Source organism: Platichthys flesus, chromosome 8, assembly GCF_949316205.1.
Source record: "Platichthys flesus chromosome 8, fPlaFle2.1, whole genome shotgun sequence".
In the NCBI taxonomy this organism is placed as follows: Eukaryota; Metazoa; Chordata; class Actinopteri; order Pleuronectiformes; family Pleuronectidae; genus Platichthys; species Platichthys flesus.
This window is the reverse complement of record NC_084952.1, coordinates 15,204,428-15,348,606: the sequence shown is the minus strand read 5'-3', so window position 1 is coordinate 15,348,606 and position 144,179 is coordinate 15,204,428. Positions and strand designations below refer to the sequence as shown.

The 144,179-nt window shown below is 43.7% G+C and overlaps 1 protein-coding gene across 2 annotated transcripts; it reads left to right on the top strand.

Annotated features, from left to right (window-relative positions):
- The first annotated feature begins 44,744 nt into the window (after positions 1-44,744).
- Positions 44,745-140,040, top strand: LOC133958307 (neuroligin-3-like). 2 transcript variants are annotated; one of them, XM_062393031.1, is made up of 6 exons: positions 44,745-45,453; positions 51,392-51,405; positions 64,812-65,003; positions 99,219-99,404; positions 128,003-128,792; positions 139,156-140,040. In XM_062393031.1, exons 1-6 carry the CDS (start codon positions 44,978-44,980, stop codon positions 140,012-140,014), a joined length of 2,517 nt encoding a protein of 838 aa, XP_062249015.1. In that variant the 5' UTR covers positions 44,745-44,977; the 3' UTR covers positions 140,015-140,040. The 2 variants fall into 2 exon arrangements, with proteins under 2 accessions (XP_062249015.1, XP_062249014.1); XM_062393030.1 differs by lacking the exon at positions 51,392-51,405 and having other exon boundaries at positions 44,745-45,449; positions 64,854-65,003.
- Positions 140,041-144,179: the final 4,139 nt, after the last annotated feature.

The window sequence follows — 144,179 nt, the reverse complement described above, 5'->3', positions numbered from 1 at the left end:
TATTTTTTCAACAGCACTAATTAATTGCTTAGTCTATGAAATGTCAAACAGGAGCATAACAAAAGCATATTGTGCTCTCATGCATGTCCAATATGACATCTTCTAATGTCTTCTTTTATTTGTCTCTGCAGTTTAAAGCCCAAAAATGTCCAGTCTAATACAAGGAATATACAGAGAGACCTTCATGGTTATAGGGAAATCTCGGGTCTGGCTTTGGCAAGTACATCAATTTATGTGGCGATCCAATACCACGTCCTTTAATTATATTAATTTCACCCACATAAAACTGTTTTATTTTATTTTCCTGACCATCACTTCCTCTTCACTGCTCCACAACAGCAGTTGATCTGAAGTGCCACTGCCAAGGACTGTTTTTAGAGCAGTGAAGAAGAAGAGATTTCCAGTAGTGTAGGATTAGCCAAAGCTAGCTATCATGCCACATTTTCACAATACTATTACACTTGAAGGTCTAGAAGAATAAAATATTTCACACAAAATTCATTATCTTCATTTTTTTTGTATTTTAACACGCTTCATCAGGACCAATACACAGCTGAGGCTGATGTTAATGGATTATGTCAGCGAGTATTATGTCATAGAACACGAGAAGAAAAGTCCGGGCATCATTAACTATGTCAGATGACGGGTTTGTCAAGCGATAACAATTCACCCTGAGAAGCCAGGGAATATCCGTGGCAATGTTTGCGTCAATTTATCTGCTGCTGTCGTCTGTGGCCAGTGAACATCTGTACAAAATATCACAGCCAATAATCCATCTCCAGTAGTTTTAAAGATGTATTTTACCCAAAACCACTAATGTGATTCCCCAGGTGAGATTAAAGGAACACATCAGGTGATCAGCAAAGTGAGGCAGGATTCATCATCTAGTGACCATGTTATAGAAATTTTAATAGAGGACACAGCAAACAATTATCAATCTGGTGCTTTAATTCAACCATCTGCGGATCGTGGCTCAAAGCTTGTACCACAGCGACAGATAGAAGACATTTGGCCCTGAGCCTTGGAAAGTCACTTCATTTATACAAGTCAATCTCCTCCTCACATAGGACAAGAAAGTTGATCCAATCAGCTCTCTGTATGTCCTAACAGAATGCTTAAGGCCGAATTATAGTCCTGCGAATGCAACCACGGAAGGCCACGCAGTTTCATCGACGGACTCATTTTGGGTTATGCTTCACTAACGTGTTGCGCTTTTTGCAACACAATTCACCGCCAGAACACTAGGCGGAGTAACGCTGTTTGTCGACAAATCGGCCAGTCAGTGACGGTGGTACAAGTGGTCACACTTTCGGATCTCTTCTGCCTAGTGCTCATATATTTGCTCCTTATTCGTTCTTCTAAATCTTCTGTGATTTCCGCGTATTGTGGGGCATGAAACCGGAAACTAGACTCCGGACGGGATGTAGTAAGCACATTCGGTCTCCATCAATGTACAAGAGATCTTCTTTAAAGTCTTAGGACACAATGACATATGGATTCTGGTAAGACTCTATGAGACTCTAGGTGTGAACACATGTTTCCCAGAGACCCCCGTCCTCTGGTCAGTCAGTGATCAGCCTTTTTGTTTAGCAACAGGCAGAAGTCTCGAAGCAATACACACAGAGGAAGTAGAGGAAGTTACGAAACATGATTTCCTATGAGCAACTCTCTTTAAGCTTCAAGTCTTAAACACAGAAAACATATCGTACATTCCTAAATACTTGTCTTTTCTTTCATTAAACATATCTAGTCACACTATGAAGGTGTGTGCCAATAACAATCCATCCAATACAGATATTAAATGACAATGGTTGAACTGTTAATGAAACAAGTAAAGAGAGTTAGACCCAGTTGCTCCAGTTTGTGTTATGGACTAGCCTCTCCACCTGTGTAAGAAGTGCACACCTGCTCACACAAGACGTGAACATGCAAATGCGTTCAATCCAGCCCTGAATCACACATTTAAATATCGCTGTGCTAATGTGATGGAGGGCATACGCTGCTTTTAGGTAATGTCAGAGTAGTTAGCTATTTAATCAAGCAGGCTCTGTGTCACATTAATAAAGCCCCAGAGAAGTAAACAAATTCGTTTTCCTCTCTCATTAGGAATATTTCCGCGCCGGTGGAGCGGGAGGAAGCTGCTTGGTAATGATGTGCAGATCACATGGCAATAAATTAGACAAAACCTAGAATTACCAAACCTTGATATTTCATGAAAAGAATATTATGACTTAAGGGTGAATGCATGTCCCGGTCTCATTAGGGCACTTGAGCACATTGGAATGAGCGAGAAAGCTGGATAATAATAGATGAGTAATCACTAGTACAAAAAAAACAAGAGCGCTCTCTCAGGTTGGAGAAAGGAAACTGTAAAATATAATAAATACAAGGTGTTTTGTGGTTGTCGTCCACGTCGGATAACAGCAGGAGAAAATGCAATAAAATCACTGAGGAGGACGGAGAGGGAAATATGCTCACGTCTCATACATTTATCAAGTTGATGCGCAGGAGCTGGCGATTTTCAGTTTTTATTGGAGGCTTATAACTACAGGAAGGGGATTATGAAGTGAATCCTTTGTAATTAGGTCCACTGGGTGAGAGTCTTAGAAATAATAAACTTCGGAAGGAGTAAAAGTCAAGTCGATTGGACATGGAGGTAGGGCAGAGGAAGAAAACATGTTTACGTGATGGAGATGTTTCACAATCACTGCTGCTGTCCTTGTTATAGTAATACCCCAGGGAGTTGCAAGCTTATCTTTATAGTGTCGTGTAATGGAGAGGGAAATCAGTCCGGCTTCTCTACCTCCGCCGACCGGTTGTCTTGAGTGCCTGTCTGCCATGAATGAGACGTCTTCCCCCCTGTGCACCGTCTCTAACTACCTGCACCTCTGTGCCTCCTCTAAAGTCTTCCTCCTGGTCCCTGGCTTTGGCTTGAATATCTTCATTCTGGCCTCCACCGTGTCCTGTCTGCTGAGCCGGAAACGCAAGATAAGGACCAACGTGGCCATGTTCATCCTCGGAAGCACCGCCTGCAACCTCGTCAACCTGAGCCTGTGGCCCATGACCATTCACTGGCGGCAGCACGGCCGCTGGGTGCTGGGCGCTCAGCTGTGCGATGTCATGGTGAGCGCCAAACACCTGACGAGCTCCGCTTCCTTCCTCTACGTCTCCTTCATTACCTTCTCCGTTTACCTTACGGTGGTGTGTGGCCTCGGGCACCTGGTCAACAGCAGGGTGTTCCTGGCGCTGCAGCTGCTCTTCCCGTTCCTTCCTGTGGGGTTGAAGGACCTGACCCTGGGGCTCTTAGGCATCCATGTGGATCACCTGGATCCTGTCAAGCTCACTTGCTTCTCCTTCATCAATGATGAGATCATGAGGGTCCTCTTGCTGGTAAAGACTGCCGTGTTCCTGCCGCTGAGCCTCTACTTCAACGCTCACATTCTACACACTATCGTCCAGAGCGCTAAACTCATGAACAGGAGCCAGAGAGTCAATGTTCACCTGGCGAAGGTGTTCTGCCTCATATCAACCATTACCTTCACAGCACATGCACCTGGTGAGTACATTACAAGCTTTTAGGGATGCTCTGACAAACTACTCTTACTTAAAGGGCAGATCTGTCAAACAATAACACAATACATCATAACAAGGCTCAAGTAGTTGTAGATTTTTGTCTTATTTTTACCCATTTATGTTACACTCAATAGTTCTACTGCAGCTCAGCAAGGTTGCCGTGCAAGTGAAATCATAAAGAGGGAACTTTACTCTGCAGACCTTGTTCTCTCTGCCGTTAAAAACATCACATTCGCTACAGTAAATACTTGTATGTAATTTTTTAAAGATGAAATAAAAGCATCACACTTCGTCCACTCTTCGATCACGCACCTCAGTTTCTAGTCGTGACAGCTGCCATATTGGATGTCAGCCCTCGACAGGCCCACACAGCCAGAAGGCAACACCACGAAGGACAAGTTAACCTGCCATTTCATTACCTTTTTTTGTTATCAGATTTGGTTGTGTAAAATTCACATATTTACTTATTTATAAACGTATTCATTTATCTATTTCTTATTTATTTATTCATTCGTTTTTTTATTACACTGAGAAATTAGCTTGTGATGATCAATTGTGAACTGCATGAGTTTGAGCTCCTATATCTATAAATGCACATCTATAGAAATTAAGACAAAAATAAATAAATGATAATTGTAGTTATACAGTGTATAATAACCTTTGGTCAATTTCATTCTTAATGCAATCAGTACTAGTAAAAAGTCCAATAAAATGTCTATCCTTTAAGAAAGACTGATATGCATCCCTCATTCAAATTCTAGTCATTATTATTATTAGTCATTATTTATAGTTTTGGAATAAATCAACTTTCTGTGTGTTGCTGCTGACTGGATCATAGTGACTGAAACCTTGAGCTGAATTAACATCAGCAAATAACTGATAATAATGAATAGATAATAGCCAATGTTTTTTCAACATGTTTGTTATGCTTCCGATGTGTATTTTAATGCTTCTTCTACTATCTAATTATCGAGGTAGTTAAATGGTTGAATTCTACTCTACGTGTTACAGGCCTTTACAAACTATATATGTGGATCATCAGTGTAATAATTACGACCCCTTCTTGTGTTCTCTAGGTGCTGTATTTGCCCTGATGGAGCACCTGTCTGTGTGTCAGGAGATGGTCAGAGATCTGCTGCTGGACCTGCCTTTGCTCTCCAGCCCTGTAATCCTGCTCTGTATGAATAAAGAGCTGAGGAGCCACTGTCTGTTACTGGTGAAGCGCAGCACAGCCAACCACTACATGGGGAAACAATCCCTCAGCCAGTCAGACGAGCAGCACAAGAGCCTGACTAGTGGAACAACGGAGACACTTCACCTCTAATTCTTTAGATTGCAACCTCGAAGATCTTCCACTGCAATTTATTTCACAAACAAACATGAACTAGAACCGGATGTTGTTGACTTTCAGTTTGTCACTGAGGTGAATTAATGTTCGAGTCAAAAGCAAAAAAAACACATCAAAGTAAAGTAAACAGTTTTGTTCTGTGATGTCATTCAGTGTGTGTGTCCATGCACGTGCACAAAGGGGTGTGGCTGCTCTGGGTTGATTGTGTGTCAGATTGTAAATCCTCCTTCAAAGACACAGCGAGACAAACACCAGAGCCCACGTGTCCGGGATCAATAGGTCTGAGTTGTACTGATCCATGTGCAGCAGTACAACATTATCCTTCAGTCATAAAATACATCCACTGCGCTTTGCAGTCCCTCAATACAACTTTGAAACTCTGCTTGTGCTCGACTAATGGTTGTGCAGTGACATCTAGTGGTGATGATGATGTATTTCTGATGTGGTGGGTGTAGCATCATTAACCATACGACTTAAAAATTTGAATTAACATGAGGTATAGACTGTAGAATGTAGCCCATGTTCTTTTTACCAATGACAATCCCCCCAACTTACACTGTGTAATGTTTTCTTCATTAAAGTTGATTTTAAACGCCTATTAAAGCCATTGAAACAGGATGTGTGATTCCTTTAATAAGCAGGTAGACCCCTGCTGCTGAGTTCTACCTAGTGTCAGTAGGGGGTGCTGTCTGCCAACTTTTGAGAACCTCTACTTCAGTAAATCATGAATGACTGAATAATATTCATTAATCTTCGTGATAGATTCAGTGAGAGGGATGCAGCACCCGGATAATGAATATGCATATTTATGAGCCTCCTCACTCATGACTTAGATAATCTGAACACATACAAGCCACATATCTCCCCCCCATAGCTAGTTTGCCTTAATTTCCTGGAAGCTTCTCTGTGTCACCTACAGCATGAAGCTCCCTCTGCATGACCTTTTAACCCCGGTAATTTCCCATGGGCCCCCGCCGCACGGAGAAGCATATAGAAAATGGTAATTACCGATGTCTCAGACTACCCACATATTATGTTAACTGGATGAACCACAATTAACATATTACTAAAATAGTCAAGGGTTTCTGCCTACGGATCCCATGGTGCGCTGCAGCATCGCAACGTTTGTTAACACAAGCAAAGCTGATCAGAAGGGACAGCTTGGGTATCAAATCCTTTAATATGTATAGAAATGGAAATGTACAGCAATATAAGGGATAGTTAAAGAAACTCATTTAAATAACAATATATGGGTTGTGTCAGCGGAAAGCTGTGACAACACACACCATCTAATTACTAGGGGTTTTCATTTGCTTGTATATATCACATCCTATTATATATTGGTTCATTAACACAAGTGTTTTCTTTGTAGGCCCATCTCGTTCTTAGCAGGATAACGACTCTACTGTGTATTCTCTTTATTTCCTGGGAAGTGAACTAACACTGTTAGTCATTGTGCCAACTAATACAATATCACAATAATTATAATCACTACAACAAGTTGTATGCAATTATAAAAATAAAAATGTATCCCCTGTAAGGCATTATATAAGATCTTTCCTGGAATCAAAGAATCATTTCAGTCTGCAGCAAGTGTCTTCAGTTGCCTAGCAACTCCAGCCCTGGTGCGCACTAATGCTGTCTGGTTGGTGGAGGTAAATCGGGGGGGCAATCTGATTTCAAATTAGGTTGCACGTAGGCGGGGGTCAAACTTTGCTGTTGCACCAGGACAGTTTTCCCAATCACTGCTGGATTGTTGTGGTTGTGCTGTTTGTCTTTGAGAAAAAAGAAGAGGACGCGGCTCACAAAGGGAAGCGTGCCACTATTACAATTAAGAGCCTCTAAGTCCAAGGACAACAAATTGGATAGCATCCGTCGATGGGAAAGTAACATTGAGCTGTTGACCATGTAGACTTAAGCTTACAACTTCTCCCAAACAGTGAAATTAACCACGGCTGCCACCTGAGCTGCCAAGTCCCCAGGCAAGCTGTGGCTCCGTTCAAAGCATGGAAATTTGCTTTGTGGATTGCAGCCATGTCCTTACTCGGTGGTATGTGTAATTGCAGCGGTGGCTCTTACGTTCACATATGAAATGCAAATGCCTATAGCAATTGTTCCTCTTCTCCCAGGTTCCCTGCTTCATGTCCGTTACGCTTCGCTAAGACAATTCCACATTGCCCTCAGCGAATCAGCCCCTCTTCTATTCCTGTGTTCATTAAAGTTTCATGGACGATTTTACTTTGATAACATATGCATATTGTATGTCATGCTGCTGGATGCAGGTAGCAGCACAGGGGCCGAGGACGGCTGAGAGAAGACCACCTCCTTTATACCGAGGCTTTGTTAGCTGTCACATCTGTGCAGATGTGTCACCGCAAGTTATGAAGCAGTTTGACAGCGAAGAAGAGATATTCGATTGTGATGTTAGAACTCATCCATCCATGTCATCACATTGTTATACCCTGCATGCATTATCGTGCAGCTATTTGAGATTCCATAGGTTGTCATGCGCCCTGTCCTCTTCAGGGATGACAGGGCGCATTACCACAGCACGTGCAATCTGTGATATGCCATTTCAGAGTTCTGATAAAGAGAATGAAGTATGAGGCATTCCACAGACGGGCCGATGGGAAATGCGATTCCCACACTCGACAACCATATGTTCATCATTTTCCACATTTATGTCCAATTAAAGAATTTTAATATCATTAGCAAAGAAGCATTCTGTGAAACTGGTTGCACCTCTCAGAGGCTTTTGACGATGGTGCATACAGTTCAGGGTGTGGTCCCTAACACACACACATACACACACACATACACACACACACACACAGACAGACACACCACACACAAAGTCTCCATGACCTCAGGGGACATTATATTGATGTCCTGAAGACTCACTCTTACCTTAGCCGTAGTTACGACTTGCCTAACCTTTACCTTAACCTTAAACTTAATCTGTCCACATTCAATATTGATAAATAAATATGAGTGAGAAAAAAAAAAAAAGTCAAATAATTAGACTAAATATTCTGATGTGTACCAAGACATCTGACGAGAGGCCTGAGGGTCATTTGATGCACTCGAATTCAATGGGGAAAAAGTCCCAACATTTATCTCTCTCCCTTTTTTTTCTCCTCCCTCTCTCTCACTTTCTATCCCTGAAGCTCTCTGATGCATTTGCGCTACTCTCTTCTTGCCCCGAAAAATCACTTTGTCACATAGCGACGCATCATTTCACATGCTAAATTTTTAAAAACTGGAACTGGAAATCCTTTCTCAGCATGCAATATCCATTAGGGGGAAAATTATTCATATGATTCCCCTGCATTATTTATCACTTAATGAAGAGCAATGTGTGCCCCTCACGCTCTCACCTCTGTCACCCGCCAATACTTTGCCTCTCAGGATTTCAGGTGGGTCTTCACAGGATCCCACTGTACCTTCACTGGATAATCTGGACTGAGAAACGACTTCTGATCACATAGTAATGGGATTTAAAGTGCCCTCATTCCTCCATCACCTCTGGAAGATTCACCCCATAGATCCCATTAATCTCCTCCCCAGAGGTTGTTGGGGTCTGCGTTGCTTCCTTTTACTACAAATTTGCTTCATTGTGAGATTGTGAGGACGCTTTTCTGGTCTTTAGGGCAGACACACATGAATAACTTAAACTATACCCAAAACTTACACTCAGCCCTCTTCCCTCACCAGCTCTGTGTCGCTGCACCATCCCTCACTGATGCAGCTCGAGGAGCTGAGATACAATATCAAAACACGGGCAGAAATGTAATTTGGAAAGACAGAAAAAATATCTTAGAGGACAATTGAACGCATTTATTCTGGAGACAATCGTAGCCGCTGAAAATAACTGTGAAGCATCAAGCAGATGAGCCTGTGTCAAATACAAACTGTCGTAGGATATTACGGTCAAGGTTGGCTCGGCTGCGTATTGGGTTATGGAGCTTTTTTGTTGTTTTTGCCGTGCACGGGGAGCAGATGGAGTCTTTGCAGGTGGGAGAGTCGGGCTTCTGTTCTGGGTGGAGGTGGGGAGAGGAGGATGTCTGCTGCTTATGTCCCAGTCTCTCTGGGGCTCCTAATATCACAGTATTGAGGGTGATAAATGGAGCTGCAAAAGCGACACTAACCAAGTTCATGGTTCAATGACTCGGTCATTTATTCTTCTTTTCTTCTTGTGCACATTCATATGAAATAGAAAATATTTCTTAAAGGGCACCTCACACGCTGGAGCTTACAGATTCCATGCATGTGCATGTGTACAGGAAATAGACGTATGTGAATATTGCATAAGTGAAATTTTACAGATGCAAACAGTGCCTGTGTGTGTTTGTAATGCATTCAAGTAAATGCAATCAGGTTTGACTGCTCGCTGCAAAGACGCTCACATGTTTGCAAATTGAGGTAAATACCAGAGACATTGTAAACGTGCAGACGCTGACCTTTCACCACAAATAAAGCATGCCACCAATACTGCCGGCTCTCTACCCTGCAGCTCATGGGTCACAAAGAACATTTACATCTGTAGACACACACACGGTGAAGCACTAATGCTTTTGGCTTCAGCTAGTGGTTAAATAAACAAAGGGGAATAATGGATATTTTCAACAAGGTTGAAAAATGAACTTGAACATTTAGATTTTTGTCAGAACATTGAATGGATTAAATATTTTTCTGATGTCGTCTGAAGCCCGTTAAGTTTGTTTACCCATCTGCCCTTGTGCTTCTTCCTCACTTTGCTGAATAATTGACTTGCACTCCTCCTTTGATATGTACTTTAATGCCTTTTTCACCAACCTTGTAATAATCTGCTCTCCGTGCTCCTCTCCTGCTGAGTGTAGAGTGCACCTGGGCACAGTCACTGATTTCACGGTGACAGCGTCTTTGATTAATATTAACTTAGATTTCAATCCATTTTTTGTATTATTGCTATTCTCAGTCAGAAAAGAGGATAATGCAAAAGTACCAGTTGTGTGTCTAGTGTGATGATGCTAATTCACAAAAACCACAGCGGATGAGTGCCTGCATGCTTCTTAATTTCTTCTTGTACCTGGTGCATTGCGTTGTTGTCAGTACAAAGGCTTTTTTCATGCGCTGGTTTTGCGGGATGTTGTTAAACTACATACTGCACAACTACAGCTCATAACATTTAGTGTATTGTTGACAAAAGTTATTGCCTGCTTACCCAGAGCCTCATTTAAGCTCCAGGCAAGAAACATTCTCGCCAAGTGAGAAATTGTCTTTGAAAAACATTTTTTTTTTTTTTAATAGAATTGCTTGACATACGCGCTGGGGAGATTCAAAACAATTTCAAATAAAGTGTAGCCTTTGAAATATTTACATTTTTCTCATTTATAATCAGCTTTGAATTTCCAGTGTGGCAAAGACTCTCAGTCTAAGATTTAATTATTATCTCGCAGCAGGATCATTCACTGTTACACTCCATCTACACACGCAAACAGAAGTATATTTGTTCGATGTTTTTTTGTGCTACTAATTGCGTATAACTGCTCAGAGGATAATAACTGGCTTTTTTTAGAGAGCTGCCCTTCAAATGATTGAAATAAACAGAGTAGTTAATGTGACAGACCAATAAAGAAAAAGTAGCATTTCTTTTGCTTTCTCCTCCACCTGTGAGACCTTTCTTACGCATCTGGTGGCCGCACTGACAGGAGGAACGCTGCATGCTAATTATTTCCCCCCGTGGACGGGAGGGGCACCGGCAGTTGCCATTACTAGCAGTGATAAAGGGGGGAAGATGGAGGGCCGCAAAGGGGATATGAAGCTCTAATTTGTCCTTTCTCATAAGAGGAAAAGTGCAGGATCCATTCTGAAGGGTTCATCTCTGTGAAACGTATGATTAAGCTTTACAATATGTCCCCGCGCAGCACAATGAGGCCATTTCAGTCTGTACAGCAGTGAATGCTGCCTATTCACTCTCGTTATCGCGTGTTGAAACAAGGAATGTGATGCATTTCGAGAAAACATGCACAGACATCATACACTGACTAAGATCCCCACAAGAAACAAGAACAACAACTCTCAGCAAAATTTCTTGGAAGTAGGATAGAGAAAGAACAAAAAAAAAATGTTCTCCACTGGCATCTTTTTCTGCTTATTACAACTCAATGAAGACAATTTTACACAAAAGTGATTATGCATCCAAGCTGGGGAAATGTGAAATTGGAGCACCAATGGGACACAGATTCATAAACAGGCAGTGAAAAGTGATATTCTGTTGAAATGCAAATTCTTTGAGGGTTTTGTTCCAGAGGCATGCAGGGTGAAATTGGCCTTTAAACACATTGGCATACTAATGCCTTGAGGTGCCTCCACCTTCAGCCTGTTCAAAATAAGCATGGCGGTATAATTGACTCGAAGTTCACATTGGTAATGCATACATTTGCATCAGATAGAATTAGACGTTTCTCAGCTCCAAGATGTGTGTAAGAGTGTGTGTGTTGTGTGTGTTCTGCAGGTGCAGAGACAAAAGAGAGACTTTATGTGTTTTTTTCGTGTAGCATTTAGGGTGAAAAATAAGACTGCTTTGAAAATGTGAGAATGGTGGTGTCGCTGGCCCCAGAAAGGTTCAGGAGGTTGGTTTGCCGTGCGATAATGAACTATGCCACGTATCATGATCAGGCTCATATATCAGGCTTGACCAATCGCAAGCCAGCTGTCAATCCGTTCATCAAATAAAACATTTTAACCGAAACTTACTGGAAAAAGCAGTACTTGATCCAACCAGTTATTTACTTACACAGTTTTATTGTAAAAAAAGTGATTCGCTGCCTTGTCCAAGGCACTTTTTCCCTTCGCTTCTAATATTGTTCTAACAAACATATTATTATCATTATTGGTAGCATTGTTGAAAGGTTGAAAGAACACAGCAGCCAATGAGCTCTGTCACAGTTCCACAGCTTTCTGCTGACACCAGGAGCTGCATTTAACTTGAAAAAGGTAGATTTAATCAATCAAGCGTTATACAGTATGGGGTCCATGTTGTAGTGCGCAGGCACGAGATGCATATTTGTCTCAATGAGTCAGCTCTACGATTGGCATTCAGTTGAACTCCCTGCAGGATCTCAAGCAATAAATATGGAAATCTGTGCATGAGAGCCAAGCCCTTGTCTAGCTGTTTTTTTGCCTATTGCACAGTTTAGTCGAGTATCACTTTAGCATAAACAGACTGATAGCAAACAGTATGATTGGAGCTTTCTCAACTGGCAAGAAAATAACTTCAGCGTGATCACTGAGAGAGTATTTGACAAATAAAAATTAAACATTTCCAATTTGCACAGTCCTGGTTATCTCCATTACTTTGTTTTTCAGTAATTATTCATAAGAGATAGCATAATGGTAGGAGGAGACAGTGAAATCATCTGTGCACAATAGATTTTTCTAGTTGGATTTAGACTTGTTAAAGGAAAGACCAGCAGAGCCCCGAAGCACTTGGCATGAAAATATCTCCAAATATTCCCTCCATTCCCCTGTGCACAAACACTGTGACTAACCCTTTAATGTAATAATGCCACTAAGATTATTGTACAGAAAAGTGTGTTCTAATATATATAGCAGTAAGCAAACATGAGTGACAAGATTTTAGAGCGTACAACAACAGCTTGATTTCCTCGACTTATTGGCGTCCTGCAGAGATCTGATTTTGGAGGTGACCCAGGAAAGTGTCTGATGTGGGCTGCTGCATCCTCTGCTTGAGACCTAATCACTGCGAGAAATTCCGTAGATGTGCTCCGCAACTACAAAAAGCACTTCAATCAAGCTGAAGGTGGACGTTTACGAGGAGAAATGACGAAAGGGAATTTACAATTTAAAGGGGGATTAATGTGAGTCGATTGTGGAGTCAACTGTGAGTCAAACCGTGAAAGTGTTACAACACCACCAAGCCTCCCGATGTCTGAAGACAAGTTTATATCTTGCAAAAACGATAATTTCTGCCTCAGACTTGATGCATGAACCGATTTTAACTCACTATCACTATCTAACTATTAGCTATCTCTAAGCTAATTTGCGGTTATTTTTAATTTCGCACTCATCCCGGTGGATCCTGAACATTTTGAAAAAAGTGTGTGTGTAGGTGTGTGTTTACGTTGGACTGCTTGAAGTCCACTAAGACGAATACACAGAAAATAAATCATCTTTCAATCTCATTTTATAGACTTAGCTCTGAACATGGAACTCGTGCATTTTAATAGTTGTATATATATATGCAAATATATATATATATATATATATATAAATGCATATAACTATTAAAAGATATTAATACAATATTTCCCTCATAACAAATATATATATATATATATAATTGATTGATGACACTTTTCTGTGTATTTGCCTCAGTGACCGTCAAACAGTCCAGTGTAAACACACACTGTATATACATATACGACGTTCACACACACACATTGATAAAATATACGACGTGGCTTCATTTCTGTGGATTCACATGCCACGGTAACATTTGCTCCCACTCCACTGAATATTTCTGATAATCCGTCTGCAGAGGTTGAAGGGCATGAAAGGTGCTGAGTAAATTGGTCGAGCTCTGGCAGATATTACTGCGCAGCCTCTGGGCCAAAGCCACAATAAGACAAATAAACAGGCTTTAAATTACTCAGAAATGAAGCAGGAAGTATTTTAGGGTGATCATATGAGCGCTGTGTAGCGCTCTGCACCGGACATCTGCTACAGATAGAGCTGACAGAAGCACTCAGTTCATCCAAGCGCGAACAACAGAGGGGAACAGGAGATCCTGATTAATCTGTAATAGGTTCAGCTTAAAAACATGACGTCTATCCAAACTGTCAACAAGACTCACATTTCTCTGGGGATGGATCTCCATGTGATAATGTTGTCCATTTTTTAATCCAGTAAAAAAGAGAGATTTTGTATGATCATATTTACAACTGTCGCTGTTGTTCATTTTTTTTTATTCGCTGACTGAGCATTTATAACATATAATCCTTGTAAATCCTGTGTCAATATATATGCTAAATAGTTACTGTATGCTGTCAAGCGTCTATATATGGACACTTATGTACATAATGGCTGCAGCCATTTGTTTGTGAATAGAAAACTGGCATAAAAATGTGTTGTCAAACAGCAGGACTCAAGAATCACATCATGAATAGCACTCGCTGGGGTCAGAATTAATTTTGACGAGCCACCTGACGACATCCAGAGTATTTGATTATGTTTCATTTCACTTATTAATATTATACAAGAATGCTATGTATATAATCAATATACCAGGGCACATTATATTCCACTGAGCTTTGCCCAGGCAGGACTGTATAAATATTACACCAAGATGTGGAAGAATAATGAAAATGGGATCCGGGTCCATTTCTAAACAGAAAGTCATGGTTTAAAGATTTCTGTGCCATAGGCTCCAAGAGGCATGTCTGGTCTCTTGCTTTTGTGTGTGACTGTTATCTGATAATTTTGTCTGTGATCAAACAAATCACATGTGTTGTTGGAAGGGCAGTGTGACTGTGTGACTGTGACTGCACAATGCCGGGGAACATGTGTTCGCCGGGGAACTCCATTGTGCTCTTAAAAAAAACCATAGGCTACAAGTGACATTAACTCAAGATAACATTCAGTGAAGACGTCCCAGGACGAGGTTATGATGATGTGTTTTAGCTTTTAAAAGTGTCTATAAAGTGTTGATGTATTAGTTTCCAACCTTTGGAGACCTCAAATACATGACGCCATTTTCGACATCACATTTTTCCGCCTTCTTTGAGAGCACCTGGCCTCATCACAGCCAGAGCCAGGCCTGTATCTGCAGCATTTTGAAGCAGTATTATCCAGCTCATTATGAAGCCATTTATCAAAAATATGAATCATTTCACACAAGATATTGATTTTAATGATTTTATTACAAGCTGAAGTAAATTGCGAGTTTCTGGGGAAAAGGGAACTCTGCAGAAGCGAAACCACAGAAAAACATTTAATATATTGTAATTGTTTTCACCAGAGTGGCTGTAAAAGCCATTTTTAAATGACTGTGCATGGAAATGGATACATTTATAAGTCTCATCAAGGCAAGCATGTCAGTATTAACTTCTCAGATAAATGTCACAAATGTGGAATGAGGACCCGACTGCGCTGAGCTACACACACAAACACACACACACACACACACACACTCATACAAGTGGCAGATGGATGTTTCAAAGTAAATGGTTTACTGAGAGCCACAGGCCTCACAAGACACAGGCACAAGACCCAGCTACAAATAATAAAAATCTCTATTGCTTCTATTCACAAGTTCAATTAACCCCGGCACAAGCCTATAATTACAGCAAAATAACGCAAGTGCACCCATTTATCAAAAATAATATAGGAAAAGCCGGTTTTGTAACTAATATGTTCACAGGAATAATAAAAAAAAAAGACGTGGCAAGAAGCTGCGCAGTGGGAATGCACTGTAAGAGAAAGAACTGTAATCAATTTGCTTTCCCTGATAATTCATCAGGATGTAATAAATGTCAGAGGAACAGACCCGGTCTTACTATAAAACATGCTTCTAACAAACCACAGCCCGTTAAAACGGCAGGAAGTTTTCTCAGCAGTGTTTATTTCAGGGTAGCTGCTCCACCACTGTGTCATAAGAGGTGACTTTCTGAAGAGACAACTTTTTCTAGACAGCTGATGACTGTGTTGCCCTAATGATTGTCTGTAATAGCAAAGGTGTGTGTGTGTGTGTGTTGGGGGGGGGGCGACATAATCAGGCCACAGTGTTTTGATCAAGTAGATGCTTTTTTGTTCTTCGGGGATTGTCACATTCCCACAATGGCTTTTTGCACTACGAACCCTTTGTAGTCTTGTTTTTCCTCCTGGGGCCTCACTTCAACATTGGCTGCCTCTGCGCTACCTGGCTTCATTAGGGCCAGAACCCTGAGATAAACACTGGCACATCTTTTTATCTCATACAAGACATTCACCTCAAGAGCACTGCCGAAAGAAATGTCTCTCTTGTTGAAGTCCTGTTGCAGCAGCTAAAGAGATTCTGATTAACTTGGGTTACAGATAACCTCATGTGACTATGAACGAGATAATAGTCAGAGGTAGAAACAATGTTTTTAGAGAGGCAGTGAATGACTGAATAACGCATTGGCAGATGGTAGAAATGAGAGTGAATGTGTGGCCTTGTATTTTGTGCAATACTTGATAATTCACAGCACATTTTCCAGTTTTCTTCTAATTTGAGCATCGGAGGTGTTGTGAACGTCTGTGGGGGTTAAACACATTCACTGACTAAAACTAGAGAAGACTGGCGAAGAGAAAATAACCTATACAACTAATAGTGGATGATGATTATGTTACCCAGGTACCAGGGGTGAATACAGGAGCGGGACCAGGGGGCCACTGGCCCCAGCTGATTCTGATTGGCTTTTGAAGAGTCCTTGTTCCTTATCAGGATTCCTTAAAAAAAGTGTAACTTCCTAACAATGCTAAAAATACATAGGCTGTAATAGCTAACTATAGGTAAATATAAGGATAAAAAGAAAAAAAAGGTAAAAAGGATAATATATATATATATATATATATATATATATATATTATTACATATACATTTAAAGAAGTTGAAGGAGAAAAGCTACAGTCACACAAATTAGAACAAATAAAATAGATGGAAAATGCTTAAATTATAAAATAAGAATAGAATAGAATACAATGACAGTAAAACTGTTTAGTTAAAAGTTAATTACTAGATCTCACAGTAAACAGTGTATGACTTAAATGTACCGCATACTGAATAAAGAATTGTGGGACCTTTTTGTCCCATGATTTAAAAAAACCCTACATCCACTACAGCCAGGTCCTGTTTATTTTGTGTTTGTTTTTCCCCATAGGACAGTGTAGTGGCAGTAGAAGACATTATCACAGGGCCATACGAAGGGAATCGATGGGCTTATTAGTTCTAGTAGACAAATTCTCACAGCTCTAAATTCGTAGCATTCCTGTGCTGTGCAGCGGAGATGAGTCTGTATTGATAAACAGTCGTGGTCATCAGAATGTCGGTTGTCCTCTTCACTGTTCTGCTGACTCTCTCGCCCTGCTGGCCTGTCTTCTTCGCTGTATTTATCTTTATCTTGCGTCTCCTGCTTGTCGTTATTCCGTAAACTTGACTGGACAGTATTTGACAGATGTTTCCAGTGCTCTAATTCTCTGCTGTTCTGTGCATCCTGTTCAAGAAGCGGTGAACCCCAGAGCTTCACCGATTGTGTTCATCTTCTTAATGTAGATTATAACATCTGGTCAGAGGCAGCTAAAAAGATGTGGCATCTTAAACGTAAGGTAACTCTAGCTCATTTACATTTTTATTGTTCATTAATGGCCCCTGTCCCCAGTAAACGAGCGTAAAAGTCCTAATGAATTAAATCCAAATACGGACTTCCTCTTGAGCAAATACAATTATTTTTCTGGCAGAGTATTCTTGTCTTGCATGTTATTTGTAAATTATAATAGGATAAAAAGCACTTAAAAGTAAAAGCAATTTCTCCGTCAGTCATCCAAGAAACAAAATCATTTTCAAATAGACCCACAGCTGCACCCTGGAAAGCATTTTGCATGTGTAGTCAGTTGCACCTGTTTGAAATGTTCCAGCCTTCAGGCGCCTGTGTTGATTGATTGAACATTATCAAACAGGCTATTTTTTACGAGTCCATTTTTTGTGTGATTTACGACTGGGAGCTGGTTTTTAGTTCTTTCCCTCGTTCTCACTTTACTCCAGGGCAAATTAATTTAAACGATTTAAACTGGGTAAAAACTGCATCTGAGACACTGATGTTCTAAAATACTATTTTCCGATTTTGCCAGAGAAAAGTTGGTGAGACGGGGAACGGAGAGTTGACAGGCCTGCACCGTGGCACCATGATGCACACACTGACTCCAAAGGCATAAATATTGTTCTCCGTCATGATTTCGAAATTACTAATGCGGCCGCCTCAGGCACGCCATCTATCTGTTTGTGACTCTGCTGACTTTTTGTCCTTGTGAGTATGAACGACTCGCCTGTACTCACCTGTTAAAACGCATAGGCTTTAACACACTGCATGTGGTGGTTGCTGCTGTGCCCCTCAACATTGGGCATTAACGTGTAAGACCACTTTCAGGGATACCCTCACACTGTTGCTTTTGTGTTTGACCTTCACCAAGGAGGTCGTGTTGTCATCTGCATGTGTTTGTTTTAGGATAATGTCTAGACTACTGGATGAATTACAACAACGCTTTTCTTTGAGAGATATAGTGATTTTCAATAGATTTGATGATTTCTCAGAGAACAATACATGGATTTTGATGAAAAAGGAAAGTTGACGGGACTGATTTTTATGAGTTGTGCAATTTGGTGCAGATCCCAAAAAATGTGGATCTAGTGAATTGAAATGTGCTTTCATTACTGGACCAACTTTTTAATTAAAGTCTTTAACTCCCAACGCATATTATGTCCAGTTCATAAAAATAATAGTGTCCCATTATTACAAACTTCATATTAACAGCTATATTGTATTCAGTATTCCTGCTGCTTTTTCCACATTGTTAAATGTCAAATCCCTCACCCTTCAGCTGCAGCACCTGTTAACACTGAGGAAGTGTCTTTGTGTAGGAGCTGCCAGTAAGAGTCGTACAGTTACATGTATGTGCTGTGGCTTCTGTTCCGAACACTACAAGTGATTTCAATAATTGACACCTTCAATTTCAAAAGAGTGTAAATTGTATGTGGAGGATGTGTGTAATTATTGCATTTCCTTTATTAAGACCTTCACTTCTCACTTGGTTATGAATTTCAATATGAGCGTATAGCTATTTGATGGGTTTTTAGTTTAGAGTTTAAATTGTGTTTTCAAACCTTTATGTTGATGTTTTATACAAATCTTGATGAAGCATTTCCATCAGTGCTGCAGGTGATAGAAACCTGCTCAGCAAATTCTGAGCAAAAGCAAGGCCATATAAATCTAGAGGACATTTAAAAAAAGAGTGGCACTGACTACTTCAGTAAACGGATATAAAAAAAGAAACAGGGACAAAGGGACACAAGGGCAGAGAGGAATGACAGAGAAAGACAAAGTACTGATGATACAATATTGTTCTCAATTGGATTTAAAGGCCAAGGAGAAGAGATGGGTTTTCAACCAAGATTTAAAAATGTCAGTAGAGCGAGCAGAGTTATATGGAGGGATAAACAGTCCCAGTGTACCTACTCCAGGGCCTATTATGAATTATAGACATATTTGTTTTGCATTTTTGTCCGCGCACATTTAAAATCTCTTGGATGTAAATGAACAAAAGAATAGTTACAATGTCAATTTATCTAAGCTCAATGTCATCTGGTCCCTCCAAGAAGTCGTACAGTTATTTTATATCTAAACCGAGAGCAAAACGAACAGAAGTGTCCTTATTGTACCGACAGTACAGAGCTAGGATTTTTTTATGTAGACAAAGTTGACATGATTCGAACATTTGAGCTTGAATTATGTCCAGAAGAGGTTTGCCTGACCCTGTTACACAAAATGAAGCCGACACCATCATGAGAAGAAGTGATTTTATTTTGTCTAAAGTGCACTGATAAAGGCTTAAAAGTAGATACATAATGAATAAAACTAAATATTTAAGACCCCTATTTAGTCCTTACCTCACTTTCATTTTAAAAGTGTAAGAAAATACTCTGTTATTGAAGGACTAGACCCGGGCCACGTGTACAACATTTCATCAAGATAAACATTTCAATATCACTTACTTGACATCGATAATTATTACAATTATTCTCACATTATTTATTGTTTTTCCATTTAAGACTGATTTAAGGTCCTGAGAGAGGGTTGTGGCTTTGTAAGTCTTCTGTATGACACAAAATATAAACAGCAAAACATTCCACAAATCCGAGGAAGAACCTTTACTTAACGTGTTTTCCTTCCTCGCAATGTAATGCATAAACAAAATATGGATATATTGAACTTATGTTTTATTGTAACAATTATATTGCCATAATAATTGTTTTATTTCCCAACTCTACTTAAAAAAGACCCAATATATCCAACTTTACTGCTTTAATTTTGACCAGAATCAGTTTTTGTATTTGTCCCTAAACTTTATGAAAGCAACACAAATCACTGGTGTAAGTTGTATAAAAGTACTTTCTTTTTTGCTTACTTGTATATTTGAGCCTTACGCTGGTGACCTGACTGTGACTGTCACGTATCCCATCAGGCAAAATTTGTGAACCAATAAAAACATGTAAATCAAAGTGTGTGAAAACTGGAGAAAAAAAAAATAGGATGTGGAGTAGTTTTATTAATTAATTGGGTAATAAAAACGTCAAACTTTATAACTGCAAAAACTGCTTTAAGCTTTTAATTAGACTGTATTCAACGATAGAAAGGGATGGCTCACCCTGTGATGTCCTCCTCTAGACGTGTGCATGCATGGATATCAGAGGACATTTGGGCTAAAACATGGTGTAAGTGATGTGTTTCTGTCATGTTTTTTAAGAATCGGTCCCCATTTACCTCAAACGATTGGAATCGTTTGAGGTAAAAACACACAAAACACACAACCCCCATCAACATCATGGTGAGTAGATAATGAGTGAACTTTCATTTTTAGGTGAACTATCCCTTTGAGGAACTTTTCCATCCATTAATTAATTCTCTCCAGTTTAATAAATGTTATCATCTGTATCCTGTACGTACACAATATGTTATTTCTGTGTTATGGAAATATATGTCACGACTAGAGGATTTCAGAGTTGTCCTCCAGGACACCCTCACCCAGAGAAGATTGACGCCTTTGAGCGGACGGTGCAGGGGTCTTATTTTTTGATATACACGCTGGAGTGCGGTCCATCATTGAAATATTGAAACATTTCTGATGATCTGCCGGAGGGGAAGGGGCAGCGCGTGGAGCCATAAATCCTGCGCTCCCTCTCATGTGTGATGCGTGTGCCCTTGGTTACCTAGTAACTCTCCTCTCCGGCTCCAATCGGCGCTCCCGAAACATCCAGCCGGGGTCGCGCCGCGCGCGCCCGCCCAAGCTCGCGTTGAGCCCAAGGAGAGAAGGCGAGGAGCAGCGGAGCGCGCGGGACCAGAGGAGGAGAGAGGGAGAAAACACCGGAATAAAGAGGAGACGGAGAGATGTGTTGAGATGACAGCGGGGCGAGGATAAGCACCTTCCCCTCACAGGACACACAAGCAGTGCGCGCACCACATACGGATATTTGGAGCAGGATTTATACTCGGGCTGCAAGTGGAAGAGCCGACCCCTCGAAAACTGAAACAGTGGCCCGGCTTTTTTTTATTTCTGGAAACAACGGCATGGAGGGAATTACAACTCAGAAAGGCAGGTGAGTCATGTCCTGATAGTTGGTAAGGAGCAGGGAGGAGGGAGAGACAGGCTGAGGCTGTGTGCGCACAGAGTGAGTTCCAGGAGGAGGCTGCGGGAGGAACCACGAGCCGCGCTCCGCTACAAGCTCTCCTCACACCGAGGACTTACTTGTACAGGTTGTCAGGGACGTGTTATCTTGTGTGTGGTGCCGCATGGACGCAGAGCTGCTCACGAACCACGCATGTACACAGATACACACTTCCAAATAAACGCATTCGGATCTAGTGACTTGAACGGAGTGAGATTGTAGAGACAGGGGGTTGTGCGTGTGTGGGTGTGTGTGCGTGCGTGTGTGTATGGGCACACGGGCGCATGAGATCCATCGAGGCGTTGGGAATAATAAAAGCTCGTGATAATTGTTCAGGGGCTGACTTGTTACTTCGGCTAAAACGACATCATGTGTGTGCGTGATGGAGCGGTGAAGTGCAAGCTCTCTCTCTCTCTCTCTCTCTCTCTCTGTCTCTCTCTCTCTCTCTCTCTCTCCAGAACACATGAATTAGCCCGATGACTTTCTTTCTTTCATCTTTTTTTTTTTCCGCACAAATGAAATTGCAAGCTCTAAACCTGATTGGATCAGATCGTCCAGGATGCCAACGTGATTTTATCTCCAGTGCGAGCGGTATCTGCCACCAGCGCGCAGCAGCACCTCCATCTGTTGTGCACGGGGAGCAGGATAATCTGCCACAGGCATACGTGGGGATTCCCATTGAACAATCTTTCTATTTTTACTTTTATTTCTTTGAAAAGCCCGCGGCTGAACAAATGCCTGCTCCATGCAAACGCATCTGGAACATTTTGAGAAAACAAGTAATAAGAATATTTATTTGTAATATGTTTCACTACAATTCTTTCTGACGTTATTAGCGTGTGTATCTCTTCTCAAACCCCAAACGGCATTGGTCTTTCACATTCATTCAATGACTGTGCTTAAGATTTTTTTTTTTTTCTTTTCTCAGTAAACAGCCTCTTTCCCATCTTCTTAATCCCCCATGAAAGCTGTGGAAACAATATCGTGCGGAAGCCGAGAGTTCAGTGCTAAATTTAAAGCAGTGTAATCATCCTGCAGGCCACTCGTGTCTACTTTCTCACAATATCAAACTCCTGGACACATGGCGTAGGCCCACAGATGAATAGGCTCATTGTGGTCCGTGGTAGAAAAGCATAATTAACGAAGAGGGTTAAATTCAAACAGGAAAGAAGCAGGGGAAATGGAGTTGTCATGGTGATTGGATGAATAAGCAACGTGTCGCTGATACCGAAGCGTTTAGGAAATGATCCAGCGTTTTATTTGGCTTGTGTTTGTTGAAATCTAATGGGCTATAATAACACACACATACACACACACACACACACACACACACACACACACACACACACACACACACACACACACACAACCACATTGAGTTTATAGTTTTTGTTGCGCACATTTAAAACCCTATGAAATTTGATTAGGACTCTTTGGATTTTGATTTGATTTGCAGGCAAATTGTGCTCATTTATATTGTATGTGTGTCTTCAATATCATGTGAAGGATTATGCATGCTGCTGCTGCTGCTGCTTCTGCTTGTGAATTCCCTCTAAGGCCCTTCAGTGTTTGTATTCCAGTCCAGCAACGTACTATTTTTCAAGTTCCCCTGCTGTTTTAAAATCCATTCTTCCCCCCCCTCTTTTTATCTGCATTTTTCCTGGGCCTGTGTTTGAGTTGTGTAACGATTATGGCAGCTTAGGTCCAGACGGGTGACAAATTAAAGGAAAATTGTGAAAAATAAGGAAACAGGGCGACAGGGCCCCCGGTCATAGAGGTGCGGGTATGAAAACGACATGAATCCACCTTCACAGTCACCAGATTTTTGACAGGCCTCTGCACCACCTTCAACAAATGAGGGGACGTCTTTCAATAGAGCTGTGGTTCATGCCTCTAGTAGAGTCCGCAGATTTGCCCAGACACCCTGAGGCTGCTCTGTTAGTATGTGGTGGCCCAACACTGTCCCAGGACCCTTTATGTTGTTTTCCTCTGTAATCTGTCACCCGTCCGTTTGATGAAAACACTGTTGAAGAATAATTACGGAGAACGCTGACCTCTGACACTTTTCCATTTTTAAGGCAGAGTAGAATGCGAGGCCTGGTTCAACACGTGATAATTGACAGGCACTGAGCACACACCCCAATTACACACATTTCAAAGTGCAGCACAGAGTCTATTGTTTACTCTGTGAATCTCTGGACTGCTCAAGGAAAGCTCCATGAGACTCCCTGTCCGCTGCAAAGGTCAGCGAGGCTCCGTCCTGACCGAAAGTGAATACACCTGAGCACGGCCTGGCCTGACTTAACTTGGCTGAGCCACTCATTGGTCTCTGGCCCCGGAGGCCTCTTGTTCTTTAGCCTTCGGTTTCTTTCTCAGCTGCGCGCTCATTACTGCTGCCGTAACCAGACGCCTGGGCCGAGGTGTGTCAGAGAGTGTGCTCCTCTGTGTAAAGGCGGAGGTGTGCTGCTTCACATTCGAAACGAGGCTGCGGAAGGTTATTTGTGTTTTCTAATATCCTTCATTGTGTTTGACGTGCTGTCTTGAAGCAGCAGGAGTAGTAACCGAATAATTTCCCAAATGGATATCTCTGACCTTCTGCAAGTGTGTCCCATCACCGCCAATCCTGCATCCGAGGAAAAGACTGCTGTTTCTCCAGCGCTGTTTTCACAAATTTGCAATGTCACACGCATAAAAGGGGGAAAAAAGGGATTTGGGATTTAATGCAGGTTGGTTTTCACCACATTAGCAAGTAAACAAGACGACCGCACAGACCCTGATGGCTGATGTTCCTTAAAAAGCAGAACAGTCCAGAGACTAGAAAGAAAGAGTTTTCCCAGTCTTAATCTTAATAACACTAACAATGTCAATGAGTCAGTGCACCACAGGATTTTAATTGCCCCTGACAACTGATGAGGCAACAAACAGCGGAATGTTAAAGCCAAGTCAAAGTGTGTCTTGTGATGTGTCGACTGGGCTCTTTCATAATCCTGTCATCCACAGCGAAGGATGTACAGTGACTAATGACGGAGGATAAAGTTGCCTCTCGCTGTTTGCTCGGGAGGACGCGCTTTCACCCCTATTAAATCGCAGCTTTTTATTTGTGATGGAATTGCAGAAAAAAAATCCCCCGGCTGTTTTTGTTGTTGTTTTTTTTGTATCACTCGAGCCGAGCGACAATTCACCAGATACACTTGTGTCATATTCGTTTTTTTAATAATGAATAAGACGTATTTGTTGAATCTGTGGAAAGATGAAAGTGTCTTTGTTTGACTAACAAAGTGGTTTTGGCCTGAGGCACAAAGATACGCCTCAAGTCTACTGCACATAGCATTTTCAACAGAGATTTTACATTGTTCATGGCCCAAAAAACATCTCCCCTGACTAACAGGTTTCCCTGCCAAAGACCAATGTCTGCTTAGTAAACAAGATTCTTTTGGACATCGCCATCCTAACTACAAAGCAGATGTCACACAGTATGCCTCCACTCAATGTCTGCCAGAAGCTGTCAATTTATTATTTATTTATTAATTCGACAATTTACACGCAAAAGCACACAGGCCGAGGACGAGGCCAGCTGAGTTGAAGTCGCGGACGTCACTGAATGTGCGGCGGAAGCGAGGAGCTATTTGTGTGATTGTTTCCTTTGTTTTAAAAATACATCACATGGGGAGAAGGAGCAAGTGATGGTGGGATAATGTCTTGAATCGGGAGAGGATGTCTCTGAGCTGCGAAGTTGCGCTTCAGACTTATATAAGCTCAAACTAGGATAATACTCCCCAGTCATGTGAAACATGCAAAATGAATGAGCTTTTTAAACTATGGCATAAAGAAAACGATCGACTCAAGCAGCAAGTGCATGTTTGTTTACGTCTGATTGATTTTTATCATGTGCAACTGTTGCAGACAGTTGCAGACCACGGCTGTGATTTGCATACTGTGATGTTACTTGCTTTCCACTTGCTCATGCTTTACGATAAGCCATTTCTCTGGATCTGACCAGCTCCTGTACTTGCTGTCCCAGCTTGCCAGGTCATTTAAATTTGAAAAATGTCTGTCAGATAATAAAGACAGTCTAAAAAGTACAAAGGAAAACTACTGCTCTCCTGACTTCTGTGGCGGACATGGGTGAAGCCCTGCTTGTTTGTCTTTTGAAAAGTTCCCCTTAATCCGCACGATTCAAATTGCATTTTTTATTCCGCTTAATCCACCCGGGAAATGTACAGACAAGTGACAGGGAGTCAACACTCTCTAAATCCTGGGGATGAACGTTACTGTCCAGGTAAAAGTTGATGTGGCGGTTTGAGCCTTTACGCCCATCAATTCTCCAGCTTCTTATCCAACCAAGCAATCGCAAAGCCCTTTCTTCTCCACATCTTCTTAACACGGAGCGACTATTGTGTAGGTCTAGCAGGACACAGAAGCGAGGACCCATCTAATTCATGGGGTAAATTAGTGGAGATAAGGCCTGAGTCAGTACCTCCAACCTACCATAGATCCCCTGGGGCAGGCTCTTAAGGAGCTTAGTAAAAGCCTGTCGTATGAAGACATGACATGGAGCTGACTAAATGGGCTACGTTGGAGTGTCTTCCATCAATCTAATAGTCATATACGGGTCACTGTCGTTCAGGCTTTAATCCCATTCAATTTATTCATTCCGGGTTATTAATTCAGAGTTTCAGGAAAATATGCCTCCATGTGCAAGAAAGGTGAAAGAGGGCGTGTTAATGCAGCGGTGCACTAAACTGACAGAGGACTCAGGCCCACTCGTGGGACACTCATGTTGTGTAAGACTATGAGTGTACGCCACCAAATCAATAATGAATGCTGCTTTACCCGTAGTAAAAGAACAACGAAGAGTCACTGGGTCACGTACACTGGGGAAACAATTAGACGCTTCCTTGTGCATCGTAGTGCCACAGCTTCTTTTTTTTCCAGCTGCGTGCACTTCCCATAATTTTCCTCCAGGGTCCAGCAGCATGTGTCTGCCTGCGTTGAGAAATTACAGCCACCGGCCGCAAAGTCTTTTCCAGCCGGGACGACAATAGACCACATCAGGTCCTCGTGATGTATGTCGGGGGGGGGGGGGGCGTGAAGCAGAGAGCATGCTGACGGATAGGACGCCAGTCTTTGCTGGTGTGTGTTAACCTCATAATGCTGACAGATTACAGATTACATTAAATATTTTAAATCTCACAGAGCACATGCTAGTGGTGATGAAGGGAGTGGAAATGACTGCAGTAATGCAAGAGATTAGTAGAGATCCTTCCTCTCTCTTTTCCACACACACACACGCACACACATACACACAAACTCGCCCTTTTCACCAGTTGGCCGTCGTGCACTCAGACACCTGCGCCACAAGCAGACCGATGCCGTTAAATACACATGCTCTCTTTTTGTATCGGCCCTTTTTGTCTTTACCTTTTTTTTCTCCTTGTCTGCGTGTGTTTTTGTTTGCATGCAAACACAAATCCACTACCCTGGTAAACAAGTAGTTGTGATTATTTTATTTTAGGTTTAGCCAAATAAGATTTTAGTCCAGCGTCAGGGCCATGCAGCTTGATCTGTATTTTGAGGCAAGCTGTAAATAATATAGATACATTTATTTATATCCTCTTTTACAATCGTTTTAAAAAAAAAGGCTGCAGTGGCACCACGTTTTTTACTAGTATCTGTGAGAATGTGTTCACCGATAAGGTATTAAAGGCAAAGTTGTACCTAGCTCTGGCTGACTGAGATATGGCCAATTAAGCACTTCATTTTTATTTTACTATTCTGTCCACTGACAATCCTGGAGATCAAATAGAAAATTTCAGTGTTTCATAAATGTAAACCACACAGATTGTGATGGATTTTTTTTTCATCACATATTTTGCCCAGCACCGTTATCCTCAATGCCAGACATATTAAACATTTTGATGACAAATATTAAATCCCTTCATTTAAGCTTTAAAACTCAGCCTTAACAAACTCACGTGTGAAATTTATGTGAAATGTGTTGAGTGAAAAATCCTCCTCCGAACAATAAAAAAAAAAAAAAAATTACAAATAAACAACAGTGCATGCAGTCCTCGGTGTAGTAACGACAGAGCTGCAGCTCACATTTCCTCCTATATTCCACATACATGCAAATCAGGTTGACTGGGGACTTGCCTGTAGGTTTAAATGTGAGTGGATTCTGTAAGTCTCCCCTATTATAGTTTGTTATCTGAACTAACCTCAAAAGGAATGCATGCACACACATCTAAAATAATATACGGACTGGTAAATAATAAGCATACAATTTCTCTGAGTAGCGTTACTGTGCTGTTCAGTGTGGTCGCTTTTTAACTGTACTTTAATGACATTGAACATCCTCTAACCTAATAGGATAGCACCTGCCTTTGGATTGGTTTATTTTTGTGCTTACAGGTACCTGCCCACCGTCTATTTATATCTGTTGCCAGTTTGCCAAAGTTTCCTGATGGCCTACGGGGACAGATAAATTCCTCCATCATATTCTCCCCAAAAGGAGCTGTCCTCCACAATTACAGCTTTATTCCAATGATACTATTATCGTGCCATCGCTCCGTGTTGGAACAGGCTCCAGGAAATTGACTTGATATTAATCTGACAAAATTACCAAGAAAAGGAAATTAGACTGGGGAATTTTCCCTGCCGTTGACTGCGTTTTAAGACAGGATGCACACGTTGCACGGCTGTTGGAGCCTAAATAATAGAACATTTCGCTCATTGATTATTTGAAATGTTCTGTCACAGTACATGTCAGGCTGTAAAACCTGTGCTAAATAGTTTATTCGACCCGTTATTCTCTCTTTGACTTAATGCGGCTTATTACATTGATAGGGATCCAGAACCACCTGGAAATCTGGGTTATTACAGAAATAGCCTTGTGGCTCACTCTCCTAAGATGGAAGCTCTGATGAATTGTGCAGCTGTGGGTCACTATGACAATGGATTGAGTGATGGGAGAAAAAAAGGGAGCACAAAGGGAGAAGCTCAAGGTTTTCAATCTGGAAAGAAGTTATTTTATCTGTGGAGTTTGGTGATGTGGGCGAACACATACGACTACAGACATTCTTCAGGCGTTTTACTGATCTTTTAAGAAGCACAGATTTGAGGGTTTTGCTAATACTGCCCGAAAATGTGCCCAAAATCCATAATCGCATATTATTTGTGGAAGTCCGTAACTACGTGGGAAGCTTTTTGATCTGTGGTTATTAGCATGCTGTATTTCCATTGGCTGAAAGGGACACTTCTCTCCCAGCTGAAGCTGAAAATGTGACACGTTTCCTCTCTCGAGTCTCAACAACAGGAAGGTAGATTTGAGACGAGAGACCCCCGAATCATAGTCTCTCTCTCAGGTCCTCTTGGCTCGCGCCCACTGTGAATTTTAACCGGGTTTAGGAGCAAGCGTTGAGTGACATAATAATGGTGGGCAGTTCAGTCCTGAAGCTGAAGAGCGAAATGATACCGTTAGATAGAAACGGTTCTCGGAGAGTAGAAGGAATTGAGGAGGGATCAGAGAGGATAAGAGCAAGGACAGAGGGAAGAAGTGAGATTGAAAAGAAACAAGAGGAAAATGGTTAGGTTGGAGAAAGGTAAGCCGGGATAAGTCTTCTGACAAGTGAGCTCTGGGCTGGAGAGAGCCAGTCAAACAAAAAATCTGCCAAGTTTGTTTTATTCATGCTGCGGACAACTACAACTTTACCATCCAGCGTTACAAAAACAACAAGCAGCATACAGATGCCATTGAAACATTTCCCGGAGTTTTCTGCACTCCCTCTTTCCATGTACGTGAAGACTTTTTTTGATGGAGGCAGATCCTCTGCAATGTCGAAATTTACTAAATGATTCAATGTTTTCTGACACCCAAGAACTTACTGCTATTCTCATCTCTCATTCTCTTTAATCACATCCTGCTTCAAACACTTTTCGTGCGTTTGCAATTCTACAGGCGCCCCAACTCCAAAGCAAACTGAGACAATAAGCATTTATTGGTGAGGCTTTTTTTTGGTGGCCTGACACCCAGTAATATGTCAACTAATGGGACGTCAAATGCACTTATTTGCTATTGCTGCTGAATAACTATATACCCAATTTACATTCTGTGAGTCTTGTATGACCAAGCTATCTCCAAAGTCTACATCTAAAACGAATTATTGAAAGAAAGGCAGTGTTTGAATATTTTTGTGGTTGAAAAAGGCATCAGAACTGTACAATGTATTTCAGTAGGGCTGCCAAGCTGCTACACTACACGTTATTTGATTGGCTGTTGAATAAGTACCTAAAGGAAAGTCATTATCCAGCATACACACACACACTTAAGCCCAGAACCCAGAGACTCCTCGGGGTTGATTCTAATGATACCCATGTGATTTATCCAGCAGATCCTTGATCAGTGTGTAAAGAAGGAGCTCAGGACTGACCTAATAAGCCGTATCTTTGCCTTTGTTTCCCACTCGGGTTTCTGAATGAGGACGCTAGTAGCTACAAATGAGGAAACCTTATCACAAAAGATGTCGAGAACGTGACATATGTCCTCCAGGATAATGGTGCTTTGCGTCTCCGTGGCCCACTTTCCCCTCGTATTGATGCTTTGCTGCACAAGAGTGAGAAGCAGCCGCATCGTATGTAAAGGTCCTTTAAGTCAAATCCATTAGTAAAAGTCCAGAGCAGAGCAAATGTTTACTCTTTTTTGTCGAATTGGGTTGAACGAGGATCCTCAGTTTCCCTTGTAATCAGCGCCTTGCACTCCGCCCTCGCACAAACAAAAAACGCTGGCACAGATAAAAAAGGGGACCAGAGCAGTGGCGCTTGGATTCAGGGTGAAAGGCTCATAGAGGATATTTATGTAATCTTAGGGCACCAGGGCTGAGTCAAGCCCGACTCAGAGCCGCTGTTGCAGAGAGAGGCCCAAGGACAGTAGCAAATTTTCTAAATCCCTGGTAGACACAGAAAGTTAAGACAAGCAGTGTTGCAATAAAACAAAGCCCTACCCATTTATCTGAGCATCCCACACAACCCTTGGCCCAGATTTACAGCCCTGGGCATCCAGAGCTCTCAAATCTTCTGGCAGCCACTGCCGCAGATATTGATAGGAAGAGGAAGAATCCCACCAAGGAATTCTGAGCTGGAGGGGCTGACCTCCCAAACCACGAGCTGCCCCTTAATGATTCCGGATCGCACACCGAACGAGCGCAATATAAAACATTACACACTATGATCACATTGTAAATTCAAATAAATTGTCTCCCATTGATTTTTTACTCTTTCTCTGAACTTGTCCAGCAAGTATCGCATGCTATGTGGCATTAAGAGTTTATGGATTGTTTGACAAAGCCAGGTCTTTGATGAGCATTTGTACCCTCCGGAGACAGAACATAGCTGCTATTCCATCAAGAGCAAACTGGCTGTTTGAAAACAAATAAAAACGCGCTCTCTCTCATCATTAGATCTAAAGCACTTAATCCTGCACAGAGGCTCTCCTCTCCCACTGAAAAACCTTTGTTTCCATCACATATGGATTGCCTTGATGGAGATTGTCTGCATACCAAGTTGCTGATGCCTAACTCTCTGGAGCTTGAGGGCATCCTTGCCGCCACGTCCCTCTTTAGGTTGTCTCCAGGGTGCAGCTACAGATACCTTTTTTATGGTTCACAAGATAAAAAAAGTTGTATGGCATTGGTGCAAAGGAGTCGAGCACTGAGAATGGACAAACATTCGGTAATGTCATATGTACAAACGTTAAATAAAAACCAAGTTCCAATAGTGCCAAACAATTTATTTAACGTATCAACAGCTGTAAGCTTGTAACCCTGTATGGAAGACCTATTGCTGTTGTTGTAATTGGCAACACTAGTCCAACCCCTTGAAAAATAAGTCTTGTATATGATAAACAAATAGGAAATAAACATCACCTACATGCATAACCTCCTATCACGACACCTTCCCACTCTAGTATTTATGCCTAACAGTCTTTCTGTTAGTAATAGGCGATGTTCAAAATATGTAGATCTGTGCCCCAGATATTTCCAGTTAAAGAATTTTATTTGCTGTTTTGACATTTCCAGCACACGGCTGTCCTCATACTTGATAAATACAGGGTCGTCGTGAGGTCAGGCTACAGCATACACAGGAACTGTGTTACTGTTAGAGAAATGACGCAGGGTTTTGAATCACAGAAGAGGCCCTAAAAATTCCATGATTTAGTTTTAATGTCCAGAAGAGTTTAGGGGCATTACGTGTAGGCCTCTGCTCTCTGTGTGGATACTTTATTGTGTCAGTTCCTTCACATCAAAGAGTGGAAAAGGGTTTCTTCCATGTGGAGGTGGTGGCATGAGCTAGTTTTGTGTGTGAAATGACATTAGGGGCAATGACTATATGTGTAATTTCTATAGGGAACATGTAAGGATGATGGAGGGAGAAAATCTGCTCTCACCATCATGTTAAATAGATTAGAGGCTCTCCACTGCAGGAGGGGGCGTTCTTAAGCTCTGGGTCTGATCTGTGATAACACTCTCTATGGCCTTGGATGCTGGTAATTACTATATGGTACAAACAATTCTGCGTGTCTGTGTTCAGTTTGGAGTAGTTGGAAAGCACTCAGTTTGTGATAGTCAAGAAAATCGTGTTGAGGCACTTTCAATCCGTCTCTTCATATCCACTCTGTCGGAAGCATTATTCAAGATCTTACATTTAGGAATGGGTGACAGGAGGATTTTTCTAGATTCTATCAGATTTTAGGCCAGTGATGTATTTTAATACTTGTAGAGGATGTGTCACTGTTTCTGTCCATTTGAAGAAATCATTATCGAGATGCCTCTTCCTGTTTTCAGATGTGCTGAATAAATTGACTTGCCATGGTGATTGAAGGTCACTTCTTGTTCTGCACCCATCCTTTTGGATACTGGGATGATCGAGCCTTGTTGTTTTGTTTTTTTAATGAAGTTCTGCTTGGTAAAAACTGATGTGCCGTAACGGCTCTGAGGGCTTTTGCTTTTTAGTATCTATGAAAATTGTGAGAAGTCCTCGTAGTCACATGAAATTTTACAGTCGGCATTAAGGCACCTCCATTGTTATGTTTGTCTGCTCACAGAGGCTCCAAGGCACTCCGGCTCGAAAACAATGTGCTCGTTGTTTCCGTCTCCTCCACATTCATTCCCTGTAAAAGGAACATAAAACTCTCTTCCCTCTGCAAGCCCGTTGCTAGCTGCACTCGTATCGGCACAGTTCAGACACAGAGGAATAGTTTTCAAAGTGTCACCGTTTAGGGCATGGTTTGGATGTCAGCAGTTAAATGAATAAATAATGTGCCCTCAAGTTGCATTTGATGTAGCGGGACCTGATCTGATATGACTATTCACTCGAGCTAGCTAACATCCAGATGTTAGAGGAAAACCCTTTTTTTCTCCCCCTCAGGTTGCTAATGAAACATGGATCAGGGAAGAGGCTTGTTGTTCCACCGACAAAAACATTAAAGTGAGGGTTGGGAAAGAAAATGCAGATTTGAAGAGTGAAATAATTTGGTAGGGTTGCAGAGCGTGCATGTATACATACATGATCACATAATATGGACTATGAGTGGATCTACAGTATCTACAGTATGCGTTGTCATCGCCCTGGGCTTTGTATGGTGCAAAGAAGGCACAGAATAGGAGGAGAGATACAGTAGTAGCTCACAGTGTGCGTTGTTTGCAGTCTTTGAGGAAGTGCAGACAACCCGAGGCCAAATTCGCCTGCATTGGTTGGACATGGCCTACTTCTAAGCGTGCAGCACTTAAAGTGGTCTTCTACTCTGTTTAAAGTACACAAATGGGATTTTAATTCGCACCCACAGTTCCATATGCTGAGTGTCTGCGATGTGCCCTGTCTTTTCATCCCATTAAACCCGGCGCTGCAGTTTAAGACAGCGTATACACGTATGATCCTGATAAACATGTATCTGGTCTTCGGTGGTGACACCCTGTATTTGTGGCGCCTGGCTGTGTGACCTTGACTACTCGCAGTGAGCCGCAATGCTGAGGATGTGTGTGTTTGGTACCACAGTGGCCCACTCTCGTCTCGTGGACTTTGGAGTGCCTGTGTGTGTTTGACTAATGTCCTGCAGGAGACACTCTAAGTGCAATGTCTAGGACTCAGGCGTCAGCAGTAATATCAGGGCAACCTCTCCTCTCGTCTCCTCTGTGTCCAATGGCACTGGGGATATTACAGCATTAGAACGCATGAATTATAGCAATATTGTTGTAGCTCAATGTCAGGGGACATAGACGTGTTTCTGGTACCACCATGGCATCAGTCAAAAGCTCGGAGAGGAGGAATGAAGATTATGAAAGCATTTAAGAATATCCCAGCGTACACTGTTTTGGGCTGTGTTGATAAACTTAAGCTAATTTAACTGTATAATGCGATATTGAATTAGGATGCCACATTTGTCTCAAACTGTTGTAAGCTTAAGACAGCTCCCCCGTTTGATGTGAAGGCTGCTGTGCTATCGCGGCGCCAGGTGCGACTGAGCATTATGTATCGTAGTAAAGGGATCGGTGCATTTCCCAAAGACGGGGGGTGGGAAGCCAACCCATGCAATAACAAAGGATGCATTACCTAATAGATTTGGCAGAAATTCAGGCCCGGTCTGATAAAGCTGGGCTACAGTACTTTAATCAATCACTAAGAACATGAGCCAATTTAGGAAGAAGCCTGACATTCAAGATAGGCTTTCAGACAGGATTAGAAATAGTGAATGGAGAGTGGACATATCTGCCAGGGTGAACAGAAAGGACTGATGTCAGGGGACGGTGTCCCCCCCCCCGCCCCCCCTTCCATTTTTGATATTGAGGCATGTCTCCGCTTCACCAATAAGCCCCTCCCTTGTATTTGAAAAGTCACATTCTGTCTTCTCATTTTTGCCCCTCAGTCACACTTGTTCTTTTTTCTTTTCCACAAATGCAGATGAGTATTAGCGACAAGACAGTGTTGGTAGCCTCTGTTGTTTACTCTCTCCCTTCAACAAAGGGCACTGTCATTTAAGATGTCCCTCGGAGCTCATCAGCTGGATTCTCCGGCCTGACTAATGATATCCAGAATATCAATGTGAACACGCAATGAGCGGAGTAAGATGGTTGCTTTTCTAAACAGACAACTGGGAGATGCACTGGAGGAAAAGCAAGCTTATTTTTTCTCTCTCCACGACAGTGCTGGTGTCTTTTTCACTCAGTCACACACAATCCTGCCGTTTATCTAGTCTCTAGTAGAGATGTTCTGATACTGATACCAGTTTCGGAAATGGCTCTGATACTGACGAATAGGCAGCATCAGCGAGTACGCAAATGTACTGATCCGATACCACATCTTGAAAGTATATTACTTTCACCCAGATAAAACTGAAATTTTCTGTAGCTGGAAATCACTTCTTTTTCACCACTTTTTGCCACTCCAACACAAGAGGAGGTGATTTTCCAGTAGTGTAGTGTTGGCCAGAGCGAGCTAAAATGTCAATATTTGTCGTATAAGTAAAACAGAGAAGTGTACTGTAAGCAAGGCTTCAGTTTAGAGGGTTGTTGTGTATTCCTAGATTTCTTTATTTGTGTTACTTTTCAGTTAGGACTGTTAATCTTGATAATAAAAGAGGCACGATGGCATTCATTCTCTGTATGCACTTGTTCTTCAAAGGGTTTAACCTGGCAGGCTATACAACAATGATGGCGACCACTTTCAGTTCTTATCTTTTTTTTAAGTTTCAGTGCAGTAAACGGTATTGGCCGATACGAAGAGTCCAGGTATCTAAATTGGGATGAGGGAAAAAGGTTGGACACCAGGATATTAGTGGAAATTTGTTTTTTTCAAAATTTATGGCTAAAACTTACTATACTCAAATTTTGATCATGAAAATTAGCTTTTTCCAAAATCTTAAGGATCCCTTGAAGGGAAATCCTTGCCTTTAGCAACAACTCCAGCCCTATAGGTTTGTACTGGATCAATGGGGAATGCAGCCAGAGACTGTGACGGTGCTGGATAAGGGGATGGTTCGGCTGTGGTGATTGATATCGCTTCACTAATCCCCCTACATCTCTTCTAAATCCACCTGGCTGTAGCTGTGAATTAACCTGTAATGTGATAAATTAAGATTTAAATCCTCAAATGCACATTTACATTTCCGATTGTCATATTTTTCAAATTGTAGCCTCTTTATTAGTGAAATGAAATGAAGGAAGCCAGGATTCCTAATACATAATATATTTTTTTTTTATATCACACACCCATAATATGCATCTTCTCTCAAAGATCTGAATGCATTCTCCCCAGAAAACCAGGCTTTTGCTAAAATGCGAGTGTATGTGATTTCTTCCTCCTGAATATTACAGCACTATTCATTTCACACCTCTTATTAATGGCTGATAGAGGCCATGTGGTGCAGCATGTGTTGGCTTGGTCTTTGTTTACGGTGACGTTGAAGGTCACCCCCTCATTACTGCAGCAGCATCTTTTTTGATGTCGTGATATACATAGTAATCAAGTGGGGCTCACTTCGCTGTTCACTGGTGACCTTTAGTTAAAAGCACATCACTGCCGGGTCAGTTGGAAACTTAATTATTCTCCCATAGAACTCCAGGGATCATGTACAGTGGACAGACCTCATTTAATCCGCTGTCATTAGGCCACACTCACCCCTTGCTCTCTCTGTAAATAGGGCCCACGCCATAATGCTCATGATCCATTATGCCCTTTTTTTTCTGTACAGAAAATAAATAAATAGATGCTGCGTGTTTTGCTGTGTCAAGCGCACTCGTGTACAGCTCAGCATTCAGCGATGTATTCAGAAATCCTGCTTGTCACACAACAATACACTTTGGCACCTCTCACTTCTCTGCAACTACCAGGCATTTGCATGTCAATGGCGTCATTCTAGCACTGTGCTCTTGGCATTTGTGAATACTCTGCAAGGAAGCCAAGTAGTCGAGGGCTTTGAAAAGAAGCAGCAGAATAATGTGCGATGTTGCTTTCATTAACACGTTATTTTTCTCAAAATCCATCCCGGCTTAATTGATCATCAATCACAATTAAGGGCTCCTAAACGTACGATTGGAGGATGCTTTTAAAGTAGGTGCCGCATTGAAGCACACGCCTCAAGGGAGAAGGTGAAGCTACAAATCTGTTTTATATGAGGCAACAGAGTTATTTTAAAGAAAAGGCACACTGTGGTACTTCGAGATCAGAGCACATTAATTAGATTGTCTCCTCACATGAAGTCTGGAGTCTAATACCATATTTACCTGAATGTGGAATATCCCTGTTTGCACATTAGTGTTACTGCTCAGGCACCCAGTGCATTATTAGCTTATTAATTTTACAGGCAGCATCTGGGTCACGTCTCTGCTTGGTATATGTTTGCTTCTGTGGAGCCATTTCACACTGAATAATAAAAGCTGATCTCTCAATTTTCAACGAGAGCCGCAGCCTACTTACCTCAAATTAGAGGTGTTACTTAGCTTATTAGGCCACAGAAGGATTCAGGTTCTCAGCATACTTAAAGTATATGTTGTATGTGTCCACACATACCGAGCAAACCCATGCATGTGCACAGAGCTATTACATTTCGCAGTACAGCCCCAGTAGCTTTCATTGCATTATGAAAAATTTAATTAATTTCACATTCTTCTGGAAAGTTGATCTGAATTTTTAATCTTGGTCTGCAGAAAACATAATTCAAAATGCAGTGAATGAAAGTGGTGAATTACATGCACTCAGCGCAGGGCTCCAGTGCTTTTCCAAATGATGCATAGCTAAGTGTTGTCCTCAGGATGATCAGCTCTTCAAAGGTCTGCCTTTATATGGTTCATGAGGATACTTCTGTTTTATGTTAGGTCTCTGCATTTGAAGTTGTGTATGGGAAAAAAATTTCTCTCTTCCCACCATGAAATGTCAGACAAATTGTAGATATCATTGCATGGTAAATTACCCTCTATAATCCCAGTTTTATATATATTGTATGCTATTCACTGTGAACCAAATTTAAATAATTTCATCATGAGAACCATTCCTCAGGACCAAAGGCACCAGTGTGTTGCTTTTAAGGAATTGCTCATCAGCATGGGAACCCTTAGTTGCATATGTTCGTATGATGCCTCCTCTGTAAATGCTTTTTCAGGCAAACTGCACAGCCTCTCTAGCCCTGAGTGAAAAAGTCAATATTAGGCAAAGAAGCGGATCCTTGTAACATTTTATAATGCAGTGCCAATGAACCTGCATACCTGATTGTGAAAGATCAAATCTCTGTTGTAATTACCAGCCAGACCTCAATTAACTCACAGCAAACCCTCAACTCTGTGCGCTTGTGTCGTGTTAATCGGCGCTTAAAGAATTCGTCCCTGTCAATTCGTTATTATATTTGTGATCCACCCGGATCAATGCTCAGTGCACTGCACATCGTTGGATACATTAGTTCAAATGATGTACTTTAAGCAATCGATACAGGGCTTAAATTGGAAATCCCCAATTTATCCCAAACAATACACTCATTAATCTCAAACTGTAATCAATCAGTGTGAATGTACGCAGATTCGCTTTGCTGGCAGAACTCTGCTAACTGACAGGGAGCTCCAAGACAAGCAGCATTTGGACCGGGGGCGGTGAAACTCTGGCCTCTGGGCGATCTGTGGCCCAAGAGACAGTTTGATCTGGCCTGTGGGTCAATTTATAAATAAACCTCCAGCTGCCAACTCAGAAATGAAATCTCATGACAGCAATTACATTTGTCTTTTTCCAATGAAAGAAAATAACATTGATCAGTAGACCTGTCCTTCAGGCTGGTATCTTCTGGCTGTTTGTCTGTTGTGTTATGGTCAGGGTGAACAAAATACATCAAGCATCATGGCAAATGTCAAGACGTGAGGGGAGAAATGGACAAATGATGAAGACAAGCCGATGTGCTTTTCATGCAGAGACGAGGTTGCAGCCGTAAAAAAAACAAATCTTAAGAGTTGTTACAGCTAGATTTGTTTAGATTGAATAAGGTACAAGGACAAATGCTCTTTGACAGAATTTGTGTACCAAACAGGCATCTTTTGCTGACGGACATGATGTTAGACAGGCAAGTTTTGTGGCGAGTTGGGTAATGACTAACAAGCTGAAACCTCATTTAGAAGATACATTTGTGAAGGAGCCTTGTTGCTGCTGCAGAGCTGTTCAAACCAAAGAACTGTCACAAAGCAGATTACTGATACGCAGCAAGAAACAAGTTTACATATTTCTCTCCTCAGCCTTCACTGAAGCAACATAATAAACATGATAAATACCAATCAACGAGCGCTTTCTGTGGGTGGGAAGACTGCTTTGTTTGATACCAAGCGTGAGGATATGCTTGACCATTTTGGCTCAAAGCAGCTGGAATTAGCATCAGCATCAGCACTTTCGTTTGACATCAGATCCCTTGCCAAAGAGAAGCTCCTCCAGGTCAGTGTGATAGGCTCATATAGATGATGTCATTTAGGATGGTCCGTCATTAATTAAAGAAATCCATGGGAAAAAAATGTTAATTACACCTGGTTTCAACCAAAGAGTGGAACAGGAACAACACACACAAGCTCTCCACTGATTGTCATAAAGTTTCATTTGCTTTATAAAGGTGCCGCCATGCCCGTGCTGTTCTGGTTCCCTGCACTTGCCTGAATTCTATTAGGGATGCATCCCAGAAGACTTAAAATCCATCCTTTCCACTGTAAGGCAGAAATTGATGTTAGTGCTGCCATGTTAGACGTTCCATCCTCACAGTGAAGGAGATGAGAGGAGCTGCTTGAACTATTTACCGAATTCTCCTCGGTAGGTTTGAGTGTGTCCTCTCTAGGATTTCAATCATGTTTCACGTGTGCTCACAAAGTCCAATCATACCCGTAGCCACTTCACAGATGTAGGATGGTTTGACCAAAGCTAAGAAATACTGCATTCCGAAAGGCATCAATGCCGGTTTTCCGTACATAGAGGATATGATTGTGCTGATAAATGACACCTCTACGATAACACATCTGATGAAAATGCCCTTACATGCATTTGTGATGCTGAATATAAAACATGTAGAGGAGATACATTTTTTTTTTTTTCAGGCTACAGCAATGCTGGTAGCCCTGTGGGGAATGTTCACATTGACATTCACATTCAAGATAAATAAGTTAGCATGCTAAAATACTTATGATTACAACATTATTATGGCAATGTTTAGCGGATGGAAAAGTCCAGCAATTAACGAAGTCTTTATGATTAATCTTTTGGGAAATTTGAATGACCAGATTAGAAGGTAATAGGTCGAAACACATATTACACATAATTAAACAGTTTAATTGTCCTCTAACTGCATGTGGAGGAACATATTGGTTAAAGATAACATACAGAATAGAATAGGCAGTGGCTCAAAAGTCCAAATCTAAATAGACCTGTGGATTAATGCCAAAGTTTAGATATTTCAATCCAGACTAGAAAGGTGGACTGAAGGGTCTTTTTCTGCTTAGGCCATATTATAGAAAATATTTATCTATATTATCTGAATGTTATTGTAAAGCGGTGAGTTCAATTTTGTACCAGTGTTTGCATTGGAAGAGAAATCGTGTAAAGTATAATAAACAAGTCAACAGACCATTTATATTTATGGCCAATGATTTGGCTTTTTATTGAACACAGACATCATCTTGTGCTCTTTGGTAAGCGTGTTGGCAGTGGCGATAGAAATTACACACTGAAGAGTTTGTCAACAGGACAGATCCCAGCCTGCAAACGGCGTCAGTGGGAGCTTGGATAATGAGTATGGCATTTGTAAAGCCTTAATGTGTTTACATATGGCTAGATTAGAGACGGACCCAATACTTGCCCCTGCGGTTTCTCGAAGAATCCCTGTGGGCGGCTTGAGTCATTAGCTACTTTGAGATTTTTTTTCCAGTAGGAGTGTCAAGTGGGACTCTGCAGTGGATCAATAGGAGTTTGAATGATGAACTGTTCGGGAAAATTCTCTGTTCATAATTTTTTTAATGTAAGCTCCTTTTCCATTTAATTGAGGCCGTTAGCTTTGATTAATTTCCCTGTACCCCCACATATTGTTACGCACATCGTATTACTGCCTTAACCGAATCTGACACTCAGAGACGTGCAAACCCAGTGAAAAGAGAAAGAGGCAACCAACACGTAGGAATGAGCCCAGTGTCTCAACCTGCAGCTCCAGGACTGCTAGATCAGATCTGTCCCTATCATTTGAGGCACAAAGAGCAAACAGTTGTTTCAAGCACCGTCAGCACTTAGCAGAGAAGCCATTATTTATTTGCTGTGCAGTCACGGAATTTATCTCATGTGCTCACCTGGAATCTGTCTTTATTCGGCCATGCTTCCCTCTCCGTTTTTCCTCGGCCGTTCGGCTGGTAACGTATACTCGTGACAGCCTTTATCCCTGAGAAGGGGGGGAGACACACAGCTTAGCATGCAGGCAGCCACAGCAGCTGCGCCGTCATTTCTCACCATCTCTCTTTTTTCTTTCAAAATATGTCAGCATCGCCGTGGTGATTAGCAGTCAGAATGTGCTGCGTCTTCGTCCTTGATTTAATGCCAAATCGCCTAAGTAATAATGACTGCAAAGGGCTCAGAGTCTGTCGAAAGAGCCAAATAAAAGGAAGAGTGGGCCCTCATTCCTCAGTGTTATAGTGGCAGTGGGTCCCAGCAGGGGCCTTATGACGCCGCAGTACGGCTTTGACATTCTGTGAATGTTGTTTCTGAAACATGCCAATCTTCCTGATTTAATATGGCGTGCTGTTGTTCGTCGAGCCCAAGAGCTTATAGAGAGAGTGTCTATGTGAAGGGAGACGTGTAACATTTGTTTACAATTATTATTGATTTTGCTGTGTGTTGAAATCCCCGTTTTACTATTTAAACTAAACATGCAGACAATTTATAGATACGTTTTTCCACATATTTGACACAGAGGCCAGAGAGCAGGCCTATCTTAAGGTGAGCTCGTTCCAAAATGGAGTCTTCACCCTGATGTAGATTGCTCTCTCTCCAGAGCACAGATGGAAGGTGAAGACATTAAATTAAGTTTTTGCCTTTGCCTCTTACATTTTAATGAGTTCAGCTGAGTTGCAACCTTCCCACATAGGTTTCTGTCTTCCGGTTCCCGTCTTGTTGCCCGTCTCTTATCATTTCTATAATGGCTCATTCAGCCCTTATAATGTAGCAGCACTGGAAGCATTTGTAATCAGTGATTACACTCTCTCAGGTCAGGACGGCTCTCTTCATTTGAAGGTAGATGTTCTCAAGGACTAATGCAGCTTTGTGAATGCCTTTGTTGCAGGCTAGCTACTATAATAACCGAGTGGAGAGAGTCAGAAGCTCCATCTACTCAGAACTCTTATTGGTTCCTTTTTTATCAGAGTCCATTCAGCCTCTCTCTAAGGGACGTCAGGCGTAGGAGTACATTTGGCTCTGTACTCAGACTTTCATTGCGATGCAGAGATCTCTCCGCTGTAGGAGAACAAAGGGTCTTCTACAGTAAGTATACATGGCTGTGGGCTCGGACCAAAATAAGGAGGAAGAATCTCAATGTGTTCTCTTCTAAATATGGGGGAAACTCACATTGGTCCAACGGGGTGCTTGTGAATAATAATAAAAAGGGATTGGACCTTCAGAAACTAACATGTCCTATTAATCAGGCAGTGGAGAATTGGGGAGGAGGGTGTATAACAGCATGTACTTGGTCCCCCCCCCCCCCCCCCCACCACTCCACCTCCATCACCCTAGTCGTATTTATTACGGGCTGCAAGGCCACGGTGATGAGACGATCAATATTTCTGGGATGATGAGGGAGAACTCATGCAATATCTCTCTCCCTCTCTCTGTTCCTCCCTTGGCAGCGCTTCAGCAGGTAGGGGGATCAAAGCAGAGAGGACCTCTGAGATGGTGTTGGAGGGGAGACTGATGAAGTCCTCTGTGCTACTTGTCCTCTAAACACACACACTCCATCACACTGTCCTTTGTCCTTGCTATGTCCTGATTAAAAAGTTTGACCTGATGTATTTTATCTCGAGTAGGATTTGTTTTATCACAGTGAATTTGCAGTAGTGTGGCGGATATGCCGCTGAAGCGGCTTTGGTTAAAAAAATAAATGGATAATCCTGTAGTTCTGTATATGTATCTATGGGGAGGTGTAAAACGCAGGGGATCAATATGCAGAACACTTCATCCACAACACACTGATAAATAATAATAAATAATAAATGGGATCATTTTAACTAAGTACAATAGTTCAGTTTTGCAACATCCTACGTATATGAAGATTATATTGTAAAGGTCTGATTTTGATTGTAGATATAATGTCAATATTTACTTTCACTTTTAGAATGCTGACATGTCGTCCACCTTTATGTACAATCTATGGTTTTTAACACAATACAATTCAACAGCACCTCAAACTAAGGCATGTTGAATGAAAACTATCGGTGTCAACAATACTAAACATCAGGACTTTAATAATAGTAGCATACACTGTAGTTCTAGGCTGTTGTATCTGGCTGAAGTAGTTTTCTGTGTATCACATATCTGGTTGCATGACCTTTTCTTACTGTTTTCTTGCTAAGCTGCATTGTTTCTTGTTAAATATCCCACTAGCTGAGTATTTAAATTGTGTTCTGATGTAGCATTGATGCTAAGCATTGTTCTAGCATAACAAACAATCAGATATACTTTGAATATGAAGCTGTATGTGGCTTAAATGTATGCTAGGTATCTTTTGCACTGAGCAGGGGACTTTGGGAGTGTGGCTTTCGTTGCTTTTTGAGGCCCTTAGCCCCAGTAACACCCGCCCTTCAGGACTCAGATTAGATATGGATGTCTTTTCATGTGTTACCATTTAGCAGGTGCTTAGTGTTCCAATCAATCCCTGAGCACAGTCGACCACCACACGTGTTTCTATTTACACACATTTTTTTCACAAAACGTAGGAATTAATTTTTGATATGAAAGGAGGGCTTTTGCGTACACACGTGAATATCGACCAGACCTGTCGCTGATCCAAGGCTGTAGCAGATGAGAATAGCTAGCTAAAGGCACATCCAGGAACATAAGGATTGCTTTCTCTCAGTGGTTGGTGGCCCTCCTTTGGCTGCTGATACATTATAAATCATTTACACAGCCATTTTGGATTGCAATATCCTCGTCTAAATGCTGGATTTTCTTCTCCATTGTTATTAGAGTGAACTCTGGGGAAGGCGCAGAAGGCTGAGGGGAACCCTAAAGCCACAGAAATTGAAAATTGATCAGGCAGTTTGGGAAGGTGTTGTAGCCGGCACCACAGAATGGCCCAGGGACTGCTGATTAGCATTTACAGCCCCGCCACTGAAGGCACCCATGATGCTGGTACAGCCCTCTGTGCCACTCATCCCAAATGGTGCGCTCATGTTCATATCTCCTCCAAAGTCAAATTAATGGTACATGATGACATTCATTCTGGTGACATTCAAAGTCCTGTATTGTATAAAGTAAGATTTCTGTCTATTTGATTTTAAAGGTGCCTTATGAACGATGCCCTTTGTTTTAACCTTTTAACTATAAACTACCAGGTTACAAAATGTTGAGGAAACACAATCATGAAGCAAATACAGTATCTGTACAGTCTTCCCTAGGATATATAGTACAAGAGTACGGTGGTTATCTGTCTCGCTCATTTCAGTGTTGATCGCCATCTGGATTCACCTGTCTTACCAAGTTTTACCAAGCTATAGTAGTAACCTAGATTGACTCTGGTTGGCCTGTTTTTGTGCCACGCAAACAGACAATAGGAAATCAGATGATAATACAAAATGGCCTCTTGTTTCTAGAGCTCTAGAGAGAAAAGGGACAGCGATGTCCCCCGATGTTTTCAGATGTTTTCTTGGTATTGAAAAACCAAAACAATTCTTTGAATGGACATCAAAACATGCAATAACAAAAGGGACCTTTAAACCTCAATCACGTAATCATGTTCTTGTGTGTGACCCTGTGCAGTTTGAGGGGTGTGTAAACAATGTTTAACTTTCTATTCATGTAAACGTAGGCATTTGAAGTATAGAGTAATTACCTACTGATGCCTTTCCCATTTCAGTTATTTTATCAGCATTGTTAGGCACCCATCCTGACAGGTTGTCCAACAGTTAATTACAATATCTAAGACAAAAAGCAGGTTTTTGATTATGTGGATTAATGGTGGCACTAAGAGATATGTCATGTTTATGTGAGCTGTTTTACATCATGTCAGGAAAGGACTCCAGTCAATAAAAGTGACTGACTAAAAATGGGAGTAAAGTTGTGTGCTGCTTGGAGACTCATTAACATCCCTGTCCTCTTCTATTGCAGCACGGGCTAGAAGATCTGACGAGTGGGACAAGGACTGTGAATAAGAACTCGCTGCAGAGCAGACTGCATAACGACGGCCGGCTCACCTCGTCTGAAAGCCGGCAGGCTCCAGTGTCGCAGCTGATGACTGTCCCTCAGCTGGTGGGACTACAGGGCTGAGTGGGAAGCCTGTGCTGTTGCTGAGGGGGTGCCCCGGCTTGTATGTTGGTCACTTGCAGTCGCACTCACTCACAAGGACCATGTGGTTTTCTCCAAGGAGAAGTCTTCGCCCCTCGCAGAACTGGAACGGTGCCCACAGTTGCACCCATTTCAGCGTGTCCTTGTGGGTATTAAGTTTTTGTTGGTGCTTTGCGGCCGTGAGAGGACAGAACTACCACCCCACTGTGAACACGCAGTATGGGAAACTACGAGGGGTGAGGGTGCCGCTGCCTAGTGAGATTCTAGGGCCCGTGGACCAGTACCTAGGGGTTCCGTATGCCGCTTCCCCAGTGGGAGAAAAACGCTTCATGCCCCCTGAGCCTCCTTCTTCCTGGTCAGGGATCAAGAACGCCACCCACTTCGCTCCTGTCTGCCCCCAAAATATTCACAATGCTGTGCCAGAGATCATGATGCCGATATGGTTCACCTTCAACCTGGATATAGTTACCACATACATACAGGATCAACACGAGGATTGCCTTTATTTAAACATCTATGTTCCAACCGAGGATGGTGAGTGTGTTGAGTATCCAGGGCGAAAAACAAACCTCTCTCTGTCTCTACCTCCTTCTCTCTCTCTCTCTCTGTCTTTTCTCTCCAATGTTGTGTCACCTCTGTATTTTTGCGCGGAGCATGACCCTTTGTCTGGCGCATGCTGTGTCTGTGTCCATCATCTCAACCTCCCATCTTGACTTGATCTTTCATTTTAGTCTTTTCATCAACTCTCCCCTTCCATGCCACTGTTAGAGGTTCCTCTTTTGATGACAAAATTACTTATGAATACGACTTGAATAAAAAAAGAATCTGAAAAATCTAATCATACAACAAACGGATTGGAAAACACTTGGTGCGCCTTCTTACCCTCACTGTCTTGACTGATCTGGGGATATTAGCCATTAGTGATAAGTAGCCTGCTTCATTCTACTTTAGGATTGGTGAAATATTCTGTCTGGTACACAAGAGGCCTGTGGCATCAGCCTGACCTATGTAAGACCCTTTACTCTCCTACTCTCTTTATCCAGTTTGTCCTTGCACAAAGCTGATAGCAAGAGTGGGCTTTGTGCGAAAAGGCAATCATAGATTTGGCTCGACCATGTCCAAAGTTCTAAAAGGTTTAAGAATACTAGATGTTGACTCTCTTAAAATGTCCTCATTATCTTATCACTGGAAGGAGACCCACACAGCAAAATAGGCTTGAAATGTTAGCTGTTCTAAAAATCAAATGGGCAACAGCAAATCACACTTTCACTAAGCAGACTGGAATGTGAACTGCAACTCTTCTGAACTAAAGCGTCTCTGCCTTCTGTGTGGATGTAATGGGTCTTAAATAGAAGTGCATGTGAATATGGGCTTCCTGTGTCCCAGGATGCAGCAAATTCATTCCAGCATTTTGGAATATTTCTGCAGCAACACCCAAGTTACTTACAGGTCCTCTGTTGTTCTTGTTGTTTATAAGGGGGGGGGGGGGGTCGCAAAGGAAGAGTGTGGGGCTTTGGGGGGAGGGTTCTGACTCATTCTGAGTTGTTGCATGTCACGTGCGATCTTTTCCACAGCTCTCTGTTATTTTGTAGTTTTTCCATTCATTTTACAGTCAAAAGAATATCCAAGGAATGTGCCAGGAAACCCAACAAGAAAATGTGTAGAAAAGGAGGTATGTAAAAACAAAAAGAGAAAAGAGAAAAGCCAACATGGAACGAGCGAGAGGATTTGAGTGAAAGAGAGAGAGATGGGTGCATCCTCCCAAAGCCGCCAATATCATCACCTATCAACTCACAAATCAAAGTGCTAATTGGGATGAACGTGGGACTTGTGACTCAGATCAACCTTGACATTAATGTGAGAGATTATGTTGCATGCAGATGTTTGTGTGTGTATGTGTGTGTGTGCGTGTGCGTGTGTGTGTGTGTGTGTGTACTTGTATTATCACCTTTGTGAGGACAATTTTGGGCAGAGACCTGACAGAGTGAGGACATTTTTGGAAAGTGATACCATTTTGGTTGCTCCTCATCTTCTGACCCACTTTCAAAGGGGTGCTAGGCTGATGGTTCCGACTTGCCTTAAAGGTCAGGGTGAGAGTGAGGTGTAGGTTTAGGTTGGTATAATGACTATGGTTAGGCTAGGGTATTTGAAGGCTTAAATCTGATATTTGGGGTTAAAGGTAATGCTTTTATTTGCGTCTGAAATATTTCAGGCAAATCTCTAATCTCTCTAGGCAAGTCGTAAAGTCTTATGAAAAAAAACAGTGCCTGTGTCTGTGGCCTTTGCAGGATTGTAATAAACACGACCAATCATTTTATTCTATCCAAATCAAACGACTGGCTGCTGTACTGTCTGTCATTAGCCAACCTGCCTTCCTGAATAAGCCCGGCCTGTGCTGTCACTGCGGATGATCGGAGTCTTCAGCCACATAGACATACACCCCCGATGCAGACACGATAGCCCGAAGTTAGCGGTGCACATTCATGTGTTTTGGGGGCGTGGCTTTAAGGAGAGGGCTGACGGTAGGGGGCTGGGATGTGTCAGCTGTGTAGCCTGCTCTTGCTAGCTATTCCAGGATTACCAACCCTAGCTTTAAGGTTAGGGTAAGTGTTTAGGGAATATATTACACCAATGATTGTCCTCATTAAGGTAGAAGTACAAAGTTTTGTGTGTGTGTGTGTGTGTGTGTGTGTGTGTGTGAGTGTGTGCTTGTGCGTGTGCGCGCCTGCGTGTGTGTGCGTGATGTAGTATGGTTTTACTGTCGGAGTGAGTGTCAAGGAGTGAAAATGCTAGTCCCTAAATAAATAATGGAGCGTTGGAAAGCAATTGCTCATGATGTCTAAGGATAACATGTATTTTATTTTATTTATGTATAGCTTGTTTCATGTTTCAATGTACGATTTGAAATTCCGTTGTTGATTAAATCAGAAGCACAAGTGCTACTTGGAAACAGAAGATATAAATTTGACTTGGTATGCACAGAACTTAAGTCATGTTTCAGAGTGACAGCACTTAAGACACCAGCTTATTGGAAGTATTTGTCAAACACGACACCTGAAATTGTCTAAGGCTTAGACCTTGAATAAATTTACACAAAAATGTGGAGGGCCACCTTTCTCTTAAATTATTATGAACAATTGTTCAAATTGGGGTTTGGCGGGGTCATTTATTGGCAAGTAGCTTTTACCTTTCTGTGTAACAAATACTAAAACACCCTGCGATGGAGCAACACAGTTCAATTTCATTAGCAGCAACCAAAATCAGACTCCTGGTAACAACGGAGGGCTAATTTTGCAAACCCCCCTGAAGGCACTGGAGGATTTTCCGAGTAGCCTAAAGACTGTGATCCTGAGCATATCTCACTCCACAGTAAAGATTCAGTTTCAGCCGAAAGACCTCTGCTGTTGATTTCCACGGAGGCATGGAGGCAGCTTTTGGCCTCACTCTGTGCGCTCTGCACATTCTGCTTTCGTAAACCAATTTTGTGAGAGACAGACTGGCCCTCCAGGCACTTCTGCTTCTGAATTAGTCCCAGTTGTGGAATATACACAGAGATATCTCTTTAATATTCCCCTTCCACTTTTTCAATTTTTCAATTATCTTCCCCATGTTTGGTAATGAGAAAACGGTTTATCATAAGTTTCATATGTTGGTTTTGTGACACATAATTGTGCAGAGAGGTGATTGTTGCATAGTTACTTTGTGTCCATAAACACGAAGGTTGTAATTTTCATTCTCCATGGGAATGATTTCTGTTGGACCTTTTTTTTTCAAACTGCTTCTACTAATCTTGAAATGATGCATCATTTTTCCTTTTTAAGCAATGTAGAAAATAACCTCTGAAGTACACTTTGGTTTTGTTCAAATGTTGCTAACAATGAAGCTCAAGTCTGGTGTGACAAATTCAGAGCAAATTGGGAAAACAGTTCATTAGTTCCCTCATTAGAAATTTTAATTTGTGTGATTTCCATAGTTAGATCTTTTCCATTAGTTATAAATACTTTAGGTGGTTTTATTTTTTCTACTCTAGAAATGTACAAAGCACATATATATGAATATATATATATATATTATGCAGTCATACACACTGTTCATATTCAGTGTAAACATCTCTACTACAAATTTTACAATCTGTTTCTCTATGAATATGGTTCAGCTGGAGGAAAGACCGATTGATTTAAAAAATATATGGTATTTGACTCTTGATGAAATGGCTGTGTGATTGTTGCCAAGCAACAGTGTGCAGTAGTGACATGAGCAGAGTTGATAGCCTCTTACCCAGTGTGATGCACCTTTGCTGCAGTGGTGAAGCTGACTTAGTGACAAGAAAAAGCCTCATTGATGGAATACATGACACATGATCTTTGTTAGATTCCTGTTCTTTATGATGCAAGGAGTTTTACATCATAGTGGGTCTATGTAATGATGAGTACAGACTGGCGTATGTGTGAAAATAGAAGACAATCTTCAAGTAAGCAGAGTGGTAATTAGCTTTTAAAGGATTAATTTTAATCTTACAACTGAGGAAGTCTCTCCTATAGATACTGTGCTATTAGCATCCACAGAGCATTATGCAGGGCAACCACTTGATGCACAGATATCAAAGATATGGTTAATTTTCTTCTATTTAGCTAGAGAAAAGCCTAACAGAAATTAAACCAGTAGTGTCGTGACAAGAGACCGAAAAGAGACCAATTAAAAAAGACTCAAGACTAAATGCTTCTATTGCTTCCCAGTTTTTGTCTGGTTGGTGGTTATTTATTTAGGGCTGCTGTTGCTGTGCGGCTAATTTTGGCGGTGCCAAATCCACACAGCAGTTCAGTTTGCTCAGACAGTTTGGTAATGATGAAAAGGAAATTTGGTGGACTAGTGCAACACTGCATGTCCAAGATGTCCAGGATGGAGGCAATCTAATGTGCAATAGTCAGCACCATGGTGCCCTGCTCTGTCAGGAGTGGCATTGTAGCGCACACACATGGCACAGAGCAGTGACAGGTTGGAGACACTGGAGCCCTAGTTATATCACTCTGTCATTTACTCTGCTCGGAGTGAAGGGAGTAAAACGGGGTAATGATGTGCAGGGACACAGCTAAACTAGAGTGCTAGATTGGCTTGAGATGGGTCAATTTTGTGAGGACAAATCCGGAGGAAGTCAATCTTTATCTTAATTTTTCCAGTTTTAAATGATTGACAAACTTTATGAGAGGTCTATAAAATAACCTGCTTTTGATGAGATCCTCACCAAGGCAGAATCCTGGCAATAAGCCGCACTCACTGTGCTGCTCTTCCTGTTTATATATAATGCACTTTGTTTTTTTCTACAGGGTTTTACAGCACGTCATTTTGACTGCTTGTAACCCTCTTGTAAAACCCGTCCTCTGAGTCTTTTACACTGGTCTCTCTGAATAGCAACTCCTTCAGAGAGATGCTCTGAGATCCACCTTCGTGACTTCTAAATTCATCCCTCATCATGAGTCAATTTGGGATAAGTGCAGCAAAATCTGCTGTAAGTTTTGGCTTGATTTGGATCACTCAACTATCATTTCTATGCAGCCCTCACAGGCAGCCGGCTGCCATGTGTTACGCATCTTAGTGCCAGTAGTGAACAGCCTGATCAGTTGCCAAACCTGTAGATTAACTACCCCGGCAGAGACATCGGTCATTTTTTCCTCCTACCAGATGACCTCCAGATGCTAGAGCTGTGAAAACAGGGAAAGAGCCTCAATCCTGGTTAGACTGTGTCTGGGCCTATGGCAGACAGTAACGGACCATGATAATCCCGTTGGTTGGCTGGCTCAACCCAGCCTCGGGAAGGAGGGGCTACTCCCTGAGTGCTGCCCAGGAAATCCGTACGCCAAGCAGACAGGCCTAAAACCTTCAGAGAAGACAAGTGCAAATATTGGCACGTACAATTTGAAAACAGAGCAGATATCTGCCTTGTTTTGATTGAAAATGACCTCTACGATCTTCTACCATCATCTATCTGGGTCAGTGATCACACCAGTCAGCGAGGGCTTCGTTCAGCCAGTCACACTGAGTTGAGATGCAGGACCTGACCTACGCAGGAAGTTTCTATTCAGAAGTCTCCTGCTGCTGTGCTGTCCAGCTTCCACAGTCACTCCAAGGCTCAATATCTCTGTTCGGTTCTTTGTTTATGCCAAATGAAAAAGGAATAGAGAACACAGCCTGTGGAGTCCATTTAAAGGGGACAACACAATTTGTTGCATCTAGCATCTGTTGTTAGTTTAGACAAGTGGTGGGGAACCTCAAGCCTTCAAGTCATATAGGGCCCATGAGACACTTTCATCCTTGTGTGAAAGACAATTCATTAATAAGAAACAAAAACAAATTAAGCAAAAATAAATCTCACATATCTTCAATAAAAGCAAACAGCAAAAATTAGACAAAGTCAGTCAGAGGGTGAACGATTCACAAATGTAGCTGTTTTGTGTTGTTGCTGACAAACGTCACAGCAGTCAAGAGAAGAAAAGTAGGTGTTAACTGTTGTGCCAGTGTGCCTAGTTTGTGGGGACGTCCTCACAGTGATATAAAAGTGTCATTACATGCAGAAAAAAAAATACTGGATGAGTTAAAAGGTAAAACACACTTAGATTAAGTTAACACTCATTGGTGGACTTGGTATGCCCAACAAGCCCCTTTCACAACATCACATTATGACACGAGCAATATTATACAAGTACGTGTTGTGGTGAGGGAGGTCATATCTATAAAGCTAATTATGTTATTCAGAAGGAGAAGTTATGTAGGAGACTTGTTGCTGCTTGCACCGAAAAAAGTAGTATGTTTTGCCATCCACACTTTCTTAAAATTGGTAAATAATTGCTTATGTATTATATTTGGTATTAGGGGATTTTCAACACTGCTCTTCCACACAGTGAATTTATAATGACACACTTGTGTGTGCATTTGGCAGGGGTGACAAGGTTCAAGGTTCCCTGTAGAGTTTTATTGAAAACAAGTAATAATTTGTATTCAGTAGTTCATACTTGATGATATTGCTTGTGTCCTCAACATCTCAGCTTTTAATATAAATTGAGTTTTTTTTGGTGCTTTGTTATAGTTCTTAAATTTTGGATTGCCACCAAATATATAATTAGTAGAGTCATGTCATGCCCTTTTGTGCCCTGGCAGGAGGTAAATAAAATGGGGACCATCTAAGGAAAACATTGCTCTTAGCACTGCTAGTCTAATATCAACAATAATGCACATTCATCTGTGCTGCAGCACCTCATTTTAAATAACAGTTTTGTCTGACACATGCTTGATAAGTTTAAAGGGATAGTTCACCCATAAATGAAAATTCACTCATTATCAACTCACCACGATTCAGATTGAGGGGTGGGTGAAGTGTTTGAGTCCACAAAACACTTCAGGACTCTCAGGGGTAAACAGTGTTGGAACAGAATCCAATTTAATTGAGGTCAATGGTAGGTCCTTTCCTCAGATGTAATAAAAAACTGAAAAAAACATAACATCCCTCCATACTGCTCGTGTGGTGTCATCAAAGTGTCAGCATGACACGACATTCCTATTCGACTTGAAATGGCGTCATTTACAGAGGGTTCTAAGCCTAAAAGTCCCCCAGAAGTGGCTAAGCTAGCGGACGTTAGCATGTCCAACAGTTCCTAAACGCACCTTGTCGGAAGATATCGGTGGACATTTAGGCTAAAAACACGGTGGGGCTTGCCGACACTTGAATGACACCACACGAGCAGTATGGAGGCATGCTGTGTTTTTTCTGTCGTTTTGTTACGTCTGAAGCTTTGGTCACCAGTTACTTCTGTTGTATTGGATCCTGCTCTAACACTGTTTACCCCTGCGACTCCTTAAGTGTGGACTCAAATACTTCACCCACCCATCCATCGGCAATGTGGTGGTAGATAATGAGTGTTTTTTTTCATTCCTGGGTGAACTATCCCTTTAAGGCCGGACGAGGCGTGATTGTTTGGCAAGATATTTGTGCAGTTCAAGCCGTTTGTTTTAATACGGGGAATAAATAGTTCATTAGGATTCCAGAGTAGAGGTAAAGGACCCTGGTTTGAAGCCTGTAGTCTTTGTTAAACATGTCTCTTTCCATTATTGAGCTGTAGACAGGCAAAAACACAATTGGCTGCCTTTTATTTTGTTCTTTCTTTTTCTTTTGCGAACAGCTGAAGCGCAGTGTGGGTTTTGGCTGTCCTTAACTGCAGGATTACAGCCTCCTTAACCTTTTAGCTGCATTCTCCATCATTCTCTCTTATGTGTCCCTCCCAAGCTGTTCCTTAACCTCTACAATGAGAGACAGATTGGCAGAGATGGAGATAGACAGAGAGAGAAAGACACAAGAGGGACGAAAGACTGGGGGAGAAACAGATCCATGCACTCTGAAAGGGGAAAATGGCCACCTGAGTATTAGTGACTGAATATAACTGCTCTAAATTGTCAAGGCTGCAACATTTCACATTTCACTAAGTCCCTTTCCACATTCTGACCTTTACGATATTTAACTCCAAGTCCCATCTATTGTCGAAGAACCTTTTCTAGCAAAGGAATGCCAGCTAACATTCAGCACTTCCACAATGTAATGAGTGAATTGTGGATTCATAAAGGAAGTCCCTAGAGTCTAAAAGGGCTCTTTATCTGTGTGCATGTGTGTGTGTGTGTGAGTTTATGTGCGTGTAAACATATGTAGGTGTGCACGCGCAGGTTTATTCATGTAAGACTCTACAGGAAACCACTAGACTTGCTTTTATTTGCTAGTCCTCCTGTTGAAATGTTAAAATTTCAATAGCTCTTATGTAAGAAGTAAGCCCATCAAACATGGCTCCTTCGAACCTGATTTGATAAAGGTGACAGGTTTCTATTTTGCCTGTCAAGAAACATGAATAATAGCTGTTATTCTGGATGCCACCTGTTTTTTTGAAGCAATGCAAATGTCGACTCCTGGAGGCCAGCTCTATTCAAGAAGGAACTCATCACTTTCATTGTAGTTTTATTTTCATGTCACACTCTCTCACTGCAGCATCACTCTGAAGGCTCCAAGGTCAAATATAGGCTTGCCTGCTGAGTCACTGCAGATGTCCCATGTTTGCGGTTCCTATTATAGATCCAGCGCTTGACATACATGCTCACCAACAACACAATTCAAAGTGACAGAGCTTCCCTGTCGACACCTGCCATCCAATCTTTGCCTGTCGGAAGCACTATCACTCAATAACCTCATTGTTTTAACATGTCCACAGCACAGTCGATACCAGAATTACTGTAATCTGTAACAAGACATAAAGAACCTGCTGTTGAAGCGGGTGTTCGCGCCCTGTCTGTTAGTCTGCTAATGGATTTTCCCATGATGCATGTGGGCTACACATATGGTCACCAGAACAAAATCATCTTACGGCCGTTCAGTGACTAGTGACAAATGTATCAAAATTGAGAAGTATTCTGGACTATAAGAATCTTTGGTGCTACAGTACAGAATGCCTTAACGGCCATGGAGCCTGCATGAGAGAGACGATGCTCATGACTGATGCAGTGCTGCTATGTTCAGCTTGGGGGTGCCATGCCTGCCAAACGAAATCAGGGCATTTACAGCCTGATTTCAGCGCTGCGTAAAAATGAGCCCTCATTCACTTCAATGAGATCACTTTGCTAGCATCCTCACTGTGCCAACACAAAAGGCTCCCACAAAACTGATCCTCTGGCCGTGATAACCACCCAGAGTTGTAAAAACCTTCATAAACCACAGTGCCATGGATCTGATTAGCATTAATAACCTCTCATCTTTAACTCAAACTGGCCTTGCTAAATAATTTTCCATCACCGCTCTGGTACATAAAACAACCAGCCGTTAGCAACACAGAAGCATGTGTGGTTTTAATCAGGGTTGTTCTCAGTCCCAACATCCAGTAATGAACAAAAAACTCCAAAATATCATCAATCTCACCTCCATTGTCCACATGACCGAGGTCTACTATTTTTGAAAATGTTAGAAAAATACTCATATGGTAACAGATTGCCATTTAGCCAACTACAGAATTTTTTTTAACTTTATGTTTTCGAGGGATTCCTTTTTTTACATGAACCTTGATTGCATCAGCAAGTAGCAACCACAGAGCCCTTTGCGCCAGCTGAAAAATGTAAAGCCCGCCTCCATTTTTAGCATCATGTACCACAACAAGCTGTGTCTTATTTCTGACAGAGTGAAACAACAACTTTGTGCCAAGAGATGCAACAATCGGTACATTTGCAAGACACAAGGTTATAATACACCCCCTAGGTAGTGCTCCTCCTTCAGGACAAACTAAATTGTTGATTGACTCGCAGTGAGGAAAAGGTTCGGGCCGTGTTGAATCATCCTCTGGGGACCATGAACCTCTACAACTAAAGTAATGGTTCTTATGCTGAAAAAGTAGATTAAAGTCTTTGTTTGTGATAGGAAAAAAGGGGACAGAACAATGAACCTGTTTATTCAGGTCACCCAGATTCAGATGCATTGTCTTATGATCTATTTAGTTTGTGGATGACAACTTAAGCAACACTCATGAAGTGCATGGTATACTGCGTGAAAAGCAGCTCCTCTCTTTTTCCTTTAAAAGATAGATGCTTTATTTAAAAAATGGTCTGTCTCCAGAGCTTCAGGCTTCCCTTTGCCATAAATCATCATCTTTGCTGGAAAGCCTAGACATCTCATCATGTTTCAGTAAATTCCATGACAGTCAGCTCATAAAACCTTGATAATAATTTGTATTAATACTGGCCTATAGTGATTGCATGAGAGGAAAAATCCAAGGTCACCAGAAACATTAGGCTATACTGTATTGAGCGTTGCTCTAGAGAAAAATTTGAACTGACTGGTGTTATACGAAAGGTCAGGGGATCACCCCCAAATTAGGGAATTGTGCAAAAGGAGGATGATGGATTTTCGAATGTGATGTACAGACCAGCTAATCGTCACTGATAGCCTTAGGCCCTGCTGCTAGCAGGCAGCAAGTACGGTTAAACAAGGCTATCACACTAACCAGTTCTAAATACCACTTTGTAAGTTGCAGGTCAAGATAGGTCTTGTACATTGTATTTGTACATGTGTAGCTGCCCTGGGGGGGGGGGGGGCAGATTTTCACATTATCATGGAGCACGAGGACAACAGCACATTACCTGCTGTTTGGGGAAAAGAGACAAAATGAAGTATCTGCACACTTCACCGAGTATACATGATACATGCAATCTTGTGATTTATTCAAATCTCGCCGCCTCTGGGGAAGTTGCAGCTCTGCACATGTTTCCGTTTGCAGTTCAAAGCCTGTATTCCAACAGTTTTTTTGCATTGTGAGTTTTATGTGCTTCAGCTTGGCAGTAACCACACTTTCTCTTAATATACTTTGATTTGCCTTTTATGGCGGTAAGTTGGAAAATTGATGTTAGGTGCATATTCAAGGAAGAATAGAGAGTCTCTAAACTGTTTTTTAAAACACACTGAAACCCTGCTCGCAAAGTCATTTAAAAAAATATGGTTAAAAGAATATGCTGAACAGTAGCTATTCTTTTCTGCAGCTTTTCTTTTAGCCATTGTTTCCAAACATATCGGTCTGAATCCAGAGGGTTTGATAAATGAGAGGGTTTTTTCTGAAGATGCCAGTGGTGTATGACTCTGCTCCAGATATGCTATGATAACAATGGAGCTTATATTATATTTGAAATAAGATGTATTTAAATTTTTGTCACACAGTGAAGAGCTTTCTCTAAATGTATTTTTTTTATTTATTATATGTGTGAAATATGACCTATTAATGGATATTGTGTATTTTAATTAAGATTGTTAATATTATTTACATGTGCTCCCATATGCTGTTTTTATTTTTTTAATGAATTGCTTCATTTCCTGTCTCTGTGTTAACAAACGTGTTATTTTGAATTTTCCTGTGCCTCTCTATGTCTCTCCCTGCTTCAATAACAGGGGCCCATGCAAAAAAACAGGGCGAGGATTTATCGGATAACGACGGTGATGAAGACGAAGGTACTTTCCATGGTGAACAAAGATGGTGCATGATTATTTTTTTTCTAGAAATGTCACTGTTATCTTTATTTTGTTTTATTTTAATTCATTTTATTTTAGTTTTGTTTCTTATTGCAAAAACAATCATCAATCATCCATGTCACAATACAGTGTGAAGCATAGTCTTTGAGCAAATGTAGAGAGTGTGAGTGTGAGTGAATGTGAGGTCTCCTATTTCCAAGCATCGAAATTCAAGTGACGAGTATTTGGCTCAGAAGTCAGATGTGATCTGGGAGCTGTCTAGATAACCGAGTCCGGGTTGGGTCATTTTAATATCTTGACTGGAGTAACTGTTATTACGAGGGCAGAAGCGGTCGTGAGAGCCCCTACTTAAGGGTGGGGCCCCTCAGCCGTATTGGTGGCGATAATGACAGAGAAAGTGAAGCAGCAGTGTAATATCAGACTGTTCACCGGGTCTGCCAGCAGATTTAGTTGAGGAGCGGCAGTTCAGGAGTGCTGCTGGAGAGGATTAGAGGCGAGAGGTGTAGAAAATGGGAAGTTGCTGCTCGGCAATCGCATTGTTCACTTTCCATATTTATCTTGGGATATTCCTGGCTCAGGGTGGATCTCTGCCGAGATTAGAATGAGAGACGATTCTTGTGCTGCAACAGAAACGGCTTTAGTGTCTGAATCTAAATTGTTCCTCAGATATTCTCCATGTCTTCCCTCGGCACCAAAGGGCAGGTGATGCAAGCATGATCGTGGGTATTAGGCTAAAGCCGTGTGTATATATTGTCTGTATGTTTCATATGGAGGTATTGGATTTTGGCTTATTATGTGTGCATTTGGTTAAAAAAATGTAACCGTATGTTTTAGACTTAGCACATGCTTAGGACAAACGGTCGGCCTTTCTATTTGACAGGACAACTGAGATATCACACTAAATTGCTGTATCCTTTTTCTTAATTTGTCATGAATGTTGGCACAGTGACAAGAGCTTTGCAGCAGGTCTTGCATTGGATTTTAAACCCAGCAGAAGCCGCCTGGCCAGGGTTTTCTCCAGATGTGTAAGGGTTTGTAGGGAAGATCCTTTCTCCGTGCCAGTGGGCTTGTCTCTCAGAAAGAAGCCTCATGCTGGCCTTGATCACAGAGCAGGAAGCGTTGCTTTGGCACCACTTTGACACCCAGGTGTTTCCTCATTCAAGCCCAGGGCGAGCTATTCCGACTGAAGCCAAATTGCCTTCAGTCTCCGGCCTTACTGTGCATACACGTACACAGTGAGTGTATGTTTGCCTTCCTTCTAGAAAAGGAAGCACGTATCAGTGTATGTCGCCCTAAATCTGTTCAGAATTGCTGACAAGTGCCAATCCCTTTGTCTGGCAAGTCTTTCCGCACGTACACAGTGGCTTGGTCTCCAAGCTGTTGTGCAAGACTAGTCTCACAGAAAAAGTGACAAGTCTATTCTTCACCGAGCGCAACTAATGCTATTTAAAGAGCATCACCGTAGCAGCACAATACGGTCCCAGCAGAATCTCTGCCACTGCACTGCAACTAATGCATGTGTGACAGAGTTGGCCATCAATCCCTAAACATGATCCAGACGAGTGTCATTGTTCTGGTGCATGTGTCTCTTTTCTCATTCTCATGGCCTGACATATGAGACCAGTGTTCAGGGACACAGAAACACTGTTTTTGCGTAATTCTCCCCCGAAGAAAACCTCTGTGAAAACAGGACTTTTCTCACGGAAGGATGGTTAAGAGGCCCACACAACAAAAACCACAAAGTCCTCGTAAGCTCATACCACAAGCGCCCTCACAAGTAGCTACACTATTAGTGCAGGTATCAGCAATCTTCTCTTCTGTTGTGACTGTACTTTGATGTTACCAGTGAAAATCAAGCATTTGTATTCAAGTTGAAGGCAAGTAGAATCAGAACACAAGCAGAACTCCCACTCTCAACCTTTAGCTCATGCACCTCTCATCCGCATATTCTCATTCAGTTCAGAGAGTTGCTGTCTGGCTTCTCCGTCTAACCCCCTCCATCGCTCAGGCTGTTCATCCCAGCATTACCATGCTGTCTCAGTTGGCAGTCTGTCCATCCTGTGCTAATTTCCCTCCTTTCCTCCACCATATTCGAGCAGCCCCCCTTCCCTCATATAACCCTCCAGACACGCTCTTAAATCCTTATTCCAATCAGTTATATTTCTTACATTGCCAAAGAAATGTGAGGGACATTTTGTAAGGGAATGGTAATAGATGCATTTATAATCTAAGAAACGCAGCAGAACAACACAAAAAAGGAAACATTCTGCTGAGACAGGGAGATAAGCAAAATGTATAATGAGAATATAAGGACTTTTTAAAACAACAAACAACCCCCCTTTGGATACCGCCAGCTGCCCCTGAGGCTCTGCCTTATTCGTGTCTTGCTGTCTTTCTCTTTGTGTCCCCCCTTCTGTTTGAGCAACAGTTCAATCCCTGGCTCCACCAAACTACATTCAAATTCTATGCACCACTCCCTCCAGCATGTAGACCAAGTTGCTGTGGCCCACAATCAAGACAGGATTTTACAGAGGCTGTTATTGCACTGTTAACGGGAGCACAAGCTTTCAATCACCTACCTGCTGTTGTTAGATAAAGGCGGGAATGTAACTAGAGGAAGTGAGGCTGGAGGAGGGAAACCTCCGAGGTGGAACGCGGTGCTGAGCCCCTGCGCCCGGTGTCAGGCAGAGAGAGGCAGCCGTCCCCACTCCACCTCTGGAGTGTACCGCACCACTGCTGCCTCAGCCCTCTCCTACTGATGAAAAATAGATGTGTGTGTCTGTCATTTGGCTCTTCCAGACTCTAGCTCTAATCAGGAGGAATGCTTCCACCCAGCATGAGTGTGCACACACTCAGAAATGTAGACCCACACATCCATTCATTCAGTCAAGCATGCACACACCAAACAATGCTTACTTCCAAGCCCGAGGAGCAAGCACTGAGGAAGACAACACACACACACAAAAACCCCCAACCCCAGAGAAGCTCTCCATCGATGCTGTGCCAGGGAGCAGAGCTGAGCTCCACCTGCTTGGGTATTACCATTAATTCCATCGCAGAGGCCCCTACTGGATCCATTTCCAGCCAAACCCTCGGCTCGACTCAGGCAGCCTGGAGAGTGGTAGATCGAAAGCGAGGGAAAGTCACACACCATTCCTCCCTTTCTGCCAATATCCTATTCTCTCTGATGTGGCGGCGTTGAGGAACCGTGCCCCTTGAAGCCCATTTACATGGGGATATTTGGAATATTGCTGCTCAGCTTATTTCTAAGAAAAGCGTTGACGCTAATGGCCGATCTACGACAGCATCATTTCAGAGAATGCCAGAGCCCGACTGCTCCTGTCATTTATTAGTTTTCTTTGATTTCTGTCTCTGTCCTTTCCACTTGAGTGGCACAATATAATTGCTACGACAAAAACGTGCAAAAATGCTGCTTTGGAAAAGATTGGAGATGGGTTTTGAATTAGTTCACTGAGCCACCTTTTCCTTTTCCTTATTCAACACCATAGCATTTCTTGAGGTTTTTATTTCATATCCTGATATCCACTTATTAACTGTGTTTATTGGTGTGCTGCCGTAAACCCCTCAGTGTTTTTTTACATTACATTGCCAGTTGTTGTAGCAAACACCAACAACAGCAGGTTTCCCTGGAAGACTTGAGACTTAGTCCTGTTTCACTCAGGGAGCAAAAAGCTGTCTTTGAGTCTTAAGGATGAGAGCACTCTACAGCTTTCTCCTCTCAACCAGGTCCAGAACAGCCATAGGGGGGGCTTTGTCTAATACACTGTAGGCTTTACTCATCCGAAGTCTATCCTTGTCTTTTTTCTCAATCCTCCTACATATACAGTATACACACACTGCCCTCTTTCTGCACTGATGCCAGCATCATATTTAGCTCACAAACACCTTGGGAGCAAGACGGCCCCTTCCCAGAAAGGTCATTCTTCCCATTACATTTACCATGGCGATGTCAAGATCGACAGTTCTTCCAGGGATGTGTTCAGATGCTCAGACACATCTCAGGTTCGGGGTTGTGGTGAACATGCTACAACCGTAAAGGTGCACGTATCATCGTTCCCATCCCAACAACAATGTGCAGACTCTAATAATAGCTTGTATCCTATACATGTAGGTAGTTATATCATTGTAAAATCCAGAATGTAAAGCCCTGTTTGTCTACCAATGTAAGACAAACAGGAGTAGAATTCAGTTCTACACAGGTAGCCCAAGCTATTGTCCTCCAGAAGTGGTCATATGATAGGAGCGGGACGAATCACCAAAAGCTGCGTCTGACCGAAAAGACCGTATCAACAAGCTTCTGCTATCTCTACCTTTTACCCCAAATGTTTCCAAATATCTCTGTTACATCCCGTCCAGACTAAAACCGAACTCTAGTTTTTAAACTTAAGTAGAAGCATCGATTCCAAACTGCTCCATTTTAGCGAGGCAGTGCGGACGCCAGGTGAATTCGTAGCAGAGCTTATGCATTTTACAATGATAACGTAGTAGTGTGGAAGCAGCATGAAAGACCTTTGCTATATAAAATGAAAAACCTATAGTCACACACGTTTGATTCCATTGAAGGGAATATAAAGCAGACATTCAGAATAGTGTCAGCGACTTGTACTCTAGCACAATTCGGTTTAATTACACTGTCTCTTTTGTAAAAGGCTTCCCAGATAAACTAAACGCGCTACATGAAAATGGCCAGTAATGGACTTGTCATGAATGAAGCGAGAAGCTCGGCCTGACACAAGCGGCACAGTCGGGTGCATGTCATGTCCTGCCACATCAGGACATTGCCACCCGTTCCCCTCCACCTCAGACCTCACTGATAGCCGCTGACAGCCAACATGTTTCACCAAGTGTTGACACAGTGAATGCCACTGACACTTATCCCGGTTTGCCTTTGTCCCGTCCAACTCCGGAGTGTCAAGGACGGTTGTGGGGGGCGCTTAACGTCAGATATATGACGGACTGCTCGGAGAGGAGTGAGAGGCAAAGGACAAAAAGGTGGCGGTATAGGCAGGAGAGGGAAATATGATGGAGGAGGAGAGGGGCTGAGGACTCCTTGCCCTCCTGTTGGGTTTCACCTGCAGCAGCAACACTTAGAGGCTCAGCTCAGGCCTCTGTTATGCCTCCCACTGATACTCCAATCAGTCCTGAGCCGCTGTGAGGCACCTATGAGAGATTTCATTCCTCTGGTCCTGCTAGAATTTTTGCTCTGTGTATGTAGGTTTGACTGGAGCTCGACCGAAGTGCAGCCAACGGAAAACCTGTGGGTATTTATTCATTTAGGGGCAATTTGCAATACATTTTTTCCACTGTTGTGCAATTATTTGATTTTATTGTAGTGTTTGTGCTGGGGTGTGAGTGTGTGTCACTGTATAGTAGATGCTGCATGTTCTCACTTCTCTGGTGAGAGAAGGATGTGCTACTGTGCATAAATTATGTGTCCATTCAGCTCACTCTTCACTGCACATCAGCCTTCATTTACATTTCTACCATGCACCAGGTTTTTTGTTCATCTCCAGAACATGAGTTTATTTGTCTTTTGTTTTCAGTCAACGGTGCATGGAGTTCTATTTCAGATATTCTTTTATGTGCATTAATAAACATGTCTCTGTTTCTTTTCTAGCACAGAGCTCTGTGCTGCTTTTACGATGCTATGAACATGTGAACATGTGTGTTGATGTAACCATATGTTTGCCCCCGGAGAAGAAGCTAAGTTAGCAGCTTAGTCACCTGTTTTCGCCAGATTAGCCCATCTGCGGCGACTGATAAAGCTCTGATCTGATTGGTTAAGAAGAGCTACTCACCACTTTGCCTCTTAAGTTATGCTGCGCTGCAGCCCAGATGTGGATCCATCAAGAAATTAAGACTATATCTAGCTTTAAAATACACCAGAAGTCAAATTGGGATCTGTTGCATGCATATTTTCTCTCTGACACACAGCAGTGTCAGTGAGAACTGTATATCACATCTGTGTGACACCCCCCCTATCAGATCAAGTCAATAAATAGATTAGAACAAGTAGAGCTTCAATGTCTTGTTACACTTTCCCAGAGATATTTAACTGTTGTCATGGGGACTCGATGTGAATCAACAAAAGAGGTGACTGATAACACTGACATGACTAATCTCTTTTTCTTATTTCTGCCCCCTCCTTCCTTCTTCCTCTTTGCCATTCTCTCTGTATCTGTTCCCCATTTGTTTGAGTATCTTGTGAAGGATTATCATTTTTCACTGTTATTCTCCCTGTACCCCCTTCCCCAAAATGAAATGCCCTTTCCCTCTCTGACTGTACCATCCATGCTTTCTCACCCCATGCATACCCTCCTCCTCCTGTCTAAGACAAGTGTGTGTGTATGTGTGTGTGCATAGAGAAGTGTCAGCCATAAATTACATTTCACTGTGTAGCCTTCTCAGATACCAGCGAGATAAAGAAAGCCATAAATAAGGCCACATCATGTACAAGTTATTGCTTTGCTTTTAAACGTAACGGGGCCATGAATAACCGAGGGAATAATGAAAAACGAAGAAAAAAAAAACGTGTGAATCACGCCTGAGAGCCGCTATAAGGTTACGGGAAAAACCGTGTCTCTACACAATGCATTTAAGTAGATGTCCTCGGTGCTAATGTGATGGGGTGCATAACGACGAGTGCAGCCTGCAGATGGATGCAGACTGGGGCTGTGCAGGATGTAGTCCACGATTAGCTGTTCTTTAGGACTTTGAATTTTGGCTCTCAGTCACTATAGCAACCAGAATACAATTACACCCTTTTAAATCCGAGCCCGTCGCATTATTTTCTCTTCCTTTCTTCCTTCCCTCCTTCCTTCTTTCCTTCCGGTCTGTCTTTTGTGTCTCTCTCCCTCTTTCTTCCTCTCTCTCTGCCCTCCCCAGCCCGCTCTCCCTCTCATTTTCAACCATTCTCAGGGCTTAGGGGAGAAGGGGGAAAAAAAATAAAAAAAGAGAGAGAGACAGACAGAGAGTTGGACAGAGATGGAGGGAAGGCGGGAGGGAAACAGGGAGTAAGACAGGGGAGAGTCTGTGAATGAAAGCGATACAAAGTGAGGGAGGGGAAGGCGAGAAGCTGCGGAGAACGCGGGGGGAGCAGGAGTGAAAATGAGAGAGAGTTTCTTGTCCTGTCTCCCTGCTCGAGCTAGCCAGTCAGTAATTCAGTCTATTCCTCAGACAGAGGCTTTTTTCTTCCCTGTACCTCTGGATGTGCTTTATCTGGCTGGAGTGTCATTCCAGCTGGGTATCAAGCCTTGCTCCTGGAATAAAATAAACAACCTTTTACAGATACTGAAGCACAAACTTAACCGACTGCAATACTGACCAGGGCCGGGCAAATAAATTGTTGCAAAGAGATAGGGCTGCTTACCAAAACAAAAAAGAGGCGCATGGTAGCATTGTGCAATTAGCCAGCGCATTTTCCCTATCACTGTCAAGCCAGATTAGCCTTCTCCGTGGTGAGGAGATGTGTCAGGGTACCTTTCTCTTTATTCTCCCTAATGGCTTCCTGCGTGTCTATATTGGGAAGTGGGTCTGTCTCCTGGAAGGCTACACAAAACCAAACACAGCCCTAATATGTTTGGTTTATGTGAGGTAAACGACAATCAGCAATTTTCAGCCGAGACGGCAAATTATTCTAATGGGGCCGAACTGTAAAATCTCGAGAGGAAATTGTGTCTCAAAGAGCCGATATGATGGAGTACTGCTTCCAACAGCAGACCAGCCGATTGTGTCCTTACAGCTGGTATCTGGGAGGTGACAGTCAGCCCCAGTTTTGTGTGTGGCCACCATGTGTTTGTATGTGCTGTATATCTGAATCTGAGCTGACCCTTTGATCGGAGTAGGCGGACGGCAATGTGAATGTGTTAATGACGCTCTTGCAGACATACGAGACACCGGTGCCAAGCCCGTGATGGTCTACATCCACGGAGGATCCTACATGGAGGGGACGGGCAACATGATCGATGGGAGCGTCCTGGCCAGCTACGGAAATGTCATCGTTATCACTCTCAACTACCGCGTGGGCGTCCTCGGTAAGCATCCCTTCTTTCTTCCTTCACCTTTTCCTCCAAGGACATTTTTCTGGGCCATCTTTGTAGGGCAGCTCGGTGTAATGAGCACTACTGATTGCCACATGCTCTCCAAATAAGACACAAGGGGGTGGAAACGCAGCACTGTAAATACATGGGCCGGTTCCTGTGCTTCTTGTTGATGCGATGCTGTATCAAAAACACGGTAATTGAGTGTGCGGAATGTGGGTTTGTTGTTGTGACTGGGGTTTAGAATAAATTAAGAAATTATTGTAATGAGGCTGGGAATGGAAAAAAAAAGATGATGAGAGGGGCGCGATGCTGGAGAGATGGAGGAGAGGAGAAAAGTCTGTCTGAGAGGACGAGGGATTCTCTCTCCCAGTCCCGGTTGGTTGAAGATTGACTCACACAGCTGAAACCTCTTTCAGACACTGTGTGTGTTTGTGTGTGTGTGTGTGTGTGTGTGTGTGTGTGTGAGAGAGAGAGAGAGAGAGAGAGAGAGAGAGAGAGAGAGAGAGAGAGAGAGAGAGAGAGAGAGAGAGAGAGTTAGGGTGGGGAGGCAGAGGAAGAGAGCAAAAAGAGAGGGAGAGCAAGCTCCATGGAAACAGCTGCAGCAACACAAAATGGAGTTTGTTAGCACACTACCGAAGCTTTGTACCTTTTCCATCCATCTCTTTGACACAGCCGATTTCCCTCCTTACACATTTAGAGTGGTTCTGAGCCGACTACAAACTGAAATCTTCCTGTTGTTGTTGTTTGCATTTGCTTTTCACCGTGAGCTGTTGGCAAATAAGGACACCTCTTAGTTTATTCTATATGTTTGTTACTGTCGAACAAATCCCCCGACGAGCCCTAATGCAGGCAGGATTTGTTAGTCTGCTTCTCGGGGCTTGCAGACTTCCCTACCTTGCCAGTGGCACTTTGCCCACAGGCTATTGGTTCCAAGTGAGTGGATCCTGCAGATGTTTAAAAGCAGGTTAGAAATGTAAACTTTAATTTGTTCTTTTAGAAGCTTGTGCAATTTCCTTAAAACAGCTAAGCACTGTAAGTTTAAGGAAGCATTTAATATAACATGCTTTGAGGTAAATATTACATTTTCCCCGTAGGGCAAAAAAGTACAGCATCTTGAATAAATTGCAAGGAACTATCTTCAGGTGCAGATTAATATGTCCCTGTGTGACATTTGTTGAAGAGTGGCCACTGAGGCCTCCAGAAGGTAATAATAGTTGTTCAGCTTTCTAAGCTTCTTTCAAACATGCACTACTGTCAGTTGCTCCACTCAGCACCGGCAAAAGTTCCGGAAAATTCAGCTCATTTGAAAACAGAGCAGGAAAATTCAGGTGAGTGAGCGAGTTGAAGATGACACGACTGACGCAAAAGTAAAGAAAAAAAAACACAAAGAATACAAAGATGTCAGGACAAATGAAAAAGAGGCACAGCACACGTAGAGGATAAAGAGATTTGAGGGCTTTTGAAATCAAGAACTGGTGCTGACATGCTGTAAACAAAAAAAGGGGATTTACAGATTAGGATTTGCACGTCAGGTCCTGCCTCCTGCGTGCTCTACCCAGAGGCCATCACTCACCCAAATGTTTTGGACATTTTCCTCTTGTCATGAACGCGACTGACCCGGACAATCTCCTGCTGCATTATTTACACGTGAAGGGAAAAGTCCGGAAAATGTCTGGACCTAATTTTATGCCTCTTTTTCAGAGTTCATGTCGGTCGTAAGAGCGGCTATAAAGTGTCAACCTTAGTTAGCATTAGCAACCTGATAATGCTTGTATGAGTCTAGTAAGCCTGTAGCAGCAAAACCTTGGTAAGTACTGAAGTGGCAGAGCTAAAAGTGTATAATTATATGTAATTAATTTGATTCCACTTTAATTTCTCAAGTGATGAATTCGCTATTTGTTATGTTTACAGTCCATGTTATAATTTAACGCCAACATACATCAGTTGAGCTGTTGAGTGTTTAAAGCAGCAGGAGGGTGTAGGCAGCACAGATTCATATAAACTCCAGTGACCAACACGATCCTAATAAAGGGACTTGTTTAGCGGTGTAACAGTGTGACTCATTGAGGCTGATGGGTTTACATGCTCCTGTAGAACAGATGATTGAGCAACGGGTTATTTAATTCACAACATCAGAGAAAAATTCTCTTTGTTATTTTACATCGGGTAGTCTCACCTGTTCAACCCTTTCACTTATTCAAATGGGAGCCCGGCCTCATAGAGCTTGCAAGTATAGGTGTCAGATCTAGTCAGGATCTGTGGCCACTGAGCTTCGGTTGGCCTTTTCATGGCAGGAAAAAAAACGAAGGATATCACCAGCCCCGTCCCTAAGAGAGCCATCTGCTTCAGGTCGCTGTTTATTGAGCTCCACATGTGAAGAGCAGGATGGAGACGGAGAAGTGGTGCTACTTCATCCTCCAGGACACCGAGACGACTGGTGTGGGTGAATCAGGGAGGCACTACTGCATTCATCCTGCGTTTCTCCCTTTGACGGAGATGAGAGCGCCACGGCTTATTGATTTTGTCATGAGGATTGCTTGCAGTGAATGTGCCGTGTTTTCCTCGGTCATCTCGGTGGAGTATCATTCCGAGCATTGTAATCAGCCTTCAGGGTGGTAAGGTAGCCGGAGTGCTGGGCGCGCTGCCCCGTGCTGCTGCTGCTGCTGCTGCCGGTTTTAAAGCTGAGCACGTAAGCCTGATAAAGATTCATGATCATATTTCTTTCATGGCACTTCAATTATGAGTCAGATGTTTCCTCTCTCGCTGCCACATTTTGCTAAATGTCATTCTACATGCATGCACACACACCCTCAAAAACCACATACGAGTACTCCGGGCGCGTGCACTCTCGCACACATGCTCTGAATCGCACCCACAGAGAGACCCAAGCAAAAACAAACCACACGTTTTCCCACATGGACGCTCGCACTCAAAAACGTGCACGCACGAACGCAGCCCGCATGGCAGAGCTCTCTTGGTTTAGCTCCCCGGCAGCCATTCTGAGAAAAATGAGAAGAGAAGAAGTGATGCATGTCGTTGAGCGATAATGTCCATGGCTGTAGCATGGTCTGATAATCTCCCCATGGAACGGCTTTAAACTGTTATTACAGACACACTCCTATAAACCGAATAAAACCAAGGCCAGAGAGAAATCAGACCATGATGGGCCAATTAACATAAAGTGTGAATTACAGCTCTGAGAACACCAGTGATTATAATAACATGTCTTCATTTTATGCTTGTTTACAGTTTTCTTTATATTTAATACGGGTGTCGTTAGCGTTAGTCTTCTCTAAACAGCATTAAGTGGAGTCGATAAACTGTTTGTGTTTGACACCGTATAACACATTAGCCGCCGCTCTCACAGGCGAGAGCCGATTTCAGGACCGGTGAAAAAAGTTTCTCTCCTCATCCACGGCTTTGAGTCAACAGCAGAGGAATCCCTTCAGTTAGATTATGGAGGGAAAAAAAACATATTTAATTTAGATTTCACCCAGGGTGAGGCAGTTTCATGTAGAAATGCTAAATATATAAATAAATATTAATTGGAAAAAAAGAAAGCTTTTAATTAGGCTGCTTAAAGGGATGAGGGAATAATGGAGGAGCGAGAATTAGACAAGATAATGAGTTTAAAGTGAAAGCAGACAAGGCAACTCAAACTCCGCTTTCTGACACTAATATAGCCCCCCCCCCCCCCCGTCTCTGGGCAATCTGACTGTGGCATTAATAATGCAGATACACATTTGAAATACACACAAAAAACCCAAATATTTTACTCATTTCACAGAAACAATAGGCCTAAAGTATTAGGCAGCAACAGGTCCCTGTCCACTCTCATAACTCTGTAAAGAATGAAAGCATTTCTTAAACGTGGAGGAAGAAAAACTATTTCGCCAACAAATTTCAACAAATTAGACGGAGGCAAACGGCTTTAAATGTCAGTGATTGTGAATGTTTGATTCATGTGTTGCGTTCAATTCATTTTCGTTGCACCATTTCTTTGCCCTTACACCATTTCCATTTCTATAGAGAGCTTTTCAAAATGTTCCTCAAATGGAGCAAAAATGATTGAAAGATGATGCTCAGTGTGTTATGAAATATAGATTTAGCATTTGTTTGGTGTTTTCCAAAGACAGGCCCCAGTGGATTTAATCTATATTTCAGTCTGGTTTTATAATATTTGCTCCGCAGCTGCAGAATACACTCAGACAGAGAGAGAGAGAGAGCGAGAGAGAGAGAGAGACTGAGGAGACATACTGCAAAGATGCAACATGAAGGCGAGTTGTACAAATTCTTTTCTGTGACTGAAGCAGCAGCCACTCCTGCTCCGAGTACACCGAGCTTCTTGTGCTGTTCTATCATCTCCCTGCAGCTCTTAGCCCTTCACTGCTCTAAGGGTAATAATTGCTTTAAAGGCTGGACCAATATCCTCCTGAGGCCCCGTTTGGAAACTTTCATATCTCAACCTTTAACTATTAAATGAATGAGAATTACATTCAGATTTCACCTTTCATTACATAGTGACCCACCGCGGTGTGATCCTCACCAGATGCAAAGCGGGGTTCCACACGGCCCACACCCGTCCTGTCAGGACCTGGCGCACTGTGCCCAGGTCAGGGACCTGCGGAGCGAAGTGTGTTTACCAAAGAGAATCAGTGTTTGGATTCCTGCTTATCGATCTGTAGTTGTGTGTGTGTGTGTGACAGAGAAAGTGACACTGTGTGTGTTGCATGTGTGACGCCTCTCGCGCTTGTGGGGGCGTGTGTGGTCGATTGCATGTGGTGCGCGCTTGCGCCTAGTTGCCGCGCCTCTCTAATGATGTGTAATGAGTCCCAGTCAGAGGGGAGTATCTTGTATCACTGCTCTTTACAAATATAATTACTCACTGGCTCTCCAGAGCATGTCAATTTCCCAGTCCATCGGGGGGGGGGGGGGACTTAATTACTAGTTTCCAAATGCATTAAAAATTAACAAAGGCTGCCTCTCTTGCCAAAACCCAAGGTGAGACTCTTCCTCTGAGCCAACTGCTTTATAGAGTCGAGTGGTCAAGTACAGAGTGGAGCTGTGCAGGGCTCTCACCTCAGACAGGGTTTAGTTGTGACCTTTGATGTCTATCTCCCATATCTCTCAGATCAAAGTCATTTTATAGTGGGACCATCAGCGCCGCGGCCCGGCGCCTCGGCTCACCCAAGTTTTCCGGGGCCTTCAGAAGAATAGTTTTAGATCCAATCAAAATAACCTCAACCTACTGTACGAGTGCATGAGCAGGTGGCGGTTGAAGCTGCAGCGTGGGTGATGTAGCATTGATTTGTGGATGTGCCAGTTATTCTGTGTGCAGACGGCGACTCTGCCTTTCTCTGTTATGTCCTGCTGCTTAAGTAAAGACGGTGACCGTTGGTAATGCAGCCGGGGATCTGGGGAGCGAAGGACATTTTGGGCTTCGTGTGAATAATACTGTACAAACACAAGTTTGTACAATTGTTCTTTCACCGCGGCATATAACTGCAGAGCTCCACTGAGAGCTGATCAGCACCCTGTATGCCCCTGGCCTCCTGACCCCGACGCTGTACTCTGCTTGATGTTGGTTAAGTAGTAATACTATAAGCTGTCATCTGGGCACTTCTTTCTGAGGCCGTGTGCTGTAAAAGCATTGGCTCCATTTACTCTTGTGCACTAGCGGTTTAGATTCTTATCCATCACGCGACACCCGTCAAAAAGGCGTCTGATGGATCCCAAATTAAATCTGCTGCGGGACAGCGCACCCAAACATGCAGCTGACATCGTGTCATAATGACCTGTCTTCAGAGACAAGAAGAACAAAGAGTCCTTCAGCAGATGGTGTGGTTCCCTCAGAGGCCGGATCTCACCTTCACAGTCAGTCGGTGGAGGATCCCATCGAGACACGTCAGACCAGGTGTGAACGTGCAACCTGAGAGATCTGACGTATATTTGCACATTCATGTTTATGAGTTATACCAACAAAAATCTTGCAGAGACGGATTCATTGACAGCTTTTTAACCTGTAGTTTGAATGATCTTATTCAAATTCTTCTTTTATCCTCAAGGCATTTTCACACCTGAAAGTCTGGACCATGTTCCAAACCAACGATGGATCCATTTAGCTTTGGTTTCACATTGCGATTTAGGGAGGGCTCTAAAGTCTTCTGTTCTATACCTGACATTGATTGCTTTGTAGACAGGCGTGGTGACATCGACATGTTATGAATTCAGCTGTTGTTTTCACTGACTTTCCTGAAGAAAGTTTTTTTCACTTATTGTGGAGCGTCTCCTTTGATTGGACTAAGTATTTGTCTGTTGGTCCGGGCCATGATCTCAGCCATCTTTTACACCTACTTTAGTTACCTTGGATCAAACTAAACTCAAAAGTCCCATAGTCCAGACCACACAATGTAGGCGTGAAACCCCAAGAAGGACGTAAACATGTTCTGCGCTCCAGTCAATGGTTATCCATGATTTAATAATATGTGTAAGATGCAGTCTAACCTGGTGCATCTCATTTATAACATCGGTTGTCTGGTGTCAGAAAAATCCCTTTCCCAGCAACTACGAAATAAAATGAGACATGACAACCTCCTGTGTGGGGAGAGTCAATTGACTTAAAATAAACCCTTCCTATAACACAAGTCTCGCTCAGTTAATGTTCCTCAGACTCAGTCATTTCAGTTATCATCTGATATAAGAGCCTGGCGCCGAGCGGAGGAATCATAAACAGTCGGTGGGAGAAAAAAGCGAAGGCAGAGTGAGTTCTCTTTGTCTTTTACTATCAGGAGGGGGGGGCTGAGATGGATATTTACTTGTTTTCGGTGCCATTTGGAAGAATTGATCCAAATTAAGCAGTGAACAAAAACATTTATTCATCCTATTAATGTCAGGGAGTGAGGGATTGAAGTAATGGTTTTCATGCTTCAGTCTGCAGCAGCTTGTTGATGCTGCTTCCTCACAAATCACTGCCAGGAAATTAACTCTTAAGCCGCTCTTGCCGGGCGCGCGGCAACAAACGTCTGGCTCTTCGAGACAGGGCCAAGAGGGGGGCCCATTGTCTCCCAGCCTTCGGCTTTTCACTCTCCCAAAAAGATGTTTCCTCTCCAGCTCAAAACTCTTGAAAAGTGTTGATTTAAACTGACTGACTTGGACTGAGACACTACAAATAATAAACATCACTAGCAGGACCTGGAACACTCCGCGTATAAGATGAGTTCTAAATATAGCGCAGCTGAAACATTTAAAGGCTCCCTGTTATTAACCTTTCATGATTAGCATTTAATTATATTGTTTCCGGAAAAAGTCTGATTATTCCTGTATTTCTTCATTACATTTGTTAAGTAAGTTCTCAGTTGCAGCCGGGCACTGGAGGTTTGATTGGCACGCGGCACAATCTCCAGCTCATCCAGACAGTGTGTCATTTCAAATGCTGGAAACCTCCCAGACTGGAAGTGTTTAGTCGGTGGAGGGAGGGAAAGCAATCAAGACTAATTGTGTTTCCTCACGTTGATGGGAAGGTCCAAACCTGGACTGGATTTCCTCCAGCGGTGCCGTCATGGAGAAAAGGAAAATTAAACACCAGACACACATGAAACTAAATACTTTAAAAGATTCACTTTACTTACTATAACCCTGAAGATTTTCGTGAAACCATAATTTGCTTTTGTTGAAATGTGTAATTTAGCTTTGGACATTTATTTGCATTAACTCACACATATAACTAGAGCTGTTCTGATATCATTCTCCTCGTGCCAATACGTCTTCCTATACATGGACCTCTAATACCAGTGCATAACACTTATATAAGGTTTTTTAACAGCACTATTCTACTTCCACTGCAATTGATGATTACTATCATTATTTTATGGTCTGGCTCAGATTAAGCCCTTTGACAGAAAAATACTTGAATGAATGCAAAAGAACTTCTTTTATGATCTAGTTCGATAGTCATAAGTGTAAAAGAACACGAACAAAAGAATCTTAAGAACACACAAAAATGGCTTTCTTTAAAGGTTCGGTGTGTAGAACACTGGAGTATTGTGTGAATTATGTACTGTAAAAAACATGGTGGCCTCCTTAGAGAGGAGCCGTTCAATATAAAGGGCCCATTATAGGGTAAAGAAAATAATTCGTACAATTTAGATGATTTAGAAGATACACACAAGGGAAAACATCAGTAGGATTATTTTATAAAAGAATTTCTGCCAATAAATCCCTTTCACCTAAATCGTACACACTGAACCTTTAAATAATTTGCTCTCTAATTACTAAATGAAGTCTTGAATCGTTGTGTGTGGCCGTGTGACTTTTCCTTTTGTCAAATCTCTTCCTTGCGTTCGCTACTGAAGTCACTTCTTCTTTTGGAGCGGCAATGAAGGAGTGATTTCTGGGCAAAGAAAATTTCAGTGAAACCTGTAAAACTCTAAAGACCTGGTATCGGATCAGTACACAGATCTGCGCACTTGACATTTTCAGCAGTATCTGAAGCATTTGCGAAGCTGGTATCGGTATCAGAACATCTCTTCATGTAAACCCTACGTTAGTGTTTTCAGTCTTGTCAACACACGCCTCCCTTGGGACTCTGCTGCAGTCATATCAGGGCTGTGTAAAGTTTCTGCTGCACGTTCTACTGCCACGGCTTTTCATTAAAAGCAACTAGAAAAGCCAGCGGGTGACTTGTATGTGAAGCAAAGTCACAGGAGATGCGATGTTTGTGTCACAGAGATTAACGTCGACAGCGAGCGCTCATCAAACATGCGCGACACTTTTGATAGACGATCAGTTTTAAACACCGTCAGGTAACATGACAATCGACATATTAGATTTTCGGAGTTCATTTTTTCAAAGGCAGTTACCATCTGATGGTTCTGAGCGAACAGCTGTGAGTTGATTTGTTTTCATTTGGCCTCATTGGCTACATCTGCTCAATCAAAAATAAATCATAGTTAAAAAACTGGAGAGTGAAATATGGATTCAATCTGGCAGCTGAATTTAAAGAGGCTTTGAGGTAAATTATTTTTTCTTTGATCGCACAGAATCAAGTATCTTGGCCGAGTGGATTCTGATTCAATTCTCTTTTCGACATGGTCAGCCCTAACCCCTCAGCTAGGACTCAAAACTTTTTCCAGTTTTGATTTTCTCCAACTTTCAGATTTTGCTGATGTCCATTCCCACATTAAATATTCCCTGAAATGCATTTTTTTAAAAGATATACCCAGTTGCTTTGAATCGTAACCAAAAGAGATCAAGAGGTTTCATGGGCTGTGTCACTTGACGTCTGTAACCACATGTTCCGAATCCTCATAACAACGTTGTGTTAAGATGTTCTACACAGAGCGAACAGCAGGTCTCCTCTCAGCACTGTGACTTGAACTCAGATTGCTGATGTACCGTTAATGACTTGTCCTTCTCTTTCATCTCCCAGCAAATTGAAACAAGAACAAAGCTCATTATATTTCATAAGCATGACATTTGAGAAAAACTGTGACATTAAGAAATCAATTTCGGCGATACAGTGGTGCTTTTTCACTGTGCGGGGGAACAAGCATCCGCTGTAGCGCTGCCCTGAGATGAAAACATGTTTAGATGATTGCAGCACTTTTGCAAAAAACAGTAAATATGCATCACAAAGACATCAAAGAGCTAACCCGACAATTGCTTTCATCTGGTCAAGAGGTTCCTCCGCAGTGTCTCGTGTAAAAATGGAAACAATTCAACCTACGACGGCAGTATGAAGTGCACAGATGGAGCGGCGGTTCACTGGAGGGAAATGTCAGCCTCGTGTCAGTGTCTGAGGTTGAGATGCTTTACTGCTGGATGTTTGACCTTTACCGTTCCTGATGGAGGCTGGGCTCCTCGCGAAGCTTTCATTTGCATCATCAACATTATTCGGTCCGGTGGAACACAATACAAAACTTTAGGTTTGTTTTTTTCTTTGGAAAATGAAGATTTGAGTGGCTCCTCCAAGACAGCAGACTAATATTTACCCAGCAGCTCTCTCGCTCTCCCACAGAAATGACGCTGTGCAGGAACAAGAGATGGCATTTCCAATTCCACCTCGGCAATATGTGAGCTCACACTGATTTAGGGCCAGAGCTGCAATTTTCAGGTAATGCCCCCAGCTGCCAGAACTTTTTTTTCATATTTTCAAGTGGCCCTTAAATTGAGTGTGTTTGTGTTCGAGAGTCAAATAAAGCATGCGGCGACATTTCATAAGGCCGTGCGGGCACAGTGGCAAGTGTTGCCAATGCCGTGATGAAGCTGTTCTTTCACCTTTGGTTTTTGGGACCGAGTCTTTTAACTTGCATAAATAGATGTGGCTGAGTTGTGTGTGAATCCCTAGCTGGCCTCCGCCTTTGCTTTCCGAGCCAGATGCCCTTTTAATAGCCACACCAGTAAATCCCAAAATATATCCACAGCAACCGGGGCTTTTGTGTGACCTTCAATACTTAGTCATGTGTGGACTGGTTTATTGCCCGGCAATTGCAAAGTGACCTTGGTTTCTCAAGGATATAAATTGAGGGGTCCCCTCAACCTTTAATGTGTTTTTGCATAACGTATTAGCCACACAACATCATGACCGGGGAACATGTGGCTGTTATAATGAAACCACTGTCGTTCTCCCTTTGTCTATATGAACAGGAGATTTCTTTACGTCTGAAAGGTTCTGGACACAAATTAAGTAAAGAGTAAAACAGATCAAACTGTAGCAGAAAATGATTCAGACCATTAGCATTAGAAAACTAAAGTACATGGAGGGACACAAAATGCTTCAGAAGTAAACATTGCGGTCGGGGTAATAGGAACAGCAAATTACTGTTTTGTTTCTTTACTGAGATATTGACGCAGAGTCGGAAAATCAATTAAATGAAAAGAGTACATCTCTCTATGAAGTCTCTGAACCGGTCTGTCAGAAGATGGAATGGGCGAGATATATTATACACCCCGACGGTGAATATTTGTATTTGTCAGACTTATAACTTCAGTCTATTGCCAACTCGTATCGGGATTCTTGTTTATGGTCCATGAAAGATCTATCTGCGGTGATTCATGGCTTGAATGCTTTGTTTTGCTTTGTACTCTCCTCTAGGAGGGAGTGCGGGGCTCCTAATGGCAGCACAGCTTTTCTTCTTAGTGCATTTGTCCTTGAGGGATTTTTAACTTCACAACCAGACACACACACAAGCACACATGGAGAGACACTTCTTCTTCCTCGGGGCCAAATACATACAGGTAACAGGCTTATCGAACGGAAGCCAGCATGTACTCTTTCCAGATGAGCCCAGTGCGTCGTGTTTGATCATTTCTGCGCTGAAGAAAAAAAAAGGTGTGTGAATGGTCCCTCCTTTTTCTGTCTTTTCTTCCGCAGCATTGTGAGGAGTAGGTAGGCTGAGGATTAGAGCACCGGCACAGCAAGAAGGTTACGATTTGTCCATCATCAGATGTGTCCTGACACAGGAGTGATGTGTGTAAGAAGATATATGTTGGCCAGGCAGGTACAGGAACTTGCTTCTTGTCTTGTAAGGGCATTAATCATAGCAGCGGCCAAGCCTAACCGCCAAGGTCAGCAGTCCTCGCATTGGGTGCAAGGCACTCTCCGCAGCTGCCACCAGAGAAGTGCTGCTGCGGAAGGAGTCACGGAGGCGGGGGGGCAGGGGGGACTGGAGAGGGTGAGTGGAGCAGGATGTTGAATTGACAAGGTAAAAGTACGAGGAGAGGAATGGGGATGAGAATAAGGTTGGATTAGCGACAACCCTCAAGGGGCGTGGCTGGTTAAAGAGTGGCACTGGAGGCGGCAGTGGAGGGGATTGCTTAGCAAAAGTAGGTGGACATTTTTGGAATAATGGATTACAGTAGGCAGCACGGCAAGGGGGGGGGGGGGAGAGTAGGGAGGGGGGGAGGGGGAGCGCATGGTAACAACGTGCGATGCACCGGTACAGTGGGCGGATCTGCAACAGTCAGAGCGAGGGAGGTTGCGAGGGACAGCATGTGAACAAGGCCCGGTCACAAATGCTTTTAATCACACCTCCAGAGTAGGAGTCTGCTGTTATTAAAATGAGACAGGAGTGAGAGTCATGCCCGCTCAGGAAGAATCGTGACTGCTCGGAGCTTTGAGGAAGATGCCAGATAACAAAGGTGCTGTTCATTTAGCAGATTACACAGCCAGATACTAAGAGTGATACTGTTACTTAAAAAACAATGCACCCACAGCAGGACGATGGGAAAAAAAACGTGGGGCGCCATGACAGGTGTTATTATACATTGAGCAAATACCATTTTAAAAGCTGATTTCATACATTTTCGCCTCAATTTCCCTGGTAGAGATAAGAAAGTATCAATACCCCTTGGTTTTGAACATATGTTCCGATAGCTGTCCATTGAGTTGAAGCATAATACTACTCTTGTTGCTTGCCAACACCATTACCTCTTTAAAACCTCACTGATGAATCCTGGGATAGGTTGGGCCTGGAGGGATCCACACGCAGTGTGAAACAGAGGTGGGCTATATCCCAACTTCAGTCCAGATTCATCTCCTTCACTATGTTGAGCCTTGATTGGTATCAAACTGATCCAAGTGGGATTTCCCACCATCTCCTCTGCACGTCCATTCTTTTCAGCCCCATTAACAAGGAGGAAAAAATTCTCTGGAGGGTAATGTAGAGAGTTAAGACACATGCTGGAAGGATTTTCTTGTAGTAAGCCAGCACACAAGGAATTCTGTGGACACTATACTTTTGCCTGACTGCTTTCGGCTTATGTAACTTCTGTCATTTCAGGGTTAGGGAGGAGGTTGTAATTTTAACTCTATGTGGGCATCGCAATATCATGAACCTGATCCGTTTTCTACTTAGTAGCAGATGTGGATAGAAACTTTGACCTAAGCAGCTCTTGCCCTCCAGGTATGAGGACTTGTTTTGGAAGATTCAAATATCTTCCAAAACTTCTTCCTAACAACCAGGTGGAGGTTTGACCTCAGAGGCTCCTGCAGCCGGGTATGCTTTGCATTCTGGGATACAGCAGAGTACACAAACTGTAGCAGCCTTTACTGAATTTGTAGCGATACTACAAGTTTTCAAACTGGTCAACATCTTCTGAAATGTTTTCACAAGGTTATGTATAACAGTAGAGTTCAGGAATTTTAACAACTTTTTAAGTCATATTTTTTTCTTTGTAAGTTAAACTCTCAATCTGTTACCACACTGAGCTGATCCCAACATGTCAGTTCCAAAAAAAAATCAAGATCAATCAATTATTCTGTTAAAGAAATGTTGAAAAATGCTTAGAAAAAAAAGCATGGTCCCGTAAATTGAACAGGTTCTTCCGTGACCCAGACCACATCCTTTCACCTAGTTTTGTGCTAAGCTTCCAGTAGTTCAAACAAACTAACAGACAGACAAACGCATATGAAAACACAAGCTCCTTGGCGGAGGTAAAGGACAGAGCTGACTCAGTAGCTCTCTGACATGAGGGACTAGACGGAGCTTGGCACTGGTGTCTCCCAGCATCAGCAACATGGATCAGAAGCAATAAGGTATAACAGAGTGAGCCTGCCAGATGTGGCAAGTGATGATCAGTTAAAGCGAACCATTGGCCAGCTGATGGGCAGGAATCCCAGAGGGATCCCCGCCCATCTGGGGATCACCCAGGACAGCCCCAGATTCAGCACCATGGACAGCAGACATGACATGAGGTGGTTTAACTTAATGGAGTTGAATAAAACGTGATCACAGTTAAACAGCTGAAACACAAAGAAGACAGTGTTAAATATTGCTGAGATAGTGTATTTATTTATTTGAAGTAATACAACTGTATTTTCTTTCATTTTTCAGAGATTTAGAATTGAATTTCAGAGAAATAAAAACATTAATTTAAAAATTGTGTTTTCAGCGCTAGTAGAGAAATCCTTGAGTTTGATAGTTTGGATTGCAGTGCACAGCTACGCACCTGAATCCCATCCTGCCTTTGGTGCCTCATGATCAGAATTCCAAATTTCTCATCAGTGTGTTTTTTGGGAGCGACAACGGCAACAACAACAACATCAACAACAAAAGAAAGTTATGTATCAACAGCAGCCTAAAGGAGGGAAATGATATAACATCATGACAAAGCAGCTTACAGAGGAAGGGAAGTATTGCAGATGGTTGATATCTAACACTTCATCTGAAAATTACATATTTACAAAGCAAGTCTGACATGGTTCGTCGGTAAATAACCTGGGGAAAAAAGAGGGGACATAAACCAAAATACCAGAAAAACAGGGAAATGGATTCAGGTCAAACCAGGAGTTTCTTTTCATGCAGTATTGTGTGTGTAAAGCAAGTCAAGACATTCTTTTAAAAATGGAAATGTACAATTTTTAACTCAAGTAAAATGTTGATGCTGCACAGTTTTATGTTATTATCACTTAAATTGATTTGTTAGGTTCATCAGAGGATTAAGCTTTTACTTGAAGGGTTTGGCTTTCCAGCAAAAAGAGCTTAAAGTACGGTGGCCCTGAGCGCTCAATGCACAGCAACTTTAGCAAACACGTGAAATCAGACAAAACACAAGGAAATTGAGAAAACATCTATATCACAATTTACACTAAATCACTGCAATTATTTGAATCATCACCCGTTCCACCTGTAGCTTTTTTCATGTGTTTTGATCAAGACATTTTGTTTTGTAGTGTATTGAGATCTCAGGGCCAACTCATGAATGGATTATACATCACAAATAGAACTTGCCGTATCACCATAAAAATGTTTTGGATGATATTGAACAAGATGTTCAATTTGAAATATAGATAAAAAGTGAAAAGTAATTAAAAACATAGAGTAAATTGAAGTTAATGGGAAAAGAAGGACATGGTTTTGAAGTATCGTTTAAAACCTTCATCTTGTTGGATTCTGCTTTTTTTCCGTCCACGCTTTCCGTTCTGTGCTGATTTTTTCAAAAACTGTGCACCAGGTACCTAATCAACAGCAGAGCTTAATTGAGATTATGCTGTAGAACAGAGAGAGGCTTTGTTCCTCGCAGGCAGGAGAAGTTCAAGGGATTCTTGTAAATATCATGTGGGACAGATGTGAGCGTCAGGTTCTGCTGAATGCCAGTTTCCTCATGAATAACAGCGGTGTAATGTGTTGATAAATCCTGGACGTCTTGTTGGCGGTGCGTGGCTTCAGGTGTTCCCTGACATTCTCTCCGCGGAGCTGCCTGTCAAACCGACGCTGGGCCTCTGGAGCGCTGTCTCTTTACCGGATGTTGTTCAATCGCGCAGTTGCTGCCCTGGAAACACACTGAAGAATCCACAACCTCACAGGCGCACTGTTGCGAGACTGCTCCCCTCATATTCGGAGGTCTCATCTGTTCCTGTTTTGTTTACACAGATACGAGCCCTGCTGTGGTTTCCCATTTCAAATTGTATTAGTTTCTCTCATCACTAACACGACGTAGCAGGCTAATAAAAGCGTCAGTGAAGTGTGCAGCACATGGCAGCCGCTCGGGGGAACGGTAGCTGCGGAGGGGCGGCTCTCATCTGGTATTTTGGAGAAGTGCGGGTCCTCCTCCCGTATATTGGCCACGAGCCCATGTGAGTAGTGACCCCATGCCACTTGCCCTTTACTCTCACTGGCTGCATGCTGGCAAGTTGACCTTTATCATTAACCCCGCTGCGTGCCTGTCATTTGAAGTCTTTATTATTCACGTTCCCCCATCGGGTATATTGTATACCATGGGAGCACGGAGGAGCGATGCAGAGCTAGTTAGCACATTGACACTCAGCAATTACAGCACTTAGCTGCTGCTGGGAGAAACAGACGCGGAATTTTCAAGGCGACCAAAACGACACATGCAAAATCAGTGTGTTTTCTGTTGAGTTACAGCCATCATTCAAACATGTGCAAACAAGTAAGTCACACAATTCTCCATGGGCTTCCGAGCGTCAAGCTGTTTTTGAGGAAGCTGAATTCAAATGAATGTAAAGAGCTAATTCATTATGCAGCTTGAACACAATTTGAGGAAAGTGACTTGCTACATTTGAAGAAAAATGCTGACTGATATTGTGTAAAAAAAACACATTTACTTCAAATCAAGCACACGTCTGTTACTGAATCTGACGTTGCAGTAAAGTTATGGAGGAGTCAAGGGTTTATAGTAGCACAGCTGAGAACAGGAATCCTTCCTTTGGTCCTCGAAGGTGGATTAAAAAACAAACCTCAGGACAATAGTTTAACATTAATCCAATTTGCTTCTGTATTGCCCTTCATTTAATGGGTGAAGGAAATCTATAAGAAATGAAAAGTCTGTTGAAAATCCAGAAATGTTCTGATGATGACAGAATGGAATGGTTGTTTGATTGTTGAGCGCATCTTGAATTAGCTACCTTTGGTTTCCAGGTTTTAGAAAACAACAGAATGGTCTATTTTTTTGCTTGTTTTTTATGTGTGTGTGTGTTTTTTTTTTTTTTTAAATCTAAGCACATTGACAATAAAAATCAATCAATCAATCACGCAGCAGCAAACCAGCAGAGGCACACGCTCACTTGACTAAGCAGCATATGCACCCGCATGCACTGCAGAGTGATTATAGACCAGCTTGGAAAATAATTCAAAAATAAAAACAAACAGAACCGTCCGAAACGTTTATTCTATTAATTAGTTTAATCTCTTTAGTCACACTTTCTTATGTACGGCCGCGTTAGTCCCATTTGATGTGAAGAGCTCAGCCCGACACACTGAGACTGAGACACTGTTGATATTCTTTTGGACACTCGTCTTTGTCCGCCGCCGCGTTAATCGGCTGCCATTCTAATTAAACTCAGTTTGCACTTGAAATGCTTTAAAACTTGTTCAAACACTTCTGAATGGCGACTGTTTGATGGGACCCATCGCTGCCGCTGTCCTGTTTGCCTGTGATAAGAGCAACGTGCGCAAAATCAGTCAGCGGGGATGTGTTGCTTTTTAAGTGCTGATTGCCTCGTGCACAATCGCACCAAGTCAATCCGTGCCGCACACCTTCCCCGTGATATTATTCCTGACTGTTGTGTGTTTTTTTTTCCCGCCGATCCCACATCCATTACATCTTTATCACAACTATTTTCATTATCATCTGGCTCGGCCACTTGCCGTCGCTCGGCCTCATTCTGCCGCGTGCCAAGTCAGCAGTCTCCCACAAAAAGTAATCCGCCGCCTTCACTGATGTGCAGTGATACGACTCTCATCACGTCAGTGCTGCCGTGACGCCTGCAGAATGCGACAAGCAGGCGGTTGACACCCCTCGTCCGCCGTGTCAACTATTCAATTTGAGCAGAACACTATCAAAATTAATCCTATCAAATTACCTGATTACATTTCACATCCAATTACAGTGTTTTGGTGCAGCTATCGCCGAGGCCTTTCCATTTGTTAGGCAGGTGAAATGACAACGTTTGTACTTGGAGCCAATTGATTGGTTGTGCATAATGTTTGCAGGTGTACTTGTTTGTAGTCCTGTGCAAGTCGTAACAGTCCTGCATAGCATCGTACATAAAAGTCAGCCAGAGGACAAATAGCAAAATGCTTTCACCCCTTCAAGATTTCCCATCATCGCAAACAGAGCGGAGGAATGCAACTTGGACTACGGGAAAATTGCAAATGCACGTGTCCATCCCTTTGCCTTGTCCGATTCAATTGAACATACTGACATGATATTTGATGGCCTGCGAGCTCCAATTATTAGAACAATATTATGGCTGGGGTAAGTCAGGGGCACTCCAGTGGAATTCCAATAGCGTGGGGGAGCTATTTGTATTGGTGCTAGTCCTTCTGGGCTCGGAGAAGGGCATACGGCTCAATAACTCAATTCTTAACAATTAGCCCCTGACATGTCCCCAAGAAAACAGATTGAGAGGACTCCAGTGGATAATATTTTCAAAACGTCGCCAGGTTATTTAAAAAAGACAGCAAGGCAAAACAAGCAGTGGCGCTGTTTTCACATTAAACATCGTAGTCGGATCAGATCGGATATTGCACGTATGAAAATCTACATAATGTCTCGACAGTTTGAGGTGCTTTTCACAGCATCAGCATGGATCTGAGCAGAGGCTGCACCAGCCTCTTACTGTACTCTGGAAAAAAGGGTCTGTCTGTTTTCCTGGGCCTCTAATTATCAACAGCACCTTCAACATTTCAAATGGCACCGTGCTTACCTCTCCCAATTATAAACATATTATGCAGAAATCGGAGCGGGCTCCTGCATCTGGGGTCTCATCTCATCTAACTGTCCGTGTGCTCGCCGCTCCCCGCCCCTCCTCCGAGCACGACATCTCAGCCGCGGACCTCGCAGAGAGTGACCTTGGACCGAGCCCTGACCATGCTGCATCACTGCAGTCCGTTGTTATTAGATTGCCGAGGAAGAAGAAAAAGCAAACGCAGTCCATCTTGCCTCCGCTTGGTCTCGGGTGAACTTTCAAGGGGATAGGGCGAACAAATAGACCTGTCTGAGGGCGTTTGACTCTTGTGCGTGTGGGGGTGTGAATGTGTGCCTGTGTTCGGATGTTTGACTGACACAGACGCTTGCGTCGATGAAACCACATAAAACATGACCAGGAGACAAACATGGAGTTGGCATTTGGAGTCCTCTGCTCAGGGGAGTACTCCCATGCCTGAGGGGATCGCACTCACTCAGTTCTCTCCATTGGGTTCTGATGGGCCGTGCGCTGTGGTCTGATTGTAAAGAGGTCGTAGCTCTTTAAAGGAAGCCCCAGAGGCCACCTAGAACAATTAGAAATATGTGTTTCTGGGTCACTGGAGCGAAGTTACACGTCTGGTAATACTATTCTATTTCCTGAGAGTGGAGGCAGAGGAAGTGGCTTTACTCTGGCTTTTGTCTGATTTGGAGATGTGCTATCTCTGAGCCGGAAGCGCCACGCATGCTGCTTTGTTTGAAATGCGTTACACTTTGCCACAATGCTGCAGATTGGTCGTATACTTTACTCTGTATATTCTAATCTTTCTCCCCACAACGCAGTCGTCCTTAAGTCAACAGCAAGCTGTGCTGCAAACACAGCAGTGACAACACCAGTGTGCGAGCAGTAACCCAGCTACAAGTGAGCTAAGCCTTATATAAACATGGCCACCATTTCACTTATGCACAGCAGAGCATGCACCAGTGTAAGTAATACATCCATGAAAATAGGCCTCAGCTCCCCATAAATATTTAATGAAATCAACAATACAAGAACTGCAGAATACTACACAAGAACATGTGTGTAATTGAATTCATTTTTCATGTTAACAATGCTGTGAGCCTAATGCATTCCTTGGAGGCTTTTTGCCACCGGCAACCTACAGTACCTTTCTCTGAGGCAGCATATCTGCTGCTTAATATAGCAGTTATCAGGTTAACAATGCTCGACAGGGATTAAAATGGATATGGATTCCCGAGTGGCAGAAACTCAATGACACAGATCATATTAGTTGAACTGTTAAAGGTGTCAGACCCTGTAAGTCGAGTTCTGATTTGAGGTTGCGTGTCACTGTCGTTCGTGACTCACACAGGAAGCTTGTAATCCTCTCACTCGAAATGTCACAATCAGCCGGGCTGGATTTAGTAGATTTTCACCAGACAGCACCGATAAACATGGAGAACGATTCACCTTCCTGTTCTTCTCCCTGAAGTATGAACGTATCGGAGGGATGACTTAGGGTTTGCTTGTGATCAGCGCATCCAGCTGTTACGTATGGATGAGAATATGGAACGATATGCATTATCATAAATAGTATAAGGGCTGCATCAAGACAGATTATCTCCCGACTCAATAATTTTGCTGGGTTGTATCACACCAGTCTCAATTGATCACCGACCCCCATCATTTCAGACATGAATTGTGTATCAATTATCTCCCCGGCTCAGGCACGCTGGGGTGTGAGTGGAGTCCCCTATGATTTGGTATCCTACTCCTGGCATCCAAATGCATGTGCCTCCTTTAAGGTAGCATTTTTCATGCAGGATTATAAAACGCTGACTGGTTGCCGTGCATACTGCAAGCTTCATTTGCATTTTAATGTGCACCACCATTTACATTTACTAACAATACCACTGTGGTCAAAATTTTAGTCGAATTTATTATTATAGTGGTGAGGATAAATAGGGGGGGGGGGGGGGGCGGGGGATGTGAGGCCTTTAAGAACATGCAAAATCTCGGCTTTTAAAGATACAAAGTCAACACATTGTTTCCGAGTAAACAAGTCTAGGGCCATTTGCTGGGGGCACCACTGCTCTAGTGCCCATTTCCCCACCATGTTGTAAAAAGCTAAATTAGCCTCCTCTGGAGCCAATTTAGCTGAATTAAGGAGCTTAGAAAGGTCATACTTACTTTACATTTCAACCGAACGGACACTGCGGTAGGAATGCAATTTGATCTGCTTGCCTAGATCACCAGCAGACACTTCAAAACTCGATGAGACTAAATATTCAGTCATTATTCCTGATCCCCTGTCATCCACCCAGAAGCTTTGCAGGTGGCTCGGGCAAAAAATACCTCAGGTATCAAATATCTTTATGGCATTTCCCCAAATTAGGCCTCCAGTCCACTGCATGTTTGGCCATCGAGCGACCTCGTTAAGTAAAATAATGAATGAATTGTGCAGGTAATTATGAAAACTGCTCACAAGCTGGGACTAATGCTTCTGCCGGTTTAATTAGAGCAGGGGCCTGCCACTCAAGGCTCTCCGCCGAGCCGATCCGCAGGACGGCAGGGTGGATTCTCGGGCTGCGAGGAGATAAGGTTCATCTCAGGAGCTCAGATCGGTAGACATCTGCCACAGCAACGCAGGATGCTACAGGTAGCAACGCTGAGCACCATGAGCCACAGCCTGGCCCAGTTGTCCCGGGCTAGAGACAGGAAGAGCCGTTAACCACCTGCTTCCAAATGTGGGAGCTATTGCGGTGCAGTTAACCTGTCAGAGACAAGAGGAAAGTATTGTCATCAGCATATGCCTTGATGGCCCCGCAGAGAGCTTTAACAGACATTACAGAGCGTTATCCATAGCACAGGCCGTTAGTGGACGCTCAAGTGAAGGAATAGATGTGGGGTTTTTTGGTTGTGTGTGTGTGTGTGTGTGTGTGTGTGTGTGTGGGTGGGGGTGATTCGATAAACACAATTGGCTTTATATCTGTTCTGCACATGCCAACCGTTTGCTGCTGATGCTATCAAAGAGCCAGAGGGGTGACTGGAGCATTGACTGAAACAAGATGTCCCGCTAATAAGATTCAGTATCCTTCCTTCCATTTGAACGTGTCCATTTCTCCCCCATTATTGGCATCGCTGTTGAGTCAGTAAACCCGCCTTGTAACCTCCAGGCAGACTGACTCGGAAGAGCACAGAGCTACCGACAAAGTGTGTCAGGCCGGCGAGAGCGAGCCAGACTCAGAGAGAGAGGTGACATTGGCCTTGACTGCCCACAACCACCACAAAGCAATCTGTATAATGAGTGGTTTCCCCTCTGACTGAGGTGACACTGTCATTTTGTTCATACATCGCCGCTCAATACATCCCCTCCCAACTTTAGTCAGCCCTCCCAGGCCTGGAGGGAGAAGAGGAGACAGTGGGGATGGCACACACACAGAGAAAGCGATGAAAGAGTTCACCAGGGCAAATGGGAATATACGCTTTATATTAAATGGAACGTTATCACATTGGTTCAGTCTCTTTGATTACAATTACAAAGAAACTTTTTTTTTTTTTTTTTTTTTCCTATAATGCAAATATAATTCCCTCAGAACATTTGGCAGAAATTGGTCACACCTCCTTTACTTCTTTGGAGGATAATAAATGTCGACGCTCGTGTTGTTGTTTTACATTACGTCTGTTTTGAAAATACAAGCATGTGCCCCAGATAAGCCCATGGGCTCATGAGGCGCGCTGCCACGGTTCAAAACATATGAACTCACGAACGTCTGCCATCGAATAAAGCAAAGAGAAACTCGGTTAAGGGAAGAGATCTGGTGGGGATTGCATCAAATTAGGCGACTGACAAGCCCAGTAATCTGGAGCGCAGAGCATTTTTCATCTAATAACACTCGCAGACGTCCTTGGGAAAATGGAGTGCGCGGCGTTGTTCAGCTGATGGAGAGGGAGAGGGGACAGCGGAGCCGCCAGGGCGGGGGTCATGTTTGAGTACGGTGACAATTCCTTCCGACAACGTCCCAGCGTATATTTGCATCGTCAGCACCCTCTTTTGAGCAGGGATGTCGTATTTAATCAAATTACCTGCGAGGGCCGCTCCTTCTTTTATTAATTTATTGAAGGTGGTGGGGGTGGGGGTGTGGGAAGGGAGTCCGGGGGAATGGAGGCGCATTGGATGAGCTCCTTTTTTTTTCGCGATGAGTGTGTTTGCGCTCTCTGAAACGTGAACCAGAGAGGCCTGAGCTAACAGGAGCTGACAGTGGCAACCGCCCTGGTGCTCGGCTGCGAGAGGACCAGTTGGCTTTTTCACTCGAGCCTCGTTAGGGAAATAGTGAGACGAGTCATGTGTGGCTCAGAGACAGGAGCTGGGTCTGCCGCTGCTCAGAGGGGAAATGGATCAGGTCTGACTGTAGACGTCAAGAGTTTGAGTCTCAGAAGCTGTTTTGTTAAGCGGTGGGCGAGGATGCCAGGCATCTCCCTGTAATGTAGAAAAATGCTGAATTAGCCGTGTTGATGAACCGTGTGTAATGAATTTGTGCTTGAGGTTAGAACCTTTAATTTAATTGATTTAAACTAATTGATTTTGTCATTGAAGATAAAACACAGCGAGCAAACGGAACGTGATGGCGGCACGGGCGGCAGAAATTAATAAGACGAGATGTAGCTCAGTCGCCGCACCACCTCTTCACCTCACTCCACTCTGTGCTTTGGCCTTTGGCTCTCAGGTGTACAGGGCGTCTGGACAGCCTTTGGGGCGCAGGGAACAAAGCCGCTGTGACATTTTATCTGACGGTAGCTCCTGTGGGGCCTGAGCCATGCTGCCGAAGTGTCAGGCAGATTTTAGCGCAATGAAGAGAGGGGTGGGGGGGGGGGAGCCAAACAAACAGAGACCTGGCACAATCTCCCAAAGCCGAGCAGTGCAGACGAGCACAGAGACGTCCCCGGGGATCGCAGGATGCCGAGATGAAACAGAAAGCGAGATCTAACCTTTTTGTTGTTGTTGGAACCCAGTTCTTTAGTGCTGCTAGATTAAAAGGAAGAATGGTAAAGTGAAATGAAAAAAGGAAACACTTCAGCGGGGACCCTTAGTGGAAGCAGGACTCCAATATCCATTGAAAGGGGAGAAAAATATCGTCATCCTTTGAAGGACATGGGGACAAGTGTCTTTTGTGTAGTACATGGCCTTTGTGTTACATGCAACAATACTAGACAGGCCCACTCCCTCCATTGCAGAAGTGTTATGGTAATCATAAGCACTATTTCAAAAAGCTTTTCATCCATTTTTCATGCCTGATTGTTCTCAGGGTAAGAGAACAGGCATGTTTCATCAACAAAGGAATATGTGGAGCCAAGCAAGTCGAGTACCCTCACAAGGTGGAGTATTAAACTCTGCATATGCAGAAACATACTAGGTTCAGTTTCGATGAGATGGAAAGATGCCAATAATGACATATTCAAGATGGTCAGTCTTGGTTGGTATTGTCAATAAACCACACAACCATAGATTTGCATCCCTGCGTTACCCATCTTGAATGATTTGCAATATATTTGATTATATCATGACATGAAAAACATCAGCGGGCCCTGGATATATACTTGTCAGGCAATGGTCACTTTTAACAGAGGAACAGTTCTGTTTCATACTGACATTATCATGACTTCATTTGCACCATATGATGTCAAATGATTGGTTCATATAAATCAGTAGTAGATTATGTCTGTAATGTTATTGGTTGCAAAGGTTACTGTTACTATTATATTATATGATGTACATTACTGATATCGTTATGACATCATAATGACATCATGCCTAATGTGTGATGATTAATAGTTTTGATCTATAAGCTTTAGGGTCTATCTATTGTCCTATAGGACGCAGAGATTCTTTTAAAAAAACTCACTTTTCAAGCTATAATTCATTTTGTTTCTTCTTCATGATTTTCATTTATAACAGAGCATCTTATGATGGGGAGTCATGTTAGGATCAATACAAACTTTGGATTGTCTCTATAGCTGCATTATTAGCAGAGAGATCTTGGAAAAAAAAATTCTGAGCATTTTTTTGTTCATCCTCAATTTGACCACGACTGTTGAGCGATCAACTCGAAAATGTAAATTATCTGGGGAGAACATCCCAAGTGATATTCCCACTATGTTTGAGGAAACTCCGCCCATGCATTGTTGAGCTGTGTTGCACAAACACCACGGACTCAATTATTAAACTGTGTTGCTGTCTTCAGCCTCAGATTTTAAAAGACACTTAAAAGAGGCACCTTTTTAGTGTCTTTAATTTGCTAAATGCAGATTTGGATGGGGTCAAATTAAGTGTGCAGCACAATTAGTTTCCCCCCCTCACCACTCTCAATAGGGTTGGTATTAACCTCCTGATTCTCTGACAGAGAGATGAAGAGATACCCACCACTGATGTTAAGCTGGAACTGGAGCTGGAGCCCCAGGAGGCTCTGATAAAATCCCCAACTTAGCACTCCACTGTGCGCTGCGCAGCCCAGTTCAGCCTCACATGGCCCGGGCTGCCCGAGCCTACACCGGAGTGATCCTCTTGCACCGTCCTCCTGGAGTGAAGAAGAGGGAGATCATAGCAGAGAGAGGCAGAGGTCAGAGGTAGAAGAAAAGAGGGAGGCAGCAGTAAGAGAGAAGGTGCTGGAGGAGTAAGATGGTGACTGAGAGGTAGTTTAGCAGGGATGACTTAGAGGATCGTCTTGCAGTGTCAAAGATCAGGTGGTAGTTTCAAACAATGCTTACTGCCTCTGATGAGCAGCGTCAGACCTCTGAAAACAGAGCTTAACAACCTCCTTTACGGGCGGCCGACTCTCTGAAATCAGCCCGGCTCCATTAGTTAGCAGTGTCATGGCTTCTGAGAGCAAGGCTATAAACAACCGGCGAGCACCTTTTATACCTGAACTCACTTTGTCAGAACTGCTGCTCGCTATGATGGCTGATCCAGATCTCATACCTTTTTCCACACCAGAGAGTAAATGCATGCTATTACCACTGGCCCAGGCCACTGCCCGCCTTGCCATCGTTCCGGCACTTCATTAAATTGATATTGTGGGAAAACGCACGGGCAGTGCCCAGTCTTTAGTTCGTGAACACACCCTGACCCTCTGCCAGTTCCCACTGGCTAGTGTGCTGGCCGTAGACCTTGTCAGTGTGGTTGGCTGATAATACAAATGGTAATGAGTGACTGGCTGCTGCTGGGACCGAAAGCAAAAGTCCTGTCATAATAGAGTCAGATTAATTAAAGGAGCTCCACTGTATTCTAACAGATCGGTGCATCTTGTTAGAAGGCTGTGCCATGGTTTGGGGTACTGCAGGGGGCGGGGGGGGGGGGGGGGGGTTGTGCATGTGTGTAACCTGCAGATTGGGGGTTAGGTGGGTTGTTTTGTGAGGAACTAATTGAAATGAGAGGCGATGTGCGAGTCTCAGCCAACATGGCCGGTCCATTTGTCAGGGTGACATCACTGCACTCACACCCCATCCATCTCCGCCCGGCGCCACAGAGCCATGCTCCTCCTGGTGATTAATATCCATACCTCCCTCACTGCACTGCATACAGCCAACCCCCCCCCACCAACCCCCTCCGCGAGCACACCCACAAACAAACACATACCCACACACACACTGTTGGAAGCTCTCCTCTTCACACACTCCACTGATCCACACTCGGTGCCATGGAACTCCCATTTAGTCTCTCATATACACTCACGGCCAGAGCCCGGAGCCAAACAGGTTGCACACATAAACTTCCTAAACGTTCCAAACCAAAACCATCCTTGGTCTTTGGTGGTTTGGGGCATCACGTGTTTTGAACTGGTATTTTGTTGGTGGGAAAAACATTTTGAAATCCATCTCTATTTGATTTATTTAGACCCGGCTGCTAATGTTTCACTGGAACTGGACCCGCTAGCATTAGCATATTCTGGGGCATTATGACTAAATGGTAAATGGACTGTATTTATATGGAGATTTTCTTATCTTGATGTCCACTCGAAGCCCAGTTCTGCCCATTCACACACATTTACACATTGCATCTGTGTGCAGCACATTTTCTTTATCTCTATCTTTGTCTTGCCCAAGGACACTTTGGCACACAGAATGGTGAAGCCCTTGTTAGTGGACGACCTCCTTTAAATAATTTTAAAGCATTTTGCTCTGTTCTGTCTTTGAGAAGCTTAAAGGACAAAGTGTGTGATATCCTGTTTTTCTTCTATCGAAAACAAATCTGATAACATGGTCAAAACCAACAATGTGGTAGTTCATCTAGCTTCCTGTCTTCGGTACTCTGCCACAAAACTGAAGATAATTTTCTTTAAAAATAAGTCACTCACAGGATATATTAACACATTTTGTAAAGGGTTAATAAGAAATACAGTTGGACACTATAATTTTAGGCAAATAATACTCAAATGAGAATGTTATATTTGTTGGGTACAGGTTGGTTTATATATGTAAATGACAGTGTCAGAGTTTATTGTAAATGTATACTTTACAAACATATTTTTTAGGTGTTTCATAATCTTGAGCAGGAACAGAAAAACGATATAAACCTTGTGATCCCTTTGGCCCGTACATTAAAGTAAGAAACGCACAATTTCACTAGACTAGAATGGTTGTAAAAGCTGGACGGGTTCACATGCGTAACAAGCGTTTGTAAGATGATCGCGGATCAGGCACAAACTTTTCTTTCAGCGTGTGATGCAGAAACATCAAATGGCATGTTTCCTATCAAGTCCTAGCTTCTTGTAAATTTGGAGCAACTTCCATATCAGAACACACAACCCCACTGGCAGCCGCATCGCTGTCTGTAGCCCAAAATATAATACTCTGCTGAAGACAAATAAAACATCACTCATACAGTACACGCCACAGTGCTAAACCTCGGGAAAAACAGATGTCCCATTAATTCGCTGCCGTTGATATACAGCTGAAGTTGGAAGGGTTTTTACAAATGAACAAATATGAAGAGACAGGATGCACTGTATCAGGAATAAAAGCCGTCTGACGCGGCTGCCACGGCTTATTTCGCAAGTTCTCTTGAGGAAGGTTCAAGCAAAACTAAGCTCATTATGTCCAGCTATCAGAGCTACTCCAACCTGAGGAGGAGAGGAGTCAGGCTTTGAAGATCCTCTAAATGATGACCTTTCTCTCCCACTCTGCTCCACTGATGTGCTTTGATAAAGCCGAGCTCTGATCTCTTCCGCGCTATCACAGCGCATCACTGCACACCGCTCCGTCCGCCCTGCGCTGGGTGGTGCTAAACTTTCTCACCACGCCCTCAGATTGCATCACCCAGACTTGCTGTCATGTTTCACAGCGCGTCTTTGAACTCGTCTAGCCACGGGCCAGGAACGTTAGGCCGGGCACCCTGCATACATTTTTGCTGTGTTTAAACAGAGGACGGTGGATATACAGTGAGAATATTTCATTTAAATATATATATATATATATATATCACACTGGAGTAAAGGCAGCTTTTTTGGCCATGAAATTCTGCATGTTCCTCCAAGTGGAACCAAAGTGCTGCTTAACCTCACAGTTGTGATTCTCCAACACCAGTCTCTCCCTCTCCCCCCGTGGGAGCGCGTGTGCCGCCTCCGTACCAGCTGCGAGATGCTAATTCTCCCATAATGTAAAAGCATTTCGATGTCTTTGAGAATCCACTGTCTGTGCTGTATTCACTGAAAGCAAAAGATGTTAAGAGATATAAAGAGGGGAGAGAAGGCGTGGAGGGAAAAATCTGAGGCGGAGAGAAGGACTCAGGAATACGGGAGACACGATAGGGAGAGATGCTGAAGGGAGAGTGGGAGGGAGGCACAAGGGAGCAACAGCCGCGAGAGCCGACAGCCGCTGCCATGGTCGCAGTGTGATTGATTGAGTGGCGTTCAGATGCCAGGGGTCATACATATGCAAACTGCTCATTTGTAGTTGCTGCCAGGGCCGCTGTCCACCCGAGCCCTTGAAAAGCGCCGCCTGACCACAGGGACGCGTCACACAATCAGATGAAGCAGCCCCCGAACTCACATGTAGGACGAGCAGCAGCTGCCACGTGCACCACCCGCTCTAACTTTCAGTGTCTGTTCTCCGTCCCTGTCTCCCACGTGTCAGATGAGTTTTGGTCTTTGTGCAGTGCACATTTTCCATCTTGACATTTTGCTTTTGTTTATTTTTTCAGTGCTTTGTTGCACACAAACTATATTTTGCATCTGAGTGGCTCTGCCCCGTATGCAGCGTGCACAGTATGCACGGCGCTCTATCTCCAGCATCATGCGAGCGGTATACCAGCAGCACACTCCGCTTCTATCTGTGTCACTACAGATGCCGAGTGTCTGAAACTAATACTCGAGCCGAAGCATTTAGGTTTATGTGAGTCAACAGGTTCGCTCCCATTCTCAGGGCTTTAGCGAGCGCCTTATCATTCAGTTTGAAGTCGCACGGTGTCGAGGGTCGGGCCCCTGGAACATCATATGACTTTTCCGCCATTCGAGGTGATCTGATATTTTCTTTAAATATTGATTTGAGGTGAGGCCGGCAGGAACCCGGGGGCTCATACATAAATTCCTCTTCTCACCATTTCTAGTCTCATTCGGCCATCATGCTATATTTATTAATACAGAAGTAATCATTTGTAGGAGTGACAATCAAAGTTTTTTCCGCCCTCAAGTCTTTATTTTTCTCTTCCACCGGATACAAGCATGTGGTTTTGGGTAAATGGACTTCAGTGTTCGGGCTGCCATAAAGAGGCTTTCTTGTACTTGCCTGCCCTCTCTCTATCTCTCTCTCTCTCTCTCTCTCTCTCTCTCTCTCTCTCTCTCCCTCTCCCTCTCCCTCTCCCTCTATGTATCTCTATGTCTATCGCCCTCCTGCTCTCAGATCCGACTGTGCTCAGGCCGTGCTATTGGGCGGCGAGCTGTAAACAGGAGCTGCACACTGATCCAAGTGTAAATCACCTTCATCAGGCCCACGCCCCCCCTCCTGTCCCCGTATCTTCACCCACACTTTTTTATCTTTGGGTCTGGTCTGTGTGCTGAAATCTTCACCCCACCAAAAAAAGAGAAAAATTATCAATCTTGTGGGAATGACTCCCTGTGTGGTGGATGGACCGCTGGGTATGCCCCTTGCTCATCATGAGCCTGACACACAGGCCCTTTATGTGGCTGTGTGGAGGGTGGCCCCTTTCCCTTTGCTTCTCATCCACACCCCAGAGGCTCCCATTCAGCCCGGGCCTGGCTGGGGGGGAAGTTGGATCTCTTTTGTAGTTGGGGATTCTTAGGGGAGGCTGTCAAGGCTGTGACTGTGTGGGCCTTTATTTCCCCAGAGAAGAGCAGAGGGGGAGAAAAGATAGAGGGAGAGGGCAAGAGGGAGACGGGGGCGGGAGAGTACCGAAAGGAGAGGACACAGACAGCCTTGTTAACTGCCAGCCCCAAAGAGGGAGAGGATGAGAGGGAGAAAGAAACAGGGAAAGAGGCGAAGTCGAAGCAAGAATGAATCCAACAGAAAACGAGAAAACTTTCCCTCCGTTACGTCACTTCTGTCATTTCCATCCTCCTCCTCCTCATTTCCTCTACACCTCCCTATCCGTTCCCTCCATCTGTCCATGTGTAAGCTCACTCTTCAGCTCAATAACAAGCTTTTGCCCTCTCCCTCACCCTTCCTCGCCTCTCTCTCGCCCTCCGCCATTACTTCACACACATTCCATTATCTGGGAGACCAGGCTAAGAGAGATGTCTAGGGTCGGAGCGATCATTATCATCACCTCTTTCCGCTGCACTGTGAGTTAGGGCCCGGCGTATGGGAAACAGACATTTAAATCATAATCAATAGAGCAATATCAATGCTGAGAGGCATGGCTAAAGGAAATCACTGCCACGGCTCGGGAGGAAACAGAGACGCTTAGTTTAGACCGAGATAGTGGCGTGTGCTTATTGACAAATGATGACCCACAAATCCAAATCCACAAAATGCAATACGTGGCGGCACACTCCAAGCTGCCTGTAAAATAAACTCTTATCCTGCTGATACTCCGGTGATGCCATGATTGTGGCACATTACTGGAACTGTGCTGGAAATGGAGAGGTAGTACATTTGATCCGTGGTCTCCTGGAACGTGAGTGTCTGCTGCAGCACGGTGGAGGCTGAAGCTCAAACACCGCAGAGAGGGGACGCTGTCACACTGCACACATTATCCGACCTTCTGATCATGTTAAGGTGACAGGGGCGACCAGGTTCCTCACGGGGGGGGGGGGGGGGGGAGCTGTACAACAGACACACAAGGTTTGGTCCAGCAAAGGGCGATGCAAGGTGACAGGCGGCGACCTGACCCGGCTGCGACCAGTCCACGGTCACCGCTGCCACTGCGACTGAGATCAGCTCCGAGTCTCTGACTCTGTGCTGCCAGGAGGAGGAACTACAGGTTCTTCATACGGCAAGAGTGCACTGCATCACTGTCAAGGCCGAGCAGCTTTGAGGCATGATACAAAAAACACATCATGTAATCAGTCAGGACAAATTACAGTTGTGCCATGAGAGGAAAGTGCCCAGAATCACTGTTATTAACTCATACAGCCTGTTTGCAGTGAATAGGAGACTCTCATGCATACTTCAGCTGACACGTGTGGGCAGGTTCAGCTCCATATTTGGAAAAATCTTTGTTTCGGCCTCTGAGAAAATGAGAGACCTTTCTTGTTGACACGACCTTTTACATGTGATGCTTACATAACCTGTTTTCTACACAGATCTTGTTAAATATATTTTGTTTTTGGCATACATGACTTAAGAGGGTTGGCATAAAAAAAAAACATTATATGATTTTCTCATCTGTAGTTCAACTGCAGGCCATTTTATTCCTTTTCTTGATATTCGGCGTCCTCTGTCCTTCAAAACGTTTTCCACTGAAGCACCTTGCACCTTGAGCTTGGTACAGAAAACACTGTCTTGTTTTTAAGAGAGAAAAAAGCATCAGGCAAATCATATTTGACTACGATATTCCTCCTGTGGATGTACAGCAAGGCTCAGGTCCCGCCTCAGTCATTGGGTCTGACAATGTGTAAACGCAACTCACAACAGGCAAAATTAAGAATGTCACCGAAGAAAATTAATTCACTCAAAAAATTAATTTGTATTCACTTTCCTGCAAAAGCATCAGATCAACTCGAGCTCTTTACCATTTAATTAATATTTCATATTTTCTGAATTAACTTGACTGGGACACACTGCAATTATGTATTCTGTCTGTGCCAAAGTCGATTGGTCAGATCATATGAAAGAGAATTTGCAAACTGATTTGAATCCAAGCATCTAATGAAGACGCATTTCACAAAAATATCCTTTAATAACGGTAAATATTTTATAATTAAAATCCTATTGTACGCCGGCACAGCTCTGCTCCATGTCAGGTTGAGAAACGCAGTCAAGCACATAACGAGCCTGACCAAGTAGCGGCAGCCCCGAATCCCAAGGTCCTGTGTAGGTGGGAGCTGTGAACACAGTGCAGTGCACATCACGGTTCATGTGCAGCCAAAGCCCACGCAGCGCTGATCAGACGGGGATCATCTGCTGCATGTGGAAATCTCTCATCCAGTCCCTGGTGAGAGAGGAGATATTGCGCTAACTACAACCAGCGACAAAGTGAATGTAATGTGTGTCTCTATTTAATAATTGGAGTATGAGACAGGTTAATATGTTTCTGTTCATTCTTCTAGAATATCTGACGTAAAGGCCAGCAGCTATACTAAAGTGAAGAACAAAGGAAATTATTCATTAAATGAAAGGTTGAACACCTGCAGAGCACATGCAGGAACACAAGAAGGACTGCTATAAATATGTAGATATATATATAAAAAAAAAGTCTATGCATGATGACAATTATTTTTGCTATCATAATTGCTTTGCAAAGAAAATAATTTTGGTCACATTTCCAATTAAAACATAACCAGCGGCTTTATAAGATCTTTTTTTTTTTAAATGGTGCCCGCAGCGCATCCTGTCCAAGATACTGTCTTCCCCATGCACAGTTTAATGACCAGTTTCATTTATAGATGCAAAGGAATCAACACGGCTAAACAAAGAGTCGCGGCAGATGAGACTATTGAGTTGCGCTCCACGCTGCCAGCTGGGGATCCAATTCTAATGATTTACATTTTGTCATTTAGTAATAACTCGTGTCGCAGTGCCAAATAGATAATGTTTATTATATATTTTCATTTCGGCTAACAGTTGCACGGAATCCCTTTTACCTGCCAGTCTCCTGACATTTCTTAACCCATCTGACACACACTTGGTGAAGTGTGAACCATTTCGCAAATGAGGGTTATTCTGGGAGAGTCATGTCTCCTCTCACCCCACCCCCCCCCCCCAGCCCCAGAGCCACCCAGGCGAGGGTTGTAAAAGCTGTTGTCCTTTGGTTGTGACAGAACGGGAGGAGCAGCCGCAAGAGAAACAGAAAAGGAAAAAGCTCTTCAATCGGATCGAGTCGCCCCTCCGTCCGTGTCCGTCTCTGTTCCTCTGCCTGTCTCCTCCGCTCGCTCTCTCTCTGCATGTGCCCTGCCGCTCTGTCATCCTCAGGGATGCGTCTGAAGGAGACCATCTGTTGATCCATTTGTCTCCTGCTTTGCTTCCTCTGCCACCGCCTCTCCACTATCGATGATCAGGCCTGGCCTTTCCCCTGCCCACCCTCTTTGTTGCTGCCACCAGGCACCCGGGGGGAGGCGGGGTGTGCTGCCGAGGTTGGGGCAGGAGATTGTGCCCTCTATAGTTTATGATTCACACAAAGAGATAGAATAAGTAGGCATCGGCCGACATGCATCCTGTTTTATACAAACACACCATAAATAGCTAATGAGCCTGGAGCAGCTGCTCTCTTATCTGAGTGTTATCTACAGTGTGCATCATTGGGCTGACCTGAGTCAAACAACAAACCATTTTTTTTGCATTGCTGATATCAAAACTATTCCTATTTCCCACCCACCCTTAGGACTTAAACAGAGAGCTTATCATTACATGGAGGCATAGACCATGAAATAGATGTTAGAAACAATGCTGAGGGACCATCACTTGAAGCCTGCGAACATTCCCCACCATCCCATTTATTGCTTGTGAAGGGTTTGCCGATATTGCCACTAAAGAGAGAGGGGTCTTGGTTTCCATGCATGTCTCCCAGCTGCCTCCGCGGTTGCACGTTCAGGTGTTTGATGGACACTGTGTCCACTGTGGGGACTTCGGGGATGGCTTGCCTTTGATCTTCTCCCGCGACTCTCGATTACCCATCATTCAGTTTGGCTTAGGCCCCGGAGAGCAGCTGCACGAGGGAGGTGTGTTAACATGAGCTCGGATGTGCCCGAGAGAGGCTCGCTGTCCAACTCAAGCATCATACAGCAGATTACACAGACACGGAGGAAAATGTGCACGGACAGTGGCTGTTGTAAATGTTTAGGCTGAAAGTATGTGGCACTACATGAGCACGAGAGGGAATCCAGACGCTGCCCGGGGAAGATGCTGACTCTGATAGGGAATATAATGAGGTCATAGTCCATATCTAGGTGTACGCGGCATCAAAATGATTGTAAACCTTATTATCCTGTCTTTTTCTGTCTCTCTCCCGCCCCGTCCGTGGAGTTTTCATAGATTTCTTAAGGTTTTCATCAGGACTGCTCAATATATCTGATGATAGGTGTACACCCTGGGAGACATGCCATTGATTTCCCATAAGGTGCAGATGACATGTGGTCACGCACACTCCTATTTTACCAACAGCCGTGTAGTCTAATAAGTCACGAATTCTCTGCTGCTGTCTCCTGGAGTGATTTTCATCTGATAAAAATCGGGGTGGGGTTAGCCAATGTGGATAACCTCTTGTATGTGCAGGTGCACATAGAAAATGAATAGCTGTGTTGTGTATGCAGGCTTCTACCACCTGCAGACTACCTACCTCTCTATTCTGGTTCAAGGCTCATTTTAAATATGTAAAACAATCATGAGTTGATTTGATTTCTATCTGTGCACCTTTTTAATCTCTTAATCCCTGTATGTTTTTTTCGCAGGCTTCCTCAGTACTGGTGACCAGGCTGCTAAAGGGAACTACGGGCTCCTCGACCAGATCCAGGCGCTGAGGTGGATCAGCGAGAACATCGGCTTCTTCGGCGGCGACTCCAACCGCATCACTGTGTTCGGTTCTGGGATCGGAGCCTCCTGCGTCAGCCTGCTCACCCTCTCCCATCACTCCGAAGGTACAGCACAGCAGGGTTTGGGGGGGGATGGGTGATACGGCAGCGGAGCTCATGCCTGCTTGTGTGCAGGCTGCTGGTAGTAGAAACTGGTGATGCAGGCCACACGTGATTGAGTAATGCATTTTACTGTACTCGGCAGCGTAGTGAATGTTTTTAAGAGGCAGGTGTTTGCATTTAAATCACCCTGTCACTCATTCCCATTTGGAAATTGGAACCCCAGGGCAGATTTGAAACAACATGTGGGACTTGACACACTCTGCTGGTTTGCCGGAATCACGCGTGTCAGAAATAAACATGTCAGTGTAAACATGTCTCTGTGAGCAAGATAAAAAATGGTCAGTGTGTACATGGGAGAGCCTTTTAGCGGCAGCCACGTTCACGCAAAATGACAAACACACTCCCAATGTTCTCGTTGTAAGCAATGCTGTTTATCTGCTGGCTACCTTAACACCACTTCATGATGATTTACTGCCCAACTAGGCCGTGTCTTTAATACTAAATGCAGCATGTGTGCTTAAACTGCACATGGGATAGACTTCCCTAATACTCAGGATCCTCTAATGCATCATTCTATTAAGATGGAGCCCAACTGCTTAAATGTAAGTCCTTGCAGGAAGTGCCTTGGCTCATGTGAATGAACTGCTGCTTTCAGCTCCGACCATGAATGTCAACCTCCAAGTGCACCCTGCAGAGCCAAATGGACCCCGCTTCATCCTTAAGCTGGAGTTATTACATGTTTACCTCGCTGGTGTTAAAAGCTGGCCGGTTGCTTGTTTTGCTGTAATTGATAGCAGTGTCTCTAGCCATGTCTCTGTTGTTCCCCCCATTGTTTGTGTTGCGGTTTTATTCCACCTGAGAAATCTTTACGTTGAGGCACGCTCGGTAGACAGCTTGTGAACATGTTAACAAGCCTCTGCTTTGGACACACATGGTTGGAAACGTGACACGGGGCTTTTATTGTACATTACAGAGAAGAGAACTACATTAAAGAAATCACTCTTGGGTTAGAGAGCGGATTGGTCTCAAACGATACTGTGGTCAGGGAACTAGCACAGCCAGCAAGCACCGAAACACACTCATACATGCACACAGTTCTTCTTCTTGTCACTAGGCAGAGGGAAACGTCTCTCTAGTCGGATTTTTGATTAGTAAACAAAAGTGGATTTGAAAGAGGTCATTCGAGCTGTTTTTCCTCTGGGTTCCAACACAGTGCCCGGGATTTGTGATTTGTTTTTGCGTTCTCAAATTTGCATTAAAGTGTTACTAATTGCCTTGATTTCCTCCGATGAATGATGACTGCTTTTCGATTGAATTTTCAACACAAATGCCTTTTTTATTCATACTCCATAATGCTACGCTCCATGTAGCATGTTATTATACTGCCACTGAAACCATCTCCTCTGCCTTCCAGTAAATTGGATATTACCGAGTCTGTTTTTTTTCCCCTGAATGAAAATGTAGGCCCCACTGATGGGATAAAAAAAAAAAAAGGAGGCGGTAAAACTTGAGGGATCCTAGGAAATTGAAACAGGAAGCCTTCATATCACGCCAGGATTCTTGCTGCGAATGTTACCAATGGCAATCGGATTTCTCACAGTCTCTCTCACAGCACAGATTGATGTAATTCTATAAAGTTTAGGACTGGAGTGGGCCGCAGGATGAGACAGGAAATCCGAGTGAAGAAATGTCTATTTGCACCTGCTTTCCCAACCTCGGCTTTGCCCCCCCCCCCCCCCCCCCCCTCCCGCCCCAGCAGTCTTAAACCGTCAACGCGAAAAAGTGGTTGGATGTTCCCGTTGCCAAGACAACGCAGTAAACAAGAAGCGAATCAGAGCGGCTGCACGCGCATAGCGGTCAAATATTTAAATAAAAATCTATAATGAAATGAATTATACACTGTGGCATGAGCACACCTGGTTTCAGGTGGCCTCTAGTAATGGATTTATGTCATGATTTCCTATTTCCATTCGCACACCGGTACCTTAAAGTGCCTTATATTAAGTTTCCCAGTTTGCGCTCCCAATGTAAATTAAGTCAGGAAAGAAAATTGTTAACAATGCACCATTGCTCCTCCCTCATTGCTCCACACACAAACATTTTCCCTCACCTGCTGCTCAGATGTGGGATAAGCGAAGCCCAGGTAAAAAAAAAAGGGAGGGGGGGGGGGGGGGAAGTAAATCAGGGATGACACAGTGTTCTGGAGCTCCCCAGTGTGTCGGTGTATTTAATGACAGTATTCCCACCCATACTGTACACCGTCTGTCATCACTGCCTCCAGTGCATAGACTCTCCATCGAACAGAGACTCCTTTTATGCCTGTTGGTGGCAGAACGACAACTTACTTCAGACGCTCCTCCTGAAGCCTTTCTAATAAGCTGGATCCTCCTATATCACCGTACCCCTCTGGCCTCTCTCTCTCTCTCTCTCTCACTCTATCTCGCTATGATTGCCATCTCCTCTGGACTGGCCCTGGTTGCTTCTCCATGTGGGCGTGCCGGGGGCTCCAGTCACAGGCTACATCCATCACAGAGCCTCGTCCTCCTGGCCCGGTTGCCCTCTCTTGAGGCTTGGATTTCTCACACCCCGGTCCCTGCCCCGGCCTCCTTCATCTAATCTCCCCCCTCACTGCACCCATCTGTCTCCCCCGCCTCCGCACACAGTAAAGGCGTATAAGCCATATACGCTTTCTCTTCATGTGCCAGCGTGCCTCACTCCCTCCCTGCCTCTCCACGTACCCGCTCCCCGGTCGGCAGCATGCTTGTTGCGTTGCTATTAATAAGATGGCTGCCTTGTGTGCTACATGGCAAGTGATCTAGCTGCACATCTGAGACTTTGGAAGGAGAATGGTCATTAAAAGCAGTCTCTCTCAGCAGGAGAGTGTTTTTGACCGGCTTATTAAATGAAGTCCAACAGTTGTGTTGCCACAGAGAGAAATCTCTCTCCCCATCTTCTTTTTCCCCGGCTTCAAACGGAAAACGGCTAAAGAAGTCCAGAAGCAAGGACATTCGCCAGTCCCATGTATTTTCTATCTGGCATTGTGTGGGCATTAACTGAACGTGCAGATTTAGCCTTTTTCTCTATCTCCTAATGATCGTTGTGATATAAAGGGAGAGATAGCTCCTTACGCACGTGTACAGAATACCAAGTGGCGGATGACTCAGTTGTGCATTTGTGCATATATCTCTTAATGTGAGTCAACATCTGTTTCACCCCACACAACCTTCAGGAGACATACTGTATCTCCATGCATGTGTCTGCATCAGTGTGCTTTTTCCAGCGGTCCGAGTATGTGCACGCAGGAATATCTGCCCACAAAGCACACATGAGGGAAGGGCTAGTTGTAGAGGCACTGAAGGTCATTTGGTTTCTCTTTTTTTTCCTCTCTTCCTGTAAGCAATCAGGATAAAAGCTCTGCTTCGGAGGAAGTGCTCCCCTTTTAATGGAACGTCTTGGACATTAAAGACAGCTAGTGTGGAGGATCCTTCATGCCAATGTCAGCTTTCATTTTTATTAAGACTTCTGGGTTATTGAGGACCATAAATGTGCATGTTAAATGCTTGGGTTTTATTGCAGTGGTGCAATGAGTACCAAGGCTGTTTAATGCAAGACACCAGTGAAACCACTTGAACCATAAGTATTAAGGGGCAGACAGGTACTGGGTTTTCAGGGAAGGGTGACAAGTCTTTCAATCCACAGAATAAAAGATGATATAAGTGAACGGGGGCATTGCGGGATGTGAAGTCAGAGGGGATCTGAGAGATTGTCACGCCAGGACATTCTATCCAAATCAAATCTGAGATAATAAAGATATTCTTAATGGCTGCTCTTCATACTGAACTACTTCCTGTGGGGTTTCCTGAAGGTGATTTAAGGTTCAGGTCGTCTGGGAAAGGATGTGACTTGGAAGTCATAGGAATTGATGTATTGCTGTACAATTTTCTTTGGCTGAATAACTCGTGCCTCTGTACGAGCGACTTGAGAGTGAGACACAAACTGCCATATCCTGAATGATCAAGTATGTATATTCATTGAATGATCTGAAGGGAAAATGGCTGCTGAAGAAACACTTCAACCTAACATTTAATGGCACACACATCTGAATGAATGTGGCATTTACATTATTAGCCCATTAGAGGATTAGTAGGTTAAACGGTGGAGGGAGCAGAAAGTCTAATCCAATGAACGCATTTCATCTGACATATTAACTCGATGAATAAATAAACACACTCAGTGTTTGAAATTATTTGATTAACCGATTCATATTACTCACTAATCCACTAAAATGTATCAATTAGTTTGTGATGGTCAGATTATTGTTTTAAATATTTGCACTGGTTAGTGTTTCAATTGGAAGATACAGCATCGAGCATCATGCTTTTGATATTGCAGTTATTACATAGAAGGAGCCATAATAATAATTTATCAATAAAAAAGTTTAAATGTGGCTCGATGGTATAGACTTTACATTGGAAATCAAGTTAAATCTTACTTAATTTGTAAATATAAGCTTTTTTATCAAATCAGTTGCTTTATTAATAAGTGTAAAAACACTCCACATGCAGTATTCAGTGATACGGCCTAATGTGATGGACCTGGTTCAGGAGGTGAAAGTCATGCATCAAACAAGGTTTAATGAGGTTTTATGACGTTTATGTTCAACCCCTCATACCGGGAAGCTATTTATGTTGTTTTTAATTTGGCTTTTATTTATTTTAATGATATTCTTTAATTGTTAGCAAGTTATCTGCTTTCCTGCATAGTTGTATAACTGGTATACTGTAGAGATAGTAGATACCATAAAGAGACACAGTGTTTCATATATATGTGTTAGTGCATAAAACTGTGAGCGCTGCTTTTTATATTCAAAGCATTGTGTACATGTTTAAAGTTTGGATTTCTAGGGCTGACAACACATTTATTATGATTAAAAATTAACTGATTAATCATGAAGTCAATCAAATTATCTTAGTTAATTGGAAACTATTCTGAATATCTGAAAATCTGACATAAACTAATTGATTCCAGATCCAGAAACAGTCGAACAAAAAATAACGTGTATATGAAAATTTAAGTCAGCTGGTAAATTGTGTCATCCAGAGTTTGACTCTCACATATGCGGAGATCAGCAGGAGATGTGCGAGTGAGACACGTTCACAGCAACAGTAAAATGTGCGGAGGAACTGACTCAGACATTCGTGTTCCCACATGCAGCCTCGCCAGAAATTGTCTTGACTTCAGTGCACGTCTTAAAGCAGCTGGGGACTTGTTTGAATTTGTAGTATTGGAGTATTTTGTGTGTATTCATTTCTGATATTTAAGCTATAGGTAAACATGTGACTAGATTCACTTTCTAAAATACATGTATATCATCCATTGAAGGGTGAATTATTGTTAATAATTTAATCACATTTTCAAGGCAAAATATTCAGAGGATTAATGTGATTCAGAGAGAGTCTCCGCCTGAATGACTTCACCTATAACAGAGGAAGGAGGGTTAGGAATCGACACTGCCTTGCAAGGTCTTGTCTGAGGCCATCTTTGGTTTGTTTTCTTTCTGCGCAATCTTCGCAAAATGATTACTGGTCTGTTTCTGGCATGCACCTAACATGTGGACCCTTCAGCGTGACGGAAATACGACTGACAATAACATCTACTGGACCCTGAATCAATCTGCCTGCGCCAATCCGGCTGATACAGTGCTGCCGTCGTGGGATTCAAAAAGGCTGCGTTGCCATGAGCACCTAACGTCTGCTCTGACAATCACTTACCGTGTACAAGTAGGCCTGTAGTTGTCCTCAGAGGGACCAACACAAACTCTGTTGTAGTGCTACTGCCTCGGAATTGTAAGGAGGTGTTGCACTCATTCATTGCTGCGTGATGAAATATTGAATTAATACAAATACAAACACTGGTCCAAATTACCCAATATCCTACACGATGAAGGTGGCTTACAGATGCTCAGAGGAGGAGAGTGTGAGTTTTGCACTACACCACTGCTTTAGCTGTAATGTTACATCTGGCTTTGACCTTTTGAAAATAACAAGTGTGGGTTTCCTCCCTCGAAATGAGACCCATGGGAGGTTTTCTTTGTGCAATGGCCTGCAGGCCTGCATTCCCCCTGCTTCGTTACGTCCCGTGCTGAGCGCTCATCATACAGATCTGGGGCTGCGATCCATCCTCCCTCTGTGTCAACTTCATTTCTGTGGGTTCGGCATCCTGGAGCCGCCATCCATCGCCTGCAGGTTAAGCATTAAATAAAGGCCCCCTTGCAAGAGCCGGATTGTGAATTGGAGTCACCGGTAAAGATAGCGATGAAACCACATTCCTTATTCATGCGAGATGCAGCTGTCATTGTTGTGCAAATGCATTGTGCTTGAGAAGAAACGGAGACGATTCTCGAGGTTGAATAGACCCCATTTCTGAGGCATTCAGAGACCCGACTCTGTAAAGTTACCTGGGTGTTTGGGGCAACAGAGGACCTCCATCTCAAGGTTTGATTTGGCTGTTTGCTGAAAGGTGTCTGTGCATCTCAGGGTGTGAAAAGAGCCCTGTGCAAGATGAGAGAATGGGGACGCGCCTTGTCAGGTGCCGTATTCTTCCACCTCGATTGACAAGAGCAATAATTAAACCAGGGGGATGCCATCACTGTGGAGCAAGAATGCTTGTATTTATTTACGCTGACTATTCAGCTTTGTTGTCTGCCATATACTGTGGTGTCATTGTGTGGGAAAAAGCAAACAGATTTTTAGCAAGTGGTCTATGTGGCATTTTCCCGTCGCTCTTTGAATGGCTTTGTGTAGCGGAGGCAAGAAACCATTATTTTTTACCAAACAAATATTGAGAAAAACCAATCAACTAAAAGGTATTACTCTCTTTTGAACTCGGAATGGGCCTAATTCAGGCAGGAAATAGTTTTTTCTCTCCTCACTACTCACCACTGCAAAAAGGGAAAAGGTATCGAGCGGAAGAAAAAAGAGGCCCTGTGGAGTCATTTGAGGTGGGAGGGGTGGTATTAGGGTAAAGATGACTCCACTGAGGTCAGATAGCCAGTTTAAGGCAACACTCCTGAAAACAATATCCAGCCTGGCTGTCCATCAGAGGGAGGCAGCTTTACCTATCCCTTGCCAGAAGAGAGTGGAGGAATGAAGAATTGACAAATTGCCTGAAAACGGTGAAGGCAGTTCATTCTGGTAGTCCAGCCATCAGTCTGTCTCTGCTTGCAGCAGGTAGTTGAGCCAATAAAGCATAGAATTATAGGTGTTAAAGAGCCGAGTGGCGGGTCAGAGAAAGAAGCGGGGGATAATTGAGTACTTTAGTAAATCCATGCCTCCATCCACCACAGTAATAGCTCAGTGCATTGCATATATGAGATATACCTGTGGCCCCATATTCACAACTGTACCGATGAGGCTTGGCGGCCTGAGCGGCATGTGGCCCATCTCGCCGATATCCTCCAAGACAATACAATGAGACCCATCTGGTGATGTACCGCCAAGATTGCTTTTGGAATCTAATCGCAGCTGATGAACGAGGTGACTACAGAATATGTCATCTGTTGACGACCTGCATTCCCCAGTGAAGACGCTGGCAGTCATTAGTTCAGGTAGATGCCATATGAATCATTCTTGATAAATCACTGTCAAGGGCGCACTCATACACCTGCTAATGGACAGTGACAGTCGGCCGTGGCGGAGGGGGGGACGGCGCTGCAGCCCGCCATTGTTTGATCCTGTTAGGCTTAAGATCAATTAAACCAATAGCTGCATCATATTGCTCCCAGACGGTCTCGTCTGTTTCCTCTCCTGATTGGTGTAATGACTTGATGGAAATATCAGCCTCACTGTCTGTCTCGTCTGCACTGCCTCAATCTCCGAGGCATTTTCCCCCTGCTCCCTTTTCCCTGTTCCTCATAGCAGTTTCTTTCTTTCTTTCTTTCTTTCTTTTTCCAGTACCCGCCCTCCCCCATGTCTCTCTTTTCGTCTTCTCACCATGTCTCCCTCTCTCTGCCTCACTCTTTCTCTCTCTGGCACCAGTGTAAAGCATCCATTATAGAGCGATGCATGGGTGTCTGTGTGAGTGGGAGAGAGGGACTTGGCACTCCTCCCGCCCCACCTGCAGAGGAAGCACTGACAGCTGAGCACTGGGGGCTCCTCGCTCCCCCTCCTCCTCCGCCCATCTCCGCATCTCTGCTGACCTCCCTCCTCCTCTCACACCTTCTCCATCTCTCGCTTTCTCTCACCCTCCCTTCATTCCCTCTGGTTCCACACATATTGGCCCAATTTCTGCCACCGCTCACTAGTTTCCCATACGCTGTTTTCACATTTCATTATTTCTATCCATCTTTTCTTTTTCACCGTCTGTTCTGCATTTTTCTTGTCTTCTTCACTGCACAATTTGTGTGTCTATTCGCTAAATGTATTTACCGGCTAGATTTTTGAACGGCACGATATTTAATAGTTTGTTGTTTCCATGTTTGTGTGCCAGATGAACGACTGCAGTGCAATTAGCTGAACTTTGCCCTTTAATGATGACCACGAGCGCTCAGCTTTTGCGTGTTGCTGCTGACAGCTCACCTCTGCCGCTAGCTGGGTCAGTCCTTCAGTGTCTGTACATCTGTTCATCCCTGCTCCAAGAAAAACAGTCGGCTGAGAAACAGACCGATACTGTGGAGTTATGCGTGAGACCACCACCGTATTCCTTATCTCTATCGCAGGTTTGCACAACGTGTGATTTATGTACATCTTCTGCAGTGGAGTGGGAACATTAACAGGTTTTTCACACTGTTCTTTGTGATGACTCTGAAACTTGTTTTCTGAAATAGGATATGTTCTACCTGGTTACTCCATCTTAATAGGCACACAGGTGGATATTATTATGTTTGCATAGAGCCTACCTGCTGCAGTCGCTTCTCGCAGACGGAGTGATCTGGAAGGAAAATCGTTTTTTCAATGTGTGATAAAAAAAAAACATCAGTTGAATTACTGCAGGTTGCCGGATGAGAGCTTGTTACAAAGGGCAGCGATCTGGATATGTCATGTATGACATCCAGATCCATATCACTAACATAAAGCACTGTCTGTAAAAGTTTCCACAGTCCAATGTGTGCGCGTGCAAGCAAGTGAACATATGCAGTCTCAAGCTGCGGCCTCTCTACCAAGATGTTCAGTTCTGGGCAGTGCAAATGCATTAGCCCTAGCTGTGAAATTTGCATAGTCTGAGCACAATGAAATCCCCAATGAGAGGAACTTCGGCAAACATGCTGACAAGCAGAATCCTCCACTATAAAGGGCCAACATTGTGCAACCTGACAAAAAGACTAAATCTTTAGCTCCCAGGCCTGCAAGGCTGTAATAGATTTTTAGCTTAGAGAGGTAACATAAGCCATAGATCCTCTTCAGTGGTAAAAGAGAGGGACCCACCAAATCAAATGCAACTGTTAATGAACAATATAGCCAATGTGCTTTGGCACGACTTCCAAGACAATTTCTCTGTGGTGTGGATAGTTAATTCTACGTCAAGTCACAAGGTTAATTTTTGTTTAATGTCTGGACTGAGAGCCAACCGGTTGCTGCAAAATAGCAGTTAGATGTGAAGGAAATTGCTTTTGCATGTTAAATTGGGCTGAAATGGCAGGTGCATGCATTCAACAAACTAGCTGGTGTGACAGATCATCTGATCACATGTGACAGCAAGTCATTCACACCTGGCTAACATTGAGGATGGGGTCGGAGGTAGTATGACTTAGAGGTGTTGGATCAAAAGCAGGGCAACAAAGCACACCTGCAGCTCTGGTGTAACTGTTTGATAATTGTGCAATGTCTTTTCTCAGTAAGAAAGATATTTCAAAAATAATATGTCTTCATAGAAATACCCCCAAAATTCACGGCTTGGACGGTATTATCAAAATTAAAAGATTAGTCCAGAGTGGCAGGACTGAAGCCTGAAACATGCTTCTGTGACTGCGTCTGCGTCTTTTCACGCCGCTGTGGCGCAAGACTCGTTTTCATTCATGCTTCCCCAACCGTTGCGCGTCTTACAAAGCAATTCCGCGCCAGAACACTAGGCGGAGTAATGCTTTTTGTCGAGACGACCTTAGAGACGCCTTCTTTCTTCTTCGTCGATTGTTTATTTACATAGCCACTGCGGCTCCTCGTAGCCTTTTTCTGGCGGACAAATCCGCCAGTCAGTGACAGGTTATACAAGTGATCATACTATCGGATATCTTCTGCCAAGTGCTCTTCTATATGGTCCATATTCGTTCTTCTAAATCTTCCGTGATTTCTGCCGGTTTTATGGGGCATGAAACCGGAAATGCAGCTCCAGAAGGGATGTAGAGCAGACCAATCACAGCCTTGCGGGCTGAGGGAGCTTGCGGAGCTTTGCCGTAAATTTTAGAAAAGGGGGTCGACACCCGTCAGCACGTAAGGAGGGATACATAAGCACGTAAGGGACCCGGAAGGGCTCTTGCGCTTACGGGCCCGTGAAAACGCAGAAGCATGTTTCAGGCTTTAGAGATACAATTCAACTCTCTGTGCAGGCGCTTAACATAAAAAGCCCTCCTGGGCAGGATTTGAACATTTCCCTCAGAATCCAAACTCAAGATTCTAATTTCATGGTCTTTTATTGTGATTTTAAGCAAATATTACAGGATTTTATTATAACAACTGTTTATATTTCTCGTATCTTATTCTTATATATATAAATAAATAAAGAATTTGGTATCTCTCGACCACAATCTCATTTATTACAACACGAAGAGGGCTTTGAAACAGTTACTTCCTGTCAAGAATTTAAATTGTGACCCTTTATTTCTGAAATCCATAATTTTCCCAACAACGGAATTATGACATTTTTGTTTAACTTTCAATATAAACATAGTAATTCCCTTGATGGACAATGAACAAAACAAAACTTATAGCATCAACAGAAATTGTTTTGACGTACTATATTTACAGAGGTCGTCTACTCTTCAGTCAACGTGTAAGGCTTTCGGTGTTTCGTCCCTGTATGTTTTCAGTGGAAAGCGTGTGTGATCGATTCAGACCGATGCAGCACTACAGCAACAAGAGAAGAAAAAAAAAAAGATTATTATCCCCGAACAGCTGGAAGGCTTTTATTGTGAAGCAGCTGCAGGAAGTGCTGAGGATGTGTTTGCTGACAAAGCAATGCAGCGACGTGGATCAGAAACCAGCGAGGCTTCTGTCTTGTAGATGAAAAGGAAGAAGGGGAACGTACAGAAGGAGTCAAACGAGACTCTCAACGCGACGCCTTTGTTATCCCTATGCCAACAAATGCAGATGAAAGCAAACCTAAACGGACTGTTTTCTCCCAGAAGCTGTCCATGATGAGCAGTTTAGTATGCAACGCAGGGGCCGAACCTAGCTGCGTGAGGAAGCTCTATTTTCACGCCCAAGCACACCTGGCTAATTACTGCTAGATATAAGTGTAGAACTTAAGCGTCGACACCTCCCACCTGAGCTGTGATGCAGGCCAACGTTCAGCCGCCCTTCATTTATAACAAGAGGCAGCTCTGACAGCGCCATCAGAGGAGGAAAAACAGAATAATACATGCAAGTAAATTTTAACCCATGTATTATTAGACGGTGACCCGGGCTTCGGCAGACAGTCACGACTTTGACAGACGGAAAACATTGAACCAAAACAAACACTGCTCTTTGTGAATGAAAAATCGGCTTCACTCCTGAAGCATTTCTCCTGGTTCTTAAGTGAAGGCTGTTTATAGAGCACGCACCCTCCGCACTATTTCAGATGTTGACAAACCGATATGGCATGCCACTAATCTTGATCGATGCCCACCAACGCGAACACTACTCACACTGCGGAGGATAATGAAATGTAACAACATTTCTCAAAAGTCATCTCAGTGATCTGTTTATTGTCCGTTACGAAAGGCGACAGAGACTCTGCCGTTTTCTGGTCGGGACAACAAGGCAGAGTGTTTGCTCTCTGAACACAGAGCGGTGCAGAGTGCTCATAAATACATCTTTGCTTGCCCAATGTGCTATTCTTAGGGTTCCCCTCTGAGCCACTGTCTAATTGGAGCCCTGCTTGTCCTGTCGGTGGAACGATCCTCCACACACCCTGTTTTACGAGGCCTCGGAGTGACTGAGCTTCCCTGTCTGGGTTTTTCTCTGGCTGTTCCCCGGCACGTCCCGGGACTCCTGCTCATCGGTGAGGGCTTCATTAGCCAAGGATGGGAGGTGGCAGCAGATAGAGAACAGCTGTTTAGCTAACCACTCACATTGTTAGCCAGCCTTCTCCGTATGCCTAACTGCCTCAATCCGTCCCCTAGCTACTAATAGAATGCTCATTAGAAGAGGGGAGGGAGACTCGATGGGAAACAGCGCCTCTGTGCTGCAGTTCTACCAGCTTCTGCGACTCCTCCTCTCCCGCTGGTCTCTATTAGACAGTTGTGCGGAACAAACCTTCCCTCTATGGATCAACTACCTATCCTGCCCAGGTTGTCCTCTGACCCTGACATCCTTGGAATGACAAGGGCTGTATTGGTACCAGAGTTTTTCCTCTGAGACCACCACCGGCATCTGTAGTACCAGAACATGCTCCACATTTGAGTTATAGAACGATAGGAGCTTACTGAATCCCAGAGGACAGATGGAGGATGCCGTACACTTCAACCCTAAAAGGAGAAAGAGTTAGTTTGGTGTTTTCTTCTTTTCTTTTCAAATGTCCCCCAAGCAGTACAATGTTAAATTATTCAAACCCTCTAGATTGTACTTCTGTAATTTGTCTGAAACCCAAAAGCACAAGTCTGTGTCACTGTGTCTAAATTCATGGAGCTGGCGAGCGGGCTGGAGAGCTGCGACACCAGAGATGGCACTGTGAATATCTGATGGCGTTCATCGGCTACAGATCTGAGCCAAAAAAAAACTGCATCCTTGTCAAGCCAAACCCCAGTCCTGGCTGAAAGAGGGCGGCCCATGTTTGATTAAAATTCAAACAGGAAAACATGTCATCGTGGAAGTACCTCATTGAATTAACAAAGGCTACTCGCAAACATTCCCCAGTCCAGAAATACACATACACAAAGAGCACAGCGACGTGGGGGGGGGGGGGGATTGACAGAAATCAATGTGTGCTAGAATTGATATGCTCTAAGCTATTTACAGTAAATGACAGCAACCGTAGGCTCTGCTGTCATGTGCAAATGTGCTCTGGAACAGAGCGCACACAGAATACAAACTATCCCCACCTGTGATAAGACAACCAGGATAAGTAGACGGTGCTTCTTTGTGCAAAACCATGTTTATTCATCAACAACTTTTTTCAAGAGACACTCTCCGATTTGCATCTTTTCATTTGAGGACAGGGGATATAATGATGTGCACCCAGAGACAAAGTGTCAAAGATCCAATTCTGCAATTAAAATAAACAGGAATGTTCTTTTTCCGTCAATTTGGCTCTTATACAATTTTCCGTATCTATCTGAAGCATGGAAGCATCTTGAGTTGTCATTTATTTAATTTGCTAGATCACAGATATTGAGCATTTTATTTCTTAGTCTGACATATCAGTGCACTGCATCACAATAAATATCAATATGTACATACTGTTACAGTGGGTTTTATTTATATAGTCAGCTATTATTTTCCATATTTAAAGGTAAATGCAATGAAGTATATTAACAATATTATCAGTATTGTTTTTTTTCATGACACCTGACACCTGGTCTGAACAAAACAAGGTCTCTAACCAGGTATTTATTTGTGACTTTGATTAATATGTCACTGAATGTTTATTATTCATTGTAAATTAACAATAACATGTCCATTCAAACTGAGAGAAAATGTACAAACATGCTGTTTCAAGGTTTTTGCTTTTAAGAATCAACCTCTAACGTCACAGCACATAATTTGACTGACATTTCTCTGTTATGGTCAATTGTCATGATTAAGACATGACCGTGTCACAATGATCTGGTGTTCACAAGACCAAGACCCTGATTTGTATAAATATTTACACTTGTGCATCTTTGACTCATTTAATCATTCAATCATGTGCTTTGAAATCAACTCTACAGACATAATATCCCCATATGACCAGTGTAAAAAGACAATAATACTGAGATCATGAATATTGTCAAACTATTTTAATATTCCTCTCTTATGATTTAAAACGTGTTAAAATTTGTATCTTTTGAAAGGAGTTGTTATCTTGTACCTTGAGACCCTGACTGAGCTGTAGGTGACAGACCAGACCTGTGTCAAGTCTTCATGTCGTGATGGGAGCTGACAATTCCACTCACTCTCTATAGAGTCGGTGGTGCCACTCTGAATGTGAGCTGGAAAAGAAGGTCTGTGGGTGAAACATGTGTCAAGTTGTGACATTAGTTGCCGTTGAATATGTGTAAGCTTGACATTGAGAAAGCGGAGTGTGCCAGCAAGCAGTCTAACTGATAGACAAGCAGTCCCACACACACACACACACACACACACACCGCTCCAGACTCACAGCGATACTGCTCAAACATGTATGAATGAGCACAAATACTAGAATACACACACTGGCAGCAGTGGCCGTAACAGGTCCAGACCCCTGGGATTGACTATCATTAAAGGTTGGCCTGTGTAAACAGCCCCCTCCCCACCTTCTTGCTCAGCTCACCTTAGCTCAGCTCCGCACACATGCAGGCACACACAAACACACACACAAATACACACAAGCAGAGGCCATGTGTGCATGTAAGTCCACAAACTCTCCCACTCCGGGGGATTTCATGTGGCTACAGCTGTGTGCCTACTGGCACTGGCAGCAAGAGACACAACAGAGAGGAGAGGATATAGGGGAATATATGAGAACGGACAGATTGCAGTGAGAGGCATGTTACCATGAAAACGAGGGCAAAAAAACATGAGAGGAGACAGTGCACGCTCTCACACGACCGTAATGTTATTTCTTTCCTTTTGGATTTTCTCTCCGCTGATGCCTACAGCTTGGCTTGAATATAAAACACTGATAATCTTTAAGTGTGACCACTGGGGCGGGAAAGGCAAGTATTGAACGCCTTTCCTACCTCAGTGAGGCGGTCGCACAGCTCCACAAGCGGCACGAGAGGTTCACCAGAACGCAGGCACGTGTATACACACAAGGACCCACACAACAGAAGCAAACCCAATGACAATGGCAAGCATGGCGGCAAGTAACACACACACACACACACACACACATACAAAAAGAGACACACAAATAAATAGTGAATGAGGCAGCCAGGGCAGGGACGCACTGTTCCCTTACCATAGCTCAGCTCAGCTCTCTGCCCTTGTGCCGAGACCTCGGCCTGTCACTCTGCGTTTTACTCCCTGCTCCGCCGCTGCACTGTAAGCAGCCAACACAATTTGGGGTATTGAGGTGGTGAAGAAACTGTCCACCACTACCCATTTGGCCTTTTCAGAGCTTGACAGGGAGGTAAAAATACACTTCATGCTGTCCTGCCAAAATCGAAGAAACCTGCTGCAGTGCCGCTGTGAAATGGGAACGTATATAGTGTTATTAGCCCGGCTGGTCTGAAATGAGGTTGACACGGCGCCAGACATTGAGATGTTTTCTGTCTTCTTATTTTTTTGGGTTGTTCCATCTGAAATTCAATATGATGTGTTGTTGTACCAGATGGAGATGTGCGCAAAATATATTAATTATCTGTCCATTATGGTTTGTGACACTATCAATCTGTTATCAGCTGCCCACAACAATAACTAAAATGAGGTGTCACTAACAAGTCGTCTCTGTGCTTGATGGCCTCCATTACTCTTAGTCCTCAGTGTCCTCGTGAGATCAGACAGTAACCGAGACGTCGGCAGACGATCAATGCCCCGTCGTGTTTGTCTGCGCAGATCGAGTAAATATCAAAGTAAATGTCGCCGTCGCTATCAAACACCTTTCCAGGAACAAAACTGGGTTGTGGACTTGGGAGTGCAGCCATATCATGTTCTCCTGAGGTCTCATGTATATTTGATGGGGCCTGCCAGATGTGGCCTTGGATTGTGTGGATGTGTATCAGCGAGCAATCTCTCTCGCTGAGCTCACAGAAATTAGATTTTCATCTCAGGCCCCAAATCTAATACACAAGCTTATATTTACTCACAGTTGCAGAGCATCATAAGCCAATATGACCCTATAGAAGCCTGGCAGAGCCGCGCAAAACAAAGTTAAATGAAAATGCTTTAAGCAAACTGTTCCGCAAGCCATCGAGCCGCCGTGGCTGCGACTAGCTCGGATAGCTGTTTCTCCACCATGGGAAAATAATAAGAGATAAACCCCACTGAACAATAAAATAACCCAATTATTTCTGATCTCCTTTAGTTGAATAGAAATCAGGTTATTGATGATAAATCCAGATCAGGAAGAAAATAGTTGTCTCTCCACTCCCCAGATGAATGCAAAGTATTTTTCCCTTACCAATATAGAAACGTCTGGGCGTTGAGAAATCTAATTCAAGCAAATCTCACTCTGATATCATTTCAGAGTCTTTGTGCCTGAGCTCCATACCGGCGCGTATCGCAGATGAAACGGTTGCATGAGTCACCCGGTGCATTCAGACGCTCATGTCTCCCTCACAATGAATGCAAAGTCACAGTTAGCATGCCGAGTTCCATTTTTCCTGTGCAGAGCCTTTGCCTGCCTTGAATTCTCTCCTGGGACAATAGCACCCACTGAAGAATATTAAGAGTCCTCTATTTCCTTTTGCCCAACACCCCCCCGCCCTCTCTCTCTCTTATCCTCCCATGACCTCCCCCTTCTTCCTCCCCCCCCTCCCTCCGCCTGGGACACAATGAGGATAGATGTCGACGGCTTACTTCATCCATATGTCTGTTTGTCTCGCTGAGATGTATTTTCTAGTTTGTAGCGCGGATAAATGTGTAGTCAGCATGCTTTTGTTCGGAGGAAGCAGAATTGAAGGATCTCAGATTGATGAGGCCCTCGGTCAACACATTTTTAATCTTTATTACTAAAGTCAACATCTCAGCAGCCCGGTGTACTTCCCCATTGAAGTAAAAACTTTAGAATGGATTGATCCAGATGAGTTTCTGCAGCAGATCGATGCTGCGGCACAAATAACTCTTAATTGTTGGGATTTCCAGTTGACTTGATTTGTTGCAGGAGCTATTCAGGGAGATGTTGCTGCCAATGGAAGCGTTTTGTAAGGCAGGACATGTCATAACCCAATTGTCTCAACGTCCACTTACAGTAAGTGGCCATGGTGGCTAAGGAGCGTGCCACAGTAATTGACTCAATGGGAGTTTACAGTATGAAGCATGAGGCAGGGGAGGCAGGGGAGGCAGACATGGTGCTCTCCGGGGATGGGCTGCCGTGACAGTGCCGCTATCTCTCTCTACTGAGCCTCTCAGCATACAGGTCACTGGTACACAGGCACATATAGAAGCACACACACACACACACATACACACTCACTCAATGCATCCACAAAGACGGTACAGGGAGAGTGATTCCACAGTCAGGTGCAGGGATCACGTCGGCGGCGCTGTCCCGCCCCACAACCCCCGAGATTCTTCCTCAATCTTTAATGTTTGCCCGAGAATGAGGGCGAAGGCGAGGGCGACGCGTATCCGTCCTATTTTTGTCCGCTGTTTGCCTGGTGTGCCGCCTTGAATTAGACCGAGCTTGTGAAGCTTTTGGCTGCGGGGCTACTGGCACAATGGACAGAGCGGGAACAGTGGTGTCAGACGCTGTGAGAGAGGAACAGGCCGGGTGACATAGGCACAGCTAGGAGAATATGTTTACGCTGTCGGAGCCCGTGCCCGCCCTGGCACGTACATGCCTGGTACAATAGTTAATCAGCTCGGAAGCTGCCGCTGCCACTGCTGGTGTGACCACTGACCCTAAAAGGCAATCGGTAATAGGGGGAGTCTTTCTAATAGGAAGAGCAGTATCATTTCGAGTGGGGCGCAGGAATTACAGCACATCAAGGGGAGTGTTTTTTTTTTCTAACATCGCCTCTAGTTCTGGTTCATTAATGGTGGCTTAGATTAAAAGAGTTGTTGATGTTCTCGGTCAGAGGAAAAAAGGTTGCTGCCTACTAGGTGCTCTGTGTGTGGTGGCTAATGAGCTTCCTCAATTATATGAGTGTGTGCATGTGTGTTTGCACGCTTGTGTCATCTATATAGTTGAGTTGTGCAATGTACATATATATATGAGACATTGCCTATAGGTATGTTCTGTGTAAGCCCGAGTGGGATTGAACTTCCCTCGAGAAACACTTGATATTTAGAGGATGCACACATGTGCAGCTAAGCCAAACATGCTTGTGCCCAGCGTGCACACAAGCACCACGCACATTGTTTGCCTTTGTGCGCGTGCTACAATCAGATGTAATCGGGGACATATCCTTTTCTCCACCAGACTCAAAGGCTTGTAAGCTCGTGATCTGCTGCACTGGAAGACTATGAAAAGGGCTGGGGTAAGCAGTAAGCTTCCACCCACCTCCTGCCTTCAGCCGGGATGTGCGTATCCATCTCAGTTTCCCCTCCCATACCCTCACAGCTCACAGCTAATTTGTTTCTGCAAGACTTAGGCACTCAGACTGAGGTCCCTCTCTCTCTCTCTCTCTCTCCCTCTCCCCAATGCTCCATCCCTCCCATCCTGTCACTCTTTCTCTCCTTCTTTGCTCTGAATCCCTCTGATTCCCCTCAGGGGGGTGCACACCCCTCCCGATAATTTGTCTGTCAGGAATGCAAACGGCGCCCTCTCTGTGGCTTTTCCTGGCCCAAAAATGAGTTTCAGCCATCCCATCTGGCTGTCAGAGGCAAGATGTCGCCAAGAATAGAAGCATCCCATCCTCCCACATTTCATGGCTGGATTGTCATATTTGTGTGTGACTTATATATTTGACCCGCCCAAGCCAGACGTGTTTAACATCTGATTTGTGCTTACGGAGCTTTGCTTCCTTGAAGTCAGCGGGCTCTTTGTCTGCGGCTGTCACTGCTCGCTGTATATATTAAAATGAAGCAAGCTCTGGGGCTGCTGTACAATGCAGATGGGGTGTAAAACATGGTGCATATATTTAGAAACAACAGGAGTCAGATGTTTCTCACTGTTAGCACACAGCAGCCACTCGCACGGCTCTCCCATGCAAACCAGTTTCTGCGGGGGCTAGAATCACACAAGTCACTTAATCTCAACACACTGATCCGAAATCTATTTGTGGACACAGCAGAGGAGAGGGAGGAAATCAGAAAACATCTCGTAACAAGTTGTCTCATCTAATGAGATTAGCGGAGCTGCTTTCACAGTCATGACATGGAGATGCACACAGATAACCCTGTAATAACTCATTATTCTTCCCATTTCCACACCGACGCCTAGTCAAGGCTCGCTGACAGCGCGTGTTGTTGTTCGGCGCACACGGCTATCAGGCCAATCGAGGCACTGCAGCAGCGTAAAGAGAGAGAGAGACGGGTGAATTCCGCCTCGGATGCCACGGCACCAAAAAGCGACAGCGATAGAAGGACACCGAGATAGCAGTCTCTGCCTTTCAGACACCGCAGCATTAGTGACACATGCATGAGTGCAAAGGGAAGAAAATGCAGTGTGTGCCGAGCTCTCTATGTTTCTCCTGGCTTGGTAGGGGAGGCTGCCAAGTGAGAAAAGGGTCAGAAATCAATTCAGTGTGGGCGCGTGCATGCATGTGTAGTCATGGGGATGCACAGTGAACGTCCCAAAAAAAAAACACGGGAAACCGCTGAATGATAAGTGAGTGCGGCAAAGGGCATTTTCTTGCCCTAGTTTCAGTGCACGAAAGATCAATAATAACAATGGATCTCGTGCAAGATTCAGTTGTGAAAACAGATTTTTGGTCTTCCGCGGCACATGTGTGGAATTCATAAGAATTCTTTGCATTCTGCAATTTTCCCACGGGCCTGCAGTAAGAGACCTTGACTTTCTGATTTTCTTTTTTGTAAATATTTGTAAATATGATATTGAAATTGATTTGGTAAAGAAAAATATATATGACAAAGTTGATGCATAATTAATATTCATTCTATCATCAGCATCATGGCTGTCCTGTTTGCTGAGAGATTTCATCGATTTTTTTTTACGGGCTCATTTTGTCACAGCAGCTTATGCGTTGAAGTAGTTGTCAGGACAATTGTCTCACTCCTCTCACTGCCTCAGGGTCTTTATTCAGATCACTATCCAGTATCATCACCTATGATAGGCTGGGATATTCTCCAGTCTTATATCTGAATGACGGTTGCCCCCTCGACAGCCGAGCGATATAATAACGCACAGCTTTGCTTCGGAATGTTTTTCACATAAAGATGCTAAAGCCATTACCGCTGTACTGCATCATTAACAGATGCACTATTACCATTGTCTAATTGTTGTGAGTCCTCTAATATGATTATACACAAATCTGCTAAATTGTGATATGTGGCAATTTTGAGGGTGTTGATTATGCTAATGGCCAGGTATCACAAACAGATGGTAAGCATCAGTCTAAAAAGAGCAACAAGTTTGTTTGGTTTAAAGAGTACAGTGAAACCAGCTCGGTACACTGATATCAACAATGGTAATGGGCAGAGTGTTTGTCCGGTGGTGCATGCTGGGCGCAGCTTCTCCTTCTGAAACTCTGAAAGTGACCAGCAGGGATGAGCAACTAAAGACGTGCTGCTGGACTCAGAACCCTGAGGCTGCACCACCGCTGCTGCACAAACAGCTGCTCACCTGTTTATTCAAAGTTCAGTGAAGTTGGACAGAACAACAAACTTCGCCAAGAGTGAAGCTGAAAACGGTTCTCAAGATATGCAAGCGGCAAAGATAGACGAGATTTCTAAATGTATTATACCTGTATTGTATTTAGACAGAAATTTGCAGGAACATGTGGTTTTTTTTTTTTAAATGAAGGTAAAGCCTCTGAGAGGAGGCATTTGTCTCTTTTTTCCTCAATGTGTCACGTTCAACCTCACAATCGCACAGAGCGGCTCCCTCACAACACGTCTCACCAAGTTAAGGCTAAGTCATGTTTCCATCACTGCCAATCAGTGGCAGAGCTGATCAGAGCCTCTGTGTATGGCACAGTCATTTGAGTGAATGCCAATTGATTCCATTCCCATTGCAGACAAAAGCCAGATTTTTGTGGGTTTTTTTGACCAGTGGGAAATGGACTGTAGAAAGATATTGCATGTATTGTGTGTCATTTGTACAATTATCCGGGAACATATAGTTTGACTCTATCATTTCCTAAATGTCAGCTACAGAAAAGAGAGCCTACTCTCACCCTGTGGTAACTTCATCAATCAAACACTGTTCTAGCAATGGCAAGGAACTTCAAAGCTGCCCTAACCTTCAATTAAGTGTTATGAGAAGGTTCTAAGTAGCTGAGTGGAAACAGGCCCATTTTGTGCCTGCACACGCTTCTGTCTGTGGGCACTATAACTGGATCTAATAGTATTTTCAAATAAATAGCAGTGTTATCCTGCAGTGAGTGCCAGATCCAATTTGTAGTGTACCGGACAACACGAGACAGAAACACCCAAAACTTGGATTTTAATTTACGGATCCATCTGCTTTGCAATAACAAATATAAATAATAAATAAATTATTAAATTATTATTTATTATTAATAAATAAATAACGCTGCAATCTGAAAAGTCACAATGTAGTAAACCCCACCCACGCTCAATCCCAGGCTGAATTACATTTGGGGAATTTGTCTGCAACTGCTGTTTGACTCAGGTGTGGTGTGCGAGCCTGTGGTTAGCAGCCAGATGGATGGTTTTGAGCAGTTGCCCCCCCCCCGCAGCAGTAAGCTGGAGGCTGACGTGCGTGTGATGATGAGGCCTGGAGTGTGTGGTATTGACCAGTGGATGTCACGTCGTGATTAGTAGGAGATACCGCACGCGCCGGGCCCAGAAGCACATTGATCCTGGAACCTGGGTACAGCCTGTCAATGGGGTCATTTTTATCCTCCTCTCCTCTCCTCTCCCCTTCCTTCCCTTTTGCCTCCCGCTATTTCCTACCCTCTCCTTCACTCATACCTTCATCTTCCCTCTGCCTTCCTCTTGTCTCTCCTACTCCACCCTTCTTGTGTTCCCCCCCCCCCTCCCGTCTTCCCCATCTCCTCTGTTCTGCTTTCCCATTCGCTCTGTCCTCCTTCCCTCCACCCTCATGGATCAGACTCTTTATCTGGCCTAAGCCACAGCCGGCAGGCAAGCAGTCGATCTCTACAGAGGGCCGAGCAGAAGACAAACAGCTTCAAACAACATTATATTGGGCTGGCATGAAGCATGTCTCACAGTGACGGATGAAAAACACAGGCCTCTCAGACACTGCCTCTGTATGGACATTACGGAAACGCGAGTGTTTCAAAACCCTGCCGCTCTTCCTCTCAAATATTCCTGCGATGCCTCCCGGGAATGTTCGAAAGGCTCTCCTATAGAAATTAGGAAACGGTGCACTTGTGTGTCCCGATCCACGCTATAAACAAAAGCCCTCTGTCTCCGGGAGGAAGATGCAGTTTCTTTGGCAGCCACCGCGTCGGATCATCTGTTATGAAATCAGTGCAGGGTAAATCTGGTTCAGAGGAAACATGTAAAGCTGCACGTTGCAAGAATAGTCGCAGCCGTAAAAGAGCAAGAAAACAAATCGTGCGTGCAGTGAATTAACGAGTGTGTCTTTTTTCATGTCATGTTTCATTTTTAATGTATAAGCAAACAAGTAGTACAAGTCTTACCATGATTAATGCTCTCTCACACACACACACGCTCACACACACATGCACACAGCATCCAGGAACTATGTGGCTGCCTGGATTCCTTTTGTGCGTTAACTTATAGTATCTCCCTGTAGCCTGAGGGAATCCAGTGTGTTAGAAATCTGCGGCTTTCTAATTTTTTTACCGATTTCCTTCAGCGTTAGTCGGTCTGACGCTGACAAGTTTGATGTTTGGGTTGACATTTTAATGGAAGAGAAGAAATAATGTAGGTGTTGTTTCAGGGCTGCAAGACCAATGTGAAATTATCCATGGACTAATGCATGATCAGACCAGCAGCACTTGTGTTTAAGTGGATGCAGCCCGTGGTACTGTAGGCTGTAGCCATGGAGACAGCAGCTTTAACCCTGTGTTGCGTAGTGGCCATGGTTGTACAATTAGGCAAATGTTTTAAGTATTCATCTCACAGCCGGCTTTAAATATTTCAGATGGGAATAGCCTACTTCATATGTATTTTTTTCCCTTTTAGAAAAACAGTGGATTCATGGAAGCAGATGAAGAAGAAGAAAAAAAAAACTGCACAGAGAGAGAGAGAGAGAAAGAAAATAGGAGCCGGAGTGAAATGCAGCAAGAAAGAGGCAGCGCAACATTTATTGAGTGTGTCCAACTGAGCGCTAGCCTGGTTTGACTGTAGATGCGGAGAAATGTTTGCAGCTGAGGGGGCTCCGCATAGTCCACGGGGTCTGTGGAGATTTGCTCACGGTGAGGAGATGGTGGAGGTAAGATGGCTCAGAGGATTCAGGCTCGGCTGAACGCAGGCTTATGTCTGATAATCAGCAGGGAGGGAATCAGCGTGGTCCCTTGGAAAAAAAGAGACAGGGGGGGAGAGCGATGGATAGAGAGAGAGAGTGAGAGAGAGAGAGAGCGATAGGGAAACCAAGCAGGGGAAGGACTGAAGGCGAGGAAAAAGTAAGTACAAGATCTAGGAGGAGTTATGGCAGGGGAAAGAAGAGAGAAGAAGACACGTCCCTGTGGCCACTTTACTTCTCTCTTGCGAGGTCTTTTATGCATACGAGAGGAATTGAGATAAGGTTTGGCTGCTTTACATATTTTCATCCCTATTAGCTCTTAAAGTCATGTGGAATATTGTTAAGAAAATGAATTACCGACCTATAAAAGGAGATTCAGCCGATCCAAACTTTCAAGGTCATCTGATCGATGTGTCGTTAATGTCATCTTTAGTTATTTCTCTTTTCTTTTTTGGATGACATTGTTAAGGTTGTTGTAGTTTTGCAGGATGCTTTTTTACAGTCGCATATATCTGAGGGCCAGGCTGATAAAACTCACTGCTGATGCCTCAGTGGTTTTTGCCATCTGTCGCAGATTACAAAGTACACTCAATTATGGTGCTTACTGGCATCAACACCAACAGAACATCCTTGTCCATTAACAGTGACCTAACACTCACATGCCCATATTTGCCACGTAATATATTAGCAGTGATCCAAAGCACAGCCATGTCATGTTACCCTCTCTCTCTCTCTGATTACAGTGATGCAGCATTGGCTCGCTAATATCAGCAGTTTATCCATATTATCGCTGACAAGTCACTGATGTGTAGGTTTGAATCACAACGCAGATTACTATGCATTAGCTACGTATTGAAATAGTTGCCCTGCTTACACGCAACGTAAACATCATGTGCCTAGTTAACGTTGCAGCTCACTCTGGTGGCAACTAGCGTAGGGTATCGTTTGGGTTTTATTTGAAACAGTTGATAAAACGTTTCAGATGGTCAAACTTCGGCCAGAACCGATAACAAAAGCCCAAGACAACCATTGAGGATAGGAGCGCGTATTGGAAAATGTAAGAAGCATATTAACTGTTACTGTTACATATTAACTAAAATATTCTTAATTGAAATATACAAATATAAATATATATATATATATCCAAACTCACACTTTTACAATTTTTTTTTTTTTGCATTAATGTAGGGTACTGTACATGCTGCTATTGTCATTACTGTTAAGTTAAAAGCTACTACACTATTGCATTTCCGTTATTATATATGTTTTTAATTACGTGAATTTGTTACGATTTTTGCACTTATTTATATTTATCTATTAATGCAAGTATACTCTTTAGCTGCTGATATATCAATTTCCAATTTATCTTAATAATAAAAAAGCTATTCTTAAGGTTGACCCCTGTCTTGTGCTCAGCTCTGGCACTGTTCAGGCACTGGTACCAGTTTAAAAGTATCAAATTGGCATCAGAAAAACCCAGACACTACCCAGCCCTACCTGCCTGTGGGGATGTTGGAGTGTGTGTGTGTGTGTGAATTGCGAATCTCTAACCTATCCGGTGGTTGTCACACCCCCAAGGTCAAGCTTCTTCTTTTTTTTTCTCCCCCCCCCCCCCCCCCCCCCCATCAGCGGTAAATTATCTCCACAGGCTACTCCACCAATCCAGGGCCTGAACCGCATGCCCATTTAACAGGTGTCTGGTGAGGGGGCAGCGCGGTCGAGGTCGTGAAAACAGCGGCTGGAGGCGGCTGCAGGGCGACTCCAGACGCATTTTTTGCCGGAGCCCAATGAGTGATTACCTCAGAGCTCCAGTCATAATTCAGCGTGACCTCAATCTGCCAGCAACGTTATGCTTTGATGGATCTGCTCGCAGTTTTGGTGCCGAGTTCTCGCATGTCTAACACAGGCAGATAATGATTGGGCCTATCTGTTGCCGTCACATAGTATAACACGCTAGATAGGAATGTGACACACATGCTGATAGTGTTGCATCACGCCCGTTCATTTGAATTCGTCCGGGATATTGACTTACTTCACTACGAAGAACACTGAAGTCACAACAATGTCATAAGTGCTTGACCGCCATCATGGTGATGCCAGTCATCTGTCGGTCTATTCATCAAGGCCGCGGTTCATCAATCAAAGTCTGTAACAAACACACATGCACTCGCACACACATCCACGTTCACCTCCCAGTGTGGATAATTAGTGGATTCCCTCAGTGGGTGATGGAGCCGGTGCTCTTCCCTCCTCTCTCTCTGACCTTCCCCCAGCGAGCTTCCTACCACAGAGGGGCTCATCAAACGGAGCTCGAATACATATTTATGGGTCCACTGACAGCTTGTGTGCGCTGGATTTATACGTTTCTCCACAAACAATAGTAAAGCCCGAGTCACTCTTCCTGCCTTTCATCAACCAAAAGCTGGAGATAAATCAAGAGGCGTCAACCTGGCTGCGGCCTCCTCAGCAGCTGGGCCATCTGTGGAACCGGGGTGACGGACGCGGGGCCGAGCCGAGCTCCATCCGAGCCGCTCTCCCCAATTACGACAAACGGATTTGATATACATATGTCTGTCAAATGGCCCTGGCAATCACGGTAACTGCTCTGCTGGCAAACGTTCCTCCTACAGCGAACTTCTGATCAAAGACATTCAGAGAGTGGCTGTGGCGTGGCTGGCCGGCATTGGGATTCAGGACAGCCTCCCTGCACCGTGACCGCCTCCGTCTGCACAGCGCAATCGGAGTTGAGATGTGAAGAGAGGCAATAGCACTAAAGAGTGAGGGGAGGGAGGGAAGAGGAGGAGAGGGGAGGGATGGGACGGGAGGATTAAGCCCCCCCATCTCCCCCCGTCCCCTACATCCCTGCGTCAGAGCGGCCATCTTTCATCTTGCCGCTGGCCCCTCTAATGCTTTCAAGTGCCTCGAAACCCCTCGACATCTGCTTCCGCTCCCTGGGACTCTGCACAGGCCGCCGTCCTGCAGAGACGCACGACCGCCGGACGGCTTGGAGGGCAGCGTCGGGTCAGGGCCGCAGAGAGCCGACAGTCCCATCACTGAAGAGGGTGGGGCGCTCCATTCTGAAACACTGAAAAACGCAGACACATTTATTGAAATTGTTTCTCTCAACAGCTGCTTTCAGATACAAAACAAAAAACCGTTGATCAAATACACAAATTGTGGCTTATACCAGTAAACATGCTCGCCACAGAGACATTTCACAGTTCACTCACCCAGACACATTAATTCTACTTACTACTCGCGAACAAATAAATGTAAATAGCTCTGTAAATAAACACTTCGTCTTCTCCAAGAAGAAATAAGCCCCCCCACCGCCGCTGATTAAGACTACCAAAGTGATATATCTAACACTTAACTCTGCTGTTTACCTCATAAACACAAAAGACTTCAACACAGCCACCCACACTGATGCTGAAATATCACAGACTGAGACCGCGCGGTTTCTCTGCTGCTCTCCAATGCAGAGTCATCTAATGACAATCTGTTTTTCTATCTTTTATGCGTGCCATTTGAGGAGCGCTTCACCCGCTGTGATTTCCAATATCATGACTTCAGTGGACTCCCCTGAACTGCGGCAGTGATGGTGCCGCGTGCAATAAAGCAGCATGGTCAAGTGCGGGGAGCCTCGCCTCTGATTCTCTCAGAGATTGGTAAAACAGCACTCGTGAACTGAAAAGCCACATCAGGTGGACGGATGAGAGGCGGGCTGTCAGCGCAGAGACAGTGAGGCATTGTCGATGATGTGAGGAGGGCCCCAGTGGAGACAGACGTGTCACCTTCACTTTACTGACTGTACGGAGGAATTCTTCCAAAAGGGACGCGATTCAATTATTCCTGAGGAAATCATGTTTGTTATTTGGGATCTTGGTTCCTCGTGGTGAAAAAGTCATTTTAGATATCTTTCATATTGCTCCGCAGCTGAAATGTAATTTAATTTGTGATAGCCCCCCCACCATCCCACTTGTAGACACGTTCTCCACACACACACACACACACACACACACACACACACACACACACACACACACACACACAGACACACACACATATCAAACACCCACCTAGATCGGCACGGCCTGTTGACTCTTTATGCAACATGTGTCCGTGCATCTCAAACAGGAAATGTTGTTGTACTGATGAGGATATTTTCATTGTGTGGCGCCATGTCTCATTGTATTGCAGGGAGAAAGCGCCGAGCATCCATTCCCTCTGCAAATGTAGGGAGTAGGAGTCGAGCTTTATTTATAGCCATCCACCCACAAACTCCTTTAAAATTTAGTGATCTTTCAGGTACACACAAAAAAAAGACTTAACTTACACACGCCATAACTGATGGAGAGGTGCTCCCTGTGTGTGTGTTTGTGTGTGTGTGTGTGTGTGTGTGTGTGTGTGTGTGTGTGTGTGTGTGTTTGTGTGTTTGTGTGTGTGTGAGTGTGTGTGTGTGTGTGTGTAATGACTGCAGAAAAGGAGCATCTGTGTCTATAATTGCAGTGTTTCAGTTTCATCCAATTACAGCTACCTTGAAAAGCACATTAACAGGAGGAGGACATGGGCACCAGTGTTCATATACTCAAGAACACTTATCTCGGACTCTTTCTGCATTTAAGACGAGGGAATGGATCCGTGTTTGGTTTGGTAGTGTCTTGTTTGCCAGTTTTCCCGCGTCCACTATTTGCAACAAACCCCACGGAGCCACATTGGCCGCATCTGCTCCATACAAACATGCAGGGACTATTACAGAGTGGCCATATAGAGATGGATGGAAGAAGGGAAAATGACAGACAGCAAGCTTATTCCCTTCTCTGTCTGCGAGCTGTCTGTGAGACCAGGCCATCTGCACATTCATTATCACAGCCATGATTCCATTATTGTTCTGTGTGGCAACAAGGACTTGTTCTGTCTGGCCTTTGTTATTCTTATCAGCTGTGGAGCTGACAGCCCCCTTTTGATCACGGCAGCAACAAAATTAACAACTCTCATCTAGTAGCACATGACTGAATTATCTCCCATAGGATAGCGACACTAAACATCCTCCTGTCTCCCCCTCTTGTGTCCTTGTGCAGGTCTGTTCCACAGGGCCATCATTCAGAGCGGGTCAGCCCTCTCCAGCTGGGCGGTGAACTATCAGCCGGTCAAGTACACGCGTCTCCTGTCGGAGAAGGTGGGCTGCAACGTCCTGGATACCTTAGACATGGTGGACTGTCTGAGGAAGAAGAGCTCCAGGGAGCTGGTGGAGCAGGATATACAACCAGCGAGGTACCACGTGGCCTTTGGACCGGTAATCGACGGTGACGTTATCCCGGATGACCCCGAGATCCTGATGGAGCAGGGCGAGTTCCTGAACTACGACATCATGCTGGGGGTGAACCAGGGCGAAGGGCTGCGCTTCGTGGAGAACGTGGTGGACTCGGAGGACGGCGTGTCCGGGAACGACTTTGATTTCTCCATCTCAGACTTTGTGGACAGTCTGTACGGGTACCCAGAGGGCAAGGACACGCTGAGGGAGACCATTAAGTTCATGTACACGGACTGGGCCGACAGGGACAATCCAGAGACCAGGCGCAAGACACTGGTGGCTCTCTTCACCGATCACCAGTGGGTAGAGCCGTCGGTGGTGACGGCTGACCTCCACGCTCGCTACGGCTCTCCCACCTACTTCTACGCCTTCTACCACCACTGCCAGAGCCTGATGAAGCCTGCCTGGTCGGACGCCGCCCACGGGGACGAGGTGCCCTATGTCTTTGGAATTCCTATGATTGGCCCCACTGACCTTTTCCCCTGTAACTTTTCAAAGAACGATGTCATGCTCAGTGCTGTGGTGATGACCTACTGGACCAACTTTGCCAAGACTGGGTGAGTAAATGACTACATCTTACTGTCGATCAATTATTCAATTAGAAATGTATCATCAGGATTTTATCAATATCAGATGTCCTGTGATATTCGAATTGATATTCCTATTTTTATTTTTCCACTTTATTATTACCAATATTTTAGAATATAGAATTTGACGGTAGAGTGCTGCAACACCAAAAGACATAACCAACAAGTACATTTTTATTGCACCTTTAAGCAGCTCGAGATTGACAGAGGAGGAGATTTAGTCCACAAGAACGGGCCATGCTCAATTTTGGTGCATGTTAAAAAAACGAAACATTAAAACATCCGTTTTTTGTAAATAGGAGGCAATCGATTTGAGATGTGTCAGGGGGGTCGAGAAGATGTCTGTCATCACCCACAAGGATTCTTGCCCTATTCGTGACTCTGGCTCTGTTTATAAATTCAATACCCGGTCATGTAAATCCCTGTTTTGTTTTTTTGTTGTTTATTTAACAAACTGAAGTGACAGTTGCTATAATATATCTATAAAGACAGACGACACCTCCTCCCACCATCTAGAAATGAAGCCAAACTATGCAGAACCTACATGCTGACATCATGCTCATTTGGAGCATGATTGCCACACTCAACTTGTTTTAATTTGGTTTGCTACAGTTATCTCACCACTCTTAATTATTAAACTACATTATAAAAGCTGATAGCAGTACTAATTGATGCAGGATCTGAGTTCAATGACAAAGAGTTCTGACCAATCAGGAACTGGTACCAATGTTTAACTAAAAATCTTGAACAGAATTAGACAGGTGTTTGTAGCTTGGATTTAATACTAGTAACAACATATATAGCATTGTAAGATGATTGACACCATATACTAATAATTATACTATTATTTAAACAATTTAAATAATAATAGCATTATTAGTATAACCATCACTAAGTTAATAGTAACATAGAAACATCCTATGTCAGTCCTAGTAAAACTATTTCAGTGCTACAGGGAAGAAGCTGCAGGAAAAAGGTCCTACAATGGATTGTACAGGCCAGAAAAGTAATTTTTCAACACAGAGGTGTTTTTGTTTTTTTTTTGCCTCGGCTTTCTGGGTCCCAGTCTGAAAATTTGGGATATATTGAATCTGAGCAAGATTAAATGTTCCTCCAGAATGTGTGCTGTGCTATTTGTGCTTGGCTGAGTGTTTGGGTTGAGCATGTGTGCATGACTGTCTGCCTTTCTGTGTGTGTGTGTGTGTGTGTGTGTGTGTGTGTGTGTGTGTTTGGCTGGAAATACTATCTATGCTCTATTATACCGAGGCCCAAAAGACACAGAGTTTTATCTGGGAGCCATATCACACTCTTGCCCTCAGCGGTATCGATTGCCTCAGCCTGAACCCAGTCGATCACTCGTACCCTGGGTGACTTCGCTCCCCACCGTGCTCAATTTCACCCCCACCCGTCACAAAGTCTGCCCATTTTGTAGGATGACTAGTAATCATTTCTAACAACTGAAATTTGATTTGGCAATCCCTGTTACCAGAGCGGTATTGATCCCATCCTGAAAGGGATGCCATCTGAAATCTTGTTCGTTTTTTTTTTTATCTGTCTCTAAATCATCTGCTGTCCAATCAGGTGGCATTTACATCCAGTTGTCTGGCTGATAGGGTGAGCCCAAGGCCACCGCCGCCTCTGCTAGATCCTTGAACTGCTAATGGCCGACTTGTGCAGATGGACTGATGTCGGCTGTTTTGTCTCCTCAAGGAAAAGCACAGAGGTCCATCAGTGACGCTCGGACTAAACAGCTGTCTCCTCAGGCTGGCGGCCATGTTGTGTCAACACATGCAAAGCTGCAATTTGTAGAGCAGATGGAATTTGTCAACTTCTTCTTCTGAGAATATTATTAGCAATTATAATATGAGAATGTGTTTAATTTTAATTAAAAAAACACTTGAGGCCTGAAAGTAATAATGCACAGTGCTCATCTACAGAGCTACACTGAACTCAGAGCCTCCCGCATCAATGAAATGAATTGGATGGACATGTGACATGAGAGCCTTCCCATCTTAGGACTGTGGTCAGTGAGATTTGTAACGGTGATCCCTCTTTTACACCAAAATTAGTTCAAACGTGGGTCAACCCGCTAATGAAGAATTGACGTCTTCACCATTACCGGTCGATGAACTTGCCATTTCCTTGGTTATTTTCCTGATGTTCAACATCTCAAACACACCAGTGAAGCTCTCGCTCACCTCACGGTCTTCACAGTTTTGCACATGCACGACTCAAAGAAAAAAATACCGTTGCACTTTGTTCCCAAGATCTAAAAAGTACAGAAATGTTCTTGGCTATTTCCTCGCCCAGGCCTGGAAGTTCAATGTGCATCGTAGCGGCGTGCAGGAAAAGGTGCAGCGTCAAGACTCCAAAAATTACAGGAGAAGAAAAACCTGTGTCTGCTGCAGTCATTTAACCCAGGTGTTAGTGGGTTTTTTGACCAGTGGAAAAGGAGATTAACATGATAATCACAGTCAAAAGTAGCAGAGACCAAGCTAAGTAGCGCTGTTCTGCTGCCCACTTTAGCTTTGTAGCTTTCTGCACCACAGATGATCATGAATCGAGTGGGGGGGTGGCTGGATGGATAGACAGGACATGGATCTGCGTTTGCCACTCCATAGTGTGTCCCCTTGGCCTCACTCCAGCCAAGGCGATTACTGGCAGACCACAATTAGGCACTCAGATGGTAAAGAGCCTGGGATAAGTTCCCAGGATAATAGGAAAACTCAGCGTGCTGGTAATTGTACCCCAGCTCACGTAAAGGAATCTACCATAAACTGTCCAAAGGGGGGGGATTCTAAAGTTCATCCGCCTCATTCAGACCCACCAAAGGGAAATAAACGTCTCTTCGTCCGACACCACCACCCAAGCCAGTCTGGCTCTAGAGGACATCCTCTTAATTAAAACCCAGTTGAATTCCCTCTGCCTCTGTGGCCCTTCCAACAGCCATCCTCCCTATATCTCTTGCCCCCCCCCCCCCCCCCCCCTTCCAGATGTTGAATAAACTGAGCTGACCCAGATTGCACTTCCATGGCCCCATCCTTAAATCGTTGTAGAAACATGTGTAACACGATGTTGAGACACTTGGGCTCCATGTCAACAGTGAGTATCATCTTCCTGTCCCTGGCTCTCATGTGTCGTCTTTACAGGGCAAATCCCTGCCCGTGTGGGTTTTTTTTTTTTTCCTCCATCAGTGTCAGTGAAGCATAAAAGCATACAGTGAGTGCACGCTGTCAAATCTTCTTAGAGTGTGTGTGTGTGTGTGTGTGTGTGTGTGTGTGTGTGTGTGTGTGTGTGTGTGTGTGCATGTGCATATGTGTGTGTTAACACCATGAAGCTGTTCTTTCCTGAGAGTGAGGGCTGTTTCAGAAGCCGGGGATTTACTCAGCTCAGAGTTATTTTTCTGGCTGCAACATTTGTTTTACTATTGACAGGCAAAAATTGGCCCACGCTTTATTGCCACAACGACAACTTCTTCCTCCGCACAGTTTCGCCGAAACTTTCGTCCCCACACCCTCCCGCACACAAATGCAAGCACAGCAACATGGATGTACACAAAAAAAGACACATCGGGAGAGCACCTCGGAATAGACAGGATGATGAAAAGCTCAGAAAAGATCAATCGTTATTTATCATTAGTGTTTTGAATGTGTGGCGCCATCTCTCCACTTGGTGTTTTTTTTTTACGCCTGCTGGCTGGTGCTCATTTCCCCTGTAATGTGTGTGAACTGCGCCCCACGCTGTGCAGGGACCTGTTTTTAAAGATTCCAGCAGTCACGTGCTCGATTTTTACTCCATCCCCCTCTCTCACTCTTTATTCTAATCACCTTGTGCCGCACCGCCCATTTTTTCCAAATGTTTCTGATTGTAGCGTTCTTCAGATTTTGCACTTTGCTTGCACGCACGCTCACTTTTGTATTGCATTCACAGGATCAGATCAAATATGCAGTATTGATTGCTTTCTTTAAGAGACAACGGCTGTCAACCGATACAACTGTGGAGGGAGGCAGCTACAGTGCATCTGTAGTGGCGTTTAACAGACAACGCTTCGATTTAAAATGCTGCTTGTTGATTTTATTCCCTCCTCTAAAGAGTTAACGACAAGCACACATCAACCGCTTCCCCCATCTGACCTCATTCACGCACGGCCTCAGCCTTTTTCTTTTACCCCAGCTGTCTACAAGTTACATCACTCGTCCCTGATCCCCCCCCCCCTCTCTCTCTTGTCCTTTCTCCAGATTATCCCCCCCACCACTTCCCTTTAGCTTCCTTCGTTAGGGCCAACTCAACCTGCACCAGGAGTCTGGGTAACCCTTGGCATTGTGGGACAGCACGGCCAACAAACAGCCGTCTACCTACTCCATTAAATAGGCACTCACTTGATAGGAGATTTGTAGCCAATATCCTGATTTGCATTAGAGAAGGTAAGGAAGTGGTGTGGCCTGTTAAGGGGCCTGGATGCCATTGATCGGTGTCCTCACTGTGCGCTGAATGTAATGAGGAGGACAGCGGGGGGGAGGAGGTGAAGAGGAAGTAGATCTGCGAGTGGTCGACAATATGGAAGTGGTTGTCATATTATAACTGCGATAAATACTGATAATATTAATGTTCAGTGATCAACAATAGCAATTTAGAAGCGGCAGAGAGCTGCTAATTGGTAATAAGAGTGTGTGTTTGTGTGTGTGTGTGGTGGTGGTTGTGGTGCAGGTAGTGGAAGGGGGAGGTGTTTTGTTTGCTGCCACTCATCTAATCAAACAAATCAATAGCATCCATAATAAGCAGTGGTCAGGGAGCCGTGTCCTCCAACACTTCTGCACGCCCCAAAGTCACAGCGCCTCGCCCTGCATCATTTAGCCCGCTGAACCCAAGGCTGCCATTAAATATGAGCCACGCATCACTCAGCCCTCTGCCCCAGCATGCAGCCACATGAAGGGTAAAAGAGCACAGCCCGACAATGTGCCCAGTCAGTGCTAGAGTCGCCCTCTGTACGACGTGCAAAGATAAAAATCCACAAACAGAATCGGACTGAGTGGGTTTATTCAAAATGTACACGGAATGCAAGGAGAGGCAGTTTGGAAGCGTCGGTTGGAGTGGAAATCACAATAAGCTGCACACTTTGTGTTACCTGGTAAGTACAAAAATAACTGCAGGGGATGACATTGTTACACAACAGTAGCAGGAGTCGATGAAAAAACTGGCTGCAACTACACACACTTCAGCAGCTTAGCGAAATGAGCATCAGTGGATCGCTGAATAAATGCGTGGCTCCTTGTTTTATGTCGAGAAAACTCGACTCGGATGAGTATTCAGAGAGCTCGAGTGTAGGGAAAATAGATTCTCGTCTCCAGCCTTAGGGCACCTAAACGTGTCTTTTCGGATTTGGTGATGGCTAGGTCTATGATCATTCAAGCGCTTCAAATTACATCAGGATGAAAAGGGGGAAGGAGGTACATGGGGAAAGAAAAAAAGAAAGAAAATGATAAGCATTCTTCCCCCTTATCTACCTTTTACATCGGTGCTTGCAGATAAGGCTTGGAATAGGTAATGAGCTCAGGCCCTGTTCTGCCACATGTGTAGGTATAGAGCTGAGAGTCGTGCCTGTCATCCGAGGGGAGCAGCGACTTAAAGGAGAGCCGAGGAAGAAGAGGGGTTTTATTCTTAATTCTCTTTGGAGAGGCTGGTCGCCATCGCGGCGCGTCGTGTACAGCTTTGTGAAATGTGACATGTCTTGGATTCAAGTGCTGCACTTGTGTGGCCCCGGAGGTCATCACGCCACGGTGCGTCATAAAAACAAGAACACACAAACACATGCAGGTGCACAAAGACCCCAAGATGAAGTGCGCACACACGCATAAATACAAACACCCAGTCGATGAGAGGAACAAGCACATGGGAGCACTTAAACACGCATGGCAGGCCAAGGTTGGCAGGGGTGAGCAGGTCATCATGAGGGGAGGGGGGGGGGCCGAGGAGGAGATGAAGGCGATGGTTTATAGCGGCACAGCCATATGAACACATCAGAGGAAATCTGAAAGGCCATTAAAACGCCTGCTTTTATGGGTGTAATAATCCCTCTCTTCTGCCTGGGAGTCCAGCCACAGCGCCAATGACCATCCGGATTAAGTGGGAGGTCTGACAGGAGGCAAGCTATCAGCTAATGCACGGGAGGCTCCGAGAGCCCAGCAGGACCACGGACATAACCTTTATGCCAGAGCCGTTCATACTTGAGTCACAGAGAAGGCGTTTGCTGTAGAGCCGAACACGTACAGCGAGCTCGGGAAGTGTTTGGACAACGACGTATTTTAATATTTGAATTGGAAATGATACGATGAGCCTGAGGTCTGAGTGTCATTTGGGGATTTGAACAGACATCAAGCAAGTTCAGCCTTTTTTGTACACGTCCCCGTTTTCTGACACGATAAGATAATGTGTAATATCCGGCTTTTCTGACTACTGGTACTGTAGCTAATTGTCGAATAAATCTTACCTCCCGTTTAAGACTGTTATATTTCAGCAGTGATTCATTGGAGCAGACTTTGTAGTCATTAAAGGTTTTCATATACAAACTAATAGGAGCACAGAGCCAGAAGAAAAGTTCACTTTTCATACACAAATGGTGCATTGTTCCCTTGATCCATAATACAAATTATTTTTTTACAATACATAATACATACTAATCATCATAGTGTAGATTTAGCAGATACTATTGTACTATTGTAGGATGTGAATATTCAATAATTCGGACACTTCCTCAGTCAAACTTTGAATATCACTGTCCATAACCCTTCATCTTACTGCAGCTGCTTCCCCACATAGTGTTCACCAGCAGCCAATCACCAAGCTGCCGTATTTGCCATGAACTCTGAAATGGGTTTGCATGTTTGTATGAGAGGCAGTGATACGTGTCCATGCTTTGTGATGCCGAGCAGCTCAGTGTGTTGAACATGTAGGAATATTGCATGTGTGGAGGAGTGAAGAAAAATAAATACAGGCCATGATGTAACAACTGTGTATTACTACTACTATCATAACAATTACATTCATTAGAATATAATGTAATAGTAACTATTATGCAGCAATGATGGGTGACGGCAGACTGCTCCATCATAGAGCGAGGGAGGAAATTAGACCCTGATGTGTGTGTGTTTGTGTGTGTTTGTGTGTGTGTGTCTGTGTGTGTGTGTTTGCGTGTTCTTTAGGCGTGTTCATCAGAGAGTATGTGTCTATGAAAAAGGAAAACAATTATTACTATCAGTACCATCAACATCAACTATATTATTACCATTGCCAATAATATTAGTAGTACTACCGTAAATGTTATTATAAATTATATTAATAATAATATATGAATAATATTAATAAGAGGAAGATTATTATCAATAATACGAATTTTAATTATAATAATACAAATAACAACAACCATAATAGATGTTGGAGCAGAACTTCATCTTAAAAATGACTTAATAATATCATAGATTGTCATGACAATTTAAAACAGCATTAAAATTAAATTAAATTTGAAATTGAAAACATTAGCTTGCTGCGGTCCGTTTTGAGTATAGTTATTGTAGTTTTTCTTGTGTGAGCACACGACATATCAGAATAATAAGTAGATGAATTCTAATTATACGTGTTATGTGGCTGTAAAGATGGACAGATTTAGTTTCTCCTCATATTCTTACAAAGGGAAGACAAAGTAACACCTAACTGTGAGACTTTCATTGCAAAGTGCATGTTATCACATTCACTCTGAAGGGGATCATTATAGGACAATTGCATTGGATTATTTCGCACAGGTGTGATCCAGTGAACCACCGGTAATTGACGCACAGAACTGGGACGGATTGCCACCTGCAGAAAACTTCAGTGGGGACGACAGCTCAATTTTAACGTGTGGAAAAGCACAGCGGCACGTCGACACTCGGGAAACATTATAAAAGCGGATCTCTCTACATTTCATCACCCAGCAGCCAGTAGGCCTCGGTACAGATAGAGCCCGGTAACCTAGTAGCCCTCAGCACACTGAGCAGCAGAAAGTGAGCTCGGATCACTCCCTCTGACTCCGCTGCTCAGGGCAGCACTTCAAAGCAGCGAGCGTGCCCAAAGTTGAGCTGCACCGCTAGAAACTGTTCAAAGCAATGTACCCTGTTTACTATTGACTTTGCAACAATTACCCGAGCATATGTGTATGTAATTAGATAAGGCAGCCAGTTGTTCTCCAATGCGGCAAATCAAATTAACTAAAGATGCCACATTGATTTCTTTGTGTTCCCTAAATTATTCATCTTCAGTTGCACTGAACCAGCCAGCCACCAAAGAGCTTTTCTAACTCCTCCGCACCGTCTCTCCCCTGCTCCCCCTGAACACTGATTATTTGGAAGAGCTACCCGAGCACCTTTTTCAATTTTTCCGCCATCACGATCCTGCAAATTGACCCTCCTGAATGGAGCATTTGCTGCATTATGGAAATGCCTGGAATGCCCATTAACAGAAATTGCTGTGCCTCCATTATTGTTGCCGTGTGCGTGCATGTAGACGTTCTTTAGAGTTGGGGGGGGGGGGGGGGGATTTGCTTTCATGTGTGTGTGTGAATGCAGGCTGCGGGGCCGCTGAGAGAATTCATGAAGCACGAAGACTGCAGACATCCACGTCCCAGGCCGCTTCATTGACGTCCTGTTCTCTGGCATGTTGCACACAGGGAGATCAATATGACCTTACCTCCACCACCCGCTCCTTTGAAACTTAATTACTGATATTCAGCTACAAAGTCATCATAGTCTGGCTGTCAATATTCATTGGGGATCATTACGGGCCTAATAAAAGAGGTTATTTACGGGCTGCTCTGCTGACACCGGCACAGGTCCAGGGATTCAGCTCCAGCCATCTCAATTTGCTTTACCTCTCTCTCCCTCTCTTTCCCTCCTCTCTCCCTCTCTCTCTCTCTCTCTCTCTCTCTCTCTCTCTCTCCCCCACTCTCACCTCTCCCAGAAGCACTGACCTGAAAAAGAAAAATTGACAGCAGAGAAACTAACAGGAGAGAGGATGGAGGGTGAATTCTTCTGGCACGGCTTTTAATTCTCTTGGCCATGTTTGGAGGTTTTTTCAGCCCGATGCCCGAAAAAAGAAAAAAGCCGCCATATCTCTAAATCCCCAACACAATTTGAACTCTTCTTCCCTCTAACATTGCAGGCAGCGCCGCGAAGGGATATTTCATGACATTTAGAGAAATGTCGTACGGATCCCTGCCTCCGTGCAACAACACAGCTTTAACTTCCCGGCTCCGACATCAATTATTGTTTTCAAGTCCTCGGCGCTATTCTACAGGTTCTTCCACAGAAAGTCATTTCATCAGAACCAAAAGCAATACCGAGGCACAACTCACAACTACCACTCCTGAAATTGTACGCGCCAACAAGGCTACAAGGAGTTGTGTGATTGTGGGAGATTGCTATATGTTAATTCATTCAATAAATCAATAGCTTCACTGTAATTGAAATGGTTGGCCGTCCCCTGTTGGGGAAACGTGTCAAAAATCTCAAAGGGGGAACAGTGAGCTCTCTGGGTGAAAGGAGGTACTGCATCCAGAAACGAAAAAACTCCTCAATCCTATATGTCTCACACTTTCAGTCTCACACACTGACTAATATCCTCATATCCACACACACACACGCTGCTGCGCAGTTCCCTCTTAATATCTTGATTAATAAGGTCCACTTTACATCAGTACGCTGGATGCCAGTGCACACTGTGCTGCCTTCCCTGAGCAATTAGCGGAGGGGGCTCCACAAGCGTTGGATTATCAACAAGATGCCTCCTGACGCGCGCCCTACAGCCTGCTGACTTATTCATATGTGTTTACTTTAAAAGCCTCTGCCCTGGTTTTTGTGGGTGGGCTGCATCAGAACTGCAGTGAGAGCAGCATCGTGGGAGAAGGGGGAGGAGAGGGGCGAGGGGAGCCACATTATGCCCACAGAGAGGTGCTTGAGGGGGCAGAGGGACTGGGTCATGCCTCATTGAGCTCTTGTGGTAGAAATAAAACTGTAAGTATGTGTGGTGCTGGAACAATTTGAAATCAGTCATACAGAGAGGGAGATACAAACCACACCTGGATCAAATGTTAGTGTCAGTCGGTTGCTATTGTGGGATTGTGCGTTTGTGGGTTTCGCAAAAGCAAGATCAAATAGTAGTCTTCTTGTCTTAAGCTGCAACTGATCATGTTTTCCTTATGGATTTGTATGTGCATATCCCCACATTAATGCAAGTGCATGAACAATTAACTGCGCTTTCAAAATGTAATTTAACTCTGTCACGTCTGTGTCTTCTCCGTCTGTAGGGATCCCAACAAACCGGTTCCCCAGGACACCAAGTTCATCCACACCAAGGCCAACCGCTTCGAGGAGGTGGCCTGGTCCAAGTACAACCCCCAGGACCAGCTGTACCTGCATATCGGCCTGAAGCCACGTGTGCGCGACCACTACCGTGCCACCAAAGTGGCCTTCTGGAAACACCTAGTGCCCCATCTGTACAACCTCCACGACATGTTCCACTACACCTCCACCACCACCAAAGTGCCCCCGCCAGAGACCACGCAGAACAACCTGTCCACCAAGAGACCCAACGGGAAGACCTCCTGGCCATTCAACACCAAGCGGCCTCCCATGTCCCCGGCCTACAACAGTGAGGACAAAGACGCATGGAACGACGATGAGGAGACGGGGCCGCTGGTGGTGGAGAATCCCCGGGATTATTCCACAGAGCTCAGCGTCACCATCGCCGTCGGAGCCTCGCTGCTGTTCCTCAACGTGCTGGCCTTCGCCGCCCTCTACTACCGCAAGGACAAGCGGCGGCAGGACTCCGGCCATGGGCAGCCCAGCCCACAGCGCCAGACCACCTCCAACGACATTGGCCACCACGCGCCCGAGGAAGAGATCATGTCGCTGCAGATGAACCAGACGCACCACGAGTGCGAGGCGGGGAACAGCAACGAGGGGGCCCTCCGCTTGGCCTCGCTGCCCGACTACACGCTCACTCTGCGGCGCTCTCCAGACGACATCCCCCTCATGACCCCCAACACTATCACCATGATCCCCAATTCCCTGGTGGGCATGCCCAATCTGCACCCCTACAACACCTTCACAACCGGCTTCAACTCCACCGGCCTGCCGCACTCCCACTCAACCACCCGTGTATAGCTTTAGGAGGCCCGGGACAGCCGGCGCAGGCGGCGGGGTGGGTGGGAGGGCGAGTGTGTTGGTGGCGGAGGAGGAGGAGGAGGAGGAGCAGGCGAACGAACAAACGGAGGAGAGGATTGTGTTTTATAAATATCACAGGGAGGGGGGGGGGGGGGCTACGAGGGGGAGGGCAGGAGTCGGATTAAAATATGAAGAGATTTAACTAGACTTTTACAACGAGGAGAGTTGCTGAGAGCTCTCTGTGGATGTCAAGTTGTGCAGAGCTGCCAAAATCAAACTGCTTCCCTTCCTCTGATCGGGGGGGAAGGGGGTCTTTCTGCAGTGTTTTTTTCTAAAATAATCATTTTAAAAGCCTTTTTAAGCAGACTGAGGACATATCAACACTTTTTTTTCTTGACTTCATAACAGAAATAAAGAAAAAGTGCTTTTTATTTCCCATCCCTTGCTCCTGCGGGAGACACATCTAGAAGGATGGCCTCTGCGTCAATATTCGCAAAAAATGTTTTTAATTGCTTCTTTCTTTTGTTTTACGTTTCAATGCCTTACGAAGCTTGTTCTTTTTTGTCTTTATTTCTATTCCCTGAGACTATTCCAAGTGGAGCCTGTTACAAAGCAGATGAGACTCAAAGATGAGAGACTGAATCCAGGATGGGAACCTAGAGGATATGCAGATGTAGAGATTTTATGCCCATTTTGGGCAAGTATTTTTTTCTGTTGTGTATCAACACAACAACAGCCACACAAATGGTGTTATCGTTTTTTTTTTTTGCGTATAGAAATGATTTGTGTGGGACAGCACTTGCTGAGAGGACGCAGAGATAAATACTATGTTACTGTGATTGTTTCGTTAAGAAAAAAAGTGCATCTTTTACAGCCAATTTATCTGTTAAGCTATCCGATATTATCTCCACAAAGTGTGCACGTACACATGCTGCTTAGAGCACCTGTGTGTTTGTGTGCATGTGAAAATGATTTCTCATTCCTCGCGTGCAAGTGCAGTGAAGAGACACATTGTCGGAGCTTGCAAATGCGAGAGAAGAGAAAGAGAGAGTGTGTGTGTGTGTGTGAGAGAGAGAGAGACAGAGTGTGTGCAAGTGTGTGTGTGTGCGAGTGTGTGTGTGTGTGTGCACCTGTTTTTTTTGTTTGTAGGTTGTACAATGTGGTTTGCGGGGGGGTGGGTTGGGGTCGGGAGGGTACTTTCTCATGTCATTGATTTTGGTTCACCACCAGTAGTGTTCCTGCTGCGTCTCTGGGTGTCTTCTGTCTTTGCAAAATAGCTCTTTTGTTATTTTCAAAGTTATATATGTCTAATTTTGCTTAAAGATTAAAGAATAAATCTATTATTTTATGTGTAAGAGTAAAAAAAATGGCTAAAGATTCAACTGAACTAACTGACATGATTCCATTGACTTTGTAAGAGTCCCTCTTCGCGAAGCAGACAGTGGCCTGTTTGCACTGAATGAACCTACATCAGTGCACACTTGTATTTCTTTGAATATATATATATAAATATGGGCGTACATACATATATTTATAGGGCTTCTAAGGAGATACTGCTCCCATTTACAAAACATTAAAAACAGTGTTCAGACTGAAAAGTCACCAACACAAAAAGTTTCTATGGATTATTGTCGTCATTTGAAACCTCTCAAGCCGAGACGTCTCCGTTAGAGCTCTATATGTATATTTATGTATAGAATATTTAATATTTATTTATGTATACCAGATGCATACATGCTGATTGTGCCATGTGCCAAATTAAAACTGTAAAAAACGAAGAACATTAAGTTTCACTAAACTTTTTTCCCCCCTCTCTTGATCAAAGTTATTTTCCTCCCTTTTGTGGCTTTTTATTATTTCCATTTTGAAAGAGTTAAAGAAGAAATATTCTTGCAGCAAGTGCGAGTATCCCCCCCCAGGACTTCCTCTTTACCTCCCCTCTCTCTCCTGCTCCTCCTCCTCCTTCTCCTCTCCTTTTCTCTCGCTGAAACCTTTGAGGAAAAACAGGCTAACAGCTCGGGGCCCATCGTGCACAACTCTAGATTTTACTGTAATTCATGCAAAGTAGTACCGCAGAAAAGGGCGATTGAGGAAAGATTGCCTTGATGTACTCACAATGCATCTTCTTATGTGATATTCTCCGGGTAAAACAGGAGTTATGATTCTGAGAGTAAAACTGACAATATTCATGAAGTGTCATGGTAGAGCTCAGATTGTCCCCCTGCGTTACAGCGGAGTGCAGTCGTCTGACCTGACCAGTGATCTAGATCACGGTTCCAATTCTTATTTCATTTCATACACATAGAACTCACCATTTTTATGAAGCATCCCATTACAACTTCCCGTGGTATTTAATGATTGGAGATGCAGCGGAGCGAGAACCACAGTCTGGTCGGCTCATCGCCGATCCTGCCGGTGGCGAAAAGAGAGACGGGGTTATTCGAGGTAATTTTCTTCAGAGACTGATCTATATGAGTCATCTTGTTTTGGCTCATCCTGTCTTATATCGTGCTAACCTCCCAAGCAGCCACCGTCTTCAGCTGAGCCGCAGCCATTAGAGAAACAAGCAGTGGAGCTTTCTCATATATACACAAACATTTGATAGCGTCTCTATGATTGTGCTTATGCAAGGCATAGACTATGCAAATAGTCAAACTTGTCTCAGGAGCAATAATGTCAGCAGAAACAGGTTTTCTGCCAGACAATGGACAAGCAGGAGCACATCAACGACATTTCAATGGGCGAAGATATTTGTTTAAATACTCATGACTACAAAAGTGAGATGAGCCTCACTTATAGGAATCTGTCCTTATGTGATTGATTAACCCAAATTACCTAAAAACATATTTTGTGGCATCTTATCCCAGTCAATAAATAATTATTCTTGAATTGAACCATGAAGACAGCTCTGGTTTTAAGGAACTGACGTTTCTCAATACAGTAAAAATAAATGGCATTTCATTTGTTGGGCTCACAGTATTGACTGATGACACGTGTTCTATGACATGTGACACTGACATTTAAGAGATAAAAATGTCCTTGTTACAAAGTATGTGGATTAAACAGAGAAAAGTCAAGAATATATTTTGGTCTTAGAAATGAATAAAATCCATGTTTTACCTTAGTATGTGATGTGGGGTTATTACAAGTGCAGTCCAATGACAATATTAAAGATGGAAGAGATGACAGCTGCCAGAGTTGAAGCCAAAAATCTAGATTGTCCCCCAGGGGCATGTCACAAATCCCACCTCCTCCACGTTAGCACATGGGGCATGGATCAATCTAAAATGTCAAGTTAGACATCAAATCAATTTGGTCTGGGTTGAAGTGCAAATTTTTCATATACGTTTGATGTTAATTAGTTGTTTGATGCTATGAAAATGGAGTAAAACATTATGATTGACGCCTGAGATTGACTCAGACCAGTCCGGTAGCTGTAGTGGTGGGACCTTCATAGCGCTCGACTCAGTGATCAATGCAAACGTTTGGCTCCAATTGAAGTCACCATGCTGCAAGATGGAAGTGCCCACATGTGGGAAGAAGTGGAGACCATGTTAGCCGCGTGGTCCATCTTTATCTACGGTCATTGAAACCAACCCACAGATCATTATCACATGAGCGGTCAACCTGAGCTTTGTGAAATATTTTTGCATCTTTCAGCTCATTGTTTTGGTTTTAGAGCCTCAAACTTTGACTTTCCTCACTCTCTCTCTGCTCTCATGACACTGTTTCTAGACGCAGTAGGCAGCTCATTTCACTTTAAAAGCTTTTCTCCAAGTAAAAAGTTGCTCCGTGTACTCAAAGTGTATATATTATAAGCAAGTTTGTGATGAAAATCAATTACTTAAGGCTTCCAAACACAGTTAGAATCGAAACCCAAATTTCAGCCACGATTCATTAATTATTGATGTAAGATGATAAATGCCCATTTGCTAATGAAGGACCTGAGATGCAGCTGCATTTATTTTTTTTATGCAATAAGTGCACCTAATGCACTTTGAAGATTTCTAGTTATGACCCTTAAAACCAGAATATCAAAGAATCAGTGAACTCTTTCCTCATCTGATCTGTCTGCAGTGGGGGAAGGTCATTTTCCATTGACTCCATCACACACACACACACACACACAGAGAGAGTAGCACAGGGCTAAAAATGTAGTGGTGGA

Excerpts from the sequence above, each read along its gene's own strand:
- LOC133958307 (XM_062393031.1), top strand. The coding sequence starts at position 44,978 with ATGTGGTTTTCTCCAAGGAGAAGTCTTCGCCCCTCGCAGAACTGGAAC. Across the intron at positions 65,004-99,218 it reads CTACCGCGTGGGCGTCCTCG|GCTTCCTCAGTACTGGTGAC; the intron begins GTAAGCATCCCT and ends TTTTTTTCGCAG. Across the intron at positions 128,793-139,155 it reads ACCAACTTTGCCAAGACTGG|GGATCCCAACAAACCGGTTC; the intron begins GTGAGTAAATGA and ends CTCCGTCTGTAG.